The sequence below is a fragment of the Bos grunniens genome, chromosome 5, assembly GCF_055505025.1.
Source record: "Bos grunniens cultivar Pamir isolate PY7600 chromosome 5, Bosgru_T2T1.0, whole genome shotgun sequence".
NCBI classification, from domain to species: Eukaryota; Metazoa; Chordata; class Mammalia; order Artiodactyla; family Bovidae; genus Bos; species Bos grunniens.
In genome coordinates this window covers 103,949,223-104,093,401 of record NC_141169.1, presented here as the reverse complement: position 1 = coordinate 104,093,401, position 144,179 = coordinate 103,949,223, and the positions used below count along the sequence as shown (strand labels likewise).

The 144,179-nt window shown below is 41.7% G+C and overlaps 3 protein-coding genes and 1 long non-coding RNA gene across 5 annotated transcripts in view; 3 read left to right on the top strand and 1 right to left on the bottom strand.

Annotated features, from left to right (window-relative positions):
* Positions 1-20,615, top strand: part of LOC147372844 (antigen WC1.1-like) — a 21,793-nt gene extending 1,178 nt beyond the window's left edge. Inside the window, exons 2-4 of one of the 2 annotated variants that reach the window (XM_086402106.1) lie at positions 12,618-12,710; positions 14,592-14,906; positions 20,443-20,615. In XM_086402106.1, the coding sequence (XP_086258232.1) occupies positions 12,618-12,710; positions 14,592-14,906; positions 20,443-20,516 (482 nt within the window). In that variant the 3' untranslated portion in view covers positions 20,517-20,615. Of the gene's footprint in view, positions 1-12,617; positions 12,711-12,787; positions 13,103-14,591; positions 14,907-20,442 lie in introns of those variants that run through there. The other variant, XM_086402107.1, reaches the window with a different exon arrangement.
* Positions 20,616-29,015: 8,400 nt separating this feature from the next.
* Positions 29,016-49,000, top strand: LOC147372843 (antigen WC1.1-like). Its single transcript, XM_086402120.1, is given in 16 exon segments — positions 29,016-29,646; positions 33,214-33,284; positions 33,286-33,523; positions 33,615-33,932; positions 38,754-38,846; positions 38,945-39,259; positions 43,481-43,795; positions 44,140-44,181; positions 44,262-44,281; positions 44,283-44,577; positions 44,834-44,866; positions 45,423-45,560; positions 45,950-46,042; positions 46,309-46,356; positions 46,862-47,005; positions 48,454-49,000. Coding segments are annotated over 16 exon segments (2,886 nt in total). The 5' UTR covers positions 29,016-29,069; the 3' UTR covers positions 48,600-49,000.
* Positions 49,001-51,888: 2,888 nt separating this feature from the next.
* On the bottom strand, positions 51,889-55,395 carry LOC147372842 (uncharacterized). The gene is made up of 2 exons (XR_015164324.1): positions 55,109-55,395; positions 51,889-52,326 (listed from the first exon to the last, which is right to left on the bottom strand). It is a non-coding gene; the product is annotated as an uncharacterized LOC147372842 (long non-coding RNA).
* A 4,950-nt stretch (positions 55,396-60,345) lies between these two features.
* Positions 60,346-118,512, top strand: LOC147372841 (antigen WC1.1-like). Its single transcript, XM_086402112.1, has 21 exons — positions 60,346-60,481; positions 60,571-60,689; positions 68,134-68,463; positions 80,423-80,731; positions 80,822-81,139; positions 87,968-88,060; positions 88,162-88,476; positions 89,536-89,850; positions 101,164-101,478; positions 104,950-105,258; positions 105,351-105,668; positions 110,039-110,131; positions 110,209-110,523; positions 111,740-112,054; positions 112,400-112,441; positions 112,524-112,838; positions 113,091-113,123; positions 113,666-113,803; positions 114,189-114,278; positions 115,149-115,286; positions 118,227-118,512. Exons 2-21 carry the CDS (start codon positions 60,617-60,619, stop codon positions 118,370-118,372), a joined length of 4,320 nt encoding a protein of 1,439 aa, XP_086258238.1. The 5' UTR covers positions 60,346-60,481; positions 60,571-60,616; the 3' UTR covers positions 118,373-118,512.
* Positions 118,513-144,179: the final 25,667 nt, after the last annotated feature.

Genomic DNA, 144,179 nt, shown 5'->3' with positions numbered 1-144,179 from the left:
GGTCCCTTCCCCTCCCAGGATCTGCTATGACTCTGTAGGGAGCACTTTCTCTCGTGCCCTCTCCTGTCCCTCCCTGGATCTGCTTTCCACTGAGTGAGGGTAGAATGTGTTAATCTTTCTTCATGGTCTGCAGGGTTTCCTTGGACAAATCTGCTGATCTCCTTATGGGAGTCCTCTTGGGTGACAGAATTTTTTCTTCTCTTTAGACCTTTAGAATTCTTTGTCTTAGCATTTGGACAGTTAACTCTGTGAGTCTTAGAAAAGGTTGCTTTGGATTGAAATTTTGGGGTGACTTATTAGCTTCTTGAACTTAGATGTCCAGATCTTTCCCTAGGTTTGGGAAAATTCTCAGCCTGTGTTTTCTCCTTTCTGTTTTAATTATTTATTTTTGGCTGTGCTAGGTCTCCTTCCTTGCATACAGGATTTCTCTAGTTGTGGTAAGCAGTGCACAGACTTCTCACTGCAGTGGCTTCTCTTGCTGTAGACCACAGGCTCTAGGTGCACAGGTTTCAGTAGCTGTGGCACACTGGCTTAGTTGCTCTGCGGCATGTGGAATCTTCCTGTACCAGGGATTGAACTGATGTCCCCTGCACTGGCAGGTGGACTCTTATCCACTGCACCACCAGGAGGTCCTCAGCCCTTAATTCTTTTCTCCCTCACTTCTCCTGCCCTGACTCCATTGCATACATTGTTCCTCTTTATGGTGTCCATAGTTCCCACTGGCTTTCTATATTCCTTTCTTTCTCTTTTTGCTTCTCTGCGTGGATACTTTCAACTGATCTTTCTTCTAACTCATTGATTCTTTTTTCTTTTTCTTTCCCTCGGTCAAGTCTGTTGTTGAATCTCTGTATTGAACTTTTAAGATTACTCATTATATTGTGTGGATGCTAAGTCACCTCAGTCATGTCTGACTCTTTGTGACCCTATGGACTGTAGACTCTTCGGTCCATGGGATTCTTCAGGGAAGAACACTGGAGTGGGTTGCCATGCCCTCCTCCAGGGGATCTTCTGGACTCAGGGATTGAACCCGAGTCTCTTACATCTCCTGCATTTGCAGGTGGCTTCTTTACCACTAGTGCCAACTGGGAAGCCCATTCATTTATTATTCAGTTTCAAAATATCTAGTTAGTTCTTTTTTAAAAAAATATTTTATATATCTTTATTGTTCTTATTTTATTTGCATTGTTTTATTGGTATCATTAAATATTTGAGTTATCTTGTAACACTCTAATCATCTTTTGAAGTATTATTTTGAATTCTTCATCAGGTAATTCCTGGATCTCCATTACTTTGAGCTGGTTACAGGAGGTTTTTTTTTTTTAATAGTTCTGTTATTTTTTTCTTTTTATTTTATTTTTTAACTTTACAATATTGTATTGGTTTTGCCGTATATCAACATGAATCCTCCATAGGTATATATGTGTTCCCCATCCTGAACCCTCCTCCCTCCTCTCTCCCCGTACCATCCCTCTGAGTCGTCCCAGTGCACCAGCCTCAAGCATCCAATATTGTTCATCGAACCTGGACTGGCAACTCGTTTCATATATGATATTATTCATGTTTCAATGCCATTCTCCCAAATCATCCCACCCTCTCCCTCTCCCACAGAGTCCACAAGACTGTTCTATACATCAGTGTCTCTTTTGCTGTCTCATATACAAGGTTATTGTTACCATCTTTCTAAATTCCACATATATGCATTAGTATACTGTATTGGTGTTTTTCTTTCTGGCTTACTTCACTCTGTACAATAGGCTCCAGTTTCATCCACCTCATTAGAACTGATTCAAATGTATTCTTTTTAATGGCTGAGTAATACTCCATTGTGTATATGTACCACAGCTTTCTTATCCATTCATCTGCTGATGGACATCTAGGTTGCTTCCATGTCCTGGCTATTATAAACAGTGCTGTGATGAACATTGGGGTACATGTGTCTCTTTCAATTCTGGTTTCCTCAGTGTGTATGCCCAACAGTGGGATTGCTGGATCATAAGGCAGTTCTATTTTCAGTTTTTTAAGGAATCTCCACACTGTTCTCCTCTGCACTTTCTGCCATAAGGGTGGTGTCATCTGCATATCTGAGGTTATTGATATTTCTCCTGGCAATCTTGATTCCAGCTTGTGTTTCTTCCAGTCCAGCGTTTCTCATGATGTACTCTGCATATAAGTTAAATAAACAGGGTGACAATATACAGCCTTGATGAACTCCTTTTCCTATTTGGAACCAGTCTGTTGTTCCATGTCCAGTTCTAACTGTTGCTTTATGACCTGCGTACAGATTTCTCAAGAGGCAGGTCAGGTGGTCTGGTATTCCCATCTCTTTCAGAATTTTCCACAGTTTATTGTGATCCACAGAGTCAAAGGCTTTGGCATAGTCAATAAAGCAGAAATAGATGTTTTTCTGGAACTCTCTTGCTTTTTCTATGATCCAGCGGATCTGATCTGATCTGACACTGTTCTCCATAGTGGCTGTGCTAGTTTGCATTCCCAAGAACAGTGTAAGAGGGTTCCCTTTTCTCCACACCCTCTCCAGCATTTATTGCTTGTAGTCTTTTGGATAGCAGCCATTCTGACTGGCGTGAAATGGTACCTCATAGTGATTTTGATTTGTATTTCTCTGATAATGAGTGACGCTGAGCATCTTTTCATGCATTTGTTAGCCATCTGTATGTCTTCTTTGGAGAAATGTCTATTTAATTCTTTGGCCCACTTTTTGATTGGGTCATTTATTTTTCTGAAATTGAGCTGTAGGGGTTGCTTGTATATTTTTGAGATTAGTTGTTTGTCAGTTGCTTCATTTGCTATTATTTTCTCCCATTCCGAAGGCTGTCTTTTCACCTTGCTTACAGTTTCCTTTGATGTGCAGAAGATTTTAAGTTTAATTAGGTCCCATTTGTTTATTTTTGCTTTTATTTCCAGTTTTCTGGGAGGTGGGTCATAGAGAATCCTGCTGTGATGTATGTCGGAGAGTGTTTTGCCTATGTTCTCCTCTAGGAGTTTTATAGTTTCTGGTCTTATGTTGAGATCTTTAATCCATTTTGAGTTTATTTTTGTGTATGGTGTTAGAAAGTGTTCTAGTTTCATTCTTTTACAAGTGGTTGACCAGTTTTCCCAGCACCACTTGTTAAAGAGATTGTCTTTAATCCATTGTATATTCTTGCCTCCTTTGTCAAAGATAAGGTGTCCATAGGTGCGTGGATTTATCTCTGGGTTTTCTGTTTTGTTCCATTGATCTATATTTCTGTCTTTGTGCCAGTACCATACTGTCTTGATGACTGTGGCTTTGTAGTAGAGCCTGAAGTCAGGTAGGTTGATTCCTCCAGTTCCATTCTTCTTTCTCAAGATCACTTTGGCTATTCGAGGTTTTTTTGTATTTCCATACAAATTGTGAAATTATTTGTTCTAATTCTGTGAAGAATTCTGTTGGTAACTTGATAGGGATTGCATTGAATCTATAAATTGCTTTGGGTAGTATACTCATTTTCACTATATTGATTCTTCCCATCCATGAACATAGTATATTTCTCCATCTACTAGTGTCCTCTTTGATTTCTTTCACCAGTGTTTTATAGTTTTCTATATATAGGTCTTTAGTTTCTTTAGGTAGGTATATTCCTAAGTATTTTATTCTTTTCGTTGCAATGGTGAATGGAATTGTTTCCTTAATTTCTCTTTCTATTTTGTCATTATTAGTGTATAGGAATGCAAGGGATTTCTGTGTGTTGATTTTATATCCTGCAACTTTACTATATTCATTGATTAGTTCTAGTAATTTACTGGTGGAGTCTTTAGGATTTTCTATGTAGAGGATCATGTTATCTGCAGACAGTGAGAATTTTACTTCTTCTTTTCCAATTTGGATTCCTTTTATTTCTTTTTCTGCTCTGATTGCTGTGGCCAAAACTTCCAAAACTATGTTAAATAGTAGTGGTGAGAGTGGGCACCCTTGTCTTGTTCCTGACTTTAGGGGAAATGCTTTCAGTTTTTCACCATTGAGGATAATGTTTGCTGTGGGTTTGTCATATATAGCTTTTATTATGTTGAGGTATGTTCCTTCTATTCCTGCTTTCTGGAGAGTTTTTATCATAAATGGATGTTGAATTTTGTCAAAGGCTTTCTCTGCATCTATTGAGATAATCATATGGTTTTTATTTTTCAGTTTGTTACTGTGGTGTATTACATCGATTGATTTGCAGATATTGAAGAATCCTTGCATCCCTGGGATAAAGCCCACTTGGTCATGGTGTATGATCTTTTTAATGTGTTGTTGGATTCTGGTTGCTAGAATTTTGTTAAGGGTTTTTGTATCTATGTTTATCAGTGATATTGGCCTGTAGTTTTCTTTTTTTGTGGCATCTTTGTCAGGTTTTGGGATCAGGGTGATGGTGGCTTCATAGAATGGGTTTGGAAGTTTACCTTCCTCTGCAATTTTCTGGAAGAGTTTGAGTAGGATAAGTGTTAGCTCTTCTCTAAATTTTTGGTAGAATTTAGCTGTGAAGCCATCTGGACCTGGGCTTTTATTTGCTGGAAGATTTCTGATCACAGTTTCAATTTCCGTGCTTGTGATGGGTCTGTTAAGATTTTCTATTTCTTCCTGGTCCAGTTTTGGAAAGTTGTACTTTTCTAAGAATTTGTCCATTTCTTCCACGTTGTCCATTTTATTGGCATATAATTGCTGATGGTAGTCTCTTATGATCCTTTGTATTTCTGTGTTGTCTGTTGTGATCTCTCCATTTTCATTTCTAATTTTATTGATTTGATTTTTCTCCCTTTGTTTCTTATGAGTCTGGCTAATGGTTTGTCAATTTTATTTATCCTTTCAAAGAACCAGCTTTTGGCTTTGTTGATTTTTGCTATGGTTTCTTTAGTTTCTTTTGCATTTATTTCTGCCCTAATTTTTAAGATTTCTTTCCTTCTACTAACCCTGGGCTTCTTCATTTCTTCCTTTTCTAGTTGCTTTAGGTGTAGAGTTAGGTTATTTATTTGACTTTTTTCTTGTTTCTTGAGGTATGCCTGTATTGCTATGAACTTTCCCCTTAGGACTGCTTTTACAGTGTCCTGCCGGGGTCCAGCCCTAGCTGATCCAGGGTATTCGAAGGAGAGACGGCCTAGGCAACTATTTATATGCTAATTAGAGATGTAAAGAGTAATAGAATGAGGATAGCTCAGTAGGAAAATTCAGTGGAGAAAAGAGGCTGAGTAGCTTGGTTTACGCAGAAAATCAATATAACCCGTGACACCAGGTTAGCCCTGACCACGAAGGCCGCAGGCACCCTCTCGAATAGCAGAAGGTGCCCCACCTTAGACACCTTCTCGAGTGGGTCTTAGAAGCCCAGGCAAATAAATGGCCGCAGAGGACCTCCGTGCTCCAGATGGAGACTTCAGCCAGAAGTTAAAGGGAAGAATGACATGGGGAGACCAAGCGTTGGTGAGCAAGGCCCGTAGCTTTATTTTCAACAGGGGTTTTTATACCCTAAGTTACACATAGAGGATAATAGGGGATGCAAAGTCAGCAGTTTTTGATCCTTATCAAAAACCAGGGTTTCTTTCCTGCAAATTTATCATATACAAATGGTTTAGGTGATTTACATCATCTTCTGGCCAGAAGACCTATTAACATTTTATGACTCTTGACAAGGACTTATCAACAAAGACTTATTTTCTCTAAGAGTAATTATTTTAAGGTTTGGTGCCATCTTCCAAAGATAAAATTGCATTCCTATAGGGTGGATGTGTAATGGGTTTACAACAAAGGAAAGAATTTATTACCTTAAGGGTCTAAAGTTACTAACACCAAGGCCACTACTTATTTTTTCTATATACCAACTATTAATTAATACATATTCAAGGATACAATTCAGGGGATGTGAAAACTTGGCAGCAAGCATTGGCTCATCAATGAAATCTTTTACTAGTTTTATTCTGACAGTTTCTAACTCTCTAAGAGGCTCTAAGCTATTTGAATATCTTAAGCTTCCTGTGTCTCTCGAGGCTGGGAGACTGTAAACAATCTTATGCATAGCTGTGGGAGTCTGGGTAAACTTGTCAGGCGAGTTAGAGAGCCATCTGAGGGGTTTGGATTTAAACACTCCTTATTGCCCAGGAACTTTATTAATTGGAGCTGTAAGTTAACTCTTTGACAGAGAGAGCAAGATGGTGGTGGGGGACAGCCCCCAGTAAAGTCAGAGGTGAGAGCACAAAGCAATAAAGTAGGCAGACTCTGGTTTTTTGGGGGGTAGATGCTCGAGAATATCCAGGGGGACTCCTGAGGCTCGATCCCGCCTTTGCCTATGCCAAGCTTCCTTCCTCATGACCTTTGTCACGAGTGGAATGCCTCACCGGCTCCCAGCAGTGTCCCACAGGTTTTGGGTTGTTGTGTTTTCATTTTCATTCATTTCTATGCAAATTTTGATTTCTTTTTTGATTTCTTCTGTGATTTGTTGGTTATTCAGCAGTTTGTTGTTTAGCCTCCATATGTTGGAATTTTTAATAGTTTTTCTCCTGTAATTGAGATCTAATCTTACTGCATTGTGGTCAGAAAAGGTGCTTGGAATGCTTTCAGTTTTTTTTGAATTTACCAAGGCTAGATTTATGGCCCAGGATGTGATCTATCCTGGAGAAGGTTCCATGTGCGCTTGAGAAAAAAGTGAAATTCATTGTTTTGGGGTGAAATGTCCTATAGATATCAATTAGGTCTAACTGGTCTATTGTATTATTTAAAGTTTGTGTTTCCTTGTTAATTTTATGTTTAGTTGATCTATACATAGGTGTGAGTGGGGTATTAAAGTCTCCCACTATTATTGTGTTATTGTTAATTTCCCCTTTCATACTTGTTAGTATATGTCTTACATATACATGTTGGGTGCATATATAATTGTTATATCTTCTTCTTCTTGGGTTGATCCTTTGATCATTATTTAGTGACCCTCTTTGTCTCTTTTCACAGCCTTTGTTTTAAAGTCTATTTTATCTGATATGAGTATTGCTACTCCTGCTTTCTTTTGGTCTCTATTTTCATGGAAAATCTTTTTCCAGCCCTTCACTTTCAGTCTGTATGTGTCCCATTTTGAGGTGGGTCTCTTGTAGACAACAAATATAGGGGTCTTGTTTTTGTATCCATTCAACCAGTCTTTGTCTTTTGTTTGGGGCATTCAACCCATTTACGTTTAAGGTAATTATTGATAAGTATGATCCCATTGCCATTTACTTTATTGTTTTGGGTTCGAATTTATACACCCTCTTTGTGTTTCCTGTCTAGAGAATATCCTTTAGTATTTGTTGGAGAGCTGGTTTGGTGGTGCTGAATTCTCTCAGCTTTTGCTTATCTGAAAAGCTTTTGATTTCTCCTTCATATTTGAATGAGATCCTTGCTGGGTACAGTAATCTGGGCTGTAGGTTATTTTCTTTCATCAATTTAAGTATGTCTTGCCATTCCCTCCTGGCTTGAAGAGTTTCTATTGAAAGATCAGCTGTTATCCTTATGGAAATTCCCTTATGTGTTATTTGTTGTGTTTCCCTTGCTGCTTTTAATATTTGATCTTTGTTAACTTGATTAATATGTATCTTGGGGTGTTTCACCTTGGGTTTATCCTATTTGGGACTCTCTGGGTTTCTTGGACTTGGGTGATAATTTCCTTCCCCATTTTAGGGAAGTTTTCAACTATTATCTCCTCAAGTATTTTCTCATGGTCTTTCTTTTTGTCTTCTTCTTCTGGGATGCATATGATTCGAATGTTGTAGCATTTAATATTGTCCTGGAAGTCTCTGAGATTGTCCTCATTTCTTTTAATTCGTTTTTCTTTTTTCCTCTCTGATTCATTTATTTCTACCATTCTATCTTCTAATTCACTAATTCTATCTTCTGCCTCTGTTATTCTACTATTTGTTGCCCCCAGAGTGTTTTTGATCTCATTTATTGCATTATTCATTATATATTGACTCTTTTTTATTTCTTCTAGGTCTTTATTAAACCTTTCTTGCATCTTCTCAATCCTTGTCTCCAGGCTATTTATCTGTGATTTCATTTTGCTTTCGAGATTTTGGATCATTTTCACTATCATTATTCGGAATTCTTTATCAGGTGGATTCCCTATCTCTTCCTCTTTTGTTTGGTTTGGTAGGCATTTATCCTGTTCCTTTACCTGCTGGGTATTCCTCTGTCTCTTCATCTTGTTTGTATTGCTGAGTTTGGGGTGTCCTTTCTGTATTCAGTCAGTTTGTGGAGTTCTCTTTATTGTGGAGTTTCCTCGCTGTGTGTGGGTTTGTACAGGTGGCTTGTCAAGGTTTCTTGGTTAGGGAAGCTTGTGTCGGTGTTCTAGTGGATGGAGCTGGATTTCTTCTCTCTGGAGTGCAATGAAGTGTCCAGTAATGAGTTATGAGATGTCTATGGTTTTGTAGTATCTTTGGGCAGCCTGTATATTGGAGCTCAGGGCTGTGTTTTTGTGTTGCTGGAGAATTTGCGTGGTATGTCTTGCTCTGGAGCTTGTTGGCCCTTGTGTGGTGCTTGGTTTCAGTGTAGGTATGGAGGTGTTTGATGAGCTCCCATCAATTAATGTTCCCTGGAGTCAGGAGTTCCCTGGAGTCAGGATTTGGACTTAAGCCTCCTGCTTCCGGTTTTCAGTCTTTTTTTCCAGTAGTCTCAAAACTTCTCCTTCTATATGACACCATTGATAAAACATCTAGGTTAAAGATGAAAAGTTTATCCACAGTGAGGGACACCCAGAGAGTTACATGGAGAAGAGAAGAGGGAGGAGGGAGTTAGAGGTGACCCAAATGAGATGAGGTGGAATCAATAGAGGAGAGAGCAGGCTAGCCAGTAATCACTTCCTTATGTGCACTCCACAACTGGACTGCTCAGAGACGTTCACGGAGTTATACAGAGAAGAGAAGAGGGAGGAAGGAGACAGAGGTGGCCAGGAAGATAAAAGGGGGGAATGAAAAGGAGAGAGACAGATCCAGCCAGTAGTCAGTTCCCTGTGTTCTCCACCTTCTGGAACACACAGAAATTCACAGAGTTGGGCAGAGCAGAGAGGGGTTGGGGAAGAGACACAGGCGACCTGGTGGAGAAAAAGGAGAGTCCAAAGGGGAGAGAGCAGTCAAGCCAGTAATCTTTCTCCCAAGTAAAAATGGGTACTGAAGATTGGGTTATTAAAAGTACAAAATTGATAAAATATACCAAAAAGCAAAATTTAAAAATCTAGAGTAGAGTTTGGAATTTCAAAAATACAATGTTAAAGAAAAGAAGAAAAAGAAAGAGAAAAAAAAAGTCACAACAATTATTAAATATAGGTACAAAATTGATAACAAATACCAAAAAGCAAAAATTCAAAATCTCCTTATGAAGACAATAGGCTGCTTTTCTGGATGCCTGATGTCCCCTGCCAGCATTCAGAAGTTGTTTTGTGAAATTTACTCGGTGTTTAAATGTTCTTTTGATGAATTTGTGGGGGAGAAAGTGGTGTCCCTGTCCTATTCCTCCACCATCCCAGAACAAGTTTCCCAGGAGGTTTACTGTATTCCTTTGGTGGGATTTTGCTTCTCTGATTCTTTTTGATGTCTTATTCTCTTGTAGATGTCTGCACATTTAAAAAAGCAGTCATCTGTACCAGAGTCTATATTATGATTTCAGTAGGGAAAGCCTTTCACCTCTGGGTAGGGGAACACTGGAATGTTCAGCAGGGTGCCAAAAGCAGAGGCATAGGGTGGCACTGGGTCTGAGAGGACATGAGATCTGTTTGGCTCAGGCTGCTGATGTCCACAGCATTGACAACTGTGTGGTGTTTTGCAAGTGTTGCAGGGGGCTTGCCATCACTGGAATGGTTGTTGGTATCCTCAGTAGTGCCTCTGGCTCCAAAGCCTAGAAATCATAACCAGCAGTGGTGGTGGCCAGAGCCAATGGTGTGCACACATTAGGCTTTAAGGGCCTGTTGCAGGTGCCTCTGTGGGGGGAGATGATGGTTGCAGGTGCTCAGGTTGTGAGAAGGCCTAGGAAGGCAGCAAAGACTGAGACCAACAATGGTTCATTGCTTAAACTCATGTCCATTGAGTTGGTGATGTTATCTGACCATCTGATCCTGTGCTGCTCTTCTCCTTGTCCTTCAGTCTTCCCAAGCATCAGGGTCTTTTCCAACGAGTCAGCTCTTTGCACCAGGTGGCCAAAGTATTGGACCTTCAGCCTCAGCATCCGTCTTTCAATCAATATTCAGGGTTGATTCCCTTTAGGATTGACTGGTTTGATCTCCTTGCTGTCCAAAGAACTCTCAAGAGTCTTCTCTAGCACCACAGTTCAAAAGCATCCATTCTTCGGTGCTCAGCCTTATTTATGGTCCAACTCTCACATCCATACATAACTGACTACTGGAAACAATCATCTGTGCTGTTATTAATTCTTTCAGGGGTAAAATCTGCTGCATCTGTCTGTAGAGCAGGTCACTGTGGACTGTGATTTCTCCTGCCATGTGGTTGCTATTGGTCCTTTGCTCTTCTTTCTTATGCCTAGCCATCTCTATAAGACTGGCTCAGCTTTGCAGGTCTGCGTGAAGTGAACCTGAAGCAGGACTTTCATATGGTGCCCCCAAAGGCTAGGGACACTGGTTACTCAGTCTGCTCTTACTCTCCTGGTGAGAGAAACTCTGAGTGATGCTGGTTTGAAGGATGGAATGATGCCACCAAAATGACAGTGTCTTGGCATGGTCAAACTTCTTAGAGTACTCCAGATCTTTCTGGAGCTGTTTTTATTACTGATCACTGTCTACCTTTTGGTCTTTTTTTAAAAGAGGATGGAGGCTGCTGTTTCCTACATCAGCATTTTGGTAATGGCACATTTGAGGTCTTTATTCCTTGAGAGACTGGTTTTGAGTGTAGAATTTTAGATTGGCAATTTTTTTTTTCCTTTCGATAAATTAAAAGTTTCAATCTACTCTACCCTGGCATCTCTTTTTGTTCTTGGGGATTTAGATGTTAGTATAGGTGTTTATCAATTTTATATATCTAATCTTTATCTCAGTGTTTTTCTATTTGTCAGTGTTTTTCTATTTGTCAGTGTTCTGCTGTTATTGTCCATTTTAGTAAAAGTAAGCTAGGTTCAGGTCAGTTCAGTTCAGTTGCTCAGTCGTGTCCAACTCTTTGTGACCCCATGAATCACAGCACGCCAGGCCTCCCTGTCCATCACCATGTCCCGGAGTTCACTCAAACTCACGTCCATCAAGTGGGTGATGCCATCCAACCATCTCATCCTCTGTCGTCCCCTTTTCTTCCTGCCCCCAATCACTCCCAGAATCAGAGTCTTTTCCAATGAGTCAACCCTTCGCATGAGGTGGCCAAAGTACTGGAGTTTCAGCTTTAGTATCATTCCTTCCAAAGAACACCCAGGGCTGATCTCCTTTAGAATGGTCTGGTTAGATCTCCTTGCAGTCCAAGGAACTCTCAAGAGTCCTCTCCAACACCACAGTTCAAAAGCATCAATTCTTTGGCACTCAGCTTTCTTCACAGTCCAACTCTCACATCCATACATGACCACAGAAAAAACCATAGCCTTGACTAGATGGACCTTTGTTGGCAAAGTAATGTCTCTGCTTTTCAATATGCTATCTAGGTTGGTCATAACTTTCCTTCCAAGGAGTAAGTGTCTTTTAATTTCATGGCTGCAGTCACCATCTGCAGTGATTTTGGAGCCCCCCAAAATAAAGTCTGACACTGTTTCCACTGTTTCCCCATCTATTTCCCATGAAATGATGGGACCAGATGCCATGATCTTAGTTCCTGAATGTTGAGCTTTAAGCCATCTTTTTCACTCTCCTCTTTCACTTTCATCAAGAGGCTTTTTAGTTCCTCTTCACTTTCTGCCATAAGGGTGGTGTCATCTGCATATCTGAGGTGATTGACATTTCTCCTGGCAATCTTGATTCCAGCTTGTGCATTTTCCAGCCCAGCGTTTCTCCACAAAAAGTGCTTAATTCCACAAGCACTTTAATCATGGCTATTTAAATTCTCTGTCAGATAACTCTAGCAGCTGAAAACCCTGGGAAATTCTTTCCAGTATCTCCTTTTTCCTTTCTGTTTTTCATGAGATCTATTTTATATGTGTTTGTTTTAAAGATAGATATTGAAGAAATTGTAGAACTCCTTCAGAAAGAATTTTGTTTTGCTTCTACTTAGGTGTAGATTTGGGCTTCCTGGTGGATTAGATGGTAAAGCATCAAAGCTGGAGACGTGGGTTACATCCCTGGGTTTGGAAGATCCCCTAGAGGAGGGTGTGGCAACCCACTCCAGTATTCTTGCCTGGAGAATCAGCATGGACAGAGGGGCCTGGAGGGCTACAGTCCATAGGGTTGCAAAGAGTCAGAGAAGACTGAGTGACTAAGCACAGCTCAGGGATAGATTTAGCGACAAAACATCTTACTTAACTCATTCTTACAGCAACACTTGGGTTAAAACAGAAATTGTGGTACTGTCAGAAGCAGAACTCTCCTTGGAGAAGGTGAACACTAAGATTATGATAACTTTACTACTGGGTCACAACTTTCATCTTAGGCTCCATCACTAGGTCATTATTTCCTTTAACAGTTTCTTATTATTCAACCCTTCCAGACTTCTGATCATTGCTGTTTCTGCAGGAAATCACACCCAGGTGCTGCTGAAGTGCAATGACTCCGTATCTGAACCAGCAGGCTCTACGGCCTCAGAGGAGAGCGTCCCCTACTGCCCAGGTAAGGGTCCCACAGGACAGAAGACCCTTCTCAACCCCTGGGGTCACCGCCCGATTGTCCCATTTCTCCTTCCTCAGACAGCAGACAGCTCCGCCTGGTGGACGGAGGAGTTCTCTGCGCCGGGAGAGTGGAAATTCTTGACCAGGGCTCCTGGGGCACCATCCGTGATGATGGCTGGGACCTGGCCGATGCCCGCGTGGTGTGCAGGTAGCTGGGCTGTGGAGAAGCCCTCAGTGCCACGGGGTCTGCTCACTCTGGGGCAGGATCAGGGCCCATCTGGCTGGACGACCTGAACTGCATAGGAAAGGAGTCCCACGTGTGGAGGTGCCCTTCCCGGGGCTGGGGGCAGCACAACTGCAGACACAAGCAGGACGCCGGGGTCATCTGCTCAGGTCTGCGCTGCACACTGTCCACAGGCTGGGAGAGGGGTGGGGCCCTGGAGGAAGGGGGTCTGAGTCCTGAGGGAGAGATGCTGAAAGGACCAGAGAAGGAGGCTTCCTTCCATGGAGCCTGTCTTTCCAGAAGATATGAAGATGAGGTGCTTTCACTTCCTTCTGCAGCAGCTGAGATTCTGGTCCTTTCTTTTCAGCAGTGTTTCCTGGCAGAGCCTTTTCTCACAGGTTTTCTTGAAAGCAGGGCTCTCTCTCCAGTTACATACAAAAAATTTAAACCCACAGTACTAGTTTTCATTTGCTTAGGTAACAACATACCAACTAGTGGTTTAAAACAGTATGTGTTTATTGCCTTACTTCTGCTTTTGAACTGTGGTGTTGGAGAAGACTCTTGAGAGTCCCTTGGACTGCAAGGAGATCCAACCAGTCCATTCTGAAGGAGATCAGCCCTGGGATTTCTTTGGAAGGAATGATGCTAAAGCTGAAACTCCGGTACTTTGGCCACCTCATGCGAAGAGTTGACTCATTGGAAAAGACTCTGATGCTGGGAGGGATTGGGGGCAGGAGGAGAAGGGGACGACAGAGGATGAGATGGCTGGATGGCATCACTGACTCGATGGATGTGAGTCTGAGTGAACTCCGGGAGTTGGTGATGGACAGGGAAGCCTGGTGTGCTGCCATTCATGGGGTCGCAAAGAGTCAGACACAACTGAGAGACTGATCTGATCTGATCTGTAGCTTAGATGTCCAGCATGGATCTCACTGGGCTGGGATCAAGGCTTTAGCAGTGCTGCATCACTTTTGCGGCTTTAGGGATGAATCTGTTTCTTGTCTTTTCAAGCTTCTAGAAACTGCCTACATTCTTTGGTTCATAGCCCCCTTCATCCATTTTCAGATCAGCAATGCTGCCTGTCTTCAACCATTATCCAGAGTCACATCCCTCTCTCTAACCAGAGCTAAGAAAAGTATTCTACTTTTAAAGACAGTGGGTCTAAGGATGTGGTTAGACTCAGCTCACATTGTTAACACAATATTCTAGCTTAAACTCACCATCCCATGGTCCTTACCTTAATCACATTTGTAAATCCCTCTTGTCAGATATGGTAACAGATTCACAAGTTGCAGAGATTGGGATGTGGACATTCTGGGGTTAATTATTCTGCCTATCTCCCCAGTATCTACATCACATCACTTTGATATACTCTAAAGATTTTGTAAAGAAGCAGGATTTAGCTTCCTTCCCTCACTAGCACCCACAAAGTTTGGTCTTCCTCTCAGTTCATTTCCACTACACCATTGTGGTAGAAATAGAAAGACAGACACAAATGGACAAAGTCAGTTAAAAGGGAGGCGATGTTAGTCTTGTCATCTAGTAGGTATCTCTTGAACAAGGTCAGAGATGAATGTTTACTATTTCTAGAAGAAAGGAAAACCTAGAACATCCAGCAAAGTTTTTACTGTGTCCTGTCTCCTCTCCTTTCAACCTTAGAGTTCCTAGGCCTCAGGATGGTGAGTGAGGACCATCAGTGTGCTGGGTGGCTGGAAGTTTTCTACAACGGGACCTGGGGCAGTGTCTGCTGCAGCCCCATGGAAGACATCACTGTGTCCATGATCTGCAGACAGCTTGGCTGTGGGGACACTGGAACCCTCAACTCTTCTGTTGGTCTCAGAGAAGGTTCTAGACCCCGATGGGTGGATGGAATCCGCTGTCAGAAAACTGACACCTCTCTCTGGCAGTGTCCTTCTGACCCTTGGAATTACACTTCATGCTCTCCAAAGGAGGAAGCCTATATTTCGTGTGCAGGTGACTCACTACATGTTTCTGTGTGTCTGTCCCAACCCTGTAGGATGCAGTGAGATTTGATATTTTAAAATCTAAGTGATATTTTAGTAATCTAAGTTTAATTTGGGTCCACAAAGATGACATTGAGTAAAAATGTTAGTCACTCAGTTGTGTCTGACCCTTTGTGACTCCATGGACTGTATAGCCTGCCAAGTTCCTCTGTCCATGGAATTCTCCAGGCAAGAATACTGGAATGGGTTGCCATTCCCTTCTCCAGGGGATCATCCTGACCTGAGGTATCAAAATCGGTTTTCCACATTGCAGTCAGATTCTTTACCGTTTGAGCCACCAGAGAAATCTAAATCAGGTAAGGATGGAACTAATTTAATTCACATATTCCAACCTTGATTGTTAAAATTTTTGAGATGTAATTCTTGTAACATTGTACTAGTCCTAAGTGTACAACATAGCATTTATGTATTTGTACATATTGGTAAATAATCACCACATGTATAGTAATATCCATCACAACATGTAGTTACAATTTTTTTTCTTATGATGAAAACTTTAAGATGTATTTTCCTACCTACTCTCAAGTATAAGATACAGGGTTAACTGTAGCCACCATGCTGTACATTACATCCTCATGACATTAATTTTAGACCTGGAAGTTTGTATCTTTTGGCTACCTTCACCCATCCCATTTTGACCACATTGACCCTCTGGAAACCACCAAACTGTTCTTTGCATCTCTGAACTCATTTTTCTGTTTTTTTTTTTTTTTAAATAATGCACATGTAAATAAGATTAAATGGTATTTTTCTTTATCTATCTGACTTAGTTCATTTAGCATAAGGCCCTCAAGTTCCATCCATGTTGCAAATGGCAAGATTTTCTTCTTTTTTACGGCTGGATATATGTACATAGCAAATTTTATTTATCCATTCATCCATCAAAAAAAGCTTAATGTTGTTTGGCTATTTTAAATAATTCTGCAATGAACATTGAGTTGCACATATCTTTTTAAGTTAGTGTTTTAATTTTCTTCTGGTAAATACCCCAAAGTGAAATTACTACCTCACATGGCAGTTTTATTTTTAGGTCTGAGTTTCTATTGAGGAACCTTAATACTGTTTTCCGTGGTGGCTGCACCAACTTATCTTTCCCCCAACTGTGCACAAGCTTTCTCTTCTCGCCACAGTCTCAAAAATTCTCATTATTTCTTGTCTTTTTGATAAAAACAACTCTGAGGTGATATCTCATTGTGGTTTTGATTTGCATTTTCCTGATGATTAGTAATGTTGTATATCTTTTCATGTACCTTTTCATGAACAACTGTATGTTTTCTTTGAAAAAATGTCTATTCAGGTCCTCTGCCCATTTTAAAATGAGACTGTATTCTTTTGCTATTGAGTTATATGAGTTCTTTATGTATTCCACATATTAACCCATATCAGAAATACATTTTGCATATATTTTCTCTGATACTAAAGATTGTCTTTCCATTTTTTTAAAAAATATTTTTCAGCACGATATCTTTGCCCTTTATTTATATATTTACCAACCTGCATGACCTACTGGATCTTAGTTCCCCAAACAGAGATTTCATCTGGGCCATGGCAGTGAAAGCACTGAGTCCTGACCACTGGACTGCCCTCTAAGTTCCTCATTTTGCTGATGGTGTCCTTTGTTGTGCAGAAGTTTTTTAGTTGTATGTCATCCCACTTAGTTAGTTTTGCTCTTGTTGCCTAATCCAAAAAGCCACCACCAAAACTGATGTCTATAACTTTTTCTTCCAGGATTTTTATGGCTGCAGGACTTATGATTAAGTCTTTGATCCATTTTGAATTAATTTCTGTGAATACTACGAGAGAGTGGTCCAGTTTTATTTTTTGCATGTAGCTGTCCAGTTTTCCCAACACCATTTATTGAAGAGAATGTCCTTTCGGCATTGCATATTCCTAGTTCCTCTGTCAAAAATTAATTAACTGTATGTATTTGGGTTTATTTCTGGGCTCTCTATTCTATTCTGTTGATTTCTGCACCCATTTTTATACCAACACTATACTGTTTTGCTTAATACAGCTTTGAAATATAGTTTTAAATCAGGAAACATGGCACCTCCAATATTGTTCTTCTTTCTCAAGATTGCTTTGGCTATTCAGGGTCCTTTGTGGTTCCATACAAAATTTACATTGTTTGTTCCATGTCTGTGAAAATTTCCTTTGGAATTTTGATAACAAAATCCACTATCTTTCATCAGTGTCTTAGAGTTTCATTGTACAGGACTATCACCTCTTTGGTTAAATTTGTTCCTAATAATTTATCAGTTTTTTGTTCAACTGTAAATAGAATCGTTTTCTTAATTTTTCCTTATGGCAATTTGTATCAAAATGCAACTGATTTTTGTATATAAAGTTTGTATCTTGTGACTTCACTGAGTGTATTAGTTCTAACAGATTTTGGTGGGGACTTTAGGGTTTTCTATATATAATATTATGAAATCTCCAAATAGCATCAGTTTTGCCTTTTCCTTTCAGATTTGTGTGTCCTTATTTTTTTTCCTTGCCGGATTGTTTTGGCTAGGAATACCAAAACTATGTTGAATAAAAGTGGTGATTAGGCATCTTTGTCTTGCATCTGATCTCAGAAAAAAAAATATTCAGCTTTTTGCTGTTGAGTAGGAGGTTAGCTGTGAGTTTGTCATATGGTCTTTATTATATTGAGATATAATCCCTCTATATATACTTTATAGAGGTTTTTAAAATCAGAAATGGATGTTAATGTTTTCAAATGTTTTTTCTACATCTACTGAGAGGATATGATTTTCATTTTCATTTTGTTTACTTGGTGTATCACATTGATTAATCTGTGAATATTGAACCATCCTTGCATCCTTTGGAACAAATCTCACTTGATCATCATGCATGATCCTTTGGATGCATGATTGAATTATGTTTTTTAATACTTTGTTGAGGATTTTTGTCCCTCTGTTTATCAGAGATATTTCTTGTCTGGTTTTGATATCAGAACCTTGTTGGCCTCATAAAATGAGTTTGGCAGTGTTCTTTTCTTCTGTTTTTTGAAGAGTCTGAGAAGGTTCTACCACTTAACACCATTACACTGGGAATTGGGATTTCAACAGCAAGTGCTGAATGAAGTAAATAAATGTTGGGGGGTGACAGATATTCAAACCAAAGTGCTTATTCCCTGCAACACTTCTCTCTCTCTCTCTCTTTCCTACATACACAAACACACACATGCATTCAGATATATCTTGAATGATATGCTGGGTGTTGCCTGAGAGCATGTGGTGATAGATATTTCAAAAACATACATTCACCACCCCTTGCCTCTCTTGCCTCATCTCTTTGTCTTTTCCACTTGAAGGCTAAAGAAGCATTAAACTGTTAAATCTTTTATTGATGATATTTTTCCTACAGTAAAGCACCAGAAAGTGGGAGGTGGTTAAGTCTCTGACCCTGAAAGTGAGTAACCACCTCGCAGAAATCCTGCCATCACTTTCTCAGAGGATCTCTGTATAGATTGGGTAGGAGGCTTGATAGGATGATGTGGAAAGAATACATTAATTCTGATATTTTTTAACAGGTAGATTTTACACTTATGTATATTTCTTTCAGTTTCAGGCTTTTGTGCCTTTTTCTTGGTGTTTTGTTTGTAATTTCTGTTTCCTCTGATTACTTAGCTTTCTCAGTATATCTATTTGAGTCTATTGCAGACAGTTTTACTTTCAGTTCAGTTTAGTCGCTCAGTCATGTCCAACTCCTTGTAACCCCATGGACTGCAGCACACCAGGCCTCCCTGTCCATCACCAACTCCTGGGGTTTGCTCAAACTCATGTCCCTTGAGTCAGTGATGCCATTCAATCATCTCATCCTCTGTCATCCCCTTATCCTCCCCCTTTCAATCTTTCCCAACATCAGGGTCTTTACCAATGAGTCAGTTCTTTGCATCAGGTGACCAAAGTATTGGAGTTTGAGCTTCAGCATCAGTCCTTCCAATGAATATTCAGGACTGATTTCCTTTAGGATGGACTGGTTTGAACTCCTTGCAGTCCAAGGGACTCTCAAGAGCCTTCTCCAATACTACAGTTCTAAAGCATCAATTCTTTGGTGTTCAGCTTTCTTTATAGTCCAACTCTCACATCCATACATGACTACTGGAAAAACCATAGCCTTGATTAGACGGACCTTTGTTGGCAAAGTACTGTCTCTGCTTTGTAATATGCTGTCTAGGTTGGTCATAACTTTCCTTCCAAGGAGTAAGCATCTTTTAATTTCATGGCTGCAGTCACCATCTGCAGTGATTTTGGAGCCCTCCCCCCCAAATAAAGTCTATCACTGTTTCCATTGTTTTCCATTTACTTGCCATGAAGTGATGGGACCAGATGCCATGATCTTCGTTTTCTGAATGTTGAGCTTTAAGCCAACTTTTTCACTCTCCTCTTTCACTTTCATCAAGAGGCTTTTTAGTTCTTCTTCACTTTATGCCATAAGTGTGGTGTCATCTGCATATCTGAGGTTATTGCTATTTCTCCTGGCAATCTTGATTCCAGCTTGTGCTTCATCCAGCCCAGTGTTTCTCATGATGTACTCTGCATAGAAGTTAAATAAGCAGGGTGACAGTATACAGCCTTGATGTATTTCTTTCCCTATTAGGAACCAGTCTGTTGTTCCATGTCCAGTTCTAACTGATGCTTCCTGAGCTGCATATAGGTTTCTCAAGAGGCAGGTCAGGTGGTCTTGTATTCCCATCTCTTTCAGTATTTTCCACAGTTTGTTGTGATCCATACAAAGGCTTTGGCATAGTTAATGAAACAGAAACAGATGTTTTTCTGGAACTCTCTTGCTTTTTCGATGATCCAACGGATGTTGACAATTTGATCTCTGGTTCCTCTGCCTTTTCTAAAACCCGCTTGAACATCTGGAAGTTCATGGTTCATGTACTGTCGAAGCTTAGCTTGGAGAATTTTCAGCATTACTTTGCCAGTGCGTGAGATGAGTGCAATTGTGTGGTAGTTTAAACATTTTTAGACATTGCCTTTCTTTGGGATTGGAATGAAAACTGACCTTTTCCAGTCCTGTGGCCACTGCTGAGTTTTCAAATTTGCTGGCATATTGAGTGTAGCACTTTCACAGCATCATCTTTTAGGATTTGGAATAGCTCAACTGGAATTCCATCACCTCCACTAGCTTTGTTCGTAGTGATGCTTCCTAAAGCCCACTTGACTTCACATTCCAGGATGTTTGGCTTTAGGTGAGTGATCATACTATCATGATTATCTGGGTCATGAAGATCTTTTTTTGTATATTTCTTCTGTGTATTCTTGCCACCTCTTCTTAATATCTTCTGCTTCTGTTAGGTCCATACCATTTTTGTCCTTTATTGAGCCCATCTTTGCATTAATATTCCCTTGATATTTCTAATTTTCTTGAAGCGATCTCTAGTCTTTTGCATTCTATTGGTTTCCTCTATTTCTTTGCACTGGTCACTGAGGAAGGCTTTCTTATCTTTCCTTGCTATTCTCTCCCTTCAGGGAACTTCCATAAGCCTCTTATCCTCCTCCATCAGAGGGCAGACAAACTGAAAACCACAATTACAGAAAACTGACCAATCTGATCATATGGACCATGCTTTGCCTAACTCAGTGAAACTATGAGCCATGCCAATATGGCCACCCAAGATGGATGGGTCATGGTGCAAAGTCTTGACAAAATGTGGTCCACTGGAGAAGAGAATGGCAAACCACTTAAGTATTCCTGCCTTGAGAACCCCATGAACAGTATGAAAAGGCAAAAAGATAGGACACTGAAAGATGAACTCCCCAATTTGATAGGTGCTCAAATTGCTACCGGAGATCAGTGGAGCAATAACTCCAGAACGAATGAAGAGACAGAGTCAAAGCAAAGACAACACTCAGCTGTGGATGTGACTGGGGATAGAAGCAAAGTCCAAAGCTATGAAGAACAATATTGCATAGGAACCTGGAATGTTAGGTCCATGAATCAAGGCAAATTGCAAGTGGTCAAACAGGAGATGGCAAAAGTGAACATAGACAATTTAGGGATCAGCGAACTAAAATGGACTGGAATGGGTGAATTTAACTCAAATGACCGTTATATCTACTACTGTGGGCAAGAATCCCTTAGAAAAAATGAAGTAGCCATCATAGCAAACAAATGAGTCCAAAATGCAGTACTTGGATGCAATCTCAAAAATGACAGAATGATCTCTGTTCATTTCCAAGGCAAACCATTCAATATCATAGTATTCCAAGTCTATGCAATGGCAACCCACTCCAGTACTCTTGTCTGGAAAATCCCATGGACGGAGGAGCCTGGTAGGCTGCAGTCCGTGGGGTCTCTGGGAGATGGAGACGACTGAGTGACTTCACTTTCAGTTTTCACTTTCATGCATTGGAGAAGAAAATGGCAACCCACTCCAGTATTCTTGCCTGGAGAATCCCAGGGACAGGGGAGCCTGGTGGGCTGCCGTCTATGAGGTCACACAGACTCGGACACGACTGAAGCAACTTAGCAGAAGTAGCAGCATGCCCGAACCAGTAATGCTGAAGAAGCTGAAGTTGAAGCTATGAAGCTTCTATGAAAGCTTCTATGAAGCCCTACAAGACCTTCTAGCACTAACACCCCCAAAAGATGTCCCTTTCATTATAGGGGACTGGAGTGCAAAAGTAGGAAGTCAAGAAACACCTGGAGTAACAGGCAAATTTGGCCTTGGAGTGAGGAATGAAGGCAGGGCAAAGGCTAACAGAGTTTTGCTAAGAGAATGCACTGGTCATAGCAAACACCCTCTTCCAGCAACACAAGAGAGGACTCTACACATGGACATCACCAGATGGTCAACACCAAAATCAGATTGATTATATATTCTTTGCAGCCAGAGATGGAGAAGCTCTATACCATCAGCAAAAACAAGACCAGGAGCTGATTGTGGCTCAGATCATGAACTCATTATTGCCAAATTCAGACTTAAGTTGAAGAAAGTAGGGAAAACCACTAGACCATTCAGGTATGACCTAAATAAATTCCCTTACGATTATACAGCAGAAGTGACAAAAAGATTTAAGGGACTAAATCTGATAGAGAGAGTGCCGGATGGACTATGGACGGAGGTTCATGACATTGTATAGGAGACAGGGAGCAAGACCATCCCCAAGAAAAACAAATGCAAAAAAGCAAAATGACTGTCATGGAGGCCTTACAAATAGTTGTGAAGAGAAGCAAAAAGCAAAGGAGAAAAGGAAAGGTATACCCATTTGAATGCAGAGGTCCAAAGAATAGCAAGGAGGGTTTTGCTTTACTCAGTAGCTATTTGTCTATCTTTTTCTGAAGTCTACTTGGTAAATCTGTATATTCCCTTACAGAGTTTCTTCTTACTACAGAAATATTCTCTTGTGCGTATGTCATATTGAATAATAGATGAGAGTAGTTTAGAATCTATTTAACAATTTTCCACTGAAACCCATGGCAGATTCATGTTGATGTATGGCAAAACCAAAACAATATTGTAAAGTAATTAGCCTCCAATTAAAATAAATAAATTTATATTAAAAATTATGTAAGTGAAATTTTAAATATAAATTTATTCTGTGTTTATGGACTAATTTTCTTTAATACACTTTATTTTCATAAACCATTATCATTAATTTATATTTGCTTCACTATTTGTTGATTAGCATTGATTTAAAGAAAATATATTTCACTGAATTTTATTCATCTGCTCATTTATTTAATAAATATTTAACAAGCACTTATCATGGTATTTGTCCAGCTTCCCTGGTGGTTCAGATGGTAAAGCATCTGTCTACAACGCGGGAGACCCAGGTTCGAGCCCTGGGTTGGGAAGATCCCCTGGAGAAGGAAATGGCAACCCACTCCAGGACTATTGGCTGGAAATCCCATGGACAGAGGAGCCTAGTAGACTACAGTCCACGGGGTCGCAAAGAGTCAGACACAACTGAGCAACTTCACAACTTCACTTCACTATCATGGTATTTAGAAAATGTTCTCCATCCATACTTGTTGAATGAGTGCATACAATGTGTAAGCACTGTCCTAATAGAATAAACACAGGGGAATTAAAGTATGCAAGGTCTTTCCTTCATTCAGGGGTGTGTTAGTGTGTGTGTGTGCCTTTGTAGACGCCTGTGTTTATATTTGTTATTGAATGTGGAGAGTGATTAATAAGTAAATATTTATAGGTGTTTCAGATATCTTTCTCTATCTTCAATTTTTTCTCTAGAATATTTTACAAATTTTCTTATTTATTTTTAGGAACTCTATAAACTAACATAATTTACCATTTTTCTTACATTATTTGGAAATATTTCCCCATCTTTTGTGTATGATTTTAGGTTTGTATATGTATATGGGAGGTTATGTGATCAAATTTGTAACATTTTAGTTTTTTGACTATGCCTTTACTGCAATGTTTCAAATGCCATTCTTCATCTCAAAAGAACTTTTAATCAAGTTTATTTTCTACAAATGATTTTATAATTCCACTAAATAATATTTAAAACCTTACTGCATATAAATTGATTTTGCTGTGTATGGGTGTAATACTGTCACCAGTTAGGAATTACACTTTAGATATGTGGTATTTTTACTTATAATTTCAAAATAAAAATATATTATCTCATGATCTCATGGGTATGACACCAAAAGAATAGGTAAAAATAGACAAGTGAGATTATCCCAGATGGCTCAGTGGTAAAGAGTTCACCTGCCAGTGGAGGAGACACACAAGACATGGATTCAACCCCTGGGTCAGGAAGATCCCCTGGAGAAGGAAATGGCAACTCACCCCAGTATTCTTGCCTGGGAAATCTCATGGACAGAGGAGCCTGGCAGGCTATACTCCGTGAGGTCGCAATGAGTTGGACATGACTGAATGACTGAACACCAGCACGACAGTAAAAGAAACAACAGTAGAGTGAAAAGGCACCTTATAGCAAATCATATAAGGGATTAATTTGCAAAATATATAAGAACCCTACAGCTCAAGAGCAAAACAAAAGCAACAGCAGCAAAACCTCTAATAAACTGATTAAAAAAATTAGTCAGGGACTAGCCATTTCTCCAAAGAAGACATATGAATAGCTAACAGGTATATGAAAATATACTGACATCTCTAATCATCAGAGAAATGTAAATGAAAACCACAATGAGATGTCATCTTACACCTGTCAAAATGGCTATAATTAAAAAAAAAGACAAATGTTGACAAGGTTGTGGAGAAACTGGAACTCTTCTGGATATTTATCCACATTAAATGTGTATGTTGCACCTCAAAGCTATGACCAAAAAATCTGTATAATTTATAGTGATTTGCCTTTTCATTCTGGTATTAAGTTTTTTCTCTCTGCTCTTGATTAGTATTGCGCAGTGTTGATCAGTTTTCAGTGAGCCATGTTTGAACGGCTTTCCTCTGTTGTCTTTGTCTTATGCTTACTTTCTTTTTTAGATTAACTTTATTTTTTTCTTTATTAATTCCAATCTTATACATTCTTTAGGCTTTATTTCTCATATCCTAGCTTCTTAAATGAAAGCTTACATTTTTACATTTTCTGTCTCCCCTCTTTTCTAAATCTAGGGTATAAATTTCCCTTAGACACTACTTTAGTTGCATTGGAAGAATTTAGTTACAGCATATCTTTGTTACCATTATTTCACAATATTTTCAAGTTTGAAAGTTATTTCTAGACCCAGGAATTCTTTGGAAGAATATTTCTTAATTTTCTGAGTAGGAATGGCTAAGTATATTTTCTTATTAATACTTAACTTAATTTCACTCTGGTCAAAGTAAATATTCTGTATAAATTCAATTCTCTGAAGGTTTTTGTTCTATCACATGATCATCAAAACATCTACTTCTGCTTTGTTGACTATGCCAAAGTCTTTGACTATGTGGATCACAACAAACTGGAAAATTCTTCAAGAGATGGGAATACCAGGCCACCTGAGCTACCTCTTGAGAAATCTGTATGCAGGTCAGGAAGCAGTAGTTAGAACTGGACATGGAACAACAGACTAGTTCCAAATAGGGAAAGGAGTAAGTCAAGGCTGTATATTGTCACCCTGCTTATTTAACTTCTATACAGAGTACATCATGAGAAATTCTGGGCTGGATGAAGCGCAAGCTGGAATCAAGATTGCTGGGAGAAATATCAATCACCTCAGATATGCAGATGACACCACCCTTATGGCAGAAAGTGAAGAACAAAAGAGCTTCTTGATGAAAGTGAAGGAGGAGAGTGGAAAAGCTCAACATTCAGAAAACTAAGATCATGACATCCGGTCACATCACTTCATGGAAAATAGATAGGGAAACAGTGGAAACAGCGACAGACTTTATTTTGGGGGGCTCCAAAATCACTGCAGATGGTGACTGTAGCCATGAAATTAAAAGATGCTTACTTCTTGGAAGAAAAGCTATGAACAACCAAGACATCATATTAAAAAGCAGAGACATTACTTTGTCAACAAAGGTCCATCTAGTCAAGGCTATGGTTTTGCCAGTAGTCATGTGTGGATGTGAGAGTTGGATTATAAAGAAAGCTGAGCAACAAAGAATTGATGCTTTTGAACTGTAGTGTTGGAGAAGACTCTTTTTTTTTAATTCTTAATTTTTTTATTTTTTTAAATTTTATTTTATTTTTAAACTTTACAATATTGTATTGGTTTTGCCAAATATTGAAATGAATCTGCCACAGGTATACATGTGTTCCCCATCCTGAACCCTCCTCCCTCCTCCCTCCCCATACCATCCCTCTGGGTCGTCCCAGTGCACCAGCCCCAAGCATCCAGTACCATGCATCGAACCTAGACTGGTGACTCGTTTCATTCTTGAGAGTCCCTTGGACAGCAAGGAGATCCAACCAGTCCATTCTAAAGGAAATCAGTCCTGAATATTCATTGGAAGGACTGATGCTGAAGCTGAATTTCCAATACTTTGGCCACCTGATGGGAAGAAGTGACTCATTTGAAAAGACTCTGATGCTGGGAAAGGTTGAAGGTGGGAGGAGAAGGGGACAACAGAGGATGAAATGGTTGGATGGCATCACTGACTCGATGGACATGAGTTTAAGTAAACTCTGGGAGTTGGTGATGGACAGGGAGGCCTGGCGTGCTGCAGTCCATGGAGTTGCAGTCAGACATGACTGAGCGACTGAACTGAGCTGAACTGATGATCATTTAAGAATGAAATTTTCCAGTGAATTTACAATAATGTAAATAACAAATTCTTTCATTGTTGGGTGTATTGCTCTATATATGTTATTTAGCTAACTGTTGTTTACATCTGCTATGTTCTTCATTCTTTTTTGTACACTTGGTCTGCATGCTATTGCAAAATGCATGTTAAAGTCCCCACATTTTGATTATGATTTTGTCTATTTCTGTTCTTCGTTCTGTCAAGTATTATTCTATATTTCAAAGCAATGTTTTGACTTTTTCTTGGATTTTAATATCTATAATATCTTCATTAAGGGTGTATCCTGTTATAATCATGAAAATACCCTCTTTAACTCAATTAGCACATCTTGCTTTGAAGTCTACTTTCTGTGACATTTATATAGCTATTCCAGTTTTCTTACAGTTAGGATTCACACAGTATGTACATTTTCCCCATCATTTTACTTTCAACCTTTCTTTACCCTCATATATAAGCTGAATATCTTCATGGTAGCATTTACATGGATTTTGTGGTTTTATCAAGATGGGCATTAATTTGAAGTATCTAATCAATTTACCACTCCAGTACTCTTGCCTGGAAAATCCCAGGGATGGGGGAGCCTGGTGGGCTGCTGTCTATGGAGTCACACAGAGTTGGACACGACTGAAGTGACTTAGCAACAGCAGTAATCAATTTACTCTAAGTGCAGTTATTGGTATTGTTGGGCTAGTATCTGTCATTTCCTTTTAATTGACCCACATGCATTATGTTCTTTTTTCCTCTCTTTTCCCCCTTCTTTTGTATTAAACAGATCTGTTATTATTCCAAATTTTCCTTTTTCCTTTGATTTTCAGCAGCTTTATTAGGTGTGGGAGTTTTCATGCCCATTCATCCATTTTTTAAAAAATTATCAGTTATTATATCTTCAATTATTACTTCTGCTGCTCTGTCCCTCTGTCTTAGCTTCTCTTCTCCTCCTATCCCACTCCTCCTTCTTCTCATCTCTCATCTCTAGGACTCCTCTAAGTCAGTAATTCTGTGTTGATTTCTATCTAAAATTCTTCTAAACTTACTAATTCAACTCTCTAGACATTTTATTTTCAGTTGGTAACTGTTCCTTGATTTTTATAGTTATAATTAGTTGTTAATGTTTTTCATCTTTTCACCATTTATTCTCTCATTTCCTCTTTTTTCCTCAATATATTGATCGTAGTTAAAATCTATATCTGCTAACTCCAGCACCTCTATCATGTGAGTCTCTGCCTTCTCTTATTTTCTTTTTATTTCACTTTGTTAATATGTCATGTCATCCCATGTCTTCAGCATTGAAAAAATGATCCTCCAGATACATTTTCTAACCCTTGAGAGGATTCATATTCTGTTTTGTTAAGCAAGTAAGGGAAGGGTTGAAGATCACTCAAATATATAAATACAACTGAGAACTGAGCTGTAACAAGTCTAGGTTGCGGTTTTGGTAGCACTCAATCCACCTCTTATCTCTCTGTCCATGTGGCATGGGCCTTCAAAGATTTTGGTTGAGATATTTTGGTAGCTCAGCACCCAAGAGAATGAGGGAATATCTACTCTGCTCTCCAAGACTTTTGACATAGATCTTTGGCTTCCTGCCAGCTTCATGGCTTGTATAATGAGCACGTATTCGAGGAAAAAAATCTGTTGTGTGAGAAAGGCTTTCAGGTCTCCAATTCTGTATCACCACCAGGTAACCCCAAATTATGCTGGCTTCTCTGTCCAAATAGGAGTCCTGTGTTTCTCTGAGCCCAAATTCTGAGCCATTAATCCAGGCACCAAATTGGGAAATTCCTCCAGAGAAAAAGAAGCGTAGATCCTTGGCTAACATTGAAACGTATTACATGATCTCCACTCTTGAGGATTTTAACATATTTAGTCCATGTTGTGTCCACAAATTTCTGATACTTTTCAGTTCAGTTCAGTCGTTCAGTCATGTCTGACTCTTTGCGACTGCATGAATTGCAGCACGCCAGGCCTCCCTGTCCATCACCAACTCCTGGAGTTCATTCAAACTCACGTACATCGGGTTGGTGATGCCATCCAACCATCTCATCCTCTCATCCTCTTCTCCTCCTGCCCCCAATCCCTCCCAGCATCAGAGTCTTTTCCAGTGATACCTTTACTTAAAGAAAATTTCCACCATTTAAAGTTGTGTCTAACAAGACCATTGGCCTGCTTTCTCTTCCATTCTTCATGGAAGTACAGAATTTGAGGTTTTATTCTCTACTTTTCACTTACTTAAACTACGACAGTGATAGACATCATTTAACCTTTCTTTCCATGACTGGTTATGTATCAAAGGAGAGAATAATGCAGTGTGTCTGTCAATATTGTTTGTTCAAAGGCTTTCAAAGCAGGAATATAACATATTTTTGCTCTGAGAGTTAGAAATACATATTTTACCCTAGAGAACAAATAACTCCAAATTTTAGATAATAGCAATTCCTGACACAAAGTCCAAGGAGTGATTATATTCATTTGGGAGAAGAAGCTACATTCTGTGATTCCCAGTGGAATCTGGCCAATGTCAGTCAATATCTTCTGACATAATCTCTCACGCAGGGTTGTTTAATCTACTCAAAGAGATTATATTTTTTTGAAACTAAGTATCCAGCTCTGGAGTTTGAAGCTTAGAATCATAAGTGAACTATTCTGGGGTAAACCATGGTGTCTCACAGACCATTTGTTTTTCAGTTCTCATGACTATACCAAGGAGAATGATTTTAATGATAGAGGATTGATGGCTGCTCCCCGAGGCTTCTGATGAGGCCACTGCCTGACTCTAAAGTCAATGACCAAGAGTGTGTAGCTTATAAAGAATACATACAGCTACCAGCCTAATCCTGTGACTCTGAACTCACTTAACCCCTCAGGGTAGAGAGACCAACATTTCCTGTAAATGTTTCTCAGATTCTGTGCAGAGCTCTACAAATCAGAATGTTAACTCTGATAGGACCTTGTAACACCATCTGTCTCAGACTACCTAGTAGTAATATTTCCTGTTTTTGTCCATTTTCATCCTTGTTATACTCTTATCACTTCCATAAGAAACCAGATCCAAATGTTCCACAGGGCAATGGCTCCACAGCATCAGCTTCTGAAGAGAGCACCCCTAACTGCTCGGGTGAGGGTCCCACAGGACAGAAGATCTTTCTCATCTCCTGGTCAGCACCCCATTGTCCCATTTCTGTCTCCTCAGACAGCAGACAGCTCTGCTTGGTGGACAGGGGCGGGCCCTGCGCCGGGAGAGTGGAGATCCTTCACCAGTGTTCCTGGGGCACCATCTGTGATGACAGCTGGGACCTGGATGATGCCCGTGTGGTGTGCAGGCAGCTGGGCTGTGGAGAAGTCCTCAGTGCCATGGAGTCTGCTCCCTTTGGGGCGGGATCAATACCCATCTGGCTGGATCATGTGTATTGTGAAAGAATGGAGTCCCACGTGTGGCAGTGCCCTTCCCAGGGCCGGGGGCGGCACAACTGCGGTCATGAGGAGGATGCAGGAGTTATCTGTTCAGGTATGATCGGTGAATTGCCCACTGACTGAAAGAACAGAAAGCTCCAAGGAAGCTGGTGTCTAATCACCAGGGCAATAGATGTGTAAGCTAGAGACGTCTGAGATATCCTCCTTGAATGCATAAAGTATCTGTGAGTGATCAGTTCAGCTCAGTCACTCAGTGGTGTCTGACTCTTTGCTACCCCATGGACTGCAGCATGCTAGGCTTCCCTATCCATCACCAACTGCCAAAGCTTACTCAAACTCATGTCTATTGAGTCGGTGATGCCATCCAACCATCTCATCCTCTGTCTTCCCCTTCTTCTCCCATCTTTAATCTTGCCTAGAATCAGGGTCTTTTCAAAGGAGTCAGTTCTTCCCATCAGGTAGCCAAAGTATTGGAGTTTCAGCTTTAGCATCAGTCCTTCCAATGAATATTCAGGACTGATTTCTTGATGGGCTTCATTTATTGCTACTTTCCTCTTACAAGTCTCTGCTATTTCTTCTCCAGTGATCTTACCTGATATAGCTTAATCTATATCCCAATGAAAATTGATACTCATTTTTATACAATTTACTTTTGGAAGAGTGAAACATTTGCAAATCACCACATGCACCTGCTTTGCACAGTGAGCCCATGGGAGGAAAGGGCTAGAATGAGGCTGTACCTTCCAGGATGGAGTCCTTTCTGTATATATAGTGCGAGACACATTTTTGTGCTAGGTTAGTAGGAGTGGAGGCACGGGGGACATCATCAAACAAATCGGAGAGGAACTTATGGATTTGTGCCAAATTGCAAGTCCCCTTTGAAATTTTAGATTTGAATATTCATAGCTCTTTGACTGGTAGGACAATAGAGTTGTGGATGAAATGTTCTGAGTCTGGGTTCTCCTTTCATTGTTACTAGAAAGGATTGTCTGTTCTTTTTTTTTCTTTAAAGCCTCTGTATTAACCAAAATTTTGGAGGAACACTTAGCCACACACTGACAAGTCAAAGATATAGGCAATAAAATATGAATTCCTATGTTTTGTGGTAGTAAATCATATTTTATACCTGATGTCTTCAATGATATAAGAGAATTGTGTTTGGGGGCTTGTTTGATAGGAATAGGAGTAAGAGGACACCTGTAATTTTTGAAGAAGGTGGAGGAGACTTATAGTAGCTAAGAGGAAAAAGAAGGGCAATGGGAGATGTCAAAGGCCATATAGATTTCTCTGAGCATCACTGTGGGTCCAGGTGTGGTGTGGAGGATGCTACGTGTGCCTAAGGATACAGGAGGTCTGTACAACAAGAGACCAGACAAGGATGTATTTTTATTATATTTAATACCTTTATCCACTCACACCAGCCTCCTATTGCACAAATTTTCTTACAATTTTCACACACATATCCTTTCATATGAAATTTAAAATCAAGTAGAAAATAAAGAAATAATAATATGTCTCAGAAGTATCTGTGGTGATGTGTATAAGACTTTATTGATTATTCAGCATATATTTGAGTGTTTAGCATGTATCTTGGTATATGAAATAGCATACAAGAAATATTTCTTTCTTGTTCTTTTTAAATTTGTAATCTCATGGGATTGATATAGAAACTAACAACCTGTTAAGTAAAAATGTTTTAATTAGAATGTGTATCCTATGACCAAACTCCCAGCCAGACCACACCAGATGTCCTAACCTGGGCTGGGGAGTTGAAAGTGGGTAAGTAACAAAGGCTAACAGATCATCCTGGCTCTTACCATTGCCTCTTGGATAAGTGGTCAAGCTGGTCCTTCGATTCATTAATTTCTATAGTGTCTTTTCTGTTCTCTCCTGTTCTCTATAGTAGATTTTTATTCTGTTGAAATATTCTTTCTGAACCTTCAATGTTCTCATACTTATGAAATCAGAGTCCTTTACCAAAAAGAATTCCACTGTGTACATAAATAATTATAAGCACAGTCAGAAATCAGGCAAATGTATTTAAAAATTGTTCTTTATGATAAGAAGTTTTATTTTTTTCATTAGGTTACCTTTCCTCTATCCAAAATGTGGTCCCTGAAGGTCAAATCATGTTGTGAGTCTTTCCCTTAGTCTCCCTCTTTCAGTTTCATACTCCATCCACTCCCAGTTTAACCTACCCCTCATCCCACCCACACTCCACTCCTACAGAAGTTCTTCCCTTTCAGAGTCTCTTTTCCATCCATTTGTAGCTCTTAGGATTGTTTTCTCTTGTCTGCAGTGGGAGAAATGGGAAAGGGAAAGAGGGTTAAGTCATAGATGGAAGGAGAAAATGGAAGGGGTAAAGTGTGTTAAAAACTTGCTGGACAAATATTTTCCCCAAATCTTTCTTTCATCCATATCGAGGCTTTTGTAATGTAGAAATCTGTAAATTATATATGGCTGTTTGCTCTGTCTTCTCTTATTCTCCCTCTCCTTTTTTTTTTTTTTTTTTTTACAGCATGATGACTATTTCTCAAGAAATAGGAAAGTAGTTTGCAGTTAGCATATGAGTGCATGCTAGGTCTCTTCAGTCATGTCTGACTGTTTGTGACTCTATGAACTGTAGCCCTTCAGGCTCCCTCATCCATGGGATTCTCCAGGACAGAATACTGGAGTGGGTTGCTATGCCCTCCTCCCAGGGATTGAACTTGTGCATTGGCAGGGGGCTTCTTTACCACTAGTGCCACCTGGGAAGCACCATTTAGCATATAGATAGAATTTAAAAACATTAAATTACCTCCACTCCATAGCATTTGCTAAGATTCTCATGTGTTGGAAGAAAACCAGTAATATGAACTAATCAACACAGTTAGTCATCTTGTATAGTCCCACTGAGAACTCATTCTCTCCTGGGTTCATTGGTAAATCCTAGGCTTTCTTGAAAGATGGCTAGGACCAACCCTTTCTCCTATGACTCTGACCTTTCTTCATATTCAAACTCATCTGTGGACAATTTCTTTTCACAATTCAAGTTGGATAAGAAATTCTTGGAATTTTTCACCATCAGAGATTATGAGAAATACATGGGAAACATAAGAAGTAGACTTGTTATAATATCTAGCTTTCCTTCCATGAGTCATAAGTCTGTTTATAGATTGACCTGCACTCAGATCTCTCAGTTGATTTCCCTTGTATCAGTGACTTGAGTACTGACTCCTGAGAAAAATCCGGCTGGACTTCTAGCCCCAGAAATGTCAGGATGGCCTTCTAACCTTGTCTGGATCTCAGTTCTCTAAACTCTTGAATCCCAAGGACCTATTTCACTCTGGGTTAGTTCAGTTCTGTACCCAAGTCTGATGCCCATTGCAGTGCAGTTTCCTTGGGCCCTATAGTTTCCAGACCCTTAAATGAGGAATTCACATCCTAACCAACATCAAATATAGGTTTTCGGAATTCAGCCATTCCAAACTGACTCTGCAAATCCTTCTGGATTTCTTTTCTGAAACTCGCCCATGAAAATGCAATTCTGAGACTGTCAAATTTTCTATTCATGCCTCAGTCTTGGAAAATAAAAGCTTTCACACCATTGCCTGTGACATGTTTCCAGTTGCCAAGCCAGGATCATGAACATGCAGTGGGTTTATTTATTTGTTTCTCTCAGGATTTGTGTGTTTGGTTGGAGAGGATGGACCCTGCTCAGGGCGAGTAGAAGTTTATTCTGGAGAAGACTGGGATCCCAGTGTCTGATGGAAACTTCACACTCCCCACTGCCCAAGTCATCTGTGCAGAGCTGGGGTGTGGCAAAGCTGTGTCAGTCCTGGGACATGAGCTCTTCAGAGAGTCAGATGGCCGGGTCTGGGCTGAAGAGTTCAGGTGTGAGGGGGAGGAGCCTAAGCTCTGGTCCTGCCCCAGAGTGCCCTGTCCAGCGGGCACTTGTCACCACAGTGGAGCTGTTCAGTTCGTCTGTTCAGGTGAGATGCAGGTCAGGACTAACCTTCCTGCACACTCTGTTCAGGTGAGAAATCATGAGATATTTCTGAAATTCTGTTGTCTCGTATCCAGCATACTCAGAAGTCCAGCTCATGACAAACGGCTCCTCTCAGTGTGAGGGGCAGGTGGAGATGAACATTTCTGGACGATGGAGAGCGCTCTGTGCCTCCCACTGGAGTCTGGCCAATGCCAATGTTGTCTGTCGTCAGCTCGGCTGTGGAGTTGCCATCTCCACCCCCGGAGGACCACACTTGGTGGAAGGAGGTGATCGGATATCAACAGCCCGATTTCACTGCTCAGGGGCTGAGTCCTTCCTGTGGAGTTGCCCTGTGACTGCTCTGGGTGGTCCTGACTGTTCCTGTGCCAACACAGCCTCTGTGATCTGCTCAGGTAAGAGAGAGGGAAAGGCTACTGGTACTTAGGATGCTCCTAGAGTGAAATGTCCCCAAGAGCAGAGAGTAGGGAGAACTGGCTTTAAAAGGTAATTTCTCTTTTTAAAATTTATTTATTTTAATTGGAGGATAACTACTTTATATTATTGTGATGGTTTTCACCATACATCAGTATGGATCGGCCATAGGCATCCATTTGTCCCCTCCATCCTGTCCCCTCCTCCCATCTTCCTCCCCACCCCATCCCTCCAGATTGTCACAGATCACCAGATTTGGGAGCCCTGCATTATACACCAAACTCTTGTCTATCTATTTTGCATATGGTAATGTATATGTTTCAGTGGTATTCTCTCAAATCATCCCCCCATCAACAAATAGATTCAAGAGATTAGATCTGATAGACTACCTGAAGGACTATGGACAGAGGTTCATGACGTTGTACAGGAGGTGGTGATCAAAACCATCCTCAAGAAAAAGAAATGCAAAAAGGCAAAATGGCTGTCTGAGGAGGCCTTACAAATAGCTGAGAAAAGAATAGAAGTGAAAAGCAAAGGAGAAAAGGAAAGATATACCCATATGAACTCAGAGGTCCAAGGTATATCCAGGAGAGATAAGAAAGCCATCCTAAGTGAAGAATGCAAAGAAATTGAGGAAAACAATAGAATGGGGAAAACTAGAGATCTCTTCTAGAAAATTAGAGATACCAAGGGAACATTTCATGCAAAGGTGGGCACAATATAGGACAAAAACAATATGGACCTGACAGACCAGAGGATATTAAGAAGAGGTGGCAAGAATACACAGAAGAGCTACACAAAAAATCTTAATGACCCAGATAATCTTAATAACTCAGATAATCACTCACCTTGAGCCAGACATCTTGGAGTACAAAGTCAAATGGGCTTTAGAAAGCATCACTACCAACAGAGCTAGATGGAATTCTAGCTGAGCTATTTCAAATCCTAAAACATGATGCTGTGAAAATGCTGCACTCAATATGCCAAAAAATATGGAAAACTCAGCAGTGACCACAGAATATGGAAAAATGGACTGGTTCCAAATTGGGAAAGGAGTGCGCCAAGGCCATGTATTGTCACCCTGCTTATTTAACTTATATGCAGAGTACAGCATGAGAAATGACAGGCTGGGTGAAGCACAAGCTGGAATCAAGGTTTCCAGGAGAAATATCAATAACCTCAGATGTGCAGATGACACCACATTTATGGCAGAATGTGAAGAGGAACTAAAGAGCCTCCTGATGAAGGTGACAGAGGAGAGTGAAAAAGCTGGCTTACAACTCAACATTCAAAAAATGAAGATTATGGCATCTGGTTCCATCACTTCATGGCAAATAGATGGGGAAACAATGGAACCCGCGGCAGACTTTATTTTCTTGGGCTCCAAAACCACTGCAGATGATGACTGTAGCCACGAAATTAAAGGACACTTGCTCCTTGAAGGAAAAGCTACGACCAACCTAGACAGCATATTATAAAGCAGAGAGACATTACTTTGTCAACGAAGGTCCATATAGTCAAAGCCATGGTTTTTCCAGTAGTCATGTATGGATGTGAGAGTTGAACCATAAAGAAGGCTGAATGCTGAAGAATTGATGCTTTTGAGCTCTGGTGTTGGAGAAATCTCTTGAGAGTCCCCTGGACCGCAAGGAGATCAAACCCATCAATCCTAAAGGAAATCAGTTCTGAATATTCATTAGAAGGACGGATGCTAAAGCTAAAGCTCCTATACTTTGGCCACCTGATTCGAAGAGCTGGCTCATTAGAAAAGACCTTTATGCTGGGAAAGATTGAAAGCAGGAGGAGAAGGGGACGATAGAGGTTTAGATGGTTGGATAGCATCCCTGACTCAGTGGACATGAGTTTGAACAAGCTCTGGGAGATGGTGAACCACAGGGAAGACTGGTGTGCTGCAGTCCGTGAAGTTGCAAAGAATCAGACATGACTGAGCGACTGAACAACAACAACAACTCCTCCCAGTGAGTCCAAATGTCTGTTCTTGCATCTGTGTCTCAAAAGGTAGATATTTCATGGTGAAATATTATAGCAATTTAATTACTTTCTCTTGCATATAATTGTACATTTCTTCTGGGATTGATATCTGTGTAAGACAAGGGTCAGGTTGCCATTTCCTTCTCCAGGATTCATATGGACATCCAACTGACTCAGAATCCTTTACTGAACAGGCTCTTTCCCCATTGCAGTGTCACCTTTGTCATAAGCAGAAGGGCATATGTGTCTGTCCTTTATGACAGTCTACTCTGTTCCATTGTATTATTTGTCTGTCCTGGCACCAATACTGTATTTCTTAAGTATTGTATCTTTACACTGTCTGAATGATTTTAATTTATGAGTGTTACTTTTTATTAACTCCTCTAATGCTGTTTCTTTTCTTGCCAACTGTGTTGGTCTTTCTAGGCCTTTTGGATTTTGTATAAGTTTTGGAATCAGCTTGTCACTTTTCACCTCCACCACCCCCCCCAAAAAAAAAGCCTAAATGTATTTTGATTGTGACTAGATTGAATCTATGTATAAATTTGAGGATGATTAACAATTTTGAGTCTCCCAATTCATTGACATCATATATTCCTCCATTCAGTTAGGTCTTGAATTTCTCTCAGAGGTTTTGCCCATCTTCTACTAGGTTTCCTCTTAGGCATTTTGTTTTTGATGCTATTCATATTTTTTTGTGTGTAAAAGTGTCCTAAGAATGAATTTTTTGGACTTGTTTCACCTTTTAATATTTTTTTTGAGACTTAAAGAAAAGCTGTAGAAATAATATAAAAATTCCCAGATGACCTTTACCTGATTTCCCAATGTTCGTAGTTTGCTTTAATCTTTTTAAAAAATACATATATTTTAAATACATATTTTTTATTGAAGTGTAGTTGACTTACAATGTTTCAGGTGCACAGCAAAGTGATTCAGTTACACAAATACACATTATTATTTTTGAAATTATTTTCCATCATAGGTTATTAAAAGATATTGCTTATAGTTCCCTATGCTGTACAGTAAACCACTGTTACTTGTTGCATATCTATTTTTAAATCAGAAATCTAGCATTCTATTCATACTAAGTCAAACAAGTGGAATCAAAATGTCATAAACTTTTTAGTTAGGCAAAAATTTATGTTTTCTAAAATATACATATTATACATAACTATATATGTGTACAAAAGCTTTTCTACTACACTTGATAAAGGCTTGAGAAAGAACATCAAAAAAAAAAAAAAAGAAGAAGAGATGGAGAAATTGGAGAACATAAACTAAATGAAATGGGAGCACTGAATATGAAATAGAAAAAGTGAAACATGGTCTTTTACTTTTATCTAGTATGTTTCACTTTTTCTATTTCATATTCACTCTTTCTACTCTGCCATCTTGAATTGGAAGTCCTATTTTGCTTTAATCTTTATCTCTCTGTTTGTCTCCCTCTCTTTTTCTGTCTGTCCCCCTCCTGTTCCATTTGTCCCTAAATATGTAAACTCTTTCTGAATTAGGTTGCAGACGTGATGTCCCTTTATCTCTAAAATACTTCAGGGAATTTCCACAGTTATTAACCACAGTTCAGTCAAGTCTCAGAAAACTTCGGCTCCAGATGACATCTAAGTGCAACCACATTGAAAAACCCCAAGACAGAACTGCCAAGTTGAGTCTTTCTCAGATTACACCCAGGGAATCATAAGCAAACTGAAGTATATATGTTTTGCTTTAGTTGCTAAGTTTTGGGGGGAATTTGTTTTACAGCATGATAACTGGGACACTTACCGTGTGACCAGCATTTCTAAATAGAGGAATATTTGTCCTCTGATCTTCCATTGTACTCTTTCTACCTTATGCTGATCTAACACTGAGATACACTCGTTCTCTAGTTCTTAATTCCAGCTATTAAGTTTTTTTCTCTAGAGTTTTTGTAATCATTTCCTTTCCAAGATACATATCTTGTGAGTTAATTTTATGAGCATTTTAATCATGGCTGTTTAAATTCTCTGTCAATGGAATCTAGAAAAAGGGTACAGGTGAACCTATTTTCAGGGCAGAAATAGAGATGAAGACCTAGAGAACAGATGGGAACACACTGCAGTGGTTAGGATAGGGCAGGATGAATTGAGAGAGTAGCACTGACATGTATACACTGTCACATGTGAAACAGATGGTAACAGGAAGCTGCTATAAAGCACAGGGAGCTCAGCTAGATGCTCTGTGATGACCTAAAAGGGTGGGATGGTGGATGGGGAGGGAGGGAGGCTTGAGAGGGAGGGTATATATGTATACTTTTGTCTGACTCACATTGTTGTACAGCAGAAACTAACACAACGTTGTAAAGCAATTATCTTCCAGTAATAAAAATAATAAATTAAAAAAATCAAATAAATTCTCTGTCTGGTAACTCTAATAGCTGGATACCCTGGGATATTCTTTCCAATGTTTCCTTTTGCCTCTTGAGTTTCCAAGAAATCTCTTTTGTATAAGTGTTTGTTTAAATGATAGACACTGAAGATGAAAAATTGTAGAAATTCTTCAGAAAGGATTTTGTTTTGCTTCTTCTACTTAGGGATAGATTTAGGAGTAACATACCTTATTCAACTCATTCTTAGTGCAACACTTGGCTTAAACCCAAATTATGGCACTGTCAGAAACAGAATTCTCCATAGAGAAAGTGGATACTAAAGTTATGATACCTTTACTAATATGCCACAGCTTTCATTTCAGGCTCCACTGCTAGGTCATTTTTTAACCTTAATTTAGTTTTCTTTACGTTAACCCTCCCAGCCCTCTGATCATTGGTGTTTCTGCAGGAAACCAGACCCAGGTGCTTCCCCAGTGCAATGAATGTGTGTCCGAACCAGCAGGCTCTGAAGCCTCAGAGGAGAGCGCCCCCTACTGCTCAGGTGAGGGTCCCACAGGACAGAAGACCCTTCTTACCCATTGTCCCCTCTCCCCCCTCACCACCCGTCACCACTCCATTGTCCCATTTCTCTCTCCTCAGACAGCAGACAGCTCCGCCTGGTTGACGGGGGTGGTCACTGTGCTGGGAGAGTGGAGATCCTTGACCAGGGCTCCTGGGGCACCATCTGTGATGATGGCTGGGACCTGGATTATGCCCACGTGGTGTGCAGGCAGCTGGGCTGTGGACAAATCCTCAATGCCACGAGTTCTGCTCACTTTGGGGCGGGATCAGGGCCCATCTGGCTGGACGACCTGAACTGCACAGGAAAGGAGTCCCACGTGTGAAGGTGTTCTTCCCGGGGCTGGGGGCAGCACGACTGCAGACACAAGGAGGACGCGGGACTCATCTGCTCAGGTCAGCACTCCACACTGTCCACAGTTTGGGGAAGGGGTGGAGCTCTGGAGGACGAGGATCGGAGCCCTGAAGGAGAGATGCTGAAAGGACTAGAGAAGGAGGCTTCCTCCCATGGGGCCTGTCTTTCCAGCAGACGAGAAGATGAGGTGCTTTCACTTCCTCCTGCAGCAGCTGAGACTGTGGTCCTTTTTTCTCAGTAGTGTTTCCTGGCAGAGCCGTTTCTGACAGTTTCCATGTGAAAGCAGGGCTCTCTCTTCAGTTCCCTGTGGTAGTACAGTCTGGAGATCCTGTGGATGATGTAATGAAAGCACAGACTTACTCTGTTCAGTTCTGTATGCTAGGAGTCTGTTGAGGGTCTCCGTGGGCCAACATCCCAGTGTCCACAGGGCTGTGTTCTTCCTGGAGGACCCCTTTCCCAGCCTTTCCTGGTTTCTGTGTGGTCTAATTCCTTGGCTTGAGTCTTTCTTCTTCAGCAACAGCGCCTCTTCTGCCCATTCTTCCTCATTTACATTTCCCTCTGACTGGAACTGGGAAAGGTTGTCCATTTCATTTTTTTTTTTAATTTTTTAAATTTTTTTGGCGGGGTGCCCTCGGCGGGCATGAGCATGTCCAGCACAGGCACCCCGGGAGGCAGAGTATGGTGAGTCACTCAAATGGCGCTTGGTCCTGTGGCCCCAAAGAGGCTGCAGAAGACAGCCGCATTGACACCACACACACACTCCGCTTTAGGCATGGAGGCCGCGGCACCTCGAGCACCCTCTCAGTGGGTAGGATGCCATCTGCTGACCACCGTCTACCGCACTAGACTGTGAGTTCCTCCAGGGCAGGGCCGAAGCTGATTCACCTCCGTGGGCGTGGGGAAACCCTGAGGCGGGTGGGCGGGGCGCAGCTCAGCAAAGTCCCAGATTCCGGGTCAGCAGAAGGCGCGGGAGACCTCGGGGCGGTCAGGCGGGCCGCGGTCTTCGGCCCACTGCTCCCCACACCCGGGCGGGGGGACTCTCGAGGGGGAACGGCCCGTGAACGCGCGCGGACCCAGCTCGCGCCAAAAATTCCAAACCAGCCAGGTTGTCCATTTCAAAGGATAGTGTGGCTAAGGAGGTGTTTAAACTGTGGTCTATGAAAAGGTAAAATGATAGGATACTGAAAGAGAAACTCCCCAGGTCAGTAAGTGCCCAATATGCTACTGGAGATCAGTGGAGAAATAACTCCAGAAAGAATGAAGGGATGGAGCCAAAGCAAAAAGAATACCCAGCTGTGGATGTGACTGGTGATAGAAGCAAGGTCCGATGCTGTAAAGAGCAATATTGCATAGGAACCTGAAATGTCAGGTCCATGAATCAAGGCAAATTGGAAGTGGTCAAACAAGAGATGGCAAGAGTGAATGTCAACATTCTAGGAATCAGCTGAACTGAAATGGACTGGAATGGGTGAATTTAACTCAGATCATATCAGATCAGTTGCTCAGTAGTGTCCAACACTTTGCGATCCCGTGAATCGCAGCACGACAGGCCTTCCTGTCCATCACCAACTCCCAGAGTTCACTGAGACTCACGTCCATGGAGTCAGTGATGCTATCCAGCCATCTCATCCTCTGTCATGCCCTTCTCCTTCTGCCTCCATTCCCTCCCAGCATCAGAGTCTTTTCCAATGAGTCAACTCTTCGCATGATGTGGCCAAAGTACTGGAGTTTCAGCTGTAGCATCATTCCTTCCAAAGAAATCCCAGGGCTGATCTCCTTCAGAATGGACTGGTTGGATCTCCTTGCAGTCCAAGGGACTCTCAAGAGTCTTCTCCAACACCACAGTTCAAAAGCACCAATTCTTCGGTGCTCAGCCTTCTTCACAGTCCAACTCTCACATCCATACATGACCACAGGAAAAACCATAGCCTTGACTAGACGGACCTTTGTTGGCAAAGTAATGTCTCTGCTTTTCAATATGCTATCTAGATTGGTCATAACTTTCCTTCCAAGGAGTAAGCGTCTTTTAATTTCATGGCTGCAGTCACCATCTGCAGTGGTTTTGGAGCCCAGAAAAATAAAGTCTGACACTGTTTCCACTGTTTCCCCGTCTATTTTCCATGAAGTGATGGGACCGGATGCCATGATCTTCATTTTCTGAATGTTGACTTTAAGCCAACTTTTCCACTCTCCACTTTCACTTTCATCAAGAGGCTTTGACATCAGTTGCTAACTGATCTGATCTGAAACATCCCAAGGTCCTTAAGTTTGTTACATCTGTAAAGTTCCTTTTGCCATGTCAGGTACATATTCACAGGTACTAAGGATTTGTATGTGGACATTTGTGGCTCCGTTATTTTGCTTCCCTCCCCAAATACCCACATCACATTCCATCTACAAACCGTTTTAGGATTTTTTTCAGGAAGCAGGAGTCAGTTCTCCATCCCGCAGGTGGCCTGATAGGTCTTTCTCTGTTTGTATCCACTACACCATCGTGGTAGAAATAGAAAGACAGACACAAATGGATATAATCAGGTAGAAGTGAGGCAATGGTAGTGAAAGGTTGTTGTTGAATCACGCAAAGACGTCGGGATTCTTGGCCCCTGGAGGAGAAGAATTCAACCCGGGGCCAGAGACGAGGCTTGATCGCTCAGAGCTTTTGTATAATAAAGTTTTATTAAAGTATAAAGGAGAAAGAGAAAGCTTCTGACATAGGCATCCGAAGGGGGCAGAAAGAGTACCCCCCTGCTAGTCTTCAGCTGGATGTTATATAGTGACTAGCAGTCTGTTAATGAGAGAAAGGAATGGCTTAAAATTCAGATTGGCACCAGGCCCGTCACCCATAAGATGCATTTTGGGATAATCTTGGCACCAAATGGTTTATCCTGGGCCATTAAATGATTAACTTGAATCTTGAAGAAGGGCAGACCACCATACAAATAGTTTCATTTACATAGATTAGGGGAACAATATCTGAGTATAACATACTGGTTTGTCAAGTAGGTTCTGAGCCAAGAGGCGGAACCTTGGGGTAAATGGGAACCTTGGGAACCTTGAAGACGGAGCTTGGGGTAAATGCATAGTATATTAGCATCAGTTCAGTTCAGTCACTCAGTCGTGTCTGACTGTTTGTGACCCCATGAATCGGAGCATGCCAAGCCTCCCTGTCCATCACCAACTCCCAGAGTTCACTCAGACTCACGTCCATCTAGTCAGTGATGCCATCCAGCCATCTCATCCTCTGTCATCCCCTTCTCCTCCTGCCCCCATTCCCTCCCAGCATCAGAGTCTTTTCCAATGAGTCAACTCTTCACATGAGGTGGCCAAAGTACTGGAGTTTCAGCTGTAGCATCATTCCTTCCAAAGAAATCCCAGGGCTGATCTCCTTCAGAATGGACTGGTTGGATCTCCTTGCAGTCCAAGGGACTCTCAAGAGTCTTCTCCAACACCACAGTTCAAAAGCACCAATTCTTCGGTGCTCAGCCTTCTTCACAGTCCAACTCTCACATCCATACATGACCACAGGAAAAACCATAGCCTTGACTAGACGGACCTGTGTTGGCAAAGTAATGTCTCTGCTTTTGAATATGCTATCTAGGTTGGTCATAACTTTTCTTCCAAGGAGTAAGCGTCTTTTAATTTCATGGCTGCAGTCACCATCTGCAGTGATTTTGGAGCCCAGAAAAATAAAGTCTGACACTGTTTCCACTGTTTCCCCATCTATTTCCCTTGAAGTGAATGGGACTGGATACCATGATCTTCGTTTTCTGTATGTTGAACTTTAAGCCAACTTTTTCACTCTCCACTTTCACTTTCATCAAGAGGCTTTTTAGTTCCTCTTCACTTTCTGCCATAAGGGTGGTGTCATCTGCAAGCTTAAGACAAACATTTCCATAAGAAAAAGGCATTGGTTATCTCTAGGTTTGCGAATAGTTACCTTCAGGCGAAACCAGGTGACATTATGGCAACACATTATTTTAAGAGAAATCTCCATTTAAATTTGTATAGAGAAGGAAAAAATATCACTAGTTTGTTTCCTCCTGCTGCTTAAGAGAGATAAAAATGTCTAACACTTGCAGGCTATTTCCTCCATTTGGAAACCCCTAGCCTTCCTGCCTGTTATTCTCTTAATAGTCTTGTCAACTAGTGGGCATCTCTGCAGTTGGGTCAGGGATGTATGGTCACAGTTTCTGGGAGAGAGGAAGACCCAGAGCCCTAAGCGGAGTGCTCACTGTGTCCTGTCTCCTCTCTTTCAGTCTTAGAGTTCCTGGCCCTCCGGATGGTGAGCGAGGACCAGCAGTGTGCTAGGTGGCTGGATGTTTTCTACCACGGGACCTGGGGCGGTGTCTGCCGTAACCCCATAGATGACATCACCGTGTCCGTGATCTGCAGACAGCTTGGCTGTGGGGACAGTGGAACCCTCAACACTTTTGTTGCTCTTAGAGAAGGTTCTAGGCCCTGGTGGGTAGATGGAATCCAGTGTCAGAAAACTGACACCTCTCTCTGGCAGTGTCCTTCTGACCCTTGGAAATACAGTTCCTGCTCTCCAAAGGAGGAAGTCTATATCTCGTGTGCAGGTGATTTACTGTCTCTTTCTGTGTCTGTCTCAACCTGGAAGGATGTTGTTAGAGTGATTTATGCTTTCCAATCTAAGTGATGATTTTAAGTTGAGTCTACAAAATGTCTATGTGCCCGTGTCTGTGTGTGTGTTTGTATTTGTTGTGGGGTGTGGAGACCAATAAATGATGAACAGTTACACTTATTTCAGCTGATGATCACATGCACTGAATGTCTCAGACCAGGAGATAATGAGCCTGTGTTTTCACATGTCATTTGCACTGAGTCAGACCTTAGATAATCTTATGTGGAGACAGGACCACCCCCAGCTGTCCCTGATCCACTGTTTCCCCATTGTGTGCAGGAAGAAGACCCAAGAGCTGTCCAACTGCTGCCCCCTGCAAAGGTATGTCAGCCCCCTCCCCTGTGGCTTCCAGGGGCTCCCTCCCACCGGGGCAGTCACAGGAGGGGCTGCTGCCTTTTCAGACAGAGAGAAGCTCCGGCTCGGGCGGGGGAGACAGCAAGTGCTCAGGGCGGGTGGAGGTCTGGCACAGCAGCTCCTGGGGCACCGTGTGCGATGACTCCTGGAGCCTGGCAGAGGCTGAGGTGGTGTGTCAGCAGCTGGGCTGTGGCCAGGCCCTGGAAGCCATGCGGTCTGCAGCAGTTGGCCCTGGAAATGGGAGCATCTGGCTGAATGAGGTACGGTGTGGGGGCCGGGAGTCTTCCCTGTGGGACTGTGCTGCAGAGCCCTGGGGGCAGAGCGACCGCAAGCATGAGGAGGATGCTGGTGTGAGGTGCTCTGGTGAGTGAGGGGCTCAGGGTCCACCCTGGGTGAGCTGGGGCAGCACGGGGACAGTGGGCTGGACTGGGGGTGGTGGGGAGTTTGTGTTCAGAGAGTGTCTGGGTGCTGGGGCTCTGATCTAGCGCAGTGAAGCTGGGAGGACTGGGCACTGATGTCATGGAGATTGAGGTGGTGATTTCAGGGCTCAGGAGGGAAAAATGGGTTACCCTGTGATCTGGCCAATTCCCTTTACCCAATCTCCTGTTTTTCTCTTTAGGTGCAAGGACAGCATTGCCCCCTACTACAGCAGGTACTGTGGTCCATCCATGGGCAGGGGAGAATACTAAGATTCTGGTAACCTGTTCTATGGGCTCTCTGACAACTCAGGAGATGAAAGAGCCTGAGGAGTCCTGGCTGTTGGGAAGGAGCTGGGGCATTATGATGGGGAACGCCCCTGCCTTGGTTCCCAGGGCCACATGTTTCTCAGGCCCAGGATCCAAGAGAGTCTAGTTCTGGTGTTGCAAATTCTAAAGTTCTCCCATTCTCCTACCTGCCCCTGAGTGTTGCTCCTCATCAGTGAGGTGCGGGTCTCAGGACTGTTTGATGCCCAAGGAGAAGGGATGAGCTGGGTCCTCAGGCTGTCTCGGCAGGGCAGCTCCCTGACAATCCCCGGCTTTGCCTCAGGGCCACACTGGCTGGAGTGGAGTTGATTTGTCTCTGGATGAGACCTGGAGGAGCCCAGTCACTATTAGTATATTTGTGTCTGAGGCTAGGACACCATCATCCAGAGCCCCCAGAAATACTGGTACAGGGGGTTTCTCTGTGCCCAGGACCTTCTTCACACTCTGTTGCCTTGCTTTCCTTAGGGGCCAGACCAACCTCAAATCCTCTCCCTGGCATCTTCTCCCTGCCTGTGGTCCTCTGCCTCATCCTGGGTTTTCTTCTCTTCCTGGTCCTCATCATCCTGGTGACTCAGCTGCTCAGATGGAGAGCAGAGTGCAGAGGTGGGCTGCAGGGGGAACTGGGGACCAGAGAGAGTGTATGCAGGCAGAAGATGTGGCAGGTGTGAGGAGGGGAACCTGGGCCAGTCTCTGTTTTGAGTCTGTAGAGCTCCACGTGCTCTGTGCTGAGCTCTAAGGCTGAACATACAGAGGTTCTTAGGGCTGGGGTGTGAACTCTCATATGTCATGGCCTCTCCTGTGAGACCAGAAAGAGTCAGGGCTGAGCTGTGGATTCAGGTCAGATGAGGAGAGAAGGTGCCAACACGGTGCATGGGGTAAGAGATGATGCTGAGGTCGAGGCAGCCTCTGTGTGAGCATAGGGGAGATGAAGGTGGGTCTGCTGGATCGGGGTGTCTGGGGTGGCATCTCTGACCTGCTAGGGGATCTCTCAGCCTTATCCAGCTATGAAGATGCTCTTGCTGAAGCTGTGTATGAGAAGCTTGATTACATTGTGACTCAGAAGGAGGTTCTTCTGGGCAGCTCAGGTGGGTGTCTCTGCCTGCCTTCCTGGGACCTCTGGTTGTCACCTCCCACTGGCTGTGAACATCTCAGTGTCCACAGACCCCACGTGTGCCTCAGGCTTATAGAGGCAGCTCTCCAAAGTGGCAGGGTGGCCTCTCAGAGCCTCATGAGGCCCCAGCCCCCATCTACACTGCAGGATCCAGGTCTGCCCCTTCCCAGTCTTAACACAGGTCCCGTGAGTGTGGGGAGGGTCATTCTGTGTGTTGTGTGATGTTTGTCTCCACTTTAGGCCTCCTGTCAGATGGTGAGGACAACAATGACTCCATATCTGCTCCAGGTAATAGAGGTAGACCTACCTCAGCTGGGCTTTGGGAAGGAGAGTTTCCCTCATAGAGACGAGATGCAAGGGGAGCAGTCTTCATTTGATGGACCAGAGGCATCCATTATGTCCAGATGGGGTCCGTCCTTCCCTTTCTCTGACTGTTCTGTGATGTCTCACATTGGGATGGGGCTCTCTGTGTCCAGAATCACAACAGGCACACACTGATTTTAAAAGTAATTTCTGTAAAGCACAATTTGTTAAAATAATTGAGTAATGCTCAATGGTAAGACAGTTATTTTGGAATATATATTTTTCAAACAGGAAATATTAAGATATGTAAAATCATGTTTTGGTTTATGGACACATCAAAATGAAACATGGTCTTAGAGAAAAAAATCTTTTAAAACAAGGAGTGACTGGTGCCTCTAGCAGCTCAGAAACTCTGGGTCAGAAGGATCTTAGGTATTTCTCAGACCAACCCCCTTACTGTGGTTTCATCTGACCCTTGCTCTGCCCTCAGAAGCGCCAGATCAGAGGACTGTTGCCCTTGGTGAGGATTACGATGATGGTGGAGAGGTATCAGTGACTGGGGCTCCTCGTGACTCTCAGGGGAGTGAGGAGGAAGTGCTCCCAGAGAAGGAAGATGGGATGAGGTCTCAGACAGGTGAGTGGGGAGATTATCTGATCCCCTGAAATCTTCGGTCTTTGTCCTGGAAAAGGTGAATTTGAGCTCCTCAATGCCCAGCCTCTCTGCAGTTTCAAAATATGGATATCTCATGCATTTGATGAGCCACCCTGATGGCTCAGATGGTAAAGAATCTAACTGCATTGCAGGAGACCTGGGTTTGATCACTGGGTCAGGAAGAGCCCCTGAAGAAGGGAATGTCTACTCACTCCAGTATTCTTGCCTGGAGAATCCAAGGGACAGAGGAGCCTGGTGGGCTAAAGTTCATAGCGTTGCAAAGAGTCAGACACAACTGAGTAACTAGCACTTCACTTCTCAACCATATGCCATCTTTAATGCTGTCAGACTCCTTGGGGGGGGGGTGAGGAATCACTCTACTTTTGGCATTTATGTCCCCATAGTGCAACATAAATTTTCATTTTATTTGTGATATAACTACATTAAAATTTATAGATTAGGGGCTTTTCTGGTAATCCAGTGGTTAGGACTCTGCACTTTCACTGCTAGGGCCTGGGTTCAATCCCTGGTCAAGGAACTAAAATCCCACAAACATTGTGTAGTAGTCAAAAGAAATAGATAGCTTACAGATTAATTGAGCATATTTACCAAATCCAAAAATAGACAAGTGTTTTGATAACATCTCTGTGCTGCCCTGAACATGAAAGACAGAAATTTTAAAAATGTATTGCAGTATTGAAATTTGTGAGTCATCTGATAATTTAAGATGAGGTCTGTGTATAAGGTTGCAATGACATGTACAAAGTCTATGGTATATGGTGGCCTTAACATTAAGCCATGTTGGTGGATCATTGACTCGGAGCTGATGGTCAGCTAAGGTCTAATTTCCTCCAGATATTTCAGTTGTCAAGAGAAAACACTCTTTCTCTGGAAAAGAGTATTTATCCATCTGAGGGCCTGTGTGGTCCCTGGGAGGGGCCATCTGTGGATGCTCCCGTGATTCTCTTTGTGGACATTTGGGAACATGCATCAAGGCTACTAAGAGCAGAGTTGGTTTATGAGTGAGGAACTCAGATTTTCCCTGTGTCCACTCTCCCTCTCACTGTGATTTCACATCTGTCAGCTGTGAGAGGAGAACATTTAAATTTGTTGTTATGCTCTTACTGTTCCTGGGCATCTCCTTGCTAGTGTGTAGCCTGGAAGCAGATCTTCCCAGAGCTCCTGTGTGAGCACAGGTCTCCTGTGATGCAGAATTTCCATACGAACTGAGGCCCCAGAGACCACATGGACCGGATCTGAGAGGACAGCCTGGATCCATCCGCACTGTAACTGGTGTGAAATAGTCTGAGCCTCCTGCCCACACCTAGGTCCCAGGGATGCTTTGTCATCATCACTTGTTTAACAGGCTTCCAACACACTGTCCAGTTCCTTTGTCTCCGTTCTATTTATGCTTCTCTTTGCTCTTTCAGGTTCTTCTCTAAATGTCTCTAGAAAGGAAGCTGATCCTGGGAAAGGAGAACAGAGCCCCTGCCTACTCCAGGGGGAGAAAGGGGACCCTGGGTACGATGATGTTGAACTCAGTGTCCCAGGAACATCCACAGTGGCTTTCCTGTGATGTTGTATTAAATACAAGATGATGCCTCAGATGTTCTGCTGCTGCTTCTAAGTCACTTCAGTCATGTCCGACTCTGTGTGACCCCATAGACGGCAGTCCACCAGGCTCCCCTGTCCCTGGGATTCTCCAGGCAAGAACACTGGAGTGGGTTGCCATTTCCTTCTCCAATGCATGAAAGTGAAAAGTGAAAGGGGAGTCACTCAGTCGTGTCCGACTCTTTGTGACCCCATGGACTGCAGCCTACTGGGCTCCTCCATCCATGAGATTTTCCAGGCAAGAGTACTGGAGTGGGCTGCCATTACCTTCTCCGTCAGATATTCTAATTGCCTGTATTTCAATAGAGGCTGACCTGTGATGGTGTTATATGGAAATTGCTCAAAATGAAATATTCTGATTAAAGTAACTTTTTCTTTTGCTTGTTAATAATTACCAAGTTCCATATCAAATGCTTTTAGATGGTTGGTCCTCAAACACCATTTTCCTCAAAGGAAATACACGATGAGTGCACTGCCATGTTTTCTCACCTTCTTCAAAGGCTAATGAGACTTTGCCTGGGATCACAAATGTTCCAGGTCACTCTTACCTAGAAAAAGCATCTAAACTTGGTCCACATTCACACTCTCCTTCCTAGCAAGATGAATTTGCCAACCAGAAAATGTAGTCAGAACCTTATAGAGTTATTTTATTTGGTGGGAATGCTTAGGAGTCTAAGCCCTGGAGACAGCATCTCGGTAGCTCTGAGAAAACTGCTCCAAGCAGGCAGGAAGGGAAGTCAGGTTATATACAAGTTTGCAACAAAGGGAGAGGCAGTCTGAACATCAAAGATCAGGTACCAAGTTAAGGAATTTAGCGTTCTGTTTCTGGGAAGATGCAAGCCTCTGGACTCACTTGATTCAATCCTTCCATATGCAGCTCAGCTATCTGGGGCCAATCCTTGCTCCCCTTAAGGAGTGGCAGATGGCTGCTTCTTGCTTTCCCCAGCTCCTCAGCAATCACCATGGAGGGGTGGCAGCATCCCCTGGATCAGTTTTGGGAGCCCTCATTCACAACTGGAGACCAGAAATCATTGATGTCTGTGACATTTCTTATTTATTGATATGGCAGGAGATATTTTTATTTCACAAACTCATGAAAAAAACCCAATCCTGAACATTCCTGTATGTTCTCCTTGAGATGTCACATCACCTGTTTTAACCTGTTCTTGGTCACCAGACTTGGATGTGAGTTTCAAAGTTGGAGTTTGCTCTTTGGAGAAAAGGGATACAGTTTTCCTTAACCTGCCTAAGTGTTCACGGGCCAATTAAAACTCTAACTCTACCTAACTACCTCTCCCTTTTTCATCTCTCATTCCCTAGGTTACTTTATCTGTTTATTTCTCAAGCAGATATAGACTCCTCCTTGCTCTCTCCTGTGTCTAGTTGGTTATCAAATCCTTATGAATCCATTCTTTCCATACCTTTGTATTTTTTCTTCAGGACATTACCATTTCTTGTCTGTCCAATTATCTATCCTTCTGAGTGAATTATATCAGCTCATCTCTCTCCCTAATTGATGGATGGCAAATTGTCGCTCACCCACACCCTGTATTCACGTGGGACAAGAGGGCAAGAAAGTGGAGACCTAGGCAGAGGGGATCTAGAAAAAGGGATATAGATGGGAAGATCAAGTACGTTTGTCTATTTATGTTTCAAAGATGTGGATGGAGCGATCTGATATGATTGAATTCTTAAAAGAAGTTCAGTTCAGTTCAGTCTCTCAGTCGTGTCCGACTCTTTGTGACCCCATGGACTGCAGCATGCCGGGTTTCCCTGTTTATCACCAACTCCCAGAGCTTACTCAAACTCATGTTCATTGAGTCAGTGATGCCATCCAACCACCTCATCCTCTGTCGTCCCCTTTTCCTCCCACCTTCAATCTTTCCCAGCATCAGGGTCTTTTCCAACGAGTCAGTTCTTCCCATCAGGTGGCCAAAGTATTGGAATTTCAGCTTTAGCATCAGTCCTTCCAAAGAACATTCAGGACTGATTTTCTTTAGGATGAACTGGTTGAATCTCCTTGCTGTGGGACTCTCAAGAGTCTTCTCCAACACCACACTTCAAAAGTATTAATACATTGGCGCTCAGCTTTCTTTATAGTCCAACTCTCACATCCATACATGTCTACTGGAAAAACCATAGTCTTGACTAGACGGACCTTTGTTGGCAAAGCAATATTTCTGCTTTTTAATATGCTATCTAGGTTGGTCACAGCTTTTCTTCCAAGAAGCAAATGTCTTTTAATTTCATGGGTGCAATCACCATCTGCAGTGATTTTGGAGCCCCCAAAAATAAAGTCAGCCACTGTTTCCCCATCTATTTCCCATAAAGTGATGGGACCAGACGCCATGATCTTAGTTTTCTGAATGTTGAGCTTTAAGCCAACTTTTTCACTCTCCTCTTTCACTTTCATCAAGAAGCTCTTTAGTTCTTCCTCGCTTTCTGCCATAAGGGTGGTGTCATCTGTATATCTGAGGTTATTGATATTTCTCCCAGCAATCTTGATTCCAGCTTGTGCTTCATCCAGTCCAGCATTTCTCATGATATACTCTGCATATAAGTTAAATGAGCAAGGCGACAATATACAGCCTTGACATACTCCTTTCTGGATTTGGAACCAGTCTGTTGTTTCATGTCCAGTTCTAACTGTTGCTTCTTGACCTGCATATAGATTTCTCAGGAAGCAAGCCAGGTTTTCTGATATTCCCATCTCTTGATGAATTAAATCTAGAACTTAAATAAAGAATTTAAGGCTAATGGGCTTCTCTGAAAACACACTGTTTCAAGATTGCTTTAATCTGGTTACTACTGAAAATGTAAATGTGATACTGTTGTGATTCTTCAGGGTAGAGAGAGCTGTCATGTAGGAGTGGCCAAGTATTACATTTCACAACACCCCCTTGCCCCCAATTCTACTGTGGACATGTGGAGAGGCTGCTGAACTTATATAAGACCTGAGAGTGATGGCCTGGTTGTGAGCTGAACGACCCAGTCCCTGGTTGATGGCTCTGCATGGTGTCCAGTGCTCAGATCTACAAGTCATGCTTACAGTCTTCATAGTTCTAGGCTGTTCTTAGGGATGGGAAGATACCTAGGACTTCTCCCAGGGCAGCTCACGTAGCTATTCACCATTGGGAAGTAATGAAATAAATGACATACGATGAAAGAAATAAAGTATACTCACCAAGAAGCTCAGTGAACTCCAAAAAACACAGATAAACAATCAAATTCAGGTAAAGAATATGTGAACAAAATAAGATTAAAATTATTTATTATAATTATTGTTATTGTTTTTAATTTTTGGCTTTACTGGGTCTTTGTTGCTGCACATGGGCTTTCTCTAGTTGCGGCAAGCAGGCACTACTTCTCTTTGTGGACAGCAGGCTTCTCTATGCGGCGGCTTCTCTTGTTTGGAGCACAGGCTCTAGGAGCTCAGGCTTCAGTACTTGCAGAATGCAGGTTCCTGTTTGTGGTTTGCGGGTCCTACAGCATGGGCTCAGCACTTGTTGTGCACGGGCTCTGAGTCACTCCACAGAATAAATTCAGTTTTTTGTTTTTTGTTTTTTAAAGAGACAGAAATCATAAAAAAAGGAAGCAAACAGGGAGTTTGCTGTTGGTTTAGTGGTTAGGATTCGATCCTTTCACTGCTGTGCCTGGATTCAATCCTGGTCAGAGAACTGAGATCCCTGAAGCTGTGCAATGAGGCAGAAAAAGAGAAGGAATCAAACAGAAATTCTTTTTAAGATTACAATGAATGAAATGCAACAAAATGGAAAATGCTACAGAAAGCATCAGCAATAGCAGAAGAATCTTTGAGGCAGAAGACAAGAAAATTTAAACTAACCAGCCAGAGGACAAAGAAAAAAAGAATGAAAAAATTGTGAAAGAACCTGTGTGAACTATGGTATAACATTCACAGTAACAACCTGCACATTATTGGAGTCCCAGAAGGAGAAGAGAGGGAGAAAGGGACAGAGATTGTACTTAAAGAAATAATACCAGATAAGTTCCACATCTGATGAGATTTAGACATCCAAGTTCATGTAGCTAATAGGTCACTCCTCAGAGTTCATTCAAAATGATTGTCTCCAAGACACATTGTTCGTAATCAACACAAAGAGAGAATTTTAGAAGCAGCAAGATAAAAGCAAATGCTCTCTCACACACAAAATCTCTGAAGAACCTTAAGAATATCAGCAGACTTCTTAGAAGAAAGCTGACAAGCCAAGAGAGAAAGGGATGATATATTCAAACTGATGAAAGAAAAAAAACCTGCAAACCAAGAATACTTTTCTCAGGAAGGTTGTCTTTCAGAAATGAAGATGCGTTAAAAACTTTCCCCAAAAAATAACAGTTGAGGGAGTTTACCAACAGAGTTCTGTCTTAGAAGATTGCTGAGGGGAGTTCTTAGGTCTCCCACATTGCAGGCAGATGCTTTAACCTCTGAGCCACCAGGGAAACCCAAATGAAGGATACTAATTATTATATTAAAGAAGTGAAAATATACAGCAGACGTGTAAATGTAAATATGTAATGCAATTCCGAATATTCTAACACTGAGCATGGTAGTGTGCTAACCAGTTAGCTCTAGTTTAAGGGGAGCATTAAAATAACTATAGAGAAAAATATTTTATTAGTGATATACAATATAAATACAGATAAATTCTGACATCAAAAGCAGAAAGTATAGGAGAGGATCAAAAGGTAGAGCTTTTGTATGCGATTGAAATTAATTTGTTATCAGTAAAATATAGACTATTGTGTCTTTAAGATATTTTATGTGAGCCATGTAACAAACATGTAAAAACCTACAGTAGATTCACAAAAAATAGAGAGAGAAAAATCAAAGCACATCATTATCCAAAACGATCAGTTCACAGTTCTAACTGTTGTACGGAAAAGTCAAGTTATCGTGGTCTCTACAACATCCTTCAGTATCAGCCCCGGAGGACCTTCCTTTTACAAAGTGAAAGACTAAGTAGTCTGTTTGTTATTTTAAGCCAAAGAACTCTATCTGCACCTCATCTCCTTCCTTATGTCATATAGATGGTGTGGCTGTGCTTTTTTAATTGCAAATTTTCTTCTTGTGATGTTCCTGTGTGGTTTTAATTGAAAAACTTCCAAGTGATAAATCATCCAAATACCCTGTCTCCTCTGTTGGGTCTGATTAAGACTTAATAAGAAGCCACATGTGAGTGTGTTGTGGTTTGTCTTGTGTATCCTTAGAGATAGAGGTTTATAGTGTTTGTTGTGATGTATCTGGTGGTGATATGCACATTCTTTTTTGAAAATCAAATTTTGGCCTGTTAATTGCTGAAAACATTTATCCTTAAAACAAAAATGTCAATTAGCTAAATAATGTCCTCAAAAATAGTTCTTCATAGTTAAGATAATTTCTCTTAAATATCTAGCATAGTGCCATTCAATCATTCAATAAACCTTAGATGAGCATCTATTAACTTATAGAGAGTGGAAATACAGAGCTTATACTCAGGTACAGGCCTCACTCCAATCCTGGGCCCTGGCAGGGCCTCAGCAGATGCCTGTAGCCTGTAGGAGCCTTGGATAGCATGCCCAGATGGGGAAGAATTCGATAATAAGGAAAAGAGAATCTGTTCACAGACTTTAAGATGTTAAAGAAGGAGCACATTTTGCTGTATTTCCAGTGTTCTTAGGCTGGTCCTCAGACTGGACTCAGCTGCACCAATGCTCCATGTGCAATAGAGCATCAGGTCATGGAGTTCAAATCTGAGCAACCACTCAGCCTTTGAACTCTGAGTGCCATTCCAGTGGCACTAATCTTGGATTTAAGTGGCTTAAGAATGACCACCCACAAAAACTCAATAGCTCTGGAGTTGGCAATTACATCAACTCTGAACAGAGGTGGATTAATCATGAAGCTAACAGCCTCTCCTTACACGTGCCCCTTCCAAGTCCTGTTAGGGGAGCCCTAGGGCTGTGCTCATAAGAATATAGGTTTTGAATGTGCCATTTTCTTGAGTTGAGGGGAAAAATTCAGCAAAATTATTTCTTAACCAAAGGTGAAGTAGTTAATTATCTGCATGGAGCACTAAACTCAGGAATCAGATGTGTTCAGGAAATCAAAAAAAAAAAAAAACTTACAGGGCTTAGAAATACATGCTGCCTTTTCATTAGTATACAATTGGTAGAAGGCAAAAACAGGATCAAAGATGATGGATAGGCTAACTCAGAGTAAAGAAGAGCTGTTTAAGGATGAATGTCAAGATGCCAAGAGTCAAATTTGGGAAACTGAGCCTGATAGTCAGCATCGAGTGATGTAAAGGGAACAGGAGATGCACTAGGGGCAGGTGCTCTTAAACAGGACTTGGATCTAGGTGTTGGTCAATCAGAAATGGTGACTGAGAAACAACCAAGCCCAACAGAGGAAGCAAGGTGAGATCAGAGGGAGTAGCTTAAGACGAAGACACAGAAGGAAGAGATTTAGGAAAGGACCTGCTTCATGTGACAGATTCTGTCTTCAAGTCTTCTTTCTCCTTGGTATCCATCAGAAGAGACTCTGTTCTGCTGCTGGAAAAAGTGACCCCCAAATCTCAGGGGCAACACACACACACACACACACATATACAAGTGAACACATACTTACATACTCATATATAGACACACACATACACACACACTCATCACAACCTACAGACATCTGTGGTCTGTGAGGCTCTCGCACATGCACCATCTGGAACATGCAGCTTCTGGGGCAGGAAAAAGAGAGAGACTAGAAAGTCACACTTGGGCTTTTCCTGCCTCCACTCAGAAGTGACACAGGTGACACCGCCCACGTTTCATTGGCCACAATGAGTCACCGGGGAGTAGAAATACAGCTATTTGACAAGTATTACTGTCTATCTACATCCTTCAGTAGAACTCCTGAGAGCAGTGCTGTCAGTTTTTTCTCACCTTGGAGAAGCTTCTTAGGTACAGCTTTGTGCAGAGACTGAACGTGATCTGACCCTCTCAGAGTGGGATTTGAAGGCAATTTCTATCTGGCTCCTTTGGTGTGTCTCTGACTCCTTACTCCACTTCAGCTTGTTCGAATGGGATTAATCAGATTTGTGTCTCCCCTGCCCTTCTCCCTTCCCCACTCAGTATCACTAACTGCAGGGTGATTGTTCAGCATTTGTTCATGCATTCATTTCTTATCTGATATTTGTTAAGCTCTTTCTATGTGTCTTTACTTGACCTTATGGAGGCATTGAAGAACAAGACACAATACTTGCTCCCAAAAAATACCACTTTAGAGACAAAAAGAAAGTTTTTACAGATTAAATAGACACAGCAGTAATTCTGAACTGGAAGAATTAGAAAGTATTTCCAGAAATGACAACTCTGTGCTTTTAAAAATAAAGGAAGTTATACATATTTTCTTTCTGTAGTGGGCTTGAACATGTGTCCTCTAGATTCAAATATGCATAAATGTAATACTCGCTATTTTTATAACTGATTTCATCTTGTGCAATAGCAAGGGGTGTTTACATGGACTGAAACTTCCATGAAGTTAACATAGACTCTCCCATTTGGAATTTGTCCCCCAAGTTAGCTTGGATTTATGCTAATAATTATCTTGTCAAATCCAGTTCCAGCTCCTGCTAAGACTGGTTTTCCTCTATTTCAGGAGGCATCTTCTTGTCTCTCCTCCCACAGATGGTGTCTGGGGTGGGAGGGCTTCTTCCTTTCCAACAGCAGCAGGGAAGGGCCCTTGGTCTGCTTGCTCACCACTTAGAATATGCTTGTCTTTGATTTAGTAGCTTTGATCTTCTCTGGTCTCTGGGTATTTGATATTGCACTATGGAGGAATGAATGAGGCCAATTCAGTGCCATACACTTTGTTTGATGTTGCCAGTCATATATTATAAAGGGTTGAACAGAGATGATGGGTTGGACCTCAGTCAGCTCATGACCAGCTCATGACCAAGCTCATCACATGCCCTTGTGAAGAAGTTGTCTTTAGTAAAGAAGCCTTTACAAATCTTGGTCCAGCCATGCAAGGAACACAGATGGTGAGGTGGGTCACCAGTACTTTTGTGTAACAACTCAATTGATTGTTTCCTTTTAAGGTCATATAGTTCTTTTTTAATTCAAAAATATTTTGTATATTAGTCCCTCTGATTGGTCCCTAAAATGTCCCTCTACCAAGGATATTTAATTATTAACTTTCCTAGCAAAGAGATTGCTGAACCTCTGAAACCTCCATATTTTCATGGTGATTTGGGAATAATAATGCTACATATTGTATTGCTTTACAATCCATAAGACTGAATAAACAGTTAGTCTAAGTTAAAGAACAGGATTCTTCCTGCTCTTTACTTCTGCACTTCTAATTCAATATAGAGCTGTTAAACTAAAATTTTTTATAACAAAATTTCTTCCTGTTACAGTTATGTGTGGTTTGAACTGAAAATATGCCAAATGATAAATATATAAACATCCGGACCACATGGCCATATCTGATTAAGACCAGAACAGGAGGCTTCATGGTGTTCACCTGTCAGTGTGCTGAGGTTTGTCTTCTTTATCTTCAGATACATAAAGACGCAGTGTTTATACATGTTTAGAACTGGCTCTCTCAGCACTGCTCTTGGAATGGGGCTAGCCTTGTTTCTGGTATTTCAATTTACTGCATTCATTGTAGAAAAGTGTAGAAGTTAACCAATACATAGTTTATACCATTTAATCATATAAATATCATTACAACAAGCGACACAACTTGCATTGTGCTGTTAAGTCCTCACATCAAGTTAAATTATATCTCAAAAGATTTCTTTGGATTGAAATGATTTGTGTAAAATACCTGGCTGACATTCATTCATTCAGGTATACAATAGACATCATTTGGGATTTTTAATTAACAGGCATCGGGGATAAGGAGGTGAATTAGACACAGAACTTTAACAAGTCCATTTATAAAGTAAAATTAGCAAGTAAACAACTTAATTCATGAGGTTCACAGTTGATAAGGTCGAGGTTTATGAGCAGTAGAACCTCTCTCTGGGGCACAGAGAGAAGGGGCGATGTGTGGAAGACTCACAACTCTGGCCCCAATCACCGTCACAGCATGTGGTTCCTGGGAGAGTTCTGACAGCTCCAGTCAAGGCTCCAGGTAACAGAATTAAATTCCTGTTCTAGAGTCCTGGGGTTCCTGGGATGGGATGGAGAGAGGGGCCCTGATATTGCTTTTCTGCCAAGATGATGTACTATTGTTGACTAGTTATATCTCTTACTAATGCCAACTCATTTAATTCTAACCAAAACTCTGTCATCTATACACAAGTATAACTCTTCTTTTACAGACGAAGCCACTATACAAAGAGTGTAAGGATCCTGTTCAAGGTCACACACATGGTATGTGGCTGAGCTCTGAGTCAGGCCAGGCAGACTGGTTCCTGAGCCTGTTCTGACCCCTGAAGTTCACATGGACAAGTTTAGTGTCCTCCCTAAAGCTTTCCTCCTTGAAATCTTGGATGGGATGGGACATTGAGATTTCCTTATGTGTCAGAGAAGATAAACCTTCATCAGAGGGTGAGTTGGTCCATGTTGACCTGCATCCCAGCTCTGGAGTACAGGGTTCTGCCTGGACACAGCCTGCAAGCCCTGGGTTAACCTCTCCTTCCAGCCCACTCCATCCTTATAATGGGGTATGGAGTCCCTAACAGTATGTTACCTACGAGATCTCAATCCCGAGGTGAGATCATGTGTACCTGGTTCACTAAACACATCCCTGTGTCATCCTGTGGGAGGAATGACTGGACTCCAGGAAGCACGTCCTGTGTTCTAGGTGTTTGTCCGGTGGTTTCTGGTGATGCTGCAGAGTCCATAACTGGGTAGGGAATGGTGTCTCTGGGACCCACGGGGAGTAGAGCATCGACTCTAGTGACTGAGCAGATCCTGTTCCTACTCCAGTCCCTGAGTTTATATTCTGGTTTTGATATTTATAATCAGTTATTATCACTACTGTTTTAAGCATCCAGAGGAGATGGGGTTCATGTACAGATGGAGGCTTGGAAGTCAGAGGAATACAGGGCAAATAAGTGACTATTGTAAAATAATGGATTAATATTAGCATATTTAGAGGGAGAAAAACATATGTTCAATTGAACTTTCTCCGTTTTCATTTACCTGAGTCTCAAGGACAGAGAAGCTATGTCTGCTGACCAGGATGAGGTGTTCTCCCAGTGGGGATGTGACAGGGCTGTGGACTGGTCCACAGCTGCCCTCAGGTGTGGGAGGGGAAGGGTGTGAAGCCGTTTCTGAGCTCTGGTGGGGACTCTGGGGCATGTGTGTCACAGGTGGGTCCTTCCCACATTTGTGCTGAAATGATGAGAGTCAGGGTGACGGGGCCTCAGGGTGGGTTTGTGTGGACCACAGAGGGGCATCATGGGAATCTTGAGCCTGAGGGAGCATGAGGAATGAAGGCAGTATGTTAGTGACCTTGAATTTCAATGGGGGAGCTCTATCTTGCATCATTTACGGCCCTACTCAGTCTCTATACTCATCCCCGGGCTACTTTCTGGAAAGCATCTGGGAGCTTCTCTGATCAGTGGAAACAGAACAAGGCAGCAATGGCCACATTGGACATCAGACCCTTCTGCTTGGCTCTGTGCACCCAATCTACCTGGGCTTCCATTCTTGCTGCCACCTTTCCTCTTAGGCTCAGAAGAGGTTCTGTTTTCTGCTTCACTTGCCTCTTCTTTGCCCCTTGCATGCAGCCACTGTGCAGCAGAATACTTTCTATTGATCCTTCTGTCTGGGGGCAGTTGCTTTAAATTGTATTTTACATCTTCTTTAGTTATGGCTTATAATACAAGGGTGTTCTGAATCTTATAAAACCAAACTCTCAATATGCAAAGAGGGACAATGTGAAGTTTAGAAAACCCAAATCTTTCTAAGTTATATATTTTCTTCTCTTAGATCCCCAAATCTTATTTTGGCAGGCTAGAGTTGAATGATACGTCCTACTTTCTCTTTGTTTCCTGTAACAGCAATCTCTTTCTCTCTTGAAGCATCATTTGTTGACTAGCTGAGAGGGATATTTCACATAAAATTAATGAAATAAAGGGAAAGGGACTTAGCATGTCTGAAAATCCCTTATAAGGCTTCCCAGGTGGCTCAGCAATAAAGAACCTGCCTGCCAATGCAGGAGACACAGGAGACGTGGGTTCAATGCCTGGGTTGAGACGATCCCCTCAAGAAGGAAATGGCAACCCATTCCAGTATTCTTGCCTAGGAAATCCTGTGGACAGAGGAGCCTGGCAGATTACAATCCAGGGGTCACAAAAAGTAGGACACAACTGAGCATACATGCACCTTCTCTGGGACCCAGTCTCCAGATCATTCTGCGAGGAGAAGACCTGCAATCTCATCCACTCAACTTAATGGTTCCCTCCCCACCTTCTCCACGGTCACCTGTGAATTCCTGAAATCCTTGTCCTCATTTTCTGCTGGCCCGAGAAATGTTCTTGTGCTTGAAGCTTTCTTGTAGTACTCTGCTTGATCCTGAGCTCAGTGCTGGGGAAGATCAATGCTTGATACCATCAAAGTTATTCTCCGTGGTCCAGTGAATTCCACAACCTGACCGTGCAAGATTTTACAGTTCTTGGGGATTGGCCAAGGTAATCAGAGGAAAGAATGGTACTCATAGTTTTTGATGTGACTTTTCTACTCTAGCCCTGGTCAGGGGGCCTGGCTCTCAGGACCACGGAAGCAGGAGGTCAAAGGACCGTGTTGCTCATATAAGGAGATGTTGAAGATTCAGAAGCTCATTGGTGTCTGAGCTGCAGAAAGTGGCAGATGCAGCCTCCGATACTGCCTGAAATGGTGAGAGGTGTCGCTATTGGCTCCCAGGAGGGAGGGTGTAAGGGGTGGTCTATATAGACCCCGGTCGGCACCCTAACGCCTCCTCACAGGCTGATCCTGCTGCTGGGACTGTGACCTTGAGGACGTGGGGTCAGGATGGCTCTGAGCAGACACCTCTCCCTGCGGGGACTCTGTGTCCTCCTCCTCGGCACCGTGGTGGGTGGTCAAGGTAAGAGCTGCCCCTCTGCCCTGGGTCCACCCCAGGCAGTGCACGCCTTGGTGAAGGGAAAGGTGTCTGTAGCTGTGGAGCTGAACCTCAGTGTTTTTGACCAAAAAGGAGCCACGCTGACTGTGAATACTTGTCCGTCTCCTGTGGGGGGTCCACTGCCAGTTGTGGCAGATTTTACAGAGCAGTGAGGTTTGCTCTGGACTGAGCTGGGTCAGCCTGAGTCCCCTCCACTCCCTCAGGGAGCTTCTAGGGCCCAGTGACTCCCAGTGTGTGGAAGCTCCAGCTACTGACCTCAGCTGGGACTCTGGGCTGTTCCCACATGCTCCACATGCTTGGTGTGTGAGCACTGCCACTGGGTCCCCATGTTTCCTGTGTGTATGCTCCTGTAGGCTCTGTGTTTGTGTTTGTGTGTGTTTGTGTGAGGGTGAGGAGTGTGTGTGTGTGTGTGTGTGAGTGGGTGAGTGAGGAGTGTGTAAGACTGTGTGTGTGTGGAGTGTGTGTGTGTGTGTGTGTGTGATTGTGAGGCATGTGTGAGGGTGTGTGAGGAGTGTGTGAGGGTGTGTGTGTGTGGAGTGTGTGGAGTGTGTGTGTGTGAGGAGTGAGTGAGGAGTTTGTGTGTGTGTGTGTGTGTGTGTGTGGAGTGGGAGTGTATGTGGAGTTTGTGTATGTATGTGTGTGTGAGGAGTGTGTGGATCCTGTCTCTGTGAGAGGAACGGAGCTGATGAGCAGGGACTGAGTCCATTGGTCTGTGAAGCAAACAGGGTCCCACAGGGCTGGATGTCTTGGCCACTGCATGTAACCAAATCAGAGATAATGGTGCACCTGCCTGCCTCTCTCTGGCTCCTCTCTCCCCATCCCCCAGGCTCCCCTCTGATTGTTGCTGTGTCTTCCCAGCACTGGGCTCTGTGAGATGCTCTGCCTGCTTACCTCACCTGTCCCTACCAGGTGTCCATTACAGAGCAGAAGCCCACAGCCAGGAGAGGGGACCTCTTGTCTGTAGAGATCAGTTGATATGCAGTCGCAGGTGTATAAGTTCCCTAGTCTCTGCCCCAGTTCCTGTGACATTTCCTGATGTGTTGGGGCCCTGGGATGGTCCTTTCCCCTCCCAGGATCTGCTGTGACTCTGTAGGGAGCACTTTCTGCCTCGCGCCCTCTCCTGTTCCTCTCTGGAGCTGGTTTCCCCTGAGTGAGAGGATGGCGGGCGTCAGGGCTGGGGCTGCGGAGAATCTGGTCTCCAGCCTGGAGAAAGCAGCTTTCTCAGATGTGGGTGCTGATCTGGCTGAGACTCCATGCAGCCCCATCTCATCTCAGAGCTCACTGTCATCCCCTAGACCTCAGCCTTGTGTCCACAGCTCTCCTTGGGAAGTCCCCTCCCTCCTCATCTCTGCTCCTTGAGTGCTGGGCAGGTGCTGGTGAAATGTCTCCTTCTGAGGGCTCTGGAGGTCAGAGGTGGGTTTTGGTCGCAGAAGGGGGAGATGATGGGTGTTTTGATGCATGGCCCCCTCCTCTTACAAGAAAAACTGTAGGAAATTTCATCAGTTGTTTTTTAAGAAGCAAGAATATTTCACCAAAGCAAGCACTATTTTCATTTTCTTTGAAACAACACCATTCAGAATTATCCTATAACATTTTATTCTTCTACTTCATGTTACAGTAGACTTGCTCCTTGTAGAATAATAGTCTTGGCCTTTCTGAGCATCTGATGATTTCTCACATATTACAGGAATCTCCACCTTGAAATTCATGATGGGCATTGGCATAAAACTATCTCTCCAATGCAATTGATGCCATTAGCGTAGATCCTCAGGATTAGATAATCTGGCATATATTGTTTTGTATCCTGTTTTTACAATCCAGAATATATTTTGGGCATTTTTCTATATCATTAACTATTCTTTTACACACTAAAGCATTTTATTGTAGAATTAAAAAATACAGGCTATCACAGGGATAGTACTGAATTTTTAAACTGCCTCCAGCTATTTCACTATATGCAGAAATGCAATATGCTCACCTGACCATCTCTATTGAGCATTCAGTTGTTTTCAAAATTTTTTGCTATTATGAAAATGTTACTCTGAACTTCCCTGTGTTTAAATGTAGGACCATCCATGACTGCTTCTCTTAATCATATTCTAAAGGTGAGGTTTCCAGGAATTCCCTGGTGGTCCAGTAACTAAGACTCCCTGCTCCTAGTGCAGGGTCCCAGATTTGATCCCTGGTCAGGGAACTAGATTCCACATGTGGCAACTGAGAGTTCGCATGCTGCAGCTAAAGATCTTGCATATGGCAACTAAGACCTAGGCAGACAAATAAATAGATAAATAAATATTTAAATGTTGGGAAAAAAAAGTGGAGTTGCTGCTTTATAGGCTGAGTACCTCTAAGGTTTTAAGGCTTTGTACCTATACCTTTATGGTTTTTGGTACATAGAGATTAATGCTTGCCAGAAATAGCTGCACTGAACTTTAGTTCTACAAATGGTGAATGAGAATGTTAGTTTCCACATAGCTTCACCAACTTTGTCTTCTTACGAGGTTCTAAAACCTTAGCCAGTTTGGTAGGCAAACACTGGCATATATTAGCTAATTTAATTCTTCGTTTGTCAATTACTTTGCTCATTACATTTGTCCTTTTTACCTTGTGATGGCTATCATTTTTGTCATGATTTGTATTGAAGCTCTTTATACTACTACTATCATCTACTGCAACAACCTACAGTGCGCTTACTTATATGAACAAATTTGAGCACACAACAGTCCAACAAGCAGAATATATTTTTTATCCACCAAACAGATCACTGAGGGAAAGCAAAGTCACTTGCCCAAGATGAGTCAGTTGTAAGACACAGAGGTAAGACTTGAAACCAGGCAGTTTGGGTGCAAGTCCCTGTCCTATTGAATTACATTATTTATAGACTGAAGACGCTTCCTTCAGTTTACCATTTGATTTTTTTGGCTGTACCAAACCAGACCAGGAAGCAAGCCTGTGGTACCTGCACTGGAAGTGCAGAGCCCTAATTGTTGGACCACCAGGGAAGTCCCTCACGGAAGTTTCTAATAATATTAATTGCCTATTAAAATTTCCCATTTTTGTTTCCACTTTCAGAGCCTTGTCAAGCATGTTCTTCCCCACTTCAAATTTAAATAAATTATTTTTATCTGTAATAATTTTATGAATATATTTAAATGTGTAAATACTAAATAATTGTGTAAGTTATTTTATGTATGATATGACATTCTACCTAATTTTATTTTTTCCAATGTCATTCCTGAATTATTTCTTTTTCTTTTCTTACTGATTTGAATGCCATAAATGTGCTAAATTATATCATTTCCATACTTTCTTTTCAGAATTTATTTAGACTTTCATTCCACAAATGTTTATTAATTTAAAGGTGGGTTTGTGGGGCATTCGATCCATACCCTTTGCAATTCACCAGATGCTGAGGCCCTAATGATGGTGAATAAAGCTCCCTGGCCCATATTAACTGATAGTCTAGTGAGTCTGGACAATAAAACTAGAAATTATAATAAACTCTGATAAGTGCCATCAGTGGGGACACCAGCGGGTTTTTTTTTTTTTTTTCCCAATGAGTTATCTTTTCTCATCAAGTGACCAAAGTATTGGAGCGTCAACTTCAGTATCAGTCCTTCCAATGAATATTCAGGGTTGATTTCCTTTAGGATTGACTGGTGGGGTTTCCTGACAGTCCAAGGCACTCTCAAGAGTCTTCTCCAACACCACAGTTCAAAAGCATCAATTCTTCAGTGCTGCTTCCCGGGTGGTGCTAGTGGTAAAGGACCCGCCTGCCAATGCAGGAGACATAAGAGATGCAGTTTCAGTCCCTGGGTTGGGAAGATCCCCTGGAGAAGGAAATGACAATCCACTCCAGTATTCTTGCCTGGGGAATCCCATGGATAGAGAAACCTGGCAGGCTGTGATCCATAGGGTCACAAACAGTTGGATACTACTGAAACGACTTAGCATGCATGCACGCAGCTTTCTTTATGGTTCAACTCTCACATCCATACATGACCACAGGAAAAATCACAGCTTTGACTCTACGGACTTTTGTTGGCAAATTGAGGTCTCTGCTTTTTAATATGCTGACTAGGTTTGTTATGGATTTTCTTCCAAGGAGCAAGTGTCTTTTCATTTCCTGGTTGCAGTCACTGTCCACAGGGATTTTGGAGCCCCCCAAAATAAAATCTGTTGCTACTTCCACTTTTTCCCCATTGAATTTAGTTCAGATGACCATTTCAAGTATTAAAAGCTGAGAAATATATTTCAAGCTCCCATTACTATTATTCCTGTCATTCTTTCCCTTGCATTTGCAAAAGTTTTTGTCTCTCTATATAGTTGTTTTTATCTATTGTTTCCAGCTTTATTGGAAGGTAATCACCATATAATAAGATATAAGTGAAAGGTGTACAGTATGATGACTTGAAATACATATGTATATATTCTCCAGTGAAGACATACAGGTGTCCAAAAAACACATGAAAAGATGCTGAGCATCACTAACCATCAGAGAAATGCAAATCAAAAGTACAAAGAGGCATCACCTCACACCAGTCAGAATTGGCCATCAAAAACTCTATAAAGCATAAATGCTGGGGATGGTGTGGAGAAAAGGGACTCAACCAAGAGCAGACTCATTGGAAATGATGCTGGGAAACATTGAAGGCAAGAGGAGAAGGGGGTGGCAGAGGAGGAGATGGTTAGATAGCATGATGGTTAGAAATCATCATGAATTTGAGCAAGCTTCAGGAGATAGTGGAGGACAGGTGAGCCTGGAGTGTGTGAGTCCATGAATTCACAGAGTTAGACATGACTTAGCAACTGAACAACAACAAATAACTGATTCACTCTGCTGTACAGAGGATACAACATAGTAAAGCAACTATACTCCAATAAAAATTAATTTTAAAAGGGTACAAATGAACTTATTTACAAAACAGAAGCAGACTTACAGATATCCAAAACAACTTATGGTTACACAAGGGGAAATGTTGGGAGTTAGGGAGAGGGATAAATCAGGAATTTGAAATTAACACACACACATCTTCCTATATATATGATAGATAATCGACATGGACCTACTGTATAGCAGAGGGAAGTCTAACCAGTATTCTGTGGTAAGCTGTGAGAGAAAAGAATCTAAAAAAGAATGAGTGTATGTATTAAAATATATAACTGAGTCACTTTATTGTACACCTGAAACTAACACAACATTATAAATCAACTATACTCCAAAAATTAAAGTATTAAAAAAGAAATACATATATATTTTGAAACTATTAACATAATTAAGTTAGTTAACACATTTATCACATTACATAGTTACTATGTGTATGTTATGAGAACTTTTAAGATTGACTTTATCAGTAATGATCAAATATACAATCCAGTATTGTCAACTAAGATCATGACAACTGATTCCATCATTTCTTGGCAAAAAGATGGGGAAAAAGTGGAAACAGTGACAGATTTTATTTTCTTGGGCTCCAAAATTACCATAGATGGTGACTGAAGCTATGAAATCAAAAGATGTTTTCTCCTTGGAAGAAAAGCTATGGCAAATCTAGGCAGCATATTAAAAAACAGAGAGATCACTTTACCAAGAAAGGTCCCTATAATCAAATCTATGGCTTTTCCAGTAGTCATGTATGGTTGTGAGAGCTGGACCATAAAGAAGGTTGAGTGCCAAAGAAGTGATGCTTTCAAACTGTGGTGCTGGAGAATACTCTTGAGAGTCCCTTGGGCAATGAGGAGATCAATCTGTCGATCCTAAAGGATATCAACCTGAATATTCATTGGAAGACTGATGCTGAAGCTATAATACTTTGGCCACCTGATATGAAGAGCCAATTCACTGGAAAAGACCCTGATGTTGGGAAAGACTGAGAGCAGGAGAAGAAAGGAGTGACAGAGGATGAGACAGTTGGATGGCATCACCAACTCAATGGACATGAGTTTGAGCAAACTCCAGAAAATAGTGAAGGCCAGGGAAGCCTGATATGCTGAAGTTCATGGGCTTGCAGAGAGTAGGACATGACTTGGTGACTAAATAACAATTGTCAACTACAGTCACATGTACATTCCATCCCCAGGGCTTATCTATATTCTAAGTAGAAGTTTGTACCACCATCATCCTTTCCTCCCACTCCCATCCCTACCCAGGCAACCACCAATTTACTCTCCTTATCTATGAAATTGTTTTTTTTTTTTTTAAGAGTTCACATATAAATGAGACCAAACAGTATTTGCTTTTCTCTGTTTTACTTCTTTCACTTAGCATAATGCCTTCCTACATTAATTATGTGTTGCTGTGCTACAAATTACTGCAAAGCTTGGCATCTTAGCCCTCATGATTAGAGCCCATGCTCAGCAACAAAAGAAGCCACTGGCATGAGAGGCTCATGCACCACAATGAAGAGTAGCCTCTACTCTGTAACTAGAGAAAGTCTGTGAGTGGCAACAAAAACCCAGCACAGCCAAAAATAAACAAACAAAACAAAACAACAGCTTAAAGCAGCAAACATCTAGCACCTTATAATTTCCATGGGCTAGGAATCAGCAAAGATTACCAGGGTCCTCTGACTTGTGTTGTCTTACTGGTTCAATCATCTGAAGGTTCAACAAGGGGTGGGTACCACTCAAACCCACCTGGTTGTTGGCCGCATTCAGACTCTAGGAGACTGTTTAACTGAGAGCCTCAGTCTCTTGCTGGCTGTTGCCAAGAGGCCTCCCTTGGTTGTTTGTCATGAGGGTCTCTCCATACACAGCTCACAATGTGGCAGCTGGCTTCATTAGAGCTAGACAGAGAGAGATAGGTCACCAAAAGGAAACCAGAGTCATCTTGAAACCTAATCTCTTAAGTGACATCTCATAACTTTTGCCAAATACTATGTGTTACATGCATGTTACTAGATACATTGGAGTGTGGGGATTACACAAGGGCATGAACACAGGTGACAGGAATAACTGGGACACTGTGGAGCCTGTTACCCCAGCCCTCTGTTCCTGAGCTGGATGAGATGCTCCCTATGGACAGGGAAGGAGAGGGAGGATTCCTCCCTGGGTCTTGGGCCATGAGCTGTAACTGAGACGGGGAAGCTGGGCCCTAGTAGCCTTGGGCACATTTACAGGGAGGGCAGCATCCAGAGTCTCTAGAGGCCTGTCCTTGGTGGTGTCCCTGGAGCTGGTTCTACAGGCTCGTGAGAAACACCTGGTGCCTCCCTTCCTGCTCCATGTTCAGTGATGGCACATTGGGGGTTTTGAGTTGGCCACGGTGGGAATGTTTATACCATAAAAGTCAACAAATGCAGGGATTTTTTTTTCCCTTCAGAGAGAAGATTATTTTTTATTACTTATCAGCACACCACTGCACTCTCTCTTAAAATCTCTCCTGTGTCCTGTGTCTGTGTCTCTCTTGCAGTTCTGGAGCTGAGGCTGAAGGATGGAGCCCACCGCTGTGAGGGGAGAGTGGAAGCGAAGTACAAAGGAGAATGGGGCACTGTTTATGCTGAGAACTGGCTCATAAATGGTGTAGAAGACGTGTGCAGACGACTGGAATGTGGAGTTGCCATTGATGCTCCCAGAGGGTCTTATTTTGGACCAAGACTTGGCCCCATTTGGTTTTTATATGGTTCTTGTGAGAGTATAGAGGCTGAATCAACTTTGAGTATCTATAAGTGTGTTCATATTGATTTTAAAAACTATAATGACACCTTCTCTCATGACCAGGATATTGGAGCAGTCTGCTCAGGTAAGGCCTGTCTGGTCTTGGAGGGGATTCCCAGCAGGAAACACCTCCGTCTCATTCACAGAATGACCATGGGGAAACCAGATCACATGCTTTAGAGCACCCTTGGGGGAAGACTCTGGTCACACTTGATTCTTAGAGCATTAGGTTCTCAAGGGGGGTTAAGGGTTTGCTTGGCCCTGGACAGTAAAAACTTCAGACTTGTGGACAGCTGGACCCTTCAGATCTCTGTGATGTGTCATAAGAGGCGGGGAAGTGATGTCAAATGTTACAAACAGTTACAACTGCTGGGTTATACTTTCATACAATGATTTGACAGATTAGTTTCATCATGATTATTTTTTATTCTATTGAGATGGCCAGTCAGATTTGGCCACAAGAGAGGGCATAAGAGAGGGCAAGCATAGTTTATTACACTCTCTGGTCTTAAAGAAACAGAGTCACCAGAGGTATGAAGGGATCATATCAGGGAGGATGCAAGGAGGTTGACTCAACAAAGCATGAGAAGCCAAAAGAGAGAGTGAAGACACATGGAGAAGTGACAACACTGGGAGTCAGGGTGCAACAGAAGGAAAAGGCATGAGGGGATTTCACTCGTGCATTTGAAGGTCCTAGGTCACAGTCAGGGCAAGAAGGAGGATTTGTGGCAGGAGCTAGTCTCATCACCTGGCCACCTTGGTGGGGAGCTCACATTCTGTCTGTGGGGTTGTTGAAGGAGAAGCAAAATATGAAGCTTGGAAATTAACAGCACAGTAGCTGAAGCACATCAAGTGTAACAGTCAGTGAAGCTAATAGGACCTGAAGTGACTCATGAGAAGTGCTCAGTGCTAAGCACATTGGATTGTGCCAAGGTGGAGACAGTAAAGATAGCAATGAGACTAGGGTATGAGTAGATGGTCAGTTTCCAGTGGTTATTACAATGGTGGAAGATCTAGATGCTTTACACATGAATCCCATCAGACCAGGTGGACTAGAGGAAAAGTCAGATATCACAGTGAATTCCTAATGTAGGTAGTTGAGTCTTTCAAAATGGTCAGCCATCTGGTGGGTGAGACAGGAGGAGCCCTGAGAATATTTGCAGTACATTTCTAGCAGCTTATGGCTAATCAGCTCTTTGGGGGAAGATCACCAGAAAAGTGATCTTTTCCAATCTCACCCTCAAAAGGTCTTTGATGATACTAGTTGAGACCCCTAAGAAAAGAATTACTTTCCTTTTAAGCTACTTTATTGAGATATGACTGACATACAAAACGCTGTATATATTTAATGTATACAGCTTAGAACTTTGGGAGGTAAGTATACATCTGCAAATGTTTTCTTCTGTTATTATTATTATTAAAAATAATTAGTTTCAAGGGGCATTTGAGTTTCAGATAGGAATTTTTTGTTTTAAGAAAATCTATTTTCTGGCATTTCAAGTAATATTTCTATTGTTACCATGCCCTAATCATGGTTTCAACTGCAGATAAACTTGTGGAAACACTACATGTGTTTCCACCTTGTTTTGATAAATCAGCATCTGAGTAAAAATACAGTGTGTGGTGCTGTAAGCTTATGTGATGTTGGAGCTCCTAATGTTACTGTTTTAAGAAAATAAATGTTTGAATATTAATTTCAGTTAGGATATACTTAAAAATTAACAGGGTGCTGTGGCATTTTAACTTTGATTATGGTTTTTACTCCCTAAGGCTGCTCTAATTTAGACTTTCACATGTTTATTAACTGTTCCAGTTTTTTTGTGCTAATCTCTTTGTCAGTTTCTTCCCTCTGGTCTATCGCTTCTATATTTTCAGAAACATGTTTTAGTGAAGGCAGGTCAAAGTGGTGACACAGGAGAAGTAAAAAGAGAATAGCATGTCTGTTCCAATTCTCTAATTGAAACTGCAGTCTTGGAGTTTCTTCTCAATTTTAGGAAAGTGGTGTGAAAGAGAATTTCACCCTCTTGACCTTTTAGAACTAATACCCAAAAAAGATGTCCTTTTCATTATAGGGAACTGGAATGCAAAAGTAGGAAGTCAAGAAACACCTGGAGTAACAGGCAAATTTGGCCTTGGAATACGGAATGAAGCAGGGCAAAGACTAATAGAGTTTTGCCAAGAAAATGCACTGGTCATAACAAACACCCTCTTCCAACAACACAAGAGAAGACTCTATACATGGACATCACCAGATGGTCAACACCGAAATCAGACTGATTATATTCTTTGCAGCCAGAGATGGAGAAGCTCTAAACCGTCAGCAAAAACAAGACCAGGAGCTGACTGTGGCTCAGACCATGAACTCCTTATTGCCAAATTCAGACTTAAATTGAAGAAAGTAGGGAAAACCACTAGACCATTCAGGTATGACCTAAATCAAATCCCTTATGATTATACAGTGGAAGTGAGAAAGAGATTTAACGGCCTAGATCTGATAGAGTTCTTGATGAACTATGGAATGAGGTTCGTGACATTGTACAGGAGACAGGGATCAAGATCATCCCCATGGAAAAGAAATGCAAAAGCAAAATGGCTGTCTGGGGAGGCCTTACAAATAGCTGTGAAAAGAATAGAAGTGAAAAGCAAAGGAGAAAAGGAAAGATATAAACATCTGAATGCAGAGTTCCAAAGAATAGCAAGAAGAGATAAGAAAGCCTTCTTCAGCGATCAATGCAAAGAAATAGAGGAAACCAACAGAATGGGAAAGACTAGGGATCTCTTCAAGAAAATCAGAGATACCAAAGGAACATTTCATGCAAAGATGGGCTCGATAAAGGACAGAAATGGTATGGACCTAACAGAAGCAGAAGATATTAAGAAGAGATGGCAAGAATACACAGAAGAACTGTACAAAAAAGATCTTCACGACCCAGATAATCACGATGGTGTGATCACTGACCTAGAGCCAGACATCCTGGAATGTGAAGTCAAGTGGGCCTTAGAAAGCATCACTACAAACAAAGCTAGTGGAGGTGATGGAATTCCAGTTGAGCTATTTCAAATCCTGAAAGATGATGCTGTGAAAGTGCTGCACTCAATATGCCAGCAAATTTGGAAAACTCAGCAGTGGCCACAGGACTGGAAAAGGTCATTTTCCTTCCAATCCCAAAGAAAGGCACTGCCAAAGAATGCTCAAACTACCTCACAATTGCACTCATCTCACATGCTAGTAAAGTAATGCTCAAAATTCTCCAAGCCAGGCTTCAGCAATATGTGAACCATGAACTTCCAGATGTTCAAGCTGGTTTTAGAAAAGGCAGAGGATCCAGAGATCAAATTGCCAACATTCGCTGGATCATGGAAAAAGCAAGAGAGTTCCAGAAAAACATCTATTTCTGCTTTTTTGACTATGCCAAAGCCTTTGACTGTGTGGATCACAATAAACTGTGGAAAATTCTTCAAGAGATGGGAATACCAGACTACCTGATCTGCCTCTTGAGAAATTTGTATGCAGGTCAGGAAGCAACAGTTAGAACTGGACATGGAACAACAGACTGGTTCCAAAGAGGAAAAGGAGTTCGTCAAGGCTGTATACTGTCACCCTGTTTATTTAACTTCTATGCAGAGTACATCATGAGAAATGCTGGACTGGAAGAAACACAAGCTGGAATCAAGATTGCCGAGAGAAATATCAATAACCTCAGATATGCAGATGACACCACCCTTATGGCAGAAAGTGAAGAGGAACTCAAAAGCCTCTTGATGAAACTGAAAGTGGAGAGTGAAAAAGTTGGCTTAAAGCTCAACATACAGAAAATGAAGATCATGGCATCCGGTCCCATCACTTCATGGGAGATAGATGGGGAAACAGTGGAAACAGTGTCAGACTTTGTTTTATTGGCTCCAAAATCACTACAGATGGTGACTGTAGCCATGAAATTAAAAGACGCTTACTCCTTGGAAGGAAAGTTATGACCAACCTAGATAGCATATTCAAAAGCAGAGACATTACTTTGCCAACAAAGATCCGTGTAGTCAAGGCTATGGTTTTTCCTATGGTCATGTATGGATGTGAGAGTTGAACTGTGAAGAAGGCTGAGCGCCGAAGAATTAATGCTTTTGAACTGTGGTGTTGGAGAAGACTCTTGAGAGTCCCTTGGACTGCAAGGAGATCCAACCAGTCCATTCTGAAGATCAGCCCTGGGATTTCTTTGGAAGGAATGATGCTAAAGCTGAAACTCCAGTACTTTGGCCACCTCATGCGAAGTGTTGACTCATTGGAAAAGACTCTGATGCTGGGAGGGATTGGGGGCAAGAGGAGAAGGGGACGACAGAGGATGAGATGGCTGGATGGCATCACTGACTCAATGGACGTGGGTCTTAGTGAACTCTGGGAGTTGGTGATGGACAGGGAGGCCTGGCGTGCTGTGATTCATGGGGTCACAAAGAGTTAGACATGACTGAGCTACTGATCTGATCTGATCAGATTGTTGAAGGTGAAGTACTGTGTTTAGGATAAATTCAGAGTAGAAATAATTTCTGAGCTCTGTGGAAGAGCTGACATTGGAGTACTGTAATTTTCTTAATGGGAATTTTTTAAGAAACTTCAGATTTTTTTCAGATTTTCCATTTTTTTGGTGTGCTTTCAAATATTGGTAGTTGTATTTTCAAGGGAAGACATGCAAGGACCTAACAGAATTAAAAGGATAAAAAAGAGGCAGTAGGAATACAAAGAAGAACTACACAAGAAAGGACTTATTGACCCAGATAACGATGATGATGTGGTCACTCATCTAGAGCCAGATATCCTGGAGTCTGAAGTCAAGTGGGCCTTAGGAAGCATTAAGATGAAAAAAGCTAGTGAAAGTGATGGAATTCCAGCTGAGCTAGTTCAAATCCTAAAAGATGACGCTGTTAGAGTGCTGCACTCAATATGCCAGCAAATTTGGAAAACTCAGCAATGGAGTTCCACAGGACTGGAAAAGGTCAGGTTGTTTTCATTTCAATCCCAAAGATGGACAATGCCAAAGAAAGTTTAAAGTTCCACACAACTGCACTCATTTCATATGCTAGCAAGGTAATGCTCAAAATCCTTCAAGCTAGGCTTCAACTGTTTGTGAACTGAGAACTTCCAAATGTACACGCTGGATTTAGAAAAGGAAGAGGAACCAGAGATCAGATTGCCAACATCTGTTGGATCATAGAAAAAGCAAGAGAATTCCAGAAAAAAATCTACTTCTGTTTCATTGACTATGCTAAATCTTTTGACTGTGTGCATCACAACAAACTGTAGGAAATTCTTAAAAAGGTGGGAATACCAGACTACCTTACCTGTCAAGAAGCAGCAGCTAGAACCAAACATGGAACAATGGACTGGTTCAATGCAGGAAAAGGAGTATGACAAGGCTGTATGTTGTCACCCTGCTTATTTAATTTATATGCAGAGTACATCATGCGAGATGCTGGACTGGATGAAGCACAAGCTGGAATCAAGATATTCAGGAGAAATATCAACAACCTCAGATATGCAGATGTTATCACTCTAGTGGCAGAAAGTGAAGAGGAACTAAAGAACCTCTTGATGAAGGTGAAAGGAGAGTGAGAAAGCTGACTTAAAACACAACATTCAAAAACTAAGATCAGTCTATGGTCACACCACCCTGAACACGCCCAATATTGTTAAAAAACTAAGATCATGGCATCCAGTCCCATCACTTCATGGCAAATGTGCAGTGCTAAGTTGCTTCAGTTATGTCCAACTCTGCGCAACCCTATGGACTGTAGCCTGCCAGGCTCCTCTGTTCATGGGATTTTCCAGGCAAGAATACTGAGGTGGGTTTCCATTTCCTCCTCCAGGGAATCTTCCCAGGATGGAAGGGAATTGAACCCACATCTCTTATGTCTACCTCCACTGGTAGGAAGGTTCTTTACCACTAGCATCACTTGGGAAGAAAATACATGGGGGAGAAATGGAAACAGTGGCAGATTTTATTTTCTTCGGCTCCAAAAGCACTGCAGATGGTGACTTCAACGATGAAATTAAAAGATGCTTGCTCCTTGGAAGAAAAGCTATGATAAACCTAGATAGCATATTAAAAAGCAGAAACATCACTTTGCTGACAAAGGTCAAAGCTATGTTTTTTCCAGTAGTCTGGTATGGATGTGAGAGTTGGACCATAAAGAAGACTGAGCACCAAAGAACTGATGTTTTTGAACTGTGGTGCTAGAGAAGACTTTTGAGAATCCCTTGGACAACAAGGAGATCAACCAGTCAATCCTAAAGGAAATCAACCTTGAATATTCATTGAAAGGACTGATGCTGAAGTTGAAGTTCCAATAGTTTGACCAACTGATGTGCAGAGCCAACTCATTGGAATAGACCCTGATTTTGGGAAAGATCGAGATGAGAGCAGGAGGAGAAGGTGGGCGACAGAGGACGAGATGGTTGGATGGCATCATTGACTCCATGGATTTAAATCTGAGCAAACTCCAGAAGACAGTGAAAGACAGGGAAGCTTTGGGTGCTGCAGTCCACAGGGTGGCAGAGTTGGATAGGACTTAGTGACTGAACAACAATGTATCTTTTACATATTGGTAGGATCTAAAGTGATAAACCCCCTTTCATTCTTGGTGTTGTTAAATTTGTGTTCTTTTAGTTTTTCTTGATTGAATTTTTTGCTAGAGGATTATCAGTTTCATTAGCCTTTCAAAAAGATTACCAGTTGACTTTGTTGATTTGCTTTATTGTGTATGTTTCTTATTTCATTGATTTCTATTAGTTTTTGTTCTTCTTGTTTGGTTTTGATTTGCTGTATTTTTGTAGATTCTTGAGGTGGAATCTTAGATCATTTGCTCTCAGTTTTCTTTTCTTTTCTAATGTAAGCCTCAAGGAAGCATAAAGGCTATAAATTTTCCTCTAAACACCATTTCAGTTGCTTCATGCTGATTTTGAAACTACATAATTTCTTTTGTATTTTATCATCATGGAATGTTCTTTTCTCTCTGAATATATTCTTTATCCTATAGGCTTACTTCATATAATGTTAATATATATAATACAGCTTTCTCTGATCAGTGTTTGCATGGTATATCTTTGTGACCCTATGTTTCCGTGTTTATACAGTGTATGATTTTGTCTTACTTTATGTAGTCTTATCATCTTGCTTTTAGTTGGAGTGTCTAAATTATTTAAATTTAACATAATTATTTATATACTTGTGTTTAAGTTTACTAGCTTGCTGTTTGTTTTATGCTTTTTTGTTCCTATTTTAATCTTTAATTGAGCATTTTAATACTCTATTTTTGTACTCTGTTGGTTTATTGGCTGTATCTCTTTTTGCAGAGCTTATCATAATGTTGAAAATATTACTCTTTAATAACATTTTTCTTTAGATAGCATGTCATTTAATATATAATGTAAGACATTATTATAGTATACTTCTATTTCCCTGTTCTTGTTATTTATGTTACTATTGTCATATATTCTACTTATAAATATATTATAATTTTGTAATACACAATTGCTATTTTTGTCTTAAATATTGTAGTATTTTAAAAATGAGAAGAAGTTTTTAAAATATTTACTTGCAGAATTATCATTTAACACAGTTCTTATTGCTTTGGGTAGATTTAAGCTTTCATTTATTATCACTTTCCTTTAACTTTTAGACCTTTAGATAACATTTTTGTGTAGTGTATGTCTGATAGCCTCACATTCTATCATCTGTTATTCATCTGAAAACACTTTAATTTTCTTTCAGGTTTGAGTTATTTTCAAAAGTGTCTGAATTATCTGGCTTGCATTACTTCAAACAAGAAGTCAGTAATACTTAACATTGTTCCCCTATATATAGTGTGTCAAAATTTCCTGGCTGCTCTTAAGAGTTATTTTTGTTTATGAATGGACTTCAGCAATATATTATCAAGTGCCCTGGGTGGTTTTATTTACTTTATCTTGTTTGAGGTTTGTTTAGCCTCTTGGATCAGTGGGTTTATAGCTTCATTAAATTTGGAAAAATTCCATCTATCATTTAAAAAAATTTTTTTCTACTTATCCCTTATTCTGAATCTCCAAATAACATATTTTACATGGTTTGATATTATCCTTAATGATAATAATTTCTACTCGTATTTTTCTCTCTCTACTTCAATTTGGATAGTCAATTGCTATGTGTTGAATTTCCAGTTCTTTTATTCTGCAATGTCTTGTGTCTTGTTAAGTTAATCCAGACAATTTTTCATCCCAAATATTGTATTTTAGTTTTAGAAGCTCCATTTGCTTATTTTCTCTCTACTTTGTTTTTATGCCTCGGTAGGTATATTTATATTAGAGGTTTAAAGGCCTTATCAGCCAATTAAATCATCTCTGTAATTTCTGAATTTGCTTTTAATGATTGCTCATTTAAAATTTTTTTTATGGTTATATTTTTCTTCTTTGGAAGTCTAGTTTTTTAACTGGATTCAGGCATTACTAGGTAGTCTTTTACCAGAAAGAACTCTAGCAATAAATAATCAGAATATACTCAGAAACAAGGGAATTTAAAAAATTAGGTAATTGATTCCCTTTTATTCTTTACAAAATATGCTCCTTGGATGACTAAAGATACATTGTCATTTTGGTTTCCCTCCTTAGCCTCAAAACTCTTTATGATCTCACCTTACTTGCCACAAACCCCACCTATATACCTACCCTTCACTTCTATAGCAGTTGCTTACCTTTTCGACAAACCCATCTTTAAATCAATAAACATTTGTATGTTTAAGATCATGTTTACTTGTGTGAAACGGGAGAAATGACAAAAATCCAGGGTTAGGTGATAGATAGGATGAGCAGAGGGTGATGAAATATGCTAAAAACTGATTCAACTAATATTTTCCCCAAATATTTATGTGTCTTATGAGTATTGAGGCTCATGCAACTTCAGTTCAGTCCCTCAGTCATGTCTGACTCTTTGCGACCCCATGGACTGCAGCATGCCAGGCTTTCCTGTCCATCACCAACTCCCAGAATTTACTCATGGCCACTGAGTTGTCCTTTTTTCTCTCCCTAAACTTGGGAAATTTTCAGTCATTAGTTCTTTAAATAAGCTATCTGCCTCTTTCTTTTTTCCTATTGGGGCTCTCATAATGCATGAATAATTTTGCTGTACGGTTACCCATGCATTGTATATGAATAATTTTCACTTTTTTCCATCTTGTTGCTGTTCAGTCACTAAGTCATGTCTGACTCTTTGTGACACCATGGACTGCAGCACACCAGGCTCCCCTGTCCTTCACTATCTCCCAGAGTTTGCTCAGATTCATGTCCAAGCCAGTGATGCTATTTAACTATCTCATCCTCTGCCACCCCCATCTCCTTTGCCTTAATATTTCCTAGCATCAAGGTCTTTTCTAGTGAGTCAGCTCTTCACATCAGGTGGCCAAACTGATGTGGAGCTTCAGCTTCTGCATCAGTCCTTTCAATGAATATTCAGGGATGATTTCCTTTAGGATTGACTGGTTTGATCTCTTGAACATCCAAGGGACTCGCAAGAGTCTTCTCCAGAACCACAATTCAAAAGCATCAATTCTTTGGTGTTCAGCCTTCTTTATGGTCCAAGTCTCCCATCAGTACTTGATTTGTTCTTCTAACAAGATAATTTGAAATAACCTGTCCTTAAGTTTGCTGATTCTTTGTTTTGGACAATAGTTTGCCTGAAGCACTCTTTTGAATTTTTCAGTTCAGTTATTGTATTATTGAGTTTCAGCAATTCTGTCTGGTTTATTCTTGTGTTTTCTGTTTTTAAGTATATGTGCTGCTGAAGTGAGCACTGTGTTTTCTATTTTTTAGTTAAACTTTGCCATTTGTTCACATACTTTTCCAGATGGTGTTCAGTTGTCTGTTTCTGTTCTATTGTAGCCATTGAGTTTGAACCAATTATTTTGAATTTTTTCTCAAGCAGTTCATAAATCTTCATTTCTTCAGAGTAGTTGCTGGAGTTTTATTGGTTTCCTTAAGAGGCATCTTATTTTGCAGATTCTTCATGATCTGTGTAGTCCTGCATTGGTGAGTGTGCATTTGAAGGAGCAGACACTTCTTCCAGAATTTCAACAAATAAAGATTTGTTGAAATCTGATTTCAACCAATAAAGATCTACTGCCTTGTCCTTGAACTGATAGGACTGCCCTTGGTCTTGTGGTCCAGCAAAGCTGGAGTCAGGTTATGTGGCTGCTTCTGGGGCTGCTGTTGTGTCTCTGGTCAGTGGCCCTGTTGGCAGGTTCATGGATGAGTGTCGCTTCCTCTGGGTGCTGAGGTGGGCAGGATTGCTTCCTTAGTGTAGTAGAGTGAGACTGAGCCTAGGTTGCAGGGTGCACTAGAATCTGTACTCATACTCATGTCCACAGTTGACAGTCCTGTTGTCAGGGATGCCAAATGGTGTGACTCCTTCTGGATGTCTGGGCAGACAGGACTGCCTAGGACCATGGTGGTGCAGGGTTGTGCCACATCAGGGAGCAGTTTCTGAGTCAGTTCTGTCTGAAGTTGGCAGGCATGTTGCTGGGGGCACACTGTTTCTTTGGGAGAGTGAGGGTTGGGGACCCTCCTTTTTTATCATCTCACTGATGTCAGATATGAATACAGAATTAGCATGATGATAGAATTAAAATCAATTAATATCACTCCTTATGGTTCTTTATGATTTCTGTTTCAGAAGAAAAGTCTGTAGTAGGAACTCTTTGGCAAACTCACTGTTTTATAAATTTCCATTCAGAACTCATTCTCTCCCAGGTTTGTTGACAAATACCAAGTTTTCAAGAGAAATGTCTAAGACCATCCCTTCTCTCTCCTGTGACTTTCTGAACTTACTTAACAGAACAGACTCATCTTTTTTCCTATTTAGGTAATCTAAGAAATTCTTGGAATATTTTGTCATCAAAAATTATCAGAAAAATAAAATTTGGTACATTAAAAGTGAATTAGTTATTATGTCAGTATTTCTTCTCTTGAGCCATTATCTGTCTACAGGTTGGCATGCACTAATGGATCCAGCCTATATGATTTTCTCTACACCATGCCACTTAAGGAGTGGCTCATGGGAGAAAAAACTGATTAGATTAGTAGCAGAAAGTCTCAGAAAAGCTTTCTAACTTTGTCCAGACAATAGATCTCTACACTCTCAGCCATTTTGCTCTGGTTTGATTCTGTTCTTCATGTCTCTATACTCAAGTTTGAGTGCCACACATTACACATTATTTTCTTGGGCTCTGTAGATCCCAGGCCCCTAAATGAGAAACTTCTCTAACCAAAATAAAAAATATGTACCTGGCATTCACCCAGACAGATGATCTGTCTTGGTCCCTGTAGTTTCCTGGACCTCAGAAAAGGAATTCACATTTCTAACCAACCTCAAAGTATACCTTGCTGGGATCCAGTCATTTGAAATTGACCCTGCTTCTGGGTTTCTCTTTATTTATTTATTTATTTAAAAAAATTTTTTTTATTTTTTTTTAAATTTTATTTTATTTTTAAACTTTACATAATTGTAAAGTTTACATAATTGTAAATATCAAAATGAATCCACCACACGTATACATGTGTTCCCCATCCTGAACCCTCCTCCCTCCTCCCTCCCCATACCATCCCTCTGGGTTGTCCCGGTGCACTAGCCCCAAGCATCCAGTATCATGCATCGAACCTGGACTGGCATCTCGTTTCATACATGATATTTTACATGTTTCAATGCCATTGTCCCAAATCTTCCCACCCTCTCCCTCTCCCACAGAGTCCATAAGACTGTTCTATACATCAATGTCTCTTTTGCTATCTCATACACAGGGTTGCAGAGTGAAGTAAGCCAGAAGGAAAAACACCAATACAGTATACTAACACATATATACGGGTTTCTCTTTAGAAACTTGGTCATGAAAATGCAACTCTGACACTGTTAAATTCTCAGTGCGTGCTCAACTCCTGGAAAGTTTTCACACCATTGCCTGTGGCAAATTGTTTTCAATTTGCAAGCAAGGAAAATGAATGCTCACTGTATTTGTTGTTATTTTTATCTTAGGATCTGTGCGTCTGTTTGGAGGGGATAGACCCTGCTCAGGGCGTGTAGAAGTACATTCTGGAAAAGCCTGGATTCCAGTGTCTGATGGGAATTTCACACTCCCCACTGCCCAGGTCATCTGTGCAGAGCTGGGATGCGGCAAGGTTGCATCTGTCCTGAAACACATGCCCTTCAGAGAGTCTGATGGCCAGGTCTGGGCTGAGGAGTTCAGGTGTGAGGGGGAGGAGCCCGAGCTCCGGGTCTGCCCCAGAGTGCCCTGCCCAGGGGGCACGTGTCACCACAGTGGAGCTGCTCAGGTTGCCTGTTCAGGTGAGATGTAGATCAGGACTAACCTCCCTGCACTCTTGTTGGGGTAAGAAAATCATGAGATTTTGCTGAAATCCTGTCTTCTTCTACTAGCGTACTCAGAAATCCGGCTCATGACAAACGGCTCCTCTCAGTGTGAGGGGCAGGTGGAGATGAACATTTCTGGACGATGGAGAGTGCTCTGTGCCTCCCACTGGAGTCTGGCCAATGCCAATGTTGTCTGTCGTCAGCTCGGCTGTGGAGTCGCCATCTCCACCCCCGGAGGACCACACTTGGTGGGCAGAAATGACCAGATCTCAACAGTCCGATTTCACTGTTTGGGGGCTGAGTCTTTCCTGTGGAGTTGCCCTGTGACTTCCCTGGGTGGTTCTGACTGTTCTCATGGCAACACGGCTTCTGTGATCTGCTCAGGTAAGAGAGAGGGAAGGGCTGTTGGTACTCAGGATGCTCCTGGAGTGATATGTCTCCAAGGGCAGGGAGGGAGGGAAAACTGACTTCAAACGTTAGATATTTCATGACTAAATATGGGTTCTGTCATTATTCATTCATGTTTCAGATCAGGGCAAGAAGCATAAAGGACAATACATATTTTAAGTAAACATAGCTATTTAAGTATAATCATAGTGAACAATATATAAGCAAAAGGGTATACCTCAGTCAGAGATTTTCCCCCACTGAACCATGTGAGAATTTCTATGCCCATCAGTTTCCTTTACCCGATAACCTCAGCATGTATTTCTTAAGACATCATTCAAATTCAGGAAATTTCAATTTCACACATTATTAACAATTTTGAAATACATCTGAACTTGAAATTGTTTTGTTTTAAAGTTATAGTAGAAAGGTTTAACTACAAATTCAGTATTTTTAATAAATCAGAATTATTCAGATTTTCTATTCATCCATATGTAATTTCAAATGGAACTATTCAAAGAATTTCTCTACTTCAGCTAATTGTGTAAAAGTCTTGGCAAAGAGGGAGTGATGTCAGCATCATGGTGGTTTGCTTCCTTCCTACTTGCTTCTCTTTTTAACAACTAATTAACCATACATCCATGATTAAAAGTGCCTCTGTGAAAGTTGTGGGATCCATAACTTATATCAAAGGACCAGGAAGATGGTCACTCACCTGGGCATCCAGTAATAGGTGGGTAGACATTGGTACAGACTGGAGCCAGCAGGAGTAGTGAAGCTGTCCCAGCCCCCTGGGCCATGGTCAGGGAAAACATGGAGAAACATGGTGAGTGCTCATTTGGTCAGATGCCTATAGAAATTGTTAGAAGTCCAGGATTCCTGAAGGGAGAGTTCATTACTCTGTTGGAGCCAAAAAAGTTAAGTTTGAATTATTGGGGAGGATTAAAGGATTTTGCCAGTGCTGCTCCTTACCCCGAGGTGACAGCATAAATTTGAACTAGTTGGTGGGGCCTCTCTCATGGGCGAAAAGGAAAGCAATGAGCTAGTGCCCACTTGATATTGCTGGGGAAACCAATTTCTTTCCAGAAGCACCCAGAGTTCTAGGGCTGAACCTCCATGACTGAGGCAAGAGAAGAAATATGAAAGATCATTAAAAATGTCAAAGAGTGTAAAAGGGATGCAATTCCTGCGACTACACTCAGTGCTTCAGCAGGCAGCCCATCCATAAGCCTCTAGGAGAATGTCACCCAAAGATCTCTCTCCCTGGGCCTGTAGGTACTCCAAGTCCCTGAGGGTACTAAATCTTTAGTAAATCATCTTTACTACCACCCTTCTGACAGCTGCTTTTGTGTGTTTCCAAGTGTGGAAATGAAAGCAAACTCCAGTAAATGGAGTGATCTTAAAAAACAGACTAGGGTCTGTGGACAGGGAGGTAACCACAGGCTTGAGCTGTAGCTCAACATTCTGCAAAACAGAAGAGAGGTTTTCAGCAGCCTGTTGAGTTTTATGGACCAAATAAGACATAAAAGCTTAAGGTATTTTCTATAAGATGAAGCAATGAATGCAGAGTGAATCTATATAAGGTCAGAGAAGAGTATATACCACCTGAAGGTAATCAGTAAAAATTTAATGTGTTGTCTGCTACATTTAAGGCAAAAGCAGCAAAGCAAAATTTCAAGGAACTTGAAGAATTAAAGAAAGTAGTCATCACCAAAGAGTAACAGTAACTTTTCAAAACTGACAGAGACACATGTCAATGACATGGATCTTTGCAATCTAGCTTATAAAGAACCCAATTCAGCTGTTTTGAGGAAACTGAATGAGCTGTAAGAAAAGACAGAAAGGCAATTCAATGAAATAAGGGCAACAATAGATGAAAAAATAAGAAGTTTAATAAAGAGAAGTTATAAAAAGAACCAAACAGAAATTCTGGTGCTGAAGAGTTTAATGAATGAAATGGGGGAAAATGCAGCAAAGAGCATCTACAACAGAGTAGATCAAATTAAAGATAGAATCAGTGGTTAAAAATGAGTAAAAAGGGAAGAATATATCCTATGTGACTTATGGGTCTATGCTAACATAAAAATGTCTAGGACAAGAGAGGGAGAGGGTGGGAAAAATTGTATTTAAATGAATAATAGCTGTGAATTTTTCTAACTTGAGGAGAGGCTTGAAAATTCAAGCTGATAAAACTAATAGGTAACCTTATAATCCTAATGCAAAAGACCTTTTCTCAGAAACATAATTCAACTGTAAAAACCAAAGACAAAGAATCATAAAAGTAGCAGAAAAAATACTGAATAAAGTGAAATAACTAAATGATTATTTAGCATACAGTTTAAAATTTGAAACTCTGCTGGTCACATGCAGGACCAGCTAGTTCACATTGCTTAGGGTTGATGTGATTGCTTAGATTGATGACTAACGTATAGTTCATCCATGTACACAGACTGTCTTCACTAATGACCAATGAACCATAAACCAAACATAAGTGGTACTTCTTTATACTAGCAAAATCTAGGGGGAAATTGGGAAAATTCCATTTATTATAGTATAAAAACTATTAAATATGTAGGAAGAAACTTAAAATATCTAAAGGGCTTACATTGAAAGTCACAGAGCATCTAAAAATATAAAAATGGATACCACGTTCATGGATTAGAAAACTTAATAGGCTGTCAATTCTCTTCACTTAGTACACAAAATAAATCTAATCCTAATAAAAAGCCAAGCAATATTTTTGTAGAACTTTACAAGCAAATTCTAAATATTTATTTAAATGTGAAAGAAGTGAAATGGACAAAACAATTTTGAAAAAGAAGGGCCAAAAAGAACTTCAAGTTTCCTACTGCATATCCACAGCAACATGGCCATTGAATAAGAATAGCTAAATAGATCAACAGAACACAATAAAGTTTAGTAACAGACCCAAACCCATGTATGTGTTGAAATTGTACAAAGGCATAGAGATATTTCAAAGGGGAAAATATATTCTCTTCAAAAATGATCTGCTAATTGAATATCTTCATGGGAGGGGGGGATGAACCATGATCCTGATTTCACATCATAAGCGCCATTCCCCTCATCCTCACCCTGAAGAAAAATCCCAGTCCATCAGGGTAGCTCAAATAAATGGTTATTCCCATATTAAATTTAATTATAAAACTGGTAGAAGAAAACATATGAAAAATTATTATGATTGTGGAGTAGGCAAACATTTCCTAAGTCAGATAAGACATTAACCATTAAAAAATGAGACGTGATTTTCATTAAAATTAAAACTTTTTGATTTTTGAAAAAAAATTAAGACAATAAAATGGCATTCAACTGATAGGGAGAAGTTAATTGCAATACATAGTGAAGAGGAACTAAAAAGCTTCTTGATCAAAGTGAAAGAGGAGAGTGAAAAAGTTGGCTTAAAGCTCAACATTCAGAAAACGAAGATCATGGCATCCGGTCCCATCACTTCATGGGAAATAGATGGGGAAACAGTGGAGACAGTGTCAGACTTTATTTTCTGGGGCTCCAAAATCACTGTAGATGGTGATTGCAGCCATGAAATTAAAAGACGCTTACTCCTTGGAAGAAAAGTTATGACCAACCTAGATAGTGTATTCAAAAGCAGAAACATGACTTTGCCAACAAAGGTTCGTCTAGTCAAGGCTATGGTTTTTCCAGTAGTCATGTATGGATGTGAGAGTTGGACGGTGAAGAAAGCTGAGCGCTGAAGAACTGATGCTTTTGAACTGTGGTGTTGGAGAAGACTCTTGAGAGTCCCTTGGACTGCAAGGAGATCCAACCAGTCCATTCTAAAGGAGATCAGTCCTGGGTGTTCTTTGGAAGGAATGATGCTAAAGCTGAAACTCCAGTACTTTGGCCACCTCATGCGAAGAGTTGACTCATTGGAAAAGACTCTGATGCTGGGAAGGATTGGGGGCAGGAGGAGAAGGGGACGACAAAGGATAAGATGGCTGGATGGCATCACTGACTCGATGGACGTGAGTTTGACTGAACTCTGGGAGTTGGTGATGGACAGGGAGGCCTGTCATGCTGCAATTCATGGGGTTGCAAAGAGTTGGACATGACTGAGCTTCTGAAATGAACTGATATCTAACAAAGGACTTGTAACAAGAATGAGTGAAAAATTTATAACAGAAAAATAAGTAAAGAACTATCCAGTTTAAACATGGGCAAGATATTAAGAAAGACACTTTCCCAAAGATGATATACAAATGGCCAATAAGTAAATGAAAAGATATCAAATATCATTAGCTATTAAAGAAATTCAAATTAAAGTATGACATATAAATCCACAAATTAGACTGGCTAGAATTAAGGAGACTGACAATTCCAAGTTTGGAGAAGGTTATTGATCCACTAGAACCTTTATACATTGCTTATGATAAAGTAAGAGAAAACAACTCTTAGCAACTCTATGTTACCCAAAATTTCTGTTACCCAAGAGGGATGAAAAGATATGTCCACAAAAAATTTAGGCAGAAAAGTCAGACATGTTTATTTAAAAGAGTAAGAAAGTACAAGCCACTCTAATTTTCTTTAGTGAAAGAAAGGAAAACTTTCTTTGGCATAGTCATACAATGTAAGACTTTAACAATAGAAAAAATAAGCTACTCATAAATCCAATTACACAGAAAATCTCAAAGCATGCTAAATGAAAGAAGCCATCTAAAAGGGATTCCATATTGTATGATTTTATTAAATTCTCAAAAAATACAACTAATCTATTATAATAAAAGACAGATCAGTATTTGCCTGGATCTGGGTTTGTGGGGCTTTTATTGGTTGCAAGAGGCACATAGGAACTTTGCGAATAATCCTATATATTCTGAATTTTAACTGTGATAATGGTTATGCTGGCATAGGCAATTGTCAAACTTATGAAAACATACTCAAAATATGTGTATTTTAATGCATGAAAATTATACCTCACTACAGAAGGTTTTGGAGAAGGAAATGGCAACCCACTCCAGTATTCTTGCCTGGGAAATCCCATGGATAGAGGAGACTGATGGGCTACAGCTCTTGAGGCCGCAAAAGACTCAAACATGACTTAGCTACAAAACAAATAACAGGAGATTTTACTATTTGTCTTTTGTTTTTAGCTTAATTCCACTTTAGTAAAAAAACAAAACAAAACATATTTTTAATTATTTTACCCTTTGAAAAAATTTTTGGATCTCACTTTTTGTATAACATATGATCAGCCTTGAAAAATGACCTATAAGTGCTTAGAATAAGGTGTATTCTCTAGTTTTGAGAGGTGTGTTTGTTAAATCACCCCACTCAAATGTTCTAAATATTTAGTGACTGGCTTTGCTTGTTTTGCTCTATAGTTACTGAGACTGAAAAAAGGTGTTTCCAGTTACTGTTGCCGGGTAACAAAGTACTTCAAAATCTAGTCACTTACAGCAACCATTTTATTTTGCTTATGCAAATATATCAACATATATTTTTCTTTCAGCCCCAATTGTATTTCCTCACTTCCTTTCAATCCTCATTGACAGCATTGCCCAAGCCCATTAGGCTTCTGCTAATAACCTCCTTCACCCCTTCTAGCTTCTGCCTGTTACTTTGTTCCAAAAGCAATGTCATGTGTTTTAGGTGGCATCCCAAATTTGGGCCATTATGGATAAAGATGCTATGCATATGCATATACAAGTTGTTCTGAAAACAAACACTTCAGTTGTCTTCAGTAAATACTTAAGCTAAGCTAAGTCGCTTCAGTCGTGTCCAACTCTGTGTGACCCCATAGATGGCAACCCACCAGGCGCCCCCGTCCCTGGGATTCTCCAGGCAAGAACACTGGAGTGGGTTGCCATTTCCTTCTCCAATGCAGGAAAGTGAAAAAGTGAAAGTGAAGTCGTTCAGTCGTGTCGGACTCTTCGCGACCCCATGGACTGCAGCCTACCAGGCTCCTCTGTCCGTGGGAGTTTCCAGGCAAGAGTACTGGAGTGGGGTGCCATTGCCTTCTCCAGTAAATACTTAGTAGTGTGGTAATTATAAGTGTTTGGTTACTATTGCTGCATAACCAAATTTCCAACAAAACTTACCATCCTAAAACCCCTTTTTACTTTTGCTCACGATTTCCTGGAGTTTGGGAAGGAATTTGGGAAGCGCTCTGATTTGTATTGTCTTGGAGTCTCATCAGGTTGTAGCCCAGTATCAGCTGGGGCTGACATCATCTGAGGACATAACTGGGTTGCGGATACAAGATGGTTCATGAGGACAAGCCTGGCAACTGGAAGGTCAGCTGGGTTGAACTGAGTGAACAGAGACCTGCATATGACCGTCTCCACACGCTGAGTGTCTCAACAGGGCAGACTTGCCCTAAAGCAAAAGTCCTCAGTGATTTCACAGGAGGCTGCATGCATTTCCAGACCTAGTGCTGAAAGTCAAGCAACTTTACCTTAACTCCCTTCTGTTACTACAGAGTCGGGCATGACTGGGAGGGCTTGGCATGCATTCATGCATTGGAGAAGGAAATGGCAGCCCACTCCAGTATTCTTGCCTGGAGAATCCCAAGGACAGAGGAGTCTGGTGGGCTGCCGTCAGGCACGACTGAAGTGACTTAGCAGCAGCAGCAGCATTATTACTTACTAGGAATTCACAAAGGTCAGCAGAACTTCAAGGGAAGGAGACACATTCACTTCTCAGTGACTGTAACAGCAAAGATTATGTGCTGCTGTTCAGTCGCTCAGTCGTGTCCAATTCTTTTCTATCCCCTGGACTGCAGCACGCCAGGCTTCTCTATCCTTCACTATCTCCCGGTAACTCATGTCCCTCTGATCATTGCTATTTCTGCAGGAAACCAGACCCAGGTGCTGCCCCAGTGCAGCGGCTCCCTTTCTGAACCAACAGGCTCTGCAGCCTCAGAGGAGAGCGCCCCCTACTGCTCAGGTGAGGGTCCTACAGGACAGAAGACGCTTCTCATCCGCAGCCCCCCACCATCCCCACCCCTGCCTGGGTACCGCCCCATTGTCCAATTTCTCTCTCCTCAGACGGCAGACAGCTCCGCCTGGTAGACGGGGGCGGTCACTGCGCTGGGAGAGTGGAGATTCTTGACCAGGGCTCCTGGGGCACCATCTGTGATGATGGCTGGAACCTGGATGATGCCCACGTGGTGTGCAGGCAGCTGGGCTGTGGACAAGCCCTCAATGCCACGACGTCTGCTCACTTCGGGGCAGGATCAGGACCCATCTGGCTGGACGACCTGAACTGCACAGGAAAGGAGTCTCACTTGTGGAAGTGCCCTTCCCGGGGCTGGGGGCGGCACGACTGCAGACACAAGCAGGACGCGGGGGTCATCTGCTCAGGTCTGGGCTGCACACTGTCCGCAGGAAAGGGGAGGGGTGGGGCCCTGGAAGACAGGAGTCTGAGTCCTGAGGGATAGATGCTGAAAGGACCAGAGAAGAAGGCTTCCTCCCATGGAGCCTGTGTTTCCAGCAGACGTGAAGACTAAGTGCTTTCACTTCCTTCTGCAGCAGCTGAGAGTCTGGTCCTTTGTTCTCAGCAGTGTTTCCTGGTAGAGCCATTTCTTATGGTTTCCACATGAAAGCAGGGCTCTCCTTCAGTTCCCTGTGGTAGTACAGTCTGGTGATCCTGTTGACATTGTAATGAAAGCACAGATTTACTCTGTTCAGTTCTATACCCTAGGAGTCTGACAAGGGTCTCCGTCGACCAACACCCCAGTGTCCACAGGGTTGTGTTCTTCCTGGAGGCCCTGGGGAGAACTCGTTTGCCAGTCTTTTCTGGTTCCTATGTGGCCTCATTCCTTGGCTTGGAGCCCATCTTCTTCTTCAGACAACATTCCCTCCCCTGACCATTCCTCAGTGTCTCATCTTCCTCTAACCACACTCAGGAAGAGTATTCCAATTTTAGGGATAATTAGATTGGGTTTATATGGTTAATTCATAATATTGCAGGTTAGTTTCACCATCCCAAGCTCCTAAGTTTCTTGTCTTAATAATGTCTGTAAAATCCCTTTTGAAATATAAGGCAACATTCACAGGATTGAAACACTGGAACATAGACATTTGTGGGTTCACTGTTCTACCTGTTTCTCCACTACCCACATCCCTTTCACATGCTCTTTTACAGGTTTTATCAGGAAATAAGGCTCAGGGCCCTTCCCTGCAGGTGCCTATGTTGGTCTTTCTCTCTGTTCGTATTCACTACATCATTGTGGTAGAAATAGAAAGACAGACATTAACGGACAAAGTCAAGTAAAAGGGAGACAGATTTCAGTCTTGTCACCTAGTGGGTATCTCCTCAGCTGGGTCAGGGGTGAGTGTTCACGATTTCTGGGAAAGAGGAAAACCCAGAGCACTGGGGGGAAAGCTCACTGTGTCCTGTCTCCTCTCTTTCAACCTTAGAGTTCCTGGCCCTCAGGATGGTGAGCGAGGACCAGCAGTGTGCTGGGTGGCTGGAAGTTTTCTACAACGGGACCTGGGGCAGTGTCTGCCGCAACCCCATGGAAGACATCACTGTGTCCGTGATCTGCAGACAGCTTGGCTGTGGGGAGAGTGGAACCCTCAACACTATTGTTGGTCTCAGAGAAGGTTCTAGACCCCAGTGGGTAGATGGAATTCGGTGTCGGAGCACTGATACCTCTCTCTGGCAGTGTCCTTCTGACCCTTGGAATTACACTTCCTGCTCTCCAAAGGAGGAAGCCTATATCTCATGTGCAGGTGACTTGCTGTCTGTTTCTCTGTGTCTGTCCCAACCCTGTAGGATGTCAGTAGTGAGATTTTATATTTTAAAATATCTAAGAGATGAGTTAAAGTTGGGTCCACAAAATGACGTTAGGATGGAGCTAATTTAATCCACATTTCAACCTTGTTATTTAGAGTTTTAATTTGGATATAATTCATATAACATTGTTTTAGTTTCAGGTGTTAAATGTAAAGCTTATATATTTCTGTATATTGGTAAATGATCACCACAATAAGTCTAATAATATCCATCATCATGTATCATTACAATTTTTTGATTATGAGGAGAATTTTTCTTACCAACTTTCACGTATATAATACAGATTCATTGTAGTCACCATGCTGTACATTACATCTTCATGGAATTCACTTTAGAACTGCACGTTTGTACCTTTTGACTACCTCCACTTGTTTTGCCCACGTCAATCCACCTCTGGAAACCACCGAACTGTTCTCTGCATCTCTGAACCCCCTTTTTTTGGTATTTGATTTAAGATTCCACATATAAATTAGATCATATGGTATTTATTTCACTTAGCACAATGCCCTCAAGGTTCATCCATGTTGCTACACATGGCAGGATTTTCTTCTTTTTGTTGGCCGGACATATGTACATATCACCATTTATCCATCAGTGAAGACTTATGTTGTTTGGCTATTGTAAATAATGCTGCAATGAACATTTGGTTGCACAGTTTTTTCAAGTTGGTATTTTGTTTCCTTCAGATAAATACCCAGAAGTGAAATTGATGAACCATATGACAGTTTTATTTTTAATTTTTGGAGAACCTCAATACTGTTCTCCATAGGGGCTGCATCAACTCACATTCCCCCCTCCCCACCCCGCCCAACTGTGCACAAGGTTTGCCTTCTCTCCGCGTTTTCACCAACTCCTGTTTTTTCTTGTCTTTTGGATAAAAGCCACTCTAACAGATGTGAGATGTTACCCCGTTATAGTTTGATTTGCATTTTTCTGATGACATAACATTGTGTGCCTTTTCATGTACCTCTTGGCCCTCTTTATGTCTTCTTTGAAAAAAAAAAATGTCTATTCAGGTCCTCTGCCCATTTTTAATCAAATTGTCTGTTGGTTTGCTTTTGCTATTGAGATGTATGAATTCTTTAAGTATTTTGGATATTAACCCTTGTCAGAAATGTAATTTGCAAATATTTTCCCCAACTCCATAAATTACCTTTTCATTTTGTGACCTTTTCCCTTTGTTGTGCAGAAGTTTTTTAGCTTTCTGTAGTTTCAATGCTTATTTTTTCTCTTGTTGCTTTTGCTTTTGGCATCAAACCCAAAATATCCTCATGATGATTGATGTCAGGACCTTTTCATCCTAATTTTACTTTAGGATTTTTTAAATAAATTTTAAAATTTATTTATTTTTGGCTGTGCTGGGTCTTTGTTGCTGCATGGGGTTTTCTCTAATTGCAGTGAGCAGGGGCTACTCTTCATTGCATTGCACAGGCTTCTTATTGCAGTGGCTTCTTTTGTTGAGGAGAACAGGCTGGAGGGCACTGAGCTTCAGTAGTTGTGTCACGTGGGCTTGATAGTTGCTGTTCCCGGGCTCTAAAGCACAGGCTCAACAGTTGTGGCGAATGGGCTGAGTTGCTCCGTGGCATCTGGGATCTTCCTGGATCAAGGATCACACTTGAGTCTCCTGCATTGGTGGGTGGATTCTTTACCACAGCCACAAGGGAAGTCCCTCTTCTAGGATTTTTATGGCTTCAGGACTTATGATCAAGTCTTTAATCCATTTTGAGTTAATTTTTGTGAATGGTGTAAGAGTTTTTCAGTTTCATTCTTTTGCGTGTAACCATCCAGCTTTCACAACACCATTTTTGAAGAGACAGTCCTTTCCCAATGCTATAATCTCTACTTTTTTGTCATAAATTAATTGACCACATATATTTGGGTTTATTTCTGGGATCTCTATTCTGTTCCAGTGATTTTTGTGTCCATTTTTAATAGCAATACCATACTGTTTGATTAATACAGCTTTGTAATATAGTTTGAAATCAGGAAGCACGACCCTTCTGTCATTCTGTCTCAAGATTTCTTTGGCTAGTCACTTTTTTTTGTGGTTCCACACAAATTTCAGAATTCTTTGTTCCATATTTGTGAAAATTTTCATTGAAATTTGGATAAGGATGGTAGCAATCTGTAGGTTGCTTTGTGTAGTGTGATCATTTTAACAATATTAGGTCTTCCAATCCATGAGTGCAGAATATCTTTCAATTTATTTGTACCTTCTTTAATATCTTTCACAATGTGTTAAAGTTTTCAATAGTGTCTCAGTTTTGACTCTTCCTTTCAGATTTGGATGTTCTTATTTTCTTTTGCTTGCTTGATGATTCTGACTAGAACTACCGAAACTATGTTGAATAAAAGTGATGAGAGTAGGCATTTTTGCCTTGTGTTTGACCTCAGAAGAAAAGCTTTCAGCTTTTTACAGTTGAGTAGGATGTTTGCTGGGGGTTTGTCATATGATATTTATTTTGTTGAGGTATAATCCCTTTATATCTACTTTGTAAAGACCTTTTGTATCATAAACAGCTGTTGAATTTTGTCAAATATTTGTTCTTCATGTGTTGAAAGGGTATGATTTTTGCCTTTATCTTATTTGGTGTATCACATTGATTTAATTTGTGAATATTGAACCATCCTTGCATCCTTGTTGGTCTTGGTGTTGTTATTATTATTGTTGTTCAGTCATTAAGTTGTGCCTGATACTTTGTGATCCAATGGACTATAGCTAGCTAGGCTCCTCCGTCTTAGATTTCCCAGGCAAGAATACTGGAGTGGGTTGTCCAGTATTCTCTTCAGGTATCATTGAATTTGGTTTTCTAATATTTTGTTGAGGATTTTTGCATCTATATTTATTTGGGATATTAGCCAGTATTTTCTTTTCTTGTGGTGTCCTTGTCTGGTTTTGGTATCAGGATAATCTCGGCCTCATAATAAATGGCTCTGTAAGTGTTCCTTTCATCCTTTTTGGAAGACTTTGAGAAGGCTCCAGTGCCTCATACCATTACTCTGGGAATTGGAATTTCAACAAAAAGTGTTGGTGGGGTGACAAATAGTCAAACCATAGCACCTTACTTCCTTCAACATTTCTCTCTCTCTTATTCCCCACCTCCCACACACACCCCATTCAGGTATACCTTGAATGATATGTTGGGCAGTGCCTGAAATCTACAAATGATATAATGAGATAGATAAAAATAAAGGAGATAGATATTTCAAAAGCAGAGATTTGTCCCTTTCCTTGCCTCTGTTTCTTCATCTCTTTGTCTTTTCATTCAAAGGCCCAAGTAGTGTTAAACTATTGGACTTTTATTTATGATATTTTTTCAACAATAAAGCACCATAAAATGGGTTGTGGTGAAGTCTCTAACCCTGAAAGTGAGCAATCACCTCACAGAGGCCCTGCCATCATTTTTTGAGAGGTTCTCTGCATGAAGAGGGTAGCAAGTTTGGTAGGATGATGTGGAAAGAATACACAAGTTCTCATATTTTATGACAAGAGCCATTTACACTGCCATTTTCTTGTGTTTTTTGAACTTACGTGTATTTCTTTCACTTACAATTCTTTTGTGTCTTTTTTTTGGTTAATTTTGCTTCCTCTAAATACAAATCTTTCTTAGAAAATTTATTTGAGTCTACTGCACACATTTCTGCCTTACTAGGTAGCTATTTGTTTTTTTTTTCCCCCTGACTTTTACTATATATTCCCTTTTTAAAGAGTTTTCTCTCTTTACAGCAATCTTTGCTTGACCAATGTCATACTGAATAACACATAACAGTAGCTTAGAATTTATTTAATAATTGTCCATTGAAAATTGCATAAGTGGGGCTTCCCGGGTGGTCCAGCGGTTAAAAATCCACCTGTCAATGCAGAGGACATGAATCTGATCTCCCATCCAGGAAGTAGTAAAGAACCTGCCTGCCAGTGCAGAAGATATAAGAGATGCAGGTTTGATCCCTGGGTCTGGAAGATTCTCTGGAGGAGGGCATGGGAACTCACTCCACTATTCGTGCCTGGAGAATCCCATGAACAGGGGAGCCTGGCAGGCTACAGTCCATTGGGTCACAAGAGTTGGACACAACTGAAGAAACAGCACACACATGCACACACCCCAGGAAGATTTCATATGCCATGGAAAAACTAAGCCTGTGCACCACAACTAGAGAAAGCCCACGTGCAGCGCCAAGACCCAGTACAGCCAAAAATAAATTTAAGAAAAACTTTTTAAAAATCACATAAGTGGAAATTTGAATATAAATTAATTCTGTGCTTATGTACTAATTATTTTTTATATGCACCATTATCAGAAAACATTACTATTAATTTATATTTGCTTTACTATTTTGCTGATTACTGTGAATTTAAAGAAATTCTATTTCACTGAATTTTATTCATCTACGTATTCATTCAATAAATATTTATCAGGCCCCATCATGGTATTTAGAAAAGCTTCTCCATGCATTCTTGTTGAACGGTGAATGTGCAATCACCATCCTAATAGCAGAAACATGGGGTAAATAAGATATGCAAGGTCCTTGCTCTAGTGGAACTTTCATTCAGGGGTATATATGTGTGTGTATTTGTCGTGGAATGTGGACATGATAAACAAATAAATACTTAAAGGTATTTCAGATAAGATATCTTCCATCATCGTTTATATTTTTTCTCTAGAATGTTTAAAATTTCATCTATTTATAGGAACTCTCTACAAATTAACACCACGTACTGCTTTTCTTAAATACTTCTGAAAGTACCCCATTTTTTGCATATGTCTTTAGGGTTGTGTATGTGGTGTGGTTATATGATCAAATATACTATGTTTTACTTTTATGAATTCTGCCTTTAATGCAGTGTTTCAGATGCCATTCTTCATCTCAAAATAGCTTTTAATCAGATTATTTTCTTCGAGGATATAGGAGGTTTTTTTTTTTTACAAAAAATTATTTCTTTTTTTTTTTTAACTTTACAATATTGTATTGGTTTTGCCATATATTGAAATGAATCCGCCACAGGTATACATGTGTTCCCCATCCTGAACCCTCTTCCCCCCTCCCTCCCCATACCATCCCTCTGGGTCGTCCCAGTGCACCAGCCCCAAGCATCATATTATTTTCTTCAAATAATTTTATAATTTGAGTAAAGAATATCTATAACCTTCAGTTCAGTTCAGTCGCTCAGTTATGTCCGACTCTTTGTGACCCCGTGAATTGCAGCATGCCAGGCCTCCCTGTCCATCACCAACTCCCAGAGTTCACTCAGACTCACGTCCATCAAGTCAGTGATGCCATCCAGCCATCTCATCCTCTGTCATCCCCTTCTCCTCCTGCCCCCAATCCCTCCCAGCATCAGAGTCTTTTCCAATGAGTCAACTCTTCGCATGAGGTGGCCAAAGTACTGGAGTTTCAGCTTTAGCATCATTCCTTCCAAAGAAATCCCAGAGCTGATCTCCTTCAGAATGGACCGGTTGGATCTCCATGCAGTCCAAGGGATTCTCAAGAGTCTTCTCCAACACCACAGTTCAAAAGCATCAATTCTTTAGCACTCAGCCTTCTTCACATTCCAACTCTCACATCCATACATGACCACAGGAAAAACCACAACCTTGACTAGACGGACCTTTTTTGGCAAAGTAATGTCTCTGCTTTTGAATGTGCTATCTAGGTTGGTCATAACTTTCCTTCCAAGGAGTAAGCGTCTTTTAATTTCATGGCTGCAGTCACCATCTGCAGTGATTTTGGAGCCCAGAAAAATAAAGTCTGACACTGTTTCCACTGTTTCCCCGTCTATTTCCCATGAAGTGATGGGACCAGATGCCATGATCTTCGTTTTTTTAAATGTTGAGCTTTAAGCCAACTTTTTCACCCTCCTCTTTCACTTTAATCAAGAGGCTCTTTAGTTCCTCTTCACTTTCTGCCATAAGGGTGGTGTCATCTGCATATCTGAGGTGATTGATATTTCTCCTGGCAATCTTGATTCCAGCTTGTGTTTCTTCCAGTCCAACATTTCTCATGATGTACTCTGCATATAAGTTAAATAAGCAGAGTGACAATATACAGCCTTGACATACTCCTTTTCCTCTTTGGAATCAGTCTGTTGTTCCATGTCCGGTTCTAACTGTTTCTTCCTGACCTGAATACAGATTTCTCAAGAGGCAGGTCAGGTGGTCTGGTATTCCCATCTCTTTCAGAATTTTCCAGTTTATTGTGATCCACACAGTCAAAAGCTTTGGCATAGTCAATAAAGCAGAAATAGGTGTTTTCCTGGAACTCTCTTGCTTTTTCAATGATCCAGCAGATGTTGGCAATTTGATCTCTGGTTCCTCTGCCTTTTCTAAAACCAGCTTGAACATCAGGAATTTCATGATTCACGTATTGCTGAAGCCTGGCTTGGAGAATTTTGAGCATTACTTTACTAGCATGTGAGATGAATCTATAACCTTACTGAATCTGAATTTATTTTACTGTGTGTGATGTTGTAATATCATCAACATATACAAATTACATTTTAGATACCTGATAATTTAGTTCCTCACCAAATAAATATACATTATTTCATGATTTCATGGATATGACACCAAAAGAACAGGCAAAAATAGACAATTTGCAACATATATAAGGAAATCCTAAAACTCAAGTGCAAAACAACAAGAAGAAAAAAAACATAATAACCCAATTAAAAAATTAACCAGAGACTTGAATGGACATTTCTCCAAAGAAGATATAGAAATAGCCAATAGGTATAGGAAAATATGCTCAACATTATTAGTCATCAGGGAAATGTAAATCACAACCATAAGAGATATCATTTTACACCTCTCAAAATGGCTGTGATTAAAAAAAAAAAAAGAAGAAGTTTTGGCAAGGTTGTGGAGAAATTGAATATCTTCTGAGTATTTATCCACATTAGATATGTAAATTTAATCTCAATAAAACTATGACCAAAAAAATTTATATGATTTATGGTGACATTTCTTCATTCTTGGTATTGTTAACTTCATTTTCTCTTTGTTCTCGTTAGTATTGCTCAGTGGTTATCAGTTTTCAAGGAGCCATGTTTGAAAGGTTTTCCTCTGTTTTCTCTATCATGCTTACCTTGGGCTTCCCTGGTGGCTCAGCAGTAAAGAATCCACTTGCAATGCAGGAGTCTGCCTGCAGTGCAGGAGACCACCTGCAACACAGGAGATGCAGGTTCAATCTCTGGGTTAAGAAGATCCCGTGAAGAAGGAAACGGCAACCCTCTCCAATATTCTTTCCTAAAATCCCATGGACAGAGGAGCCTGGTGGGCCACAGTCCATGGAGTCGCAAGAGTAGGACTTGACTTAGGGGCTAAACCACCATCACTACCACCATCCTTACCTTCTTTTTTAAAATTAATTTTTGTTCTTTTCTTTGTTAATCCCAACTTCTGTATCCTTTAAGCTTTATTTTCTCTTCTCCTAGTTTCTTAAATAGAAGCTTACATGTTTTTTCATTTTCAGCCTTTCTTCTTTTCTAAATCTAAGGTATAAATTTCCCTTAAGCACTACTTTAGTTACATTAGAAGAATTTAGTTATATTATATCTTTGCAATCACTATTTCACAATATTTTCTAAGGTTTAAATTTATTCCCAGACCCATGTACTGTTTTGGAAGGGTGTTGCTTAATTTCTCCAAATAAGGATGGCTAACTGTATTTTCTTATTAATTCTTAATTTAATTACACTGTGGTCAGAGTAAATACTCTGTATAAATTCAATTATCTGAAGGTTTTTATCCTACCATATGGTCATTTTTGATAAATGTTCCTAGTGCATTTACAATAATCTGAATTTTTTCATTATTGGGTGCATTGGTCTTTATATGTTATTTAGCTAAATGTGTTGATTGTGGTGTTTTACATCTACTATAGTCTTCCTTCTTTTTTGTATGCCTGGCCTGCATGGTATTGAAAAAGATTTGTTAAAGTTCCCCCAGGTTGATTGTTATTTTATCTATTTCTTCTTTTCATTCTGTCAAGTATTATTCTGTATTTCAAAGCTATGTTTCGATATCTTCCCTGGATTCTGATATCTGTAATATCTTTATTAAGGGCGCACTACTGTATGATCATGAAAATATCCTCTTTAACTAAATTAGCACATCTTCTCTTAAAATCTCCTTTCTGTGACCTTGCTATAGCTACTGCAGCTTTCTTATAGTTAGTATTCACATGTGTCCAGGCTTGCTAAGTCGTTTCAGTCACATCCAACTCTTTGCTAAGGACTATAGCCAGCCAGGCTCCTCTGTCCATGGGATTCTCCAGGCAAGAATACCGGAGTGGGTTGCCATGCCCTCCTCCAGGAGATCTTCCTTACCTAGGGATTGAATATCTCATATGTCTCCTACATTGGCAGTCAGGTTCTTTACCACTAGCACCACCTGGGAAGCCTAGTATTCACATAATATATATGTTTTCCTCCATCATTTTACTTTTGACCTTTCTTCGCTCTCATATCCAATGTGACTATCTTGCAGGTAGCATTTACACAAATTTTGTTGGTTTATCAGTTAGTGCTGCTGCTGCTAAGTCACTTCAGTCGTGTCCGACTCTGTGTGACCCCATAGACAGCGGCCCACTAGGCTCCCCCGTCCCTAGGATTCTCCAGGCAAGAACACTGGAGTGGGTCGCCATTTCCCAGTTAGTAGAGGGGCTTTAATTTGAAGTATCTAATCCATTGTAATTAGATTGCAAATCCAATTACTGATATTGTTGGGTTAGTATCTACCATTTCCTTTTTTTTAAATTAAATTTATTTATTTTAATTAGAGGCTAATTACTTTACAATATTGTTTTTGGTTTTGCCATACATCAACATGAATCCACCACGGGTGTACACGTGTTCCCAATCCTGAACCCCACTCCCACCTCCCTCCCCATACCATCCCTCTGGGTCATCCCAATACAGTATTCCATTTCCTTTTAATTGACCCATGTGCTTCATGTTCCTTTTTCTCTCCTTTTTTTCTTTCTTTGGTATTAAAAAAATTTATTCCAGATTTTCCTTTGATTTTTTGCAGCTTTACTAGATGTGGAGGCTTTCATAGACTTCTATCCATTTAAAAAATTCTTAATTATTATATCTTCAAATATTACTTCTGCAGCACTGTCTCTGTTTCTCTTCTCCTCCTATTCCCCCGCTTTTTCCTTCTCGTCCTTCCCTTTTTCCTCCTCCTCATCTCTCTTAGGACTCCTCTAAGACACTAATTCTGTGTTCAGTTCTGTCTAAAATTCTTTTAAACCTATTCATTCAGTCCTTAATTCTAGATATTTCATTTTCAGTTGGCAACTGTTCCTTTGATTTTCTTATAGTTACAATTATTTGTTAACATTTTTCACCTATTGATTCTTTCCTTTCCTCTTTTCCCCCTAAACACATTGTTCATAGTTAAAATCCTTATCTGCTAAGTCCAGCATATCTAGCATGTGTGTCTCTACCTTCTCTTACCTTCCTTTTTTCAATTTTTAAATTTGTCATGTCATCCATCTGTTTACATACCATGCAATTTTTAACTGAATGAGAAAAATGATGCATAAGAAAGTAAGATATCCCAGATACATTTTCTAACACCTGAAAGGATTCATATTCTGTTTTGTTAAGCAAGTGGGAGAAGGGGTTCAGACCACCCAGATGTCTAAATACTAGCTAGGGTTGAGCTGTAACAAGTTTGGGTTGCAGTATTTGTAGCACTCAGTCTACCTCTGATTTCTCTGCCCCTGTGTTATGGGCTTTTAGAGTTTATAATTGAAAACCTGAATGTTTTGGTAGCTCAGCAGTCAGGGGGATGAAGGAATATCCACTCTGTTTGCAAGGTGTTTGACACAGTTCTTTGGCCTCCTGCCATTGACAGCGTGTTTACTGGGCAGATATTTGAGGAGAAAATCTGCTATATGAGAGAGGCTCTCAAATCTCCAGTTTTGTCACTGCAGCACCAGGTAACCCCCAAATCATGCAGGCTTCTCTGTCACATTTTGATCCATTAACCCCGGCAACAAATTGGGAAATTCCCATAAAGAGAAGCTTCAGATCCTTGGTTAACAATGAAATGATCTCCATTCTGTAGAATTTTAGCATGTTTAGTTCATATTGTGTCCACAAATGTCTAATATCTTCATTTTTTATCTAACATTTTATAGCATTTAAAGTTGTATCCAGCAGACCACTGGCCTGCTGTGAACCCCTCCATTGGAACCCTTCTTCATGAAAGTATAAAATTCTAAATTTTATTCTCTACTTCATCATTCACTTAAAATGCAACACTGAATAGACATCATTTAACCTTTCTTTACATTGCTTTTTATGTATTAAAGAAGAACAACGCAGTGAGTCTGTCAGTATCGTTTGTTCAAATGCTTTCAGAGCAAGAATTTAACCTATTTCTGCTCTATAGTAAAGTTATAAATGCATAATATTTTCCCCCTGGAGAACAAATAACCCCTAACTTTGAATAATAGCGATTCCTGACACAAAGTGCAAGAAAAGATAATATTTACTTGAGAGAAGAAGCAGCATTCCAAGATTCCCAGTGGAATCTGGTCAATGTCAGTCAATATCACCTGAGACATTTCTCGTGCAAGGTTGCCCAATCCACTCAAAGAGATCACATTTTCTTAAAACAAAGTGTCCAGATCTGGAGTCTGAAGCTTAGAGCCATCAGTGAAATATTCTGGGGCAAACCAAGACATCTCAATGTCCATTTGTTTTTCAATTCTGCATGACTGTACCAAGGAGAATGATTCTAACGATAGAGGATTCATGGCTGCTACCTAGGGCTTCTGATGAGGCTGGGTCCTGACTCCATTTCCTTTAATCTAATCCCTTTAACTTTCAGGTCAAGGGCACCAACGCGTGTGTGATTTATAAGGAATCCATTCAGCAGCCAGCCCATACCTATGACTCTGAACTCATTCAATTGCTTCTGGTAGAGATTAACATTTCTTTTAAGTCTTTCTCAGATGCTGTGCAGAACTCTACAAATCAGAGGTTAACACTTCTGTCTCACCCTACTCAGTAGTGTAATATTTCCTGTTTTTGCCCATTTTCAATGTTATTATTCTCTTATCACTGCTGTAAGAAACCAGACTCAGGTGCTGCCCCAGTGCAATGACTCCCTGTCAGAACCAGGGGACTCTGAAGCCTCAGAGGAGAGCGCCCCCTACTGCTCAGGTGAAGGTCCCACAGGACAGAAGACCTTTATCCCCCTTGTCAATGCCCCATTGTCCCATTTCTGTCTCCTCAGACAGCAGACAGCTCCGCCTGGTGGACGGAGGAGGTCCCTGCGCCGGGAGAGTGGAGATCCTTGACGAGGGCTCCTGGGGCACCATCTGTGATGACGGCTGGGACTTGGACGATGCCCGCGTGGTGTGCAGGCAGCTGGGCTGTGGAGAAGCCCTCAATGCCATGGGGTCTGCTCACTTTGGGGCAGGATCAGGGCCCATCTGGCTGGACACATTGGGCTGCAGAGGAAAGGAATCCCACGTGTGGAAGTGCCCTTCCCGGGGCTGGAGAGTGCACAACTGCAGTCACGACAACGATGCAGGAGTCGTCTGCTCAGGTATGGTCAGTGTATTGCCCTGTGATGGCAGAATGAAAAGTGCCATGGAAGCTGGTGTCCGATCACTGGGGCAATAGGATATAGATGGGCTAGAGAGGACTGAGACAGACCCGTCCTCCGTGAATGCACAAAGCTTCTGTGGGTGATGTGCTTCATTTACTTTCCTGCTGTAAGTCTCTGCTATTTCTTCTCCAGTGATCTTACTGACATAGTAGATTAAACTATTCCAATGAAAACTGATCTTCATAATGAAGATGAAGATCAATCACATGAGACAGGAATTGATGGATTTGTGCCAAATTGCAAGTCTCTTTTGAAATTTTAGATGTAAATATTCATAGGCCTTTGCAGGTAAGACCAGAGAACTTTGGATGAAGTGCTCTGAGTCATAGGTTCTCCTTTGATTGTTACTATCAGAGATTCTCTGCGCATTTTTTCTTTTAAGACATCTGTATAGGCCAAAACTTTGGAAGAACACTTAGCCATACACTGACAAGTCAAAAGTGGAAGTAATACAATTTCTGTGTTTTATGGTAAGAAATTATATAGTTTATACCTGATGACTTCAATGATTTAAGAGAATTGAATTTGGGGGTTTGTTTGATATGAATAGGAGTAATGGGACAGATGTAATTTTTGAAGAAGGTAGAAGAGAGTTATGGCAGCTGGGAGGGAGAGGGACTGTAATAGGAACTGAAAAAGGCACATGTGGGGTGTTCTGAGCAGCACTGATGGTCCAGGAGTGGTGTGGAGGATGCTGTGTGTGCCTAAGAAAGCAGGATGTCTGTACAGCAAGAGACCAGAGAAGGATATATTTTTATTATATTTAATATCCTTATCAACTGACATCAGCCTTCTATTCCACAAACTTTCTCGCAGTTTTCACACACATAATCTCCCACACAAATTTTAAAATCAAATAGAAAACAAAAAAAGTCTTAATTTGTCTCAGAAGAGTCTATCCTTATGTGTATAAGACTTTTTTGATTATTCAGTGTATATTTGAGCATTTAACATATATCAGGGTACATAAAACAGCATATAACAAATATTTCTTTCATGTTCTGCCTAATCTGTAATCTTCGGGGTTAATATAGCAACTAAAAAGTGTTGACTGAAAATGCTTTAATTAGAATGTGTTGCCTATGAGCAAACTCCCAACCAGACCAGACTAGGAGTTCTAACCTGTGTCTCTCTGGGGAGATGAGAGTGATAAATAATAAAAGGCAAGCAGACCATCTTCTCTCTCACCATTGTATAAGTGGTCAAGCTGATCCTTCAAGTCTTTAATTTCTTTTAGGTCTTTTCTGTTCTTTCCTGTTTTTCTGTAGTAGATTTTTATTTTGTTAGAATATTCTTTCTGAACCTTCAAAGTTCACATATTTATATAATCAGAATCCTTTACCAGAAAGAATTTCACCATATACATAAATTATCATGAGCATACTTTGAAACCAGACAAGTGTGTTAAATAAAGTGTTTTATGTTGTGGGTATCTTTTTTATTTGGATTACCTTCCTCTACCCAAAATATGGTCCCTGAAGTTCAAACCATGATCATGAGTTTTTTCTTTGGTCTCTCTCTCAGTCTCATACCCCATCCACTCCCCATTTAACCTACCACACACCCTACCTCACTCCACTCCTACAGAAGTTCTTCCCATTCAGAATTTCCTTTGCACCCATTTGTGGTTCTTAAGATTGTTTTCTCTTGTCTGCAGTGGGAGAAATGGGAAAGGTGGCAGGGTGAAGTGGTTGATGGGAGGAGCACAGGGGATAAAATGTGTCAAAAACTTGTTGGACAAATATTTCCCCCAAATATTCTATCTTTCATCCATATTGAGGCTTTTGCAATTTGAAAATTTCTAAATTATGTATGGCTAATTTGCTCTCTGGGCTTCCCTCATGGCTCAGTTGGCAAAGAATCCACCTCCAGTGCAGGAGACCCCAGTTAGACCCCTGGATTGGGAAGATCCACTGGAGAAGGGATAGGCTATCCACTCCAGTATTCTTGGGCTTCCCTTGTAGCTCAGTTGGTAAAGAATCTGCCTGCAATGTGGGAGACCTGGGTTCGATCCCTGGATTGGGAAGATCCCCTGGAAAAGGGAAAGGCTACCCACTCCAGTATTCTGGCCTGGAGAATTCCATGGACTGTATAGTCCATGAGATCACAGAGAGTCAGACATGACTGAGTGACTTTCACTTCACTTCACTATTTGCCTTCTGCTCTCTTCCTCTCTTTCTTTATAGCATAGTAGCTATTTCTCAAGAACCCAAATAGGAAAGGAAAAAACAGCATATAGACAGGATTAAAATACTTTAACTCATCTTCACTCTTTAGCATTTCCTAAAGTTCACATGTCTGCTGCTGCTACTGCTGCTAAGTCGCTTTAGTCGTGTCTGACCCTGTGCGACCCCATAGACGGCAGCCCACCAGGCTCCCCTGTCCCTGGGATTCTCCAGGCAAGAACACTGGAGTGGGTTGCCATTTCCTTCTCCAATGTATGAAAGTGAAAAGTGAAAGTGAAGTCGCTCAGTCATGTCCGACTCTTAGCGATCTCATGGACTGCAGCCTACCAGGTTCCTCCACCCATGGGATTTTCCAGGCAAGAGTACTGGAGTGGGTTGCCATTGCCTTCTCCATCACATGTCTAGTATGAAGTAATTAAAAACCTCAGCTGTTTTACATGCTCCCACTGAGAACTCACTCTCTCCCAGGTTCTTTGATAAATTCTAAGCTTTCAAGAAAGATGGCTATGACCAGCCCCTTCTCCTATGACTCTGAGCTTTCTTCCTATCCAAACTGATTTCTGGACAACTTTCCAAAATCAGGTCACCTAAGAAATTCTTGGAATTTTTCACTGTGAAAAATTTTAAGAAACATGTGTGAAATCTTGTTATAATGTCTAGCTTTCCTCCTGTTAAGCCAGAAGTCTGTCTACTGTCATTGAGCACTCACAGATCCAGCCTGCGTGATTTTCCTTATCTTCAGAGACTTAAGTGTTGTTTCCTGAGAGAAAACTGGCCAGTATTCTGGCCCCAGAAATCTCAGGATGGCCTTCTAACCTTGTGTGGCTCTTAGTCCTCTAACCTCTTGAGGCCCATGGATCTACTTCACTCTGGGTTAGTACAGCTCTGAACCTGAGCCTGGTGCCCACTACAGAGCAGTATCCTTGGGCTCTGTAGTTTCTAGGCCTCTAGATGAGGAATTTGCATTCCTAATTAACCTCAAAATGCATGTTTTTGGAAATCAGCCATTTCAAACTGACCCTGAAAATCCTTCAGGGTTTCTTTTCAGAAACTTGGTCTTGAAAATACTTGCTCATGAAATTTTGAAAATAACTGTCCAATTCTCTTTCCAGGCACCACTCCTGGAAAAGAAAAATTTTCACATTATTGCCTGTGACATTGTTTCCAATTGCCAAACCAGGTCTGTGGGCACTCACTGGATTTCTTGTTGTTGTTTTCTTAGGATTTGTGCGTCTGGTTGGAGACGATGGACCCTGCTCAGGACGAGTAGAAGTACGTCCTGGAGAAGACTGGACCCCAGTGTCTGATGGAAACTTCACACTCCCCACTGCCCAGGTCATCTGTGCAGAGCTGGGGTGTGGTGAGGCTGTGTCTGTTCTGGGACACGAGCTCTTCAGAGAGTCTAATGGCCAGGTCTGGGCTGAAGAGTTCAGGTGTGAGGGGGAGGAACGTAAGCTTTGGTGGTGCCCCAGAGTGCCTTGTCCAGGGGGCACTTGTCACCACAGTGGAGCTGCTCAGGTTGTTTGTTCAGGTGAGATGCAGGTCAGGACTAACCTCCCTGCACACTCTGTTCAGGTGAGAAAGTCATGTGATTTTGCTGAAACTCTTGTCTTCTTCTACCAGCATACTCAGAAGTCCGACTCATGACAAATGGCTCCTCTCAATGTGAGGGGCAGGTGGAGATGAAGATTTCTGGACGATGGAGAGTGCTCTGTGCCTCCCACTGGAGTCTGGCCAATGCCAATGTTGTCTGTCGTCAGCTCGGCTGTGGAATCGCCATCTCCACCCCCAGAGGACCACACTTGGTGGAGAGAGGTGATCAGATCTCAACAGTCCGATTTCACTGCTCGGGTGCAGAGTCCTTCCTGTGGAGTTGCCCTGTGACTGCCTTGGGTGGTCCTGACTGTTCCCATGGCAACACGGCCTCTGTGACCTGCTCAGGTAAGAGACAGGGAAGGGCTATTGGTACTTAGGATGCTCCTGGAGTGAAATGTCCCCAAGAGCAGAGAGTGAGGGAAAACTGGCTTTGGAAGATATTTCATGATGAAATATGGTGCTCCTCATTGTTCACTCATTTTTCAGGTTAGGGCAAGAAGTGTGAAGGGGAATAATATATTTTAAAGCAACATTGTTATTGACATATGATCATAGAAGACAGTGTATAAGCAATACGTGTAGACTCCAGTCATGTACCCAGAGCAGCAAAGAGAACATTCCCAGCCCCAAGAGTCACTGTTGCCTCCAATAACTGGCCTCCCTCCTCTCCAGGGAAAACTGCTTATCTAACTTCTACTATCATAGAGTGTTTTATCAGTTTTTGAACTTTATATAAAATGATGCAGTGTGTTTTCTTTTGTGTGTGACTTCTTCGACTCAACATTATGTTTAGGATTCACTCATGATGTTGTTTATAGCAGTACTTTATTCATTTTTATTACAGTAGAATATTGCTTTCATTGATAACATGGCCATTGATCCATTCAACTGATGTTAGAGATTTGAGTTGTTTCCTGCTCTTGACTATTATAAATATGATGCTAGAATGTAGCATGACAATGACTTGGGGCACAAATATATGTTACTTATTTTGTGTGTTTAACATTTGGTCTTTTCTTTTTCTAAATGGTACAGGATCCTTTGATAAAGCAAGTTTTTAATTTGAAGGAAATATTAATACAATTGCCAACTTTTCCCTGTATATTTAATACTTCTTATATCCCTTTAAAAAGAACTTTCCCTTCTCCAAGATCATGAAAATATTCTCTTAGAGTATCTTACAAAAGTTTCTTTTTCTCTTGCATGTAATTGTACCTTCCTTCTGGGATTTATATCTGTGTAAGATAAGTCATGTTTCACATGGACATCCAATTCACTCAGAATCTTTTTCTGGAGAGACTTTTTTCCCCCCTGCAGTGCTACCTTTATCTTAAGCAGAAGAGCACATATGTCTGAGTCCTTTTAAAGACTCTGTATTCTGTTCCACTGTATCATTTGTCTATCTTTGCACCAATACTGCATAATTACTATAACTTTATAATAAGTCTAGATAATTTTAATTTAAAGGGGTTACTTTATATTAACTCCTTTAACTTTGTTCCTTTTCTTACTGACTGTGTTGGTCATTCTTGGTATTTTGTATTTTATCTAAATTTTGGAATCTGCTTGTTATTTTTCACACTCCCTAAAAAAATAGCATAAGAGTATTTTGATTAAGATTAGATTTAATCTACACAGAAATTTGAGAATGACTGACTTTGACAATTTTGGATCTCTCAATTCATTGACATAATTTTTGTTGTTGTTTAGTCACAAAGTTGCATCCAACTGTTTTGTGACCCATGGAGTGCAGTCTGCCCAGGCTCCATTGTCCATGGGATTTCCCAGGCAAGAATACTGGAGTGGGTTGCCATGCTCTCCTCCAGGGCTTCTTCCTGACCCAGATATTGAACCCACTTCTGCACTGGCAGGCGGATTCTTTACTACTGAGCCATCTGGGAAGCCATTGACATAATATATCCCTCCATTCAGTTAGGTCTTAAATTTCTCTCAGAAGTTTTGTCCACCTTCTTCTACATTTTTCCTAAGCATTTTATTTATTTTTTATGTTATTAGTATTTCTTTTATGGACGATGTCCTAGGAATGAATTATCTCTGACTTGTTTTCACCTTTTAACATTTTTTTAAAATTTTGATGTAATATGAGACACTGAAAAGTTAGAAGAATAATATAAACATTTCCAGATGACCTTTAACTGGAATCCCTCAATGCTAGTTTTTGGTTTATTCTGTCTCATTTCTCTCTGAACATATAAAATCTTTCTGGATTAGGTTGCTGTCATGATGTCCCTTTACCACTAAAATACTATGAGGAATTTCCTTAGTAACCACAGGTTCAGTCCAGTTCTCAGCTGATTGCAGCCCCAGATGATACCTAAGTGCAAGCACTGAAAGACCCCAAGACAGAACTGTTGAGTCTTTCCCAAATTGCTGACTCAGGAAGTCTTAAGCAAAATGAAGTATATATTTTTTCCTCCAGTGGCTAAATTTTGGGGGGAAATTTGTTACACAGCAGTATAACCAGGACACTTACCATGTGACCTGCAGTTAGGTTGGTGCAAAAGTCATTGCCGTTTTGCATTATTGAAATTTGCCATTTGATCTTGGAATGTATTCTTAAATAAATGTGGTTATGTTACACATCATTTAATGTGTATTTCTTGCTTTTTATTTTGCTATGGTTTATTACTTGCTGCTTATTTCATACGTATTTTAGATTATAGACATGATGTTAGACACAAAGCAATTTCAAGTGATTTTCTTGTTCGAGTTCAAAATGGGTCGTAAAGCAGCAGAGACAATTTGCAACATCAACAATGCATTTGGTCCAGGAACTGCTAATGAACATATAGTGCAGTGGTTGTTCAAGAAGATTTGCAGGGCTTCCCTTGTGGCTCTGTGGTAAAGAATCCGCCTGCCAATGCGGGAGACACAGGTTCAATCCCTAGTCCAGGAAGACGCCACATGCTGCAGAGCAGCTAAGCCTGTGCATCACAACTATTGAGCCTGTGCTCTAGAGCCTGGGAACCACAACTACTGAAGCCCAGAAGCCCTAGAGCTTGCTCTCCATAACATGAGAACCACCACAGTGAGAAGCCTGCGCACTGTAACAAAGACTAGTCCCCACTCGCCACAACTAGAGAAAAGCCTGAGCAGCAGCAAAGACCCTGCAACACCAAAAATAAATAAATAATAAAGAATTTTATTTAAATGAAGTTTTGCAAAGGAGATGAGAACCTTGAAGATGAGGAGTGCAATGGCCCGCCATTGAAAGTTGACAACAACCAATTAGAGCAATCATCAAAGCTGATCCTTTTACAATTACATGAGAAGTTGCCTAAGAACTGAATGTTGACCTTTCTACAGTCATTTGGCATTTGAAGCAAACGCCAAAAGGTGAAAAAACTTGATAAGTGGGTGCCTCATGAGCTGACCACAAATCAAAAAACTTGTCATTTTGAAGCATCATCTTCTCTTATTTTACACAACAACAATGAACCATTTCTCAATTGAATTGTGACCTGTGATGAAAAGTGGATTTTATATGACAACTGGAGATGACCAGCTCAGTGGTGGGACTGAGAAGAAGCTGCAAAGCACTTCCCAAGGCCAAACTTGCTGCCAGTCTGATCCACTACAGCTTTCTGAATCCCAGCAAAACCATTACATCTGGAAAGTATGCTCAGCAAATCACTGAGATGCACTAAAAACTGCAACACCCGCAGTCGGCATTGGTCAACAGAAAGGTGCCAATTCTTCTCCGTGGCAACGCCTGGCCACACATCACACAACCAACGCTTCAGAAGTTTAACGAGTTGGGCTACGAAGTTTTGCCTCATCTGCCATATTCACCTGACCTCCCGTCAACTGAATACCACTTCTTCAAACATCTTGACAACTTTTTGCAGATAAAATGCTTCCACAACCAACAGGAGGCAGAAAATGCTTTGCAAGAGTTCATCAAATCCCAAAGCACAGCTTTACACTACAGGAAACAACAAACTAATTTCTCATTGGCAAAAATGTGTTGATTGTAATGGTTCCTATTTTGATTAATAAAGATATGTCTGAGCCTAATTATAATGATTTAAAATTCATGGTCTGAAACCGCAGTGATGTTTGCACCAACCTAATAGAATATTTGTTCTCTGATCTTCTGTATTAATAACTGCCTTATGCTGATCTAATGTGCTTATACATTCATTCTTTAGTTCTTAAATTCAAATATTAAGTTTCTTAGCTCTAGAACTTTTATTTCTTTTTTTGTTAAAATTTCTCTGCCAAGAAAAACATCTTGTCAATTAATCTTAAGAGCACTGTAATCAGGGCTATTTAAATTCTCTGTCAGGTAACTCTAATAGTTGAATATTTGGGGAAATTTTGGGGAATGTCTTCTTTTTCCTTTTGATTTTCCATTTGATGTCTTTTATATGAGTTTTTTTCTGTTAGTGACAGACACGGAAGATGAAAACTTTTAGAAATCTTTCAGAAAAGATTTTGTTTTGTTTCTTCTATTTTGATATAGATTTAGGTATAGAACCCACTATTTAACTCATTCTCAGTGTAAAGCTTGGCTTAAACAAAAATTGTGGCACTGTCAGAGGCAGACTTCTCCATGGAGAAACTGAACTCTATAATAACTTCACTGCTGTTACAGCTTTCATCTCAAACACCATCACTAGGTTATTATTTAGTTTAATTCAGTTTCCTGTTCTTCAACCCAACCAGACCCCTGATCATTGCTGTTTCTGCAGGAAACCAGACCCGGGTGCTGCCCCAGTGCAACGACTCCGTGTCTGAACCAGCAGGCTCTGTGGCCTCAGAGGAGAGCGCCCCCTACTGCTTAGGTGAGAGTCCCACAGGACAGAAGATGCTACTCAACCCCTGAGGTCACCACCCCATTGTCCCATTTCTCTCTCCTCAGACAGCAGGCAGCTCCGCCTGGTGGACGGGGGTGGTCCCTGCGCTGGGAGAGTGGAGATCCTTGACCAGGGCTCCTGGGGCACCATCTGTGATGATGGCTGGGACCTGGACGATGCCCGCGTGGTGTGCAGGCAGCTGGGCTGTGGAGAAGCCCTCAATGCCACGAGGTCAGCTCACTTTGGGGAAGGGCCAGGGCCCATCTGGCTGGACGACCTGAACTGCACAGGAAAGGAGTCCCACGTGTGGAGGTGCCCTTCCCGGGGCTGGGGGCGGCACGACTGCAGACACAAGGAGGACGCTGGGGTCATCTGCTCAGGTCTGTGCTGCACACTGTCCACAGGCAGGGGGAGGAGTGGGGCCCTGGAGGACAGGGGTCTGAGCCCTGATGGAGAGATGCTTAAAGGACCAGAGAAGGAGGCTTCCTCCCATGGAGCCTGTCTTTCCAACAGACATGAAGACTGGGTGCTTTCACTTCCTCCTGAGGCGGCTGAGATTCTGATCCTTTATTCTCAGTAGTGTTACCTGACAGAGCTGTTTCTTACAGTTAACACTTGAAAGCAGGGCTCACTCTGCGGTTATCCGTGGAAGAAACACCTGGAAATCCTAGGTTTCCCAGGTTGTGCTAGTGGTAAAGAACCTGCCTGCCATTGCAGGAGATGTAAAAGATGTGGGTTCAGTCCTTGGGTTAGGAAGATCCCCTGGAGGAGGGCATGGCAACCCATTCCAGTATTCTTGCCTGAGAATCCCATGGACAGAGGAGACCGACATAGTGAAAACTCAGATTTTTCCTTTACAGTTATGTTTGCTAGGAGTCTAACTAGGGTCTCTGTGGGCCTACATCCAAGTGTCCACAGGGCTGCATTCTTCCTGGAGTCTCTGGGGAGGACTCCTTTCCCAGCCTTTTGTGGTTTCTGTGTGGCCTCATTTCTTGGCTCAGGGCCCTCTTTATTCTTCTTCAGACAACAGTGCTCTTCCAACTGTTCTCCCTCACTCACATTTCCCTCTGACTGGAGCTGGGAAAGATGATGCATTTCTCAGAATAGCAGGTTTAAAGATGTGTAAGGCTGGGCTCACATGGTTAATCCACAATATTTGAGTTTTATGTCTCCATCCCAAGGTCCTTATTAATCACGTCTGTAAAATCTCTTTTGAAATGTAAGGTGACTGTCACACGTTCGGGGATTAGGCTGTGGACATCTCTGTGGGTCCATTATTCTGTCAACTACCTCACTGTCCACATCATTTTCTGTTCTTTTAGAAGTTTTGTCAGGAATCAGAATTCAGCTCCCATCACTGCAGCTGCCCAGTTTGGTCTTCCTCTCTGTTCATATCTACATTGTTGTGGTAGAAATAGGTATATAGACATTAATGGACAAAGTCAGGTGAAAGGGAGGTAAAAGTCAGTCTTGTCACCCAGTGGGCATCTCCTCCGCTGGGTCAGGGGTGTATGGGCACTATTTCTGGGGGAGAGGAAAACCCAGAGCTCTGAGTGGAGTGCTCACTGTGTCCTGTCTCCTCCCTTTCGATCTTAGAGTTCCTGGCCCTCAGGATGGTCAGCGGGGACCAGGAGTGTGCTGGGTGGCTGGAAGTTTTCTACAACGGGACCTGGGGTAGTGTCTGCCGCAGCCCCATGGATGATGTCACCGTGTCCATCATCTGCAGTCAGCTTGGCTGTGGGGACAGTGGAAGTCTCAACACCTCTGTTGGTCTCAGGGAAGGTTCTAGACCCCACTGGGTAGATGGAATCCAGTGCCAGAGAACTGACCCCTCTCTCTGGCAGTGTCCTTCTGACCCTTGGAATTACAACTCATGCTCTCCAAAGGAGGAAGCCTACATCTCGTGTGCAGGTGACTTACTCTCTGTTTCTGTGTCACTGCCAACCATGTAGGATGTCATTAGTATGATTTCATATTTTCAAACCTAATTGATGGGTTTTGGTTGAGTCTACAAAATGTAGGTGTATATTTGTATTTGTCTCTGTGTCTGTTTGTTTGCTGTTGTTATGGTAAACAACTAATTAGATAAAGTAATTTCAGCTGCTGATAACATGCAGTGAACCTCTCAGCCAAGTAGATGATGAAGCTTCTGTGGTCTCTTGTCATTTGACTGTGACAAAAAACCTTAGATACTCATGTTTGGGGACAAGACCTCCCCCAGCTATTCCTGATCCACTGTATCCCTGCTGTTTGCAGTAAGAAGACCCAAGAGCTGTCCAACTGCTGCCCCCTGCACAGGTATGTCAGCCCCCTCCCCTGTGGCTTCCAGGGGCTCCTTCCTCCACCAGGGCAGTCACAGGAGAGGCTGCTGCCTTTTCAGACAGAGAGAAGCTCCGGCTCAGAGGAGGAGACAGCGAGTGCTCAGGGCGGGTGGAGGTCTGGCACAGCGGCTCCTGGGGCACTGTGTGCGATGACTCCTGGAGCCTGGCAGAGGCTGAGGTGGTGTGTCAGCAGCTGGGCTGTGGCCAGGCCCTGGAAGCTGTGCGGGCTGCGACATTCGGCCCTGGAAATGGGAGCATCTGGCTGGACGAGGTGCGGTGTGGGGGCCGGGAGTCTTCCCTGTGGGACTGTGCTGCGGAGCCCTGGGGGCAGAGTGACTGCAAGCACAAGGAGGATGCTGGTGTGAGGTGCTCTGGTGAGTGAGGGGCTCAGGGTCCACCCTGGGTGAGCTGGGGCAGCGCAGGGGCAGTGGGCTGGGCCGGGCGTGGTGGGGAGTTTGTATTCAGACAGTGTCCAGGTCCTAGGGCCCTGATCTATGATACAGAAGCTGGGAGGACTGGACACTGATGTTGTGGAGACTGAGGGGTGATTTCAGGCTCAGGAGGGAAAAGATTTGCCCTGCGTTCTGGCCAATTCTTCTTCCCCATACTACTGTTTTTCTCTTTAGGTGTGAGGACAACACTGCCCACGACTACAGCAGGTACTGTGATCCATCCATGGGCAAGGGAGAATACTCAGTACTGGGGACATGTTCTGTGGGCTCTCTGACAGCTCCGAATAAGAAAGAGTCTGAGGAGCCATGGCTGTTGGGGAGCAGCCAGGGCATTACACTGGGGAAATCCCCTGCCTTGATGTCCAGGGTCAAATATTCTCATGCCCGGGGTCCAAGGAAGTCTGGTTTCCATGTTATAGAATCTAAGGAACTCCCACCCGACCTTGAGTGTTGCTCCTCATCAGAGAGGTGCAGGTCCCTGGACTGTTTGATGTTCTGTTTCCTGAAGCCCAAGGAGAAGGGATGAGCTGGGTCCTCAGAGGCTGTCTCAGCAGAGCAGCTCCCTGACAATCCCCATCTCTGCCTTGGGGCCACACTGGCCAGAGTGGAGTCGAATTGTCTCAGGACGAGACCTGGGGGAACCCTGACACTCTCTGAAGCTGAGACCCCATTGTCCGGAGCTCCTGAAAATGCTGACACATTTCTCTGTGCCCAAGAGTATCTCCAGCCCTTTTTCCTGTTCTCCTTAGGGACCAGAACAACCTCAAATCCTCTCCCTGGCATCTTCTCCCTGCCTGGGATCCTCTGCCTCATCCTGGGGGCCCTTCTCTTCCTGGTCCTCATCATCTTTGTGACTCAGCTACTCAGATGGAGAGCAGAGCGCAGAGGTGGGCTGCAGGGGGAACTGGGGACCAGGAGAGTGTGTGGAGGCGGGAAATGGGGCAGGTGTGAGGAGGGGAACCTGGGCCAGTTACTATTCTGAGTTGCAGACTCCATGTGCTCCGTGTTGAGCTCTAAGGGCTGAGTAGACAGAGCTTTTAGGACTGGGGTGTGAACTCTCATAAGTCATGGCCTGTCCTGTGAGACCAGACAGAGTTGGCGCTGAGCTGTAATCAGGGTCAGACGAGGGGAGAAGGTGCTGACATGGTGCACGGGGTAGGAGATGATGCTGAGGTCCTGGCAGCCCCCATGTGAGCACCAGGGAGATAAAGGTGGGCTGGCTGGATTGGGGTACCTGGGGAAGCTTCTCTGACCTGCTGGGGGATCTCTCAGCCTTATCCAGCTATGAAGATGCTCTTGCTGAAGCTGTGTATGAGGAGCTCGATTACCTTCTGACCCAGAAGGAAGGTCTGGGCAGCCCAGGTGAGTGTCTCTGTCTGCCCTCCTGGGAGCTCTGGTTGTCACCACCCACTAGCTGTGCACATCTTCTCAGCATCTGCAGACCCCATGTGTGCCCCAGGCTCACAGAGATGGCTCCTCCAAAGAGGCAGGATGGCCTCTCAGAGCCTCGTGACCTCCCAGCCTCTGTCTACACTGCAGAAGCCAGGCTTGTCCCTTCTCAGCCTTAACACAGGTCCCTTGGGTGTGGGGAGGGTCATGCTGTGTGTTGTGTGATGTTTATCTCCACATGAGGCTTCCCATCAGATTTCTCACTGACTAAACTGCTGTATTACACCAGGGATGGTGAGGACAACAGTGACTACAGATCCACTCCAGGAAATAGAGGTGGATCTGCCTCGGCTGGGCTCTGGGGAGGAGAGTTTCCCTCATAGAGAGGAGATTTAAGGGGAATGGTTTTCCTTTGATGGACCAGAGGCAACCCTTGTGTCCAGATGGGGTTCATCCTTCTTCTCTGGCAGTTCTGTGATGTCTCATGTTGGGGCTGGTCTCTCTGTGTACAGAATCACAACAGGCACACAATGTTTTAAAAAAATAACATCTGTAAAGCACAATTTGTCAAAATACTTTAGCAATGCTCAGTGGTGAAAGAGTTGCTTTGAGATATGTAGTTTCCCCCAGAAAATATTAAGATATGTAAAATCATGTTTTGGCTTATGGACACATCAAAATGAAACATGGTCTTAGAGAAAAAAGTCTTTTGAAACAAGGAGTGATTGGTGCCTTTATTCAGAAACTCAGAAACTCTGGGTCAGAAGGTATCTTAGGTATTCCCCAGACCAACCCACCCACTGCGGTTTCATCCACTCCCTTGTCTGCTCTTGGAACCCCCAGATCAGAGGACTGATGTCCCTGCTGAAAATTATGATGATGCTGAAGAAGTACCAGTGCCTGGAACTCCTTCTGCCTCTCAGGGGAATGAGGAGGAAGTGTTCCCAGAGAAGGAGGATGGGGTGAGGTCCTCTCAGACAGGTGAGTGGGGTCAGTTCATCCCCTGCAATCTTTCTATCTGAAAAGAGTGAATTTTTGCTCCTCAATGCCCAGCCTCCCTAGAGATTCAAAATATAGGTAATCTCATATATTTGGTAGCATCATCTTGAACATATGCCATATTTAATGCTGTCAGACTCCTTGCAAGGAGTGAGAAATCACTCTGCTTTTGGCATTTATGTCTCCATAATGTGACATAAACATCACTTTGTATGTGATATACTTGCATAAACGTTTATAGATTACAGAATCTCCTGGTGGTCCAGAGGTTAGGATTCTGCACTTTCACTGCTAGGGCCTAGGTTCAACCCTGGTCAAGGAACTAAGATCCCACAAACATTGTGTCATGGCTGAAAGAGAAACTTATCAATTAATTCAACATGTTTAAAAGAAAGCTAAGTGCTGAAGAATTGATGCTTTTGAACTGTAGTGTTGGAGAAGACTCTTCCGAGACCCTTGGATGGCAAGGAGATCAGCCCAGTCAATTTAAAGGAAATCAACCTTGAATATTCATTGGTAGGACGGAGCTGAAGTAGAAGCTCCAATACCTTGGCCACCTTATGCGAAGAACTGACTGCTTAGAAAAGACCCTGATGCTGGGAAAGATTGAAGGCAGGAGGAGAAGGAGATGACAGAGGATGAAACGGTTGGATGGCATCACTGACTCAATGGATATGAGTTTGAGCAAGCTCTGGGAGTTGGTAATAGACAGGGAAGCCTGGTGTGCTGCAGTCCATGGGGTCACAGAGAGTCAGGCATGACTGATTGACTGAACTGAATCAAATTCAAAGGTGGAACAAGTGTTTTAATAATATCTTTACACTGTCACATACATGAAGGCAAACCATTCAATATCATAGTAATCCAGGTCTATGCTGAATCAGTAATGCTAAAGAAGCTGAAGTTGCCGTTCTGTGATAACCTACATGACCTTTTAGAACAATCACCTAAAAAAGATGTCCTTTTGATTATAAGGGACTGGAATGCAAAAGTAGGAAGTCAAGAGATACCTGGAGTAACAGCCAAATTTGGCCTCGGAATACAAAATGAGGCAAGGCAAAGGCTAATAGAGTTTTGCCAAGAGAACGCACTGGTCATAACAAACACCCTCTTCCAACAACACAAGAAAGGACTCTACACATGGACATCATCAGATGGTCAGTACCGCAATCAGATTAATTATATTTTTTGCAACCAAAGATGGAGACACTCTATACTGACAGCAAATACAAGACTGAGAGCTGACTGTGGCTCAGATCATGAACTCCTTATTGCCAAATTCAGACTTGAAGAAAGTAGAGAAACCCACTAGACCATTCAGGTATGACCTAAATCAAATTCCTTATGATTATACAGTAGAAGTGACAAATAGATTCAGGGGATTACGTCTGATAGGCAGAATGCCTGATGAATTATGGACAGAGGTTCATGACATTATACAGGAGGCAGGGATCAAGACCATCCCCAAGAAACAGAAATGTAAAAAGGCAAAATGACTGTCTGAGGAGGCCTTACAAATAGCTGAGAAAAGACGAAAAGTGAAAACAAAGGAGAAAAGGAAAGATATATCCATTTGAATACAGAGTTCCAAAGAATAGCAAGGAGATATAAGAAAGCCTTCCTCACTGATCAATGCAAAGAAACAGAGGAAAACAATGGAATGGGAAAGACTAGAGATCTGGTCAAAACAATATACCAAGATACCGAGGGAATATTTCATGCAAAGATGGGTACAATTAAGGACAGAAATGTTATGGACCTAACAGAAGCAGAAGATATTAAGAAGAGGTGGCAAGAACACACAGAAGAACTATACAAAAAAATCTTCATGACCCAGATAATCATGATGGTGTGATCACTCACCTAGAGCCAGATATCCTGGAGTGTGAAGTCAAGTGGGCCTTAGGAAGCATCACTCTGAACAAAGCTAGTGGAGGTGATGGAATACCAGTTGAGTTCTTTCAAATCCTAAAAGATGATGCTGTGAAAGTGCTGCACTCAATATGCCAGCAAATTTGGAAAACTTAGCAGTAGCCACAGGACTGGAAAAGGTCAGTTTTCATTCCAATCCCAAAGAAAGGCAATGCCAAAGAGTGTTCAAACCACCACACAATTGCACTCATATCACACGCTAGCAAAGTAATGCTCAAAATTCTCCAAGCCAGGCTTCAGCAGGTCATGAACTGTGAACTTCTAGATGTTCAAACTGGACTTAGAAAAGGCAAAGGAATCAGATCAAATTGCCAAAATTTGCTGGATCATCGAAAAAGCAAGAGAGTTCCAGAGAAACATATATTTCTGCTTTATTAACTATGGCAAAGCCTTTGACTGTGTGTCACAATAAACTGATATTTCAGTAGCTGCAAGACCCTCATTCTCTAGAAAAGAGTATTTCTCCATCTGAGGGCCTGTGTAGTTTCTGGGGAGGAGATATCTGTGGGGGCACCTGTGATACTATTTGTGGACATTTGGGGACAGGAGTCAAGTCAACTAAGAGCAGACTTGGGTTGTGAGTGAGGAATTCAGATTTTTCCTGTCTCCAGTCTCCCTCTTATTGTGAATTTGCATCTATCACCTGTGAAAGGAGAATATTTAAATTCCTTTTCATGACTCTTACTGTTGCTGGGCATCTCCTTGGTATTGTGTTGCCTGGAAGCAGGTCTCCCAGAGCTCCTGAGCACGGATCTCCTGTGATGCAGGATTTCCCCATGCACTGAGGCCCAGGAGACCACATGCACTGGATCTGAGAGGACAGCTGGGATCCATCCTCACTGGAACTCATGTGAAATAGCCTGAGCCTCCCTCCCCACACCTGGGTCCCAGGGATGCTTTGTCATAAGCACTTGCTTGACTCCCTTCCACCAGAGGGTTCTGTCCCATCCTCGTGTCTCAGTTCTAATAAACTTCTCTTTTCTATTTCAGGCTCTTGTCTGAACTTCTCCAGAGAGGCAGCTGATCCTGGGGAAGGAGAAGAGAGCTTCTGGCTGCTCCAGGGGAAAAAAGGGGATGCTGGGTACGATGATGTTGAACTCAGTGCCCTGGGAACATCCCCAGTGACTTTCTCATGATGCTGTATTAACTAGGAGATGAAGCCTCAGATATTCTAATTGCCTGTATTTCAATAGAGTAGTGCTGACCTGGAATTGTGTCATATGAAAATTGCCCAAAATGAAATATTCTGAATAAATTAACTTTTTGCTGTGCTGTTAATTTAGCAAGCTCCATGTCAAATACTTTTAGAGGATTGGTCCTCAAATGCCATCTTTCTCAAAGGAAATGCAATATTAATTGGCTGACCTGCTTTCTCACTTGTCTTAGAGGCTAATGAGGGCATGCTCACAAGTGCTCCAGGTCACTCTTATTTAGAAAAGGATGTAAAATTGGTCTACATTCTCACACGCCTTCCTAACAAGATGAACTCGTGGAAAAACAAAACAAAACAAAACAGTTCTAAACACCTCTGAGATGTCACATCACCAGTTTGTAACTTGTTCTTGGACACCAGCCTGGTATGAGTTTCTTTTTTTTTTTTATTTTCTCTAATTTTATTTTATTTTTAAACTTTACATAATTGTATTAGTTTTGCCAAATATCAAAATGAATCCGCCACAGGTATAATTGTGTTCCCCATCCCGAACCCTCCTCCCTCCTCCCTCCCCATACCATCCCTCTGGGCCGTCCCAGTGCACCAGCCCCAAGCATCCAGCATCATGCATCGAACCTGGACTGGCAACTCGTTTCCTACATGATATTTTACATGTTTCATTGCCATTCTCCCAAATCTTCCCACCCTCTCCCTCTCCCACAGAGTCCATAAGACTGTTCTATACGTCAGTGTCTCTTTTGCTGTCTCGTACACCGGGTTATTGTTACCATCTTTCTAAATTCCATATATATGCGTTAGTATACTGTATTTATGTTTTTCCTTCTGGCTTACTTCACTCTGTATAATAGGCTCCAGTTTCATCCACCTCATTAGAACTGATTCAAATGTATTCTTTTTAATGGCTGAGTAATACTCCATTGTGTATATGTACCACAGCTTTCTTATCCATTCATCTGCTGATGGACATCTAGGTTGCTTCCATGTCTTGGCTATTATAAACAGTGCTGCGATGAACATTGGGGTACACGTGTCTCTTTCCCTTCTGGTTTCCTCAGTGTGTATGCCCAGCAGTGGGGTTGCTGGATCATAAGGCAGTTCTATTTCCAGTTTTTTAAGGAATCTCCACACTGTTCTCCATAGTGGCTGTACTAGTTTGCATTCCCACCAACAGTGTAAAAGGGTTCCCTTTTCTCCACACCCTCTCCAGCATTTATTATTTGTAGACTTCTGGATCGCAGCCATTCTGACTGGGGTGAAATGGTACCTCATAGTGGTTTTGATTTGCATTTCTCTGATAATGAGTGATGTTGAGCATCTTTTCATGTGTTTGTTAGCCATCTGTATGTCTTCTTTGGAGAAATGTCTGTTTAGTTCTTTGGCCCATTTTTTGATTGGGTCATTTATTTTTCTGGAGTTGAGCTGTAGGAGTTGCTTGTATATTTTTGAGATTAGTTGTTTGTCGGTTGCTTCATTTGCTATTATTTTCTCCCATTCTGAAGGCTGTCTTTTCACCTTGCTAATAGTTTCCTTTGATGTGCAGAAGCTTTTAAGGTTAATTAGGTCCCATTTGTTTATTTTTGCTTTTATTTCCAATATTCTGGGAGGTGGGTCATAGAGGATCCTGCTGTGATGTATGTCGGAGAGTGTTTTGCCTATGTTCTCCTCTAGGAGTTTTATAGTTTCTGGTCTTACGTTTAGATCTTTAATCCATTTTGAGTTTATTTTTGTGTATGGTGTTAGAAAGTGGTCCAGTTTCATTCTTTTACAAGTGGTTGACCAGATTTCCCAGCACCACTTGTTAAAGAGATTGTCTTTAATCCATTGTATATTCTTGCCTCCTTTGTCGAAGATAAGGTGTCCATATGTGCGTGGATTTATCTCTGGGCTTTCTATTTTATTCCATTGATCAATATTTCTGTCTTTGTGCCAGTACCATACTGTCTTGATAACTGTGGCTTTGTAGTAGAGCCTGAAGTCAGGTAGGTTGATTCCTCCAGTTCCATTCTTCTTTCTCAAGATCGCTTTGGCTATTCGAGGTTTTTTGTATTTCCATACAAATTGTGAAATTATTTGTTCTAGCTCTGTGAAGAATACTGTTGGTAGCTTGATAGGGATTGCTTTGAATCTATAAATTGCTTTGGGTAGTATACTCATTTTCACTATATTGATTCTTCCAATCCATGAACATGGTATATTTCTCCATCTATTAGTGTCCTCTTTGATTTCTTTCACCAGTGTTTTATAGTTTTCTATATATAGGTCTTTAGTTTCTTTAGGTAGATATATTCCTAAGTATTTTATTCTTTCCGTTGCAATGGTGAATGGAATTGTTTCCTTAATTTCTCTTTCTGTTTTCTCATTATTAGTGTATAGGAATGCAAGGGATTTCTGTGTGTTGATTTTATATCCTGCAACTTTACTGTAGTCATTGATTATTTCTAGTAATTTTCTGGTGGATTCTTTAGGGTTTTCTATGTAGAGGATCATGTCATCTGCAAATAGTGAGAGTTTTACTTCTTCTTTTCCAATTTGGATTCCTTTTATTTCTTTTTCTGCTCTGATTGCTGTGGCCAAAACTTCCAAAACTATGTTGAATAGTAATGGTGAAAGTGGGCACCCTTGTCTTGTTCCTGACTTTAGAGGAAATGCTTTCAATTTTTCACCATTGAGGATAATGTTTGCTGTGGGTTTGTCATATATAGCTTTTATTATGTTGAGGTATGTTCCTTCTATTCCTGCTTTCTGGAGAGTTTTTATCATAAATGGATGTTGAATTTTGTCAAAGGCTTTCTCTGCATCTATTGAGATAATCATATGGTTTTTATTTTTCAATTTGTTAATGTGGTGTATTACATTGATTGATTTGCGGATATTGAAGAATCCTTGCATCCCTGGGATAAAGCCCACTTGATCATGGTGTATGATCTTTTTAATGTGTTGTTGGATTCTGATTGCTAGAATTTTGTTAAGGATTTTTGCATCTATGTTCATCAGTGATATTGGCCTGTAGTTTTCTTTTTTTGTGGGATCTTTGTCAGGTTTTGGTATTAGGGTGATGGTGGCCTCATAGAATGAGTTTGGAAGTTTACCTTCCTCTGCAATTTTCTGGAAGAGTTTGAGCAGGATAGGTGTCAGCTCTTCTCTAAATTTTTGGTAGAATTCAGCTGTGAAGCCGTCTGGACCGGGGCTTTTGTGGAAGATTTTTGATTACAGTTTCAATTTCCATTCTTGTGATGGGTCTGTTAAGATTTTCTATTTCTTCCTGGTCCAGTTTTGGAAAGTTGTACTTTTCTAAGAATTTGTCCATTTCTTCCACGTTGTGCATTTTATTGGCATATAATTGTTGATAGTAGTCTCTTATGATCCTTTGTATTTCTGTGTTGTCTGTTGTGATCTCTCCATTTTCGTTTCTAATTTTGTTGATTTGATTTTTCTCCCTTTGTTTCTTGATGAGTCTGGCTAATGGTTTGTCAATTTTATTTATCCTTTCAAAGAACCAGCTTTTGGTTTTGTTGATTTTTGCTATGGTCTCTTTTGTTTCTTTTGCATTTATTTCTGCTCTAATTTTTAAGATTTCTTTCCTTCTACTAACCCTGGGGTTCTTCATTTCTTCCTTTTCTAGTTGCTTTAGGTGTAGAGTTAGGTTATTTATTTGACTTTTTTCTTGTTTCTTGAGGTGTGCCTGTATTGCTATGAACTTTCCCCTTAGGACTGCTTTTACCGTGTCCCACAGGTTTTGGGTTGTTGTGTTTTCATTTTCATTCGTTTCTATGCAAATTTTGATTTCTTTTTTGATTTCTTCTGTGATTTGTTGGTTATTCAGCAGCGTGTTGTTCAGCCTCCATATGTTGGAATTTTTAATAGTTTTTCTCCTGTAATTGAGATCTAATCTTACTGCATTGTGGTCAGAAAAAATGCTTGGAATGATTTCTATTTTTTTGAATTTACCAAGGCTAGCTTTATGGCCCAGCATGTGATCTATCCTGGAGAAGGTTCCGTGTGCGCTTGAGAAAAAGGTGAAATTCATTGTTTTGGGATGAAATGACCTATAGATATCAATTAGGTCTAACTGGTCTATTGTATCGTTTAAAGTTTGTGTTTCCTTGTTAATTTTCTGTTTAGTTGATCTATCCATAGGTGTAAGTGGGTTATTAAAGTCTCCCACTATTATTGTGTTATTGTTAATTTCTCCTTTCATACTTGTTAGCATTTGTCTTACGTACTGTGGTGCTCCCGTGTTGGGTGCATATATATTTATAATTGTTATATCTTCTTCTTGGATTGATCCTTTGATCATTATGTAGTGACCTTCTTTGTCTCTTTTCACAGCCTTTGTTTTAAAGTCTATTTTATCTGATATGAGTATTGCTACTCCTGCTTTCTTTTGGTCCCTATTTGCATGGAAAACCTTTTTCCAGCCCTTCACTTTCAGTCTGTATGTGTCCCCTGTTTTGAGGTGGGTCTCTTGTAGACAACATATGTAGGGGTCTTGTTTTTGTATCCATTCAGCCAGTCTTTGTCTTTTGGTTGGGGCATTCAACCCATTTACGTTTAAGGTAATTACTGATAAGTATGTTCCCGTTGCCATTTACTTTATTGCTTTGGGTTCAAGTTTATACACCGTTTTTGTGTTTCCTGTCTAGAGAATATCCTTTAGTATTTGTTGGAGAGCTGGTTTGGTGGTGCAGAATTCTCTCAGCTTTTGCTTGTCTGAAAAGCTTTTGATTTCTCCTTCATACTTGAATGAGATCCTTGCTGGGTACAATAATCTGGGCTGTAGGTTATTTTCTTTCATCATTTTAAGTATGTCTTGCCATTCCCTCCTGGCTTGAAGAGTTTCTATTGAAAGATCAGCTGTTATCCTTATGGGAATTCCCTTGTGTGTTATTTGTTGTTTTTCCCTTGCTGCTTTTAATATTTGTTCTTTGTGTTTGATCTTTGTTAATTTGATTAATATGTGTCTTGGGGTGTTTCTCCTTGGGTTTATCCTGTTTGGTACTCTCTGGGTTTCTTGGACTTGGGTGATTATTTCCTTCCCCATTTTAGGGAAGTTTTCCACTATTATCTCCTCAAGTATTTTCTCATGGTCTTTCTTTTTATCTTCTTCTTCTGGAACCCCTATGATTCGAATGTTGTAGCGTTTAATATTGTCCTGGAGGTCTCTGAGATTGTCCTCATTTCTTTTAATTCGTTTTTCTTTTATCCTCTCTGATTCATTTATTTCTACCATTCTATCTTCTAATTCACTAATCCTGTCTTCTGCCTCTGTTATTCTACTATTTGTTGCCTCCAGAGTGTTTTTAATTTCACTTATTGCATTATTCATTATATATTGACTCTTTTTTATTTCTTCTAGGTCCTTGTTAAACCTTTCTAGCATCTTCTCAATCCTTGTCTCCAGGCTATTTATCTGTGATTCCATTTTAGTTTCAAGATTTTGGATCAATTTCACTATCATTATTCGGAATTCTTTATCAGGTAGATTCCCTATCTCTTCCTCTTTTGTTTGGTTTGGTGGGCATTTATCCTGTTCCTTTATCTGCTGAGTATTCCTCTGTCTCTTCATCTTGTTTAAATTGCTGAGTTTGGGGTGTCCTTTCTGTATTCTGGCAGTTTGTGGAGTTCTCTTTACTGTGGCGTTTCCTCACTGTGTGTGGGTTTGTACAGGTGGCTTGTCAAGGTTTCCTGGTTAGGGAAGCTTGTGTCGGTGTTCTGGTGGGTGGAGCTGTATTTCTTCTCTCTGGAGTGCAATGAAATGTCCAGTAATGAGTTATGAGATGTCTATAGTTTTGGGGTGACTTTGGGCAGCCTGTATCTTGAAGCTCAGGGCTGTGTTCCTTTGTTGCTGGAGAATTTGCTTGGTATGTCTTGCCCTGGAACTTATTGGCCCTTGTGTGGTGCTTGGTTTCAGTGTCGGTATGGAGGCATTTGATGAGCTCCTGTCAATGAATGTTCCTTGGAGTCAGGAGTTCCCTGGAGTCAGGGTTTGGACTTAAGTCTCCTGCTTCCGATTATCGGTCTTATTTTTACAGTAGTTTCAAAACTTCTCCTTCTATACAACACCATTGATAAAACATCTACATTAAAGATGATAAGTTTCTCTACAGTGAGGGTCACTCAGAGAGGTTCACAGGGTTACATGGAGAAGAGAAGAGGGAGGCGGGAGTTAGAGGTGACCCAGATGAGATGAGGTGAATCAATAGTGGAGAGAGTGGGCTAGCCAGTTGTCACTTCCTTATGTGCACTCCACAACTGGACCACTCAGAGATGTTCACGGGGTTATACAGAGAAGAGAAGAAGGAGGAAGGTAACAGAGGTGGCCAGAAGGATAAAAGAGGGGAATGAAAAGGAGGGAGACAGATCCAGCCAGTAATCCGTTCCCTAAGTGTTCTCCACCGTCTGGAACACACAGAAATTCACAGAGTTGGGTAGAGTAGAGAGGGGTTAGGGAGGAGACACAGGCAACCTGGTGGAGAAAAAGGAGGGTCCAAAGGGAGAGAGAGCAGTCAAGCCAGTAATCTCACTCCCTAGTGAAAAATGGGTCCTGAAGATTGGGTCCTTAAAGGTACAAAATTGGTAACAAATACATAAAAGCAAAAATTAAAAATCTAGAGTAGAGTTTGGAATTTCAAAAATACGACGTTAAAGAAAAGAAGAAGGAAAAGAAAGAGAGAAAGAACGAACAAACAAAAACAAACAAGGTCGCGAAAATTATAAAGAAAGTACAGGTACAAAATTGATAACTAATACCAGAAAGCGAAAATTAAAAATCTAGAGTAGAGTTTGGAATTTCAAAAATACAATGTTAAAGAAAAGAAGAAGGAAAAGAAAGAGAGAAAAAACGAACAAACAAAAACAAACAAGGTCGCGAAAATTATAAAGAAAGTACAGGTACAAAATTGATAACTAATACCAGAAAGCAAAAATTAAAAATCTAGAGTAGAGTTTGGAATTTCAAAAATACAATGTTAAAAAAAAAAAAAAAAAGAAAAGAAGAAAAATAAAGAGAGAAAACAAACAAACAAATACAATGTCACAAAAATTATAAAGAAAATACAGGTACAAAATTGATATCAAATACCAAAAAGCATAAATTAAAAATCTAGAGTAAAGTTTGGAATTTCATATATACAATGTTATATAAAAGAAGAGAGAGAAACAGAGAAGAAAAAAAAAAAAAGTCACAGAAAAAAAACTATAGGTACAAAATTGATAACATATACCAAAAAGCGAAAATTAAAAATCTAGAGTAGAGTTTGGAATTTCAAAAATACAATATTAAAGAAAAGAAGAAAAAAACAAAAACAACAACAAAAAAAAAACCAAGGTCAAAAAATTATAAAATATATATATATGAAGTTTGCTGAAGAAGAAAAAAATAGGGTCTTTTTTTTTTTTTTTCCTTTTTTTTTTTTTTGCAAAGTAATAGGTTATAAAAGTGAAAATTAAAGGAACAATAGAGGACTTAAAATTTTTTTTTTTAATTAAAAAAAAAAAAGAATGATCGTAAAAATAATAAAAATATATCTAGGACTTTTTTTTTTTTTTTTGTGGGTGTTGTGGGTTCAGTTCATTTTTGGCTAGTTCCTTGGTCAGATTTATATTTCTCAAGATCTATAGGCCCCTTCCTATGTAGTCCGTAGTAACCACAGGGTTTTGATGTATTGCCTGTAGCTTCCAAGGCGTTTCCCTCTGTTATATCTTCTTCTGTTTGCTAGTCTCTTCAGTATCTGGTTTCCGCCCTGACTCAAAGGGCACGGTGGAGGACACTTTTTTTTTTTTAAGGCTTACTTGTTCAGTCGCGCTGTGGGGAGGGAGGGAGGGATGCTCCTTTCGAAGAGTTGGGTTGCTTTTCTGGGTGCCTGATGTCCTCTGCCGGCATTCAGAAGTTGTTTTGTGGAATTTACTCGACGTTTAAATGCTCTTTTGATGAATTTGTGGGGGAGAAAGTGTTCTCCCCGTCCTACTCCTCCGCCATCTTGGCTCCTCCCCCCCTGGTATGAGTTTCAAAGCGGAAGGTTGGCTGGTGGAAGAGAATGGATACAGCTTTCCTTATCCTGCCTCAATATTCACAGGGCAATTAATAATCTAACTGTACATAACTACCTCTTCCTTTTTCATCTCTCTTTAATTTCTTTAGTGGATACAGACACCTCTTTGCTCATCTCCCATATCTATTTGATTATCCAAATTTTATAAATCCATTCTTTCTTCTCTATATCTTCCTACTATTTCTTTAGGATGGTGCTATTTCTTGTCTCTCCAAGGATCTCTCCTTCTAAGTGAATTATATCAGTTCATATATATCTTCAAGTTGATGGAAGGCAAATTGGTGCTCACCCACACCCTATATTCAGATGGGACAAGAAGGCAAGAAAGTGGAGACTTAGGCAGAGGGGATCCAAAAGAATGAATGTAGATAGAAAGATCAGGAACATTTGGCTATTTATGTTTCAGAGATATGGATGGAGGCATCTGACATGACTGATCTCTTAGAGGAAGAATTTCAGATCAAGGGGCTTCTTTGAAAACATCTATTTTTCAGATGTTTCAAGATTGTTTCAAGATTGCTTAAACAGTGTCAGACTTTATTTTTTTTTTTTTGGCTCCAAAATCACTGCAGATGGTGATTGAGCCATGAAATTAAAAGATGCTTACTCCTTGGAAGGAAAGTTATGACCAACCTAGAGAGCATATTCAAAAGCAGAGATATTACTTTGCCAACAAGGGTCCATCTAGTCAAGGCTATGGTTTTTACAGTGGTCGTGTATGGATGTGAGAGTTGGAATGTGAAGAAAGCAGAGTGCTGAATAATTGATGCTTTTGAACTGTGGTGTTGGAGAAGACTCTTGAGAGTCCCTTGGACTTCAGGGAGATCCAACCAGTCCATCCTAAAGGAGATCAGTCCTGGGTGGTCATTGGAGGGACTGATGATGAAGCTGAAACTGCAATATTTTGGCCACCTCATGCGAAGAGTTGACTCATTGGAAAAGACCCTGATGCTGGGAGGGATTGGGGGCAGGAGGAGAAGGGGACAAAAGAGGATGAGATGGCTGGATCACATCACTGACTCGATGGACATGAGTTTGGGTGAACTCCGGGAGTTGGTGATGGACATGGAGGCCTGGCATGCTGTGATTAATGGGGTCGTAAAGAGTGGGACAGGACTCAGTGACTGAACTGAACTGAAAAAGTAATTGTTATCATGCTGTGACTCCTCAGTGTAGAGAGAGATGGCATGAAGAAGTGACAAAGTAAAGATTGCGTTTACACAGCACTACCCCCACAACCCCCCCTGCCCCCCACCCCTATCCCCACTCCCGGTCAATTCCATTGTGGACATGTGGACAAGCTGCTGCACTAATATAAAACCTGAGAGTGCTGGCCTGGTTGTGAGCTGGACCCACCCAGTTACTTGGTTGATGACTCTGGATGGTTTCTAGGGCTCAAACCTACACTCACGCTTGCAGTCTTCATAGTTCTAGGCTGTGCTTGGGGATGGTAAGATGCCCAGGGCTTCTTCCAGGGCATCTCACATGTCTATTCACTTGGGAAGTGATGAAATAGATGACATATGATGAAATAAGGCACACACACAAAGAAGCTCAGTGAACTTCAAGAAAACACAGATAAACAATGAAATTCAGGAAGACAATATATGAAGAAAATAAGATTAAAAAAAATTCTCATCATCATTATTACTGTTTTCAATTTTTGGTTGCATGAGTCTTTGTTGCTGCACATGGGCTTTCTCCAAATGCAGCAAGCAGGCACTACTCTTCTCTGCGGACAGCACATTTCTCCATGTGTGGCCTTCTCTTATTGTGAACAGGTTCTAGGCACCCAGGCTTCAGGGGTTGCAGCATCGCTTCCTATTTGTAATTTGCGGGTCCTAGAGCTCAGGCTCAGTAATTATTGAGCTAGGGCTCAGTAATTGTTGAGCTAGGGTGTTACTTCACAGAATAAATTCAGAGTTTTTTTTAAAACAGAGAAAGAAAGCATAAAAAAGAAGTAAACAGGGAGTTTGCTGATGGTTTAGTGGTTAGGATTCAGTGCATTTGCTGCTGTTGTCTGGATTCAGTCCCAGTAGGGGAACTGAGATCCCTTAAGCTTTGCAGTGAGGCAAAGAGAATAACAGAAGAAACAAAACAGAAAAATGAACCAAACAGAGATTCAGTTGCTTAAGATTCAGTTCAGTTCAGTGGTTCAGTCGTGTCCGACTCTTTGCGACCCCATGGACTGCAGCACACCAGGCTTCCCTGTCCATCACGGACTCTTAGAGCTTGCCCAAATTCATGTCCATTGAGTCGGTGATGCCATCATACAACCGTTTCATCCCCTGTCGTTCCCTTCTCCTCCTGCTGTCAATCTTTCGCAGCATTAGGGTCTTTCCTAATGAGTTAGTTCTTCGCATCAGGTTGTCAAAAGATTGGAGTTTCAACTTCAGCATAAGTCCATCCAATGAATATTCAGGACTGAATTCCTTTAGGATGGACTGGTTAGATCAGTTGCTTAAGACTACAATGAATGAAATGCAACAAAATGAAAAATGCTACCTAGAGCATCAACAACAGCAAAAGACTCTGTAACTTAGAAGGCAGGACCATTGAGATTACCCAGCCAGGGGACAAAGAAAAAGAGGAATGAAAAAGAGTGAAAGAACCTGTGTGAGCTCTGGGGTAACATTCACAGAAACAACCTGCACATTATTGGAGTCCCAGAAGGACAAGAGAGGGAGAAAGGAACACAGATTGTACTTAAAGAAATAATACCAGATAAGTCCCAAATCTGATGAGATTTAGACATCCAAGTACATGTAGCTAATAGGTCACTCTTCAGAATTCATTCAAAATGATCATCCCCAAGACACATTGCTTGTAATCAAGAAAAAGAATTTTACAAGCAGCAAGAGAAAAGTGCTGCTGCTGCTGCTAAGTCACGTCAGTCGTGTCCGACTCTGTGCGACCCCATAGACGGCAGCCCACCAGGCTCCCCCGTCCCTGGGATCCTCCAGGCAAGAACACTGGAGTGGGTTGCCATTTCCTTCTCCAAGAGAAAAGTAAGTGCTCAAAAAAAGAAATTCCCTTAAAAATATCAGTGGACTTTTTAGTAGAAACCTGACTGTCCAGGAGAGAAAGGATGATATATTCAAACTTATGGGAAAAAAAAGCTTACCACCCAAGAATATTTTTCTCAGGAAGGTTGTTTTTCATAAATGAAGATGATATGAAGACTTTCCCAAGCAAACAACAGTTGAGGGGATTCACCACACTAGGCTTGTCTTACAAGATTGCTGAGGGGAGTTCCTCAAACTAAATGAAGGATGAAAGAAGTGAAAATATGCAACAGACTTGTAAGTGTAAATACTGCATCCAATTCAGCATACTCTGACACTGTAATATGGTAGTGTGCTAATCAGTTAGCTTTAGTCTAAAGAAAGTATTAAAATAGCTATAGAGAAAAATATTTTGTTAGTGGATATACAATATAGAGAGCGGTAAATTGTGACATCCAAAACAAAATGTGTAGAAGGGGATAAAAAGGTAGAGCTTTTGCATATCATTGGAATTAATTTGTTATCAGTACAGTATTTACTGTTGTCCCTCTAAGATGTTTTATGTGAGCCATGTGGCAACAGAAATGTAAAAATCTACAGTAGATTCACAAAAAGTAACAAGAAGGGACTCAAAGAGCAACAGTATCCAAAATTATCAGTTCACAGTTCTAACTGTTGTGCAGAACAGTTGAGTTGTCCTGGTCTCCACATCATCTTTCAAGATCAGCTGAAGAGGACTCTCCTTCGAAAAGTGAAAGACTAATTAAGCTGTGTGTTATTTTAAGCCAAAGAAGTCTTTGGGCACCTCATCTGCTTCCTTACGTCATATCAATGGTGCAGCTGTACTTTTTTAATTGCAAATCTTCTTCCTGTGATATTGCTGTGTGGTTTTAATGAAAAAACTGCCAATGATAAATCATGTGAATATCCTGTCTCCTCAGTTGGATTTGATTAAGACTTATTAAGAAGCCACATGTAGGTACTTTGTGGTTTGTCTTGTGTATCCTTAGAGAGAGAGATTTGCAGTGTTCGTTGTGACATATTTGTAGGTGATAGCTGCTTGTTTTTGAAAATCAAATTCTGCCTTGCTAATTGCTGGAAACATTTGTCTTTAAAACAAAAGTATTAGCTAAATGATGTTTTCAGAAAGATTTTTTATATTTAAGATAATTTATCTTCAATATTTAGTACAGTGCCATTCACCCATTCAATAAATATTAGCTGAGCATCTGTGAAGTTATAAAGAGGGGAAATATAGAGCTTATACACAGGCACAGTCCTCACTCCAATCCTGGGCCCTAGCAAGGCCTCAGACAATGCCTGCAGACTGCAGGAGCCTTGGTTAGCATGCCCAGATTGGGAAACATTCGATGACAAGGAAAAGAGATCTGTTCACAGAGTCTTTGATGTTAAAGGAGGAACACATTGCTGTATTTTCCAGTGTTCTGAGGCTGGTCTGCGGGCAGGACTCAGCTGCACCAAAGCTCCATGTGCAATAGAGCCTCAGTTCATAGACTTTGAGTCTGAGCAATCACTCAGGCTTTGAACTCTGAGTGCCACCCCAGAGGCACTAACCTTAGGTTGCAGTGGTTTAAGAATCACCACCCACAAGAACTCAATAGCTCTGCAGTTGGTAATTACATCAGCTCTGAGCATAGGTGGGTTAATCATGAAGTTAATGAAGCCTGTTCTTCAGAGCCTCTCCTTGCACCAGCCCCTTCCAAGTCCCAAGGGGGGCCCTAGGGCTGTGGTTGAAGCAGAGAGGACTCTATGATCCTTGCCCCTTCACCGTGTCTTCTGCCTGCCTTTTGCCTGTGGAAAACTTTAGTCAAAGAATATGTTTAATTGGAGAAGCGAGAAATGTGGAAACAAAGGAAAACAGTCAGAGGAGACTAACTAATAATAATGTACTCATTAAGCACAGTCAAGGACGTTTAGTTGTTTCTCAAGGGTTATAGATGATATTCTGAGCCATGTGCTGTGAGCTGTCTTATAGACACAAAACACCAGGTGGAGCAGTGCACTACATGATGACCACACTGTATCCTGGACTTGAGCATCCACAATTCTGAGAACTGACCACAAAGACATGGGAACAAGTACACACAGGTACTAAAGATTAACTGTACCTAAAACAACCAGTGGATGTTTTGGGTGGCATCACCAACTTGATGGACATGAGTATGAGCGAGCTCTGGGAATTGGTGATGGACAGGAAAGCCTGGTGTGCGGCAGCCCATGGAGTCACAAAGAGTTGGACTCGACTGAGTGACTGAAATGAACTGAAGACAACCATGATGATGCTAATCAGACCACTGATGACCAATTTGAAGATGACGTTAGAGATGCCTGTGCTGTTTCTGCATATAACCTCCCCCCACCCCAGCTCTGCTATATAAGCTCTCACCCTCTTCTTGTCATGGGGTGGGCGGAGTCGGCCCTTGTACAGATGTCCACCACCGTCCCCGCCAGTTGCTGGCATCTGAAATAAAACAAACTTTTCTTTCCACCAACCTGGCCTGTATACTGGCTTTTGAGCGGTTAGCAGCTGGACCCCTCACACATACCTTTCGGTTGCATGGTCACAAGGAGATAGGTTTTGAATGTGCCATTTGCTTCAGTTGAGGGGAAAAAAATTCAGCAAAATTATTTCTTACCCAAAGGTGAAGAATTTAATGAACTACATGGAGAACTAAATCCAGGAATCAGATTTGTTCTGGAAATCAAGAAGAAACAGAAGAGGTTTGGAAAGTACATGCTGCTTTTCATTAGTACAGGATTGGTGGAATGTAAAAATAAGATCAAAGATGATGAACTGACTAACTCAGAGCTGTTTAAGGATGAAGGTCAAGATGCTCAGAGACAAAAATGGGGAAATGGAAGCACAACTGTCAGCACAGACTGATGTAAAGGGAGGAGGAGCTGCACCAGGTGTGGATGCTCTTAAGCAGAAGTTTGGATCCAGTTGTTGGTCAATCAGTGATGGTGACTAGGAATCAACCAAGCCCCAAAGAGGAATCAAGTTGAGACCTGAGGGAGCAGCTTGGGATGAAGACACAGAAGGAAGAGGAGATCCAGAAAAGTACCTGCTTCATGTGGCAGATTTTGTCTTCCTTTCACGTCTTCAGAATAGGCTCTGTTCTGATGCTGGAACAACTGACTCCCAAATCTCAGAAGGAACACACACATGCATACACACATTCATTACCAACCTGCAAAAGTACTGTGGTCAGTGAGGCTCCACTAGCTTACACGTGTACCAAGTGGAACACGCAGCTTCTGGGGCAGGAAAGAGAGAAACCAGAGAGTCGCATGGGGTTTTCATGCCTCTACTCAGAAGTGACACAGGTCACAACACCCACGTTTCATTGGCCAGAATGAGTCACTGGGAGACAGAGAAAGAGCTATTTGATGAATATTACTATTGATGCCACGTCCTTGGTAGCAATGCTGTCAGTTTTTTTTTTTTTCCTTGCCTTGGTGAAGTTTCTGAGGTACAATTTTGTGCAGAAATTACATGTCATTAGACCATCCCCAGAATGGGATTTGAAGAAGGCCTTCTGTATCTGGTTCCTTCGTCTGGTGTGTCTCTGGCTCCTTACTCCACTTCTGTCTGTGCTGAGTGGGAGTAGTCAGATTCGTGTCTCCCCTGCCCCCACCACCCTCCCCACTAGTATCACTAACTGCAGGGTGATTTCAGCATTTGTTTATGCATTCATTTCTTTCTTTATCCACTATTTGTTAAGCTCTCTCTATGTGTCTTTACTTGACTTTAAAGAGATATTGAAGAGTAAGACACAATACTTCCTCTCAAGAAGCCCCCACTTTAGAGACAGTGAGCAAGGTTTTACAGATTAAATAAACACAGCAGTAATTTTGAGCTGGAGGAATTAGAAAGAGTTCATAGACGTGACAACTCTGCGCTCTTAAAAACAAGAGAAGACTTATGAATTTTCTTTCTGTAATGGGCTTAAAAATGTGTCCCTAGGCAATGGCACCCCACTCCAGTACTCTTGCCTGGAAAACCCATGGACCGAGGAGCCTGGTGGGCTGCAGTCCATGGGGTCTCTAAGAGTCAGACACGACTGAACGACTTCACTTTCAGTTTTTACTTTGATGCATTGGAGAAGGAAATGGCAACCCACTCCAGTGTTCATGCCTGGAGAATCCCAGGGATGGGGGAGCCTGGTGGGCTGTCGTCTATGGGGTCGCACAGAGTCGGACACGACTGAAGTGATTTAGCCTTAGCCTAGCCTAGAATTGAAATATACATAAATGTAATATTCTCTATTTTTATCACGGATTTCATCTTGTGCACTAGCAAGGGATGTTTGTGTGGATTGAAAGTTTCATAAAGTTAACACAGACTCTCCCATTTAAAATTTATCCCTCAACTTAGCTCGGGTTCATGGTAATAATTGTCTTGTCATTTCTAGTTCAAGCTCCCTGCTGAGACTGGTTTTCCTCTCTTTCAGGAGGCATCTTCTTGTCTCTCCTCCCACAGGTGGTTCCTGGGGTGGGAGGGCTTCTTCCTTTCCAACAGCAGTAGGGAAGGACCCTTTGTCTGCATGCTCTCCACTTAGAATCTGCTTGTCTTTGATTTCTTAGCTTTGATCTGCTCTTGTCTCTGGGTATCTGGTGTTGCACTATGGAGGAGTGAATGAGGGCCACACTCTGTTCGATGTTTCTGGTTATAGACTGTAATGGGCTGAACAAAGATGATGGGCGGGACCTCAGCCAGCTCATGACCTTGCTCTTTCCTTCATGCTCTTGTGATGAAGTGGTCTTTGGTAAAGGAGTCTTTACTAACCTTGGTCCCATCAATGCAAGGAACGCAGATGGTGAAGGGGGTCTCCAACGCTTTGCTGTAACAACTCAGTTAATCATTTTCCTTTAGAGTTGTACACCTCTTTTTTAATTTAAAAATATTTTGTATTTTAGTCTGTCTGATTGGTCCTGAGAAAATTTTCCTCAAGCAAGCAGGTTTAATTATTAACTTTCCTAGCAAAAAGATTACTGAATCTCTGACCACCATTTTCTCATGGTGATTTGGGGATAATAATGCTACATGTTGTATTGCTTTAGAATCCATAAGGACAAATAGTTAGCCTAAATCAAAGAACAAGACTCTGCTCTTTACTTCTGTACTTCTAATTCAACGTGGAAGATGTTTAAATTTTTTTATAACTAAATTTCTTCCTGTTAAAGTTGCGTGTGGTTTGAATTGAAAATATGCCAAATGATAGATACATGAACATCCTGACCACTTGGCCATATCTGATTAAGACCAGAACAGGAGGCTTCATGGTCTTCACCTGTCAGTGTTCTGTGGTTTGTCTTCTTTATCTTCAGATATACAAAGAAATTTGCAGCATTTATACATGTTTAGAACTGGCTGTCTCAGCACTGCTCTTGTACTGGGGCTAGGTTGTTTCTAGTTATTGAAATTTACTGCATTCATTGCAGAAAGGTGTTGAAGTCAACCATATATAGCTCATACCATTTAACAGTATTGAAATATCATGAAAACAAATGATGCAGCTTGCATTGTGCTGTTACATCCTCACAACAAGTTAAATTATTTCTCAAAAGATTTCTTTTTGATTGAAATGATTTGTGTAAAATACCAGGCTGACATTCATTCATTCAGGTATACAAGAGACATCATTATGATTTTTAGTTAGCCAAGCACTGGGGATATGGAGGTGAATTAGACACAAAATGTTTTACCAAGTATATCCAAGTTTATAAAGTAAAATGATTATGTAAACAACTTAATTCACAAAAGCTCACCAGTGGTAAGGTTGAGGTTCTTGAGCAGTTACATGGGGCACAGAGAGAAGGAGTGATGTGTGGAAGACTCACAACTCTGATTGGCACCAACGACCATCACAGCATGTGGTTCCTGGGAGAGTTCTGACAGCCTCAGTCAAGGTTCCAGGTCACAGAATTGAATTCCTGCTCTAGAGTCCTGGGATTCCTGGGATGAGATGGTGGGAGATGCCCTAACACTGCTTCTCTATTAGTACTACCACGTGTGTAAGTATGTGTGCGTGTTAGCCACTCAGCTGTGACCAACTCATTGTGACTCCATGGACTGTAGCCCCTCCAGGCTCCTCTGTCCATGGGATTTCCTAGGAAAGAATACCGAAGTGGGTTGTCATTTTCTTCTCCAGAGAATCTTCCTGACCCAGGGGTCGAACTCAAATCTCCTGCATTGCAGGCAGATTCTTTATCATCTGAGCCATAGGAAAGCAAGGTAACAGTAGTACATAATACTACTACTATGTACTACTGCTGTTGCCTGGAAAGTTCCATGGACAGAGGAACCTGGCATGGGTTCGCAAGGTGCTGGCCACGATTGAGCACATCAGCATCAGCACATGTAATACTGTTAACTGGTGTTGTAATATCACATGCTAATGCCAACTCACTTAATCCTCACCAAAATCAGTCATCTTGGTGGGATCATACCCTCTTTTTACTAATCAGACAGTGTAAGAACCCTGTTCAAGGCCCACACTTGGCGTGTGGTTAAACTGTGGGTCAAGACCGGGCAGTCTGGCTCCTGAGCCTGTTTTCCTGACCCTGTACTGCACTCTCTCATGTTCATTGTGGACACAGCTGGGTTAGTGTCCTCCCTAAAACTTTCTTCCTTCAAATCTTTGATGAGATTGGATACTGAGATTTCTTTATGTGTCAGAAAGATGTAGCTTCATCCAAGGGGAGTTGGTTCATGTTGACTCTGCACCCCCAGCTCTGGGGTAGAGGGTGCTGTGGGGACAGGCTGCCAGCCCTGAGTTTGCCGCTCCCTATAGCCCATCCCTTTCTATAAAGGGTCTGGAGCTGCTAACAGCATCTTACCTGTGAGATCCCCATCCAAAGTTGAGACCATGTGTATATGTACCTGGTGCAGTAAACACATTCCTGTGTCACCCTGTGGGAGGGATGACTGGACTTCAGGAAGCACGTCCTGTGTTTTTGGTGTCTGGCTCGTGGTTTCTGGTGATGGTGTGGACTCCACAACTGGGTGAGGAATGATGACTCTGGGCCCAGAGGGAGTAGAGCATCAATTCTAAGTGACTGAGCAGATCCTGGTCTTACTTCAGCAACTGAGTGTAAATTTTGGTTTTCATATTTCTAATAAGTTTTTATCATTAATGTGGTAAAGCTCCAGATATAGAAGGAGATGGGGTCAGGTACAGTCATGGGGCTTGAGAATGAGAGGACCAGATGACAAAGAAGTGATACTTAAATAAATAATGGGTAAATATTTGCATATTTAGAGGAAGAAAAGCATGTGTTCAACTGTCTTTTCTCCCATCTCAAGTATGAAGGACAGGCATGGTGGGACAGAAAAATTGTGTCTGCTGAATGGGATGAGTGGTCCCTCTGGTGGGGGATGTGGCAGGGCTGTGGACTAATCTGCAGCTGCCCTCAGTGTTGGCCCTACTGAGACCTTAAGGTGGGCCGTGGGTGGCTCTTGAAGCTGTCTCTGAGCTCCGGTGGGGACCCTGGGGTCTTTGTGTCACAGATGCTTCCTTCTACATCTGTGCTGAAAAAACGGAGTCATGGTGAGGGGACCTCAGGATGGGCTTGTGTGGACCACAGGGCTGCATCATGGGAATCTTGAGCCTGAGGGGGCATGAGGAAAGGGGGCAGCACATTAGTGACCTTGGATTTCGATGGGGGAGCTCTATCTTGCATCACTTATGGCCCTTCTCAGTCTCTCTATTCATCCCTGGGGTACCTTCTGGGGGAGCATCTGGGAGCTTCTCTGATGAGTGGAAACAGAACAAGGCAGCAATGGCTACACTGGACATCATCCCTTCTGCTTGGATCTGTCCCCTCAACCCACCTAGGATTCCATTCTTTCCGCCACCTTTCCTCTTAAATGCAGAACAGAGGAGGTGGGTTCACTGGTGGTTTCAGGCAGCAAGAACCCCTTTCTCTTCTCTGCTTCACTCACCCCTTCTTTGCCCCCTGCCTGCAGCTATCATGTAGCAGACTTTCTATTTCCCCATCTCTCTGGAGCTGTTCCCTTAAATTATATTTTGCGTCTTCTTTAGTTATGGTTTTATAATACAAATGTATTCTAAATCTTATCAAACCATACTCGCAGCATATAAAGGGGGTACATGTGAAGTTTAGAAAACTTTAGTCTTTCTAAAGTATAATTTTCTTCTTGTTTTCATTGTTTAGTCACTTAGTCGTGCCCAAGTCATTTCGACACGATGGACTGTAGCTGGCCAGGCCATTCTGTCCGAGGAATTCTCCAGGCAAGAATATTGGAGTGGGTTGCCATTTCCTTCTCCAGGGGATCTTCCTGACCCAGGGATCGAATCCATGTCTCTTGCTTTGTGGGCGGATTCTTTACTGCTGAACCATCAGTGAAGCCCCATGTTTTCTTCTAGAGATCCCTGCTCCTATTTTGGTGGGCTAGAGTTCAATGACGACTTCTACTTTCTCTTTGTTTCCTTTAATAGCAATCTCTTTCTTTCTGTCAGCATCATTTAGTGAGTAGCTGAAAGAGATACTTCACATAAAATGGAATGCAATAAAGAGAAAGGGATTTAACTCGTCTGAATGTCCCTATAGGGAACCCGCCTGCCAATGCAGGAGACACAGGTGACATGGTTTTGATCCTTGAGTCAGAAAGATCCCTTTAGAAGGAAATGGCACCCCCCTCCAGTATTCTTGCCTGGGAAATACATTGGACAGAGGAGGCTGGTGAGCTATAGTCCATGGGTTGCAAAGAGTCAGACACGACTGAGCACGCAGGCACTTGCTCCAGGACCAAGTCTCCAGATCATTCTGAGAAGGGGGAAAACCCTGCAATCTCATCCCCCCAACTTGATGGGTCTCACTTCATGCCTCCACAGTCACCTGTGAATTCCTGTACTCCTGGTCCTCGTTTTTGCTGACCTGATAAATACTTTTGTATTTCAAGACTTCTTGTAGTTCTCTGCTTCCACCCTGAGCTCAGTGCCGGGGAAGATCAATACTCGATTCTACAAAAGTTATTCTCCACAGGTCAACAGATTCCACACCCAGACCCTGTGAGATCTCACAGTCTGAAGATATTGACCAGGGTGATCAGGGGAGAGAAAGGCACTCATGGTTTTTGATGAACCATTTCTACCCCAGTCCCAGTGGTGGGACCCAGCTGTCAGGACTATGGAAGCAGGAGGTCAAAGGACCGTGTTGCTCATATAAGGAGATGTTGAGGATTCAGAAGCTCATTGGTGTCTGAGCTTCAGAAAGTGGCTGATGCAGCCTCCAATAGTGCCTGAAATGGTGAAAGGTATCGCTATTGGTTCTCTGGAGGGAGGGTGTAAGGGGTGGTCTATATAGACTCCGGTCAGCACCCTGACACCTCCTCACAGGCTGATCCTGCAGCTGGGACTGTGACCTTGAGGACGTGGGGTCAGGATGGCTCTCAGCAGACAGCTCTCCCTGCGCGGACTCTGTGTCCTCCTCCTCAGCACCGTGGTGGGTGGTCAAGGTAAGAGCTGCCCCTCTGTCCTGGGTCCACAGCAGGGAGTGGATTCCTTGGTGAAGGGAAAGGTGTCTGGAGTTATGCAACCTGGCCTCAGTGTTTTTTTTTTTTTTTCTAATTTTATTTTATTTTTAAACTTTACATAATTGTATTAGTTTTGCCAAATATCAGAATGAATCCGCCACAGGTATACATGTGTTCCCCATCCTGAACCCTCTTCCCTCCTCCCTCCCCATACCATCCCTCTGGGTCATCCCAGTGCACTAGCCCCAAGCATCCAGTATCGTGCATCGAACCTGGACTGGCAACTCGTTTCTTACATGATATTTTACATGTTTCAATGCCATTCTCCCAAATCTTCCCACCCTCTCCCTCTCCCACAGAGTCCATAAGACTGTTCTATACGTCAGTGTCTCTTTTGCTGTCTCGTACACCGGGTTATTGTTACCATCTTTCTAAATTCCATATATATGCGTTAGTATACTGTATTTATGTTTTTCCTTCTGGCTTACTTCACTCTGTATAATAGGCTCCAGTTTCATCCACCTCATTAGAACTGATTCAAATGTATTCTTTTTAATGGCTGAGTAATACTCCATTGTGTATATGTACCACAGCTTGGCCTCAGTGTTTTTGACCAAAAAAGAACCATGCTGATGTGAATACTGGTCCATCTCCTATGGGGGGTCCATTGGTCATAGCAGCAGATTTTACAGAGCAGTGAGGTTTGGTCTGGACCAAGCTGGGTCAGCCTAAGTCACCTCTATGGTCTCCCTTGTTTTCAGGGAGCTTCTAGGAGTCCCAGTGCCTCCCAGTATGTGGAAGGTCCAGTGACTGAGCTCAGCTGGGACTCTGGGCTGTTCCCACATGCTCCACGTGCCTGGTGTGTGAGCACTGACCCTGGGTCCCTGTGTATCCTGTGTCTTCGCTCCTGTAGGCTCTGTGATTGTGTGTGTGTATGTGTGTGTGTATGTGTGCAGATGAGAAGTGTGTTGAGGGTGTGTGTGTGTGAGGGTATGAAGAGTGTGTGTGTGTGAGTATGTGAGGGTGTGTATGTGTGAGGGTGTATGTGGGTGTGAAGAGTGTATGTGTTTGTGGAGTGTGGGAGGAGTGTTCAAATGATGTATTAATGTGTGTGAGGAGTATGTGTGGGTAAGTGTGGGTGAGTGAGGAGTGTGTGAGGAGTGTGTGAGGGTGTGTGAGGCTGTGTGAGGCTGTGTGTGTGTCTGTATGAGGGGAGGTGGAGCCTGTCTGTGTGAAAGGAACAGAGCTGCTGAGCAGGGAGTGAGTCCGCTGGTCTGTGAAGCACACAGGGTGTCCATAGAGCTGGGTGTCATGGCCGCTGCATGTAACTGGATCAGAGATAATCGTGCACTTGCATGCCTCTCTCTGGCTCTGTCCCCCATCTCTCGGGCTCCCCTCTGCTTGTTGCCATGTCTGCCCAGCACTGGGCTCTGTGAGAGGCTCTGCCTGCTGGCCTTACGTGTTCCCACCACGTGTCCATTAGGGAGCAGAGAAGCCCGCATCCAGGAGAGCTCTTGTCTGTTCAGTTCAGTTCAGTTCAGTCGCTCACTGATGTCTGACTCTTTGCGATCCCAGGGACCGCAGTACTCCAGGCCTTCCTGTCCATCACCAACTCCTGGAGTCTACCCAAACTCATGTCCATTGAGTCGGTGATGCCATCCAACCATTTCATCCTCTGTCGTCCCCTTCTCCTCCCACCTTCTCTCTTTCCCAGCTTCAGGGTCTTTACAGATGTGTTAGCTCTTCACATCAGGTGTCCAAAGTATTGGAGTTTCAGCTTCCACATCAGTCCTTCCAATGAACGACTTGTCCCTCTGTTTGTAAAGATCAGTTGATGTGCAGCCCCATGTGTATAAGTTCCCAAGCCCCTGCTTTGGTCCCCATGACTCATTTCCTGATATGCCGGGGTCCTGGGATGGTCCTTTCCCCTCCCAGGATCTGCTATGACTCTGTAGGGAGCACTTTCTCTCGTGACCTCTCCTGTCCCTCCCTCCCTGGGAGCTGTTTTCCCCTGAGTGAGGGTGGAGTATGTTACCAATCCTTCTGTCGTGGTCTGCAAGGTTTCTTTGGACAAATCTGCTGATCTCCTTATGGGAGTTCTCTTGGGTGACAGATTTTTTTCTTCTCTTTAGACTTTCAGAATTCTCTCTTTCTCTTTGCATTTGAACAGTTTACTCTGTGAGTCTTGGAGAAGGTTGTTTTGGATTGAAATTTTGGGGTGACTTATTAGCTTCTTAAACTTAGATGCACAGATTTTTCCCAGGTTTGGAAATTCGCAGCCTGTCTTTCTTTCTTTTTTATAATTATTTATTTTTGGCTGTGCTAGGTCTCCTTGCTGCATGCGGGCTTTCTCTCACTGGGGGAAGCAGGGGCTACTCCTTACTGCAGTGCACAGGCTTCTCACTGCAGTGGCTTCTCTTGCTGGAGACCACAGGCTCTAGGTGCACAGGTTTCAGCAGCTGTGGCACACTGGCTTAGTTGCTCTGCGGCATGTGGAATCTTTCTGGGCCAGGGGTTGAACATGTTGAACCCATGTTCCCTACTTTGGCAGGTGGATTCTTAACCACTGCACCACCAGGGAAGTCCTCAGCCCTTAATTCTTTTCTCCTTCACTTCTTCTGCTATGACTCCAGTCCATACACTGTTTCTCTTTATGGTGTCCACTGGCTTTCTATATTCCTTTCACTCTCTTTTCGCTCCTCTATTTGGATGCTTTCAACTAATCTTTATTCTAACACATTTATTCTTTTTTCTTTTTCTTTCCCTTGGTCAAGTCTGTTGTTGAATCTCTGTGCTGAATTCTTCAGTTTACTCATTGTATTGTGCATGTTAAGTCACCTCAGTCATGTCTGACTCTTTGTGACCCTATGGACTGTAGCCCACCAGGCTCCTCTGTCCATAGGATTCTCCAGGCAAGAATACTGAAGTGGGTTGTCATGCACTCCTCCAGGGGATCTTCTGGACCCAGGGATCAAACCCAAGTCTCTTACATTTCCTGCACTTGCAGACAGGTTCTTTACCACTAGTGCTACCTGGGAAGCCCATTCATTTATTATTCAGCTTCAAAATATCTGGTTGAAGAATTTAAGAAGTGAAAGTCACTCAGTCATGTTTGACTCTTTGTGACCCCATGGGTACACAGTCCATGGAATTCTCCAGGCCTTACTGGAGTGGGTAGTCTTTCCCTTCTCCAGGGGGTCTTCCCAACCCAAGTATCAAACCCAAGTCTCCAGCATTTCAGACTGATTCTTTACCAGCTGAGCCACAAGAGAAGACTGCAGTGGGTAGCCTATTCCTTCTCCAGCATATATTCCTGATGCAGGATTTGAACCGGGGTCTCCTGCATTGCAGGTGGATTCTTTAGCAACTGAGCTATCAGAGAATCACAAAATATCTGGTTGGTTCTTTTTTTTTTTAAGTAGAGTCTTCTGATGCTGGGAAAGATTGAAGGTGGGGGGAAAAGGGGACAACAGAGGATGAGATGCTTGAATGGCATCACTGACTGAATGGATATGAGTCTGAGTAAACTCCGTGAGTTGGTGATGGACAGGGAGGCCTGGAGTACTGTAGTCCATGGGGTCTCAAAGAATCAGACATGACTGAGTGACTGAACTAAACTGAACTGAACACTGGGAATGTCTCCATCTATGATGTTCCTACTAATGAACTCCTTTTTATGTGCAGAAACCAGAGTCATCTTATGATTTAATCGCTGAAGTGACATCTCATGACTTTTGTCAAATTCCATTTGTTAGATGCGTGTTACAGGTACATTGGAGTGTGGAATTACACAAAGATATGAACACCAGATGGCAGGAATAACCAGGACATTTTAGAGCCCGTTACCCCAGCCCTCTGTTCCTGAGCTGGATGAGATGCTTCCTATGGACAGGGAAGGAGAGGGAGCATTCCTCCCTGGATCCCGCGCCATGAGCTGCAACTGAGATGGAGAAGCTGGGCCCTAGTATCCTTGGGCACATCTACAGGGAGGGCAACATCCAGAGTCTCTGAAGGCCTGTCCTCAGTGGTGTCCCTGGAGCTGGTTCTACAGGCTCCCGAGAAATACTTGGTGCCTCCCTTCCTGTTCCCTGTTCAGTGATGACACACTGGGGGCTTAGAGTTAGCCACGCTGGGAATGCTTATACCACAGAGGTCAGGAAATACTATATCCCATGCACTGTTTTGCTCCTCAGAGAGCTAATGTTTTAAATATTATGCCACTCTAAGTCTCCTAAAATCTTTCCTGTCGTGTGTCTCTCTTGCAGCTCTGGAGCTGAGGCTGAAGGATGGAGCCCACCGCTGTGAGGGGAGAGTGGAAGTGAAGCACCAAGGAGAATGGGGCACAGTGGATGATCTGGACTGGACCTTGAAGGATGCATCTGTAGTGTGCAGACAGTTGGGGTGTGGAGCTGCCATTGGTTTTCCTGGAGGGGCTTATTTTGGGCCAGGACTTGGCCCCATTTGGCTTTTGTATACTTCATGTAAAGGGGTGGAGTCAACTGTCAGTGACTGTAGGCATTCTAATATTAAAGACTATCGTAATGATAGCCATTCCCAAGATGAGGATGCTGGAGTAGTCTGCTCAGGTAAGTCCTGTCTGTCTGTATGGGGATTTCTAGCAGGAAAAGCCTCTGTCTTATTACCAGAATGACTCGAGATTACGGATACAGCCTTTAGAACATACTTGGGTTAAGGGTCTTTGTGATGTGTCACAGGAGGCAGAGGTGAGGTCAAAAGTTTCATACAGATTCAGCTTCTGGATTTGACTTCTGTGACACAGTCTCAGCATGGTAATTGTTCTGTATTCTTTGACATAATGGTCAGTAGGGTGTGGCTACATTGATGGTGGGGGGGTGTCATAGGAGAGTTGTAGGCAACAAGGTTTATTATCCTCTTTGGTCCTAAAAGTCAGAGTCACCACACTCTGTCAGGTTGGTATGTGGGTGATATGCCAATAGAACAGGCTCAACCAAACAATGGTGACCCAAAAGGGCATGTGAAGACCCATGGACAAGTGACAACACCCGAAGTCATGGTGCAGTTACACAAGGAAAAGGTGTGAGAGAAATTCAGTGGTGCATTTAAATGTCCCTAGGTCACAGTCAGAGGAGGCCAGAAGTGGGACTTGTGGCAGGGAAAATCTCACCACACTGGTGTACCTGATGAATCGAGTGGGGAGCTCACACCACA

What these genes read in the sequence shown, in the direction of transcription:
- LOC147372841 (XM_086402112.1), top strand. Translation starts at nt 60,617, where the DNA reads ATGGCTCTGAGCAGACACCTCTCCCTGCGGGGACTCTGTGTCCTCCTC. An exon ending in TATTGGAGCAGTCTGCTCAG is followed by an intron (nt 68,464 to 80,422) that starts GTAAGGCCTGTC and finishes TTTTTATCTTAG; the next exon opens with GATCTGTGCGTCTGTTTGGA. An exon ending in AGCCTACATCTCGTGTGCAG is followed by an intron (nt 112,055 to 112,399) that starts GTGACTTACTCT and finishes TGCTGTTTGCAG; the next exon opens with TAAGAAGACCCAAGAGCTGT.